At 40.8% G+C, this 144,179-nt stretch overlaps 1 protein-coding gene and 1 non-coding gene across 2 annotated transcripts; both read right to left on the bottom strand.

Moving 5' to 3' along the window:
• Positions 1 to 30,642: 30,642 nt before the first annotated feature.
• Positions 30,643 to 30,802, bottom strand: LOC148093719 (U1 spliceosomal RNA). Its single transcript, XR_015714168.1, has one exon. It is a non-coding gene; the product is annotated as a U1 spliceosomal RNA (small nuclear RNA).
• Positions 30,803 to 50,442: 19,640 nt separating this feature from the next.
• Positions 50,443 to 121,111, bottom strand: FAM124A (family with sequence similarity 124 member A). Its single transcript, XM_016213834.2, has 4 exons — positions 121,039 to 121,111; positions 101,678 to 101,709; positions 88,694 to 89,427; positions 50,443 to 52,361 (listed from the first exon to the last, which is right to left on the bottom strand). Exons 1-4 carry the CDS (start codon positions 121,101 to 121,103, stop codon positions 51,555 to 51,557), a joined length of 1,638 nt encoding a protein of 545 aa, XP_016069320.2. The 5' UTR covers positions 121,104 to 121,111; the 3' UTR covers positions 50,443 to 51,554.
• Between the last annotated feature and the right edge of the window lie 23,068 nt (positions 121,112 to 144,179).

Genomic DNA, 144,179 nt, shown 5'->3' with positions numbered 1-144,179 from the left:
TCACCTCATTTTGCCATAATGACAGCCCCCAGGAAAAGCACAGATTGGATAAACTCATTGTATTGTTATTTCAGCACCCTGGAGATTCACAGCTGTGACTCACAGCTATGACAAGCTGGTACAGCCCCTCTCACTTTCTTTAAATCAGCAATGACATAAACAGACTAATCTCCACAACCAGGATATTTAGCTGGAATCAGTACTCTGAAAGGTAAAAGGCACTGGACAAGAATGAAAAGTTTATGGTTCTCAAAAGCTAAAGCTGAAAGCCAGAATTTATTGATTTGTCCATGTAGCCCTCTAGAGCTCAAATTTCTCACAGAAATTGCTATTAAGGTTGTTTAAATGCAAATGCTATAGTATTCCATTCTCCCTAGAAATTTTCACTTTATTATGAGATTAAGTTTGTGGATCTATTGCTCATCTAATATTTTCAAATTGAACTTCAGTTTAATGCTGTGCATTTCTTGAGCTCCTAAGAGGAATAAGGAGCATGTGAAATTCCTAAGGAATCCTTTAAGGAAGTCATGGAGTAGCAAAGGAGAAGTCACGTGTTCCCAACAGCCCAGGAAAGGCACTGGAAAAGCAGCGTGAAGTATGACGTAAGCATGTGGGAGGGAGAACTTAATTCTGATAGGAGTGTGAGAAAGTAAATCAAGCACCGTTTCCTTCTGGAGAGAATAGGGAACTGGCTCTTCTCTGACTTTATTTCTTCCATTGCTTTCTTTCAGTTGCCCTTTGGACTGAGAGATTATGGGGATGGGAGAGGAGAGTACACCAAGGGGAAACACTTTGCCTCTGTACTTGAGAGAAGTTGTAAGGTAGGTGGGGAGACCGAAAACAAGTGGGGTGAAGCTGCATAAAGATGCTAAAACAAAAAGGAGCTGGGGAAGAGATAAGGCAGAGATCACCTGTGGTTGGGCTGCTCTGAGAAGGGTTCTCTGCAGAAAATCATAGTGTAAGACAAATGGGTGTGAAACTGGACACAATGGATCCGAGGCTACCTGTCACTACTTGAGCCAAGTTAAGCAGAGGAGACAGGGTTGAATCATGTATGAGCATTTAATCCAACAATGCCAGCAGTATAGGAAGAGCAGCAGGTCATCCTGTAAATTCTGCTCTAACCTCCCCTACTAGCCAGCTGATTATATCTGGGTAAGGAAGAAAGGCTGCATGTAGGTGGGAAGGGGAGCAGGGTAAACGGCTGCAGGGTCCGTGGTCTGTGTGTCTCCTTCCAAGATCTTGAAGTCTGATAACAAGGTGGTTAATTTTCTATGAGGTTAAAAACAGCTTTGCCCCCAGTTCCTGGGACTGGAGAATGGTCGGTGTTCCTGAGGCGAACTCCCGGAGGGGGTCAGGGTCCAGGCACAGCAGCCAAATCAAAGAGTCTCCTGTCCTTTGTCTGTTCTCAAAATGTATTTTCTTTTCAGAGTAATGGACCCCTCTGGGCCCCAAGGTGTCTCTTATCTTTTTCCAGCTCTGTTTTTCTTCTCACAGCACATCCTCGTTTCCCAGGGTCTGTAGGAAAACCTCTTATCTATAGTTAGTAAGGGGAATAATCATTGAACAACTACGGTCCTATTCTTGTTGCGTGCCCTTCCCCCATCATGGGGAAACACTGTTCAAAACTCACTGTTTAAAATAACACATTGACCCAAATGGTGAATTGGTAAAAGTGAATTCTCACCCTTTCTCCACCCAGACATTGGTAATTTTATTTTGCTAGAGGAACAATTCAGCAATATTTTTATGTGTTAAGCATTTCTGCTCATTTTCTAGATTATTGAAGATTTTGAATAGTTTTGGATTCTATTGTTTTTATAATATTTTTTTCCATTTTACTTTTAGGCATATTGACTCTTTTAATTGCTAGTTAATGGTTTCATGAATTCTAAAGATTTTGCATTTAGCTGTTAGTGAATTCTCCATCTGAAAAATAATTAAAATCTAATGTTTCTAATCACCAGGTTTTGGTACTATCTATAAAACTCTTGAATGCATATACAAGCAGTTTTGTCCACATTTTCTAAATTGATATTATTTTAAATTGTTAATTCATATTTAATTGATGGGGTGACAGCTGTCCTAGTTTGCAGGGGACTAAGGGATTTCCTGGGACAAGGGACGTTCAGTGCTAAAACTGGGATAGCCCAGGGTGAACCAAGGTGGTATTCACCCTAGGCAGCAATGCCTGCAGGGCAGAGATGGCCAGCTTTCCCCCAAAACATTCACACTTTCCTTTCACAATGTGACATTTAGGCCCAGCCAGGAACCCATTTCCCAGTCTCCCTTGTATCCAGGTGCAGCCATGGGATTGGTTCTCATCAATGGCTGCAATGTGAGCAGAGGTGGTGAGGGAGCCGTTGCGTCTCTACCTTGTTCTCCTATAATAGCTGGATGTTGACACCCAAGGCCACCTTGGAAATGCTATGCATCAAAGATGGCAGAGCCACTGTCTACCTGGGTTTTGGCATGTGGCCAAAACTCCTGTCATCCTCCTTGCCACCAATGCCATGGGGCTTTATGCAAGCAGGACATAAGCTTCTACTAGGTGAAGCCAGTGAGGTATCAGGTCCCAGCAGTTGGTGCTATCATATCCAAACTTTTAAGATTTTATATACACACACACTATTTGTATATTCTTTTTAAAATGAAAAGGCCAGGGAGTTTTAATATAACTTTTTAAAAAATCATTTCATGATCATCTATAGTTACCATTTGATAGGACTTTTGCTATCAGATTTGAAGACTGAAACTCCTCCATGTAGATTCAGGCTTGGTCTGAACATTTAGCCTAAGAGTAGAGGGCATATCAATGAGGGAAGGCCTGCTGGCAGATTTCTTGCCTGAGGGAGGCTGGGATGAAGGAAGGATATATGACCACTGCAGGTGTCAACCTAAGAAACATTTAAACCTGTGAAGAATTTTTGTGAGTTTATTTGAGCCAAACTATAGACACATGACAGGAAACAGAATCTCAACAGATTGAGATAATGCTCCAGAGAATGGCAGTTTTGCACTTTTTTTAATATATTACAATCAAAGGAGGAGATGTAGGTGGGTTACATGAAATCCATTGGTGATGGATCAGGAAGGTGGGAGAAAGCAAAGCGGGGAAACCTTTGAGACTGGGTAAAAAGTAAAATGATAGACACACACTTCTTTTACTTAGGTGGGTGCAGGATTGTTAATAGTCAACAATTAACTCAGTAACAATGAGATCTGTGGTCTCTGTAGAGAGGTGCCTATGCTTTGAGGGATCCAGAAAGAGGAAAATTACTTTGATATTCTAACAATATGTTATCATAGATGCAAAAAGACAATAAATAAACAGGCTCAGTTAAGGTAAAGATTGACCTTTGTCAAGGTAGATACTGGCCGAGGACATGACTGCCCACTATCAACTGCTTTTTAGTTAAAAAAGTTTTAATTTCAGACCATCCTTTGTGGTTACTTTAGGTCTCTGAGTTTGAAAGGCCGCCACGCAGGCCTCCCCTGAGCTAGTCAGGTTAGCATGTGGCCCCTTTTCATCCTTGTTCCATTCAACCCATAACATAATTTTATTCCTTACCCTAGGCTCATGAAAACTGTACATGAACTGCATCTTGACCCCAAATCTAGGGTTTTTCTAGAAAGCTAAGCAGAGCTGGAAGTTCTGTAAATACTGAGGGCACCAGCAGCCATTTTGCCAATTAGAATTTCACTTAGGTATTTTAAAATCTGGGAATAGTAGATTTTAATATGAATTTTAATATGAATTAAAAGTAATGAGAAAATGTATTTTAAAACACCTATCAATACCTGATACTTAGATGTCCAGTAAATCTTATTTTCTTTCTTTCTGTGCAAAAACAAAAGTAGCTTTAATTTTCTCCCCTTTACTCACATGATTAAAACGTTCTAGGGTAGCGTATCAGTCTAAGTCCTTGAGAAGCAGACAGTGAGATGAGATTGGGTGTGCAGGAGGCTCCCTGGGGGAAGTACGTGAAGAATGAAGGGGAGAAGGAAGAGGAGGTGGGCGAGCCTTCTGCCTGTGATGCTGGTATGATACCTGGGCGAGGAGAGAGGGAAGGAGAAACGGTTGGGGAGGTAGAGCTTGAGGGTTTGGTGCAGCTCTGAGAAAGTCTTGGCCAGCCAGCAGGGAGCCCAGAGCAAAGGTTGCCCTGTAGAGGATCCTGCATGGGGAGGAGGGCAGTGTCACCTTGCACAGACTTTGCCTGGGAGCAGCCCAGGGGGAACATGGCCTCCTGTGAGCTGCTTTGCATCCTAAATGTACAGCAGCTGACAACTACATTACCTAAAGCAGCTGCTCTATGGAAGGGAGAATTGAATGGTGCATTCTCAAAGTTGCCAGGTATACAGGGGACATTTTTCCCCTCCCAAGTGCACAGAAAAACGCACATGAAAAAACATCCTTTGAGGGTTTCTCATAGATTTCAAGTTATGGCTAAATCCAAACCTTCAATAGCTGAACAGAACAAAGTCCTGCTAGGAAAGATGAGATTTTGCGTAATCCAATCTTAGCCAGTAGGTGGAAAAAGCCTCCCATGTAATAAAATTCAAAGCAGCACAGTAGCCTGGGAATTTGGGATGCTGGGCACATGTGGGGTTAATGCCAAGTCCTACAGATGAGACTGCAAAGCGTGTCACTACACAGAGATTCTGTCACTGAGAGAATTAAGTCTTATAATGAATTCTCTGCTTTTGAGATACGAGATGAGGAGTGCACTGAAGCCTTGGGTGTGTTGGAAGAGGATTAGCAGGCTGAGACTGAAGAAGATTTTGGTGGAAAACCTACTTTTGTTTTCCATGTCCTAAAGAGACAAAGGTTAAAAAGAGAGGTAGTGGGGGAGTTAGAGACCTGGGCTTTGTTTCCAGTGGTTTCACTGGTTCATTTTACTCCCCTGATATGGATATCAGTCCAGGAAAAAATGGGAGTCACCCTGTGCCACTGCTTCTAATCTCCCCAGGAGAGATCCACAGATTTGGATTTTAAATTGATCATGTGGTCCAGATGTGCATCTGAGTTTTCTAGGGTCTGAAGCTTATGGAAGTTGGGGGATTTTTCTTTTTAAAAGGAATAAAAAACATTAAGTACTTAGCATGAGAAAAGAAATCACAACAAACTACAAATTGACAAATAGCACAAATATCTGACAAATAGCACAAAAATCACAAAATCCAAAAAATTACCTAATATTTTACCGACATGAGTAACCTGATACACCTTTGCGATACTTTCCCCCTATACTTTTTGGTTGTATGCTTTTTGTTTACCTCTTTTATAGCAATCATTTTATAATATCACACCAAATCCTATCTTTTTATAGAGAGAGTAGAAAGATAATGCAGACTTTCTCCCAGTAGGGTTTACAAAATTTCCCCCCAGTTTTATTGAAATATAATTTACATATAAGATAAAAAAATTAATTGGTAGTTGGGATGTATGAAATGTGACTTCACATACTGAAGTACAAGTCTTGTGTTACTGTTGTAGACACAGGAATTCCGATAAATTATATTTTATGTAATTCCTATAGGAAAGTAATGTGTGATGTGTTTATACATGTTGTATTATTGAGTGCATTCCTAACAAGAGATACTTCTGCTCACAATTTTACATGTCTGGGGATTGGAAGGATTTCCCCAGACAAGTGTATGGCCTAGCACATTTCAAACCTTGTTTCTCCCCAACTACCCAGGTGCCAGAGGACTTGTTCTGATGCCAGCATGACTTCTGGCTCATGGGCAGAGGCCTTCCTGGAAGCCAGTCTTAGCACTGTGACACCAGCCATAACTTAACTACACATGGATGAGGCTGCAAAATAGCCCATAAGCATATCCCATGATACCCAAATAAAATGTATCCTTAGCTTAACTCCCCTTTGATGGTATCCCCCAAATGCTTATAACCTCTCTAGTCACCCAATGAGGGGAATAAATGAAGGGAAAATTGGAGTTGAAAGACACATCAATGTTAACAACTTATGGGTAAAATATCTTATTTTTGCAAATGTACCCAAGTATCTGACCATGTAAACATGTTGCCAGGAAAGGGCCTGTGCAGCTGAGGTGCCATTCACAGTAAAGCTACTTCTGGTAAGAGCTGAAAGGAAGTTGCTCTGTCAAGGGGGAGATGCCTGTATTTTGAAGTGAGACCAAAATCTCATACACGAATGTGCAGGCTATTCCCTCTTCATATAAAATGTTCCCAAAAACTTGCTAGAAAGAAAGTTGACTGTGAGAGAATTAAATCGTAGATGTATGAGATCTATGGGCAGAGAAGGTGTTCTGACTTTGAAGCGCTCAAAAATAACACAGTCCCAAGTTACATCTTCTCTCTTAGGTACAAATTTAATTTATACCGCATTTTTAGAAAAGGCATCATATTTATAAGGTTACAAAAGATCATATATTGAAAATACTTTGTCTCATTTTTGTGTCCCCAACACCCAGGGTTGTCCTCCTGAGGCAACCAATAGCACTGGTCTCTTGTGTTTCCCTTCTATTCATGTCAATAATTATGTCTATATAATCATATGTTTTGACTTGCATTTAATTATTTAACTATATATGTATGTGTTATAGCCTTTTTTCCTTTATTATTATTGATATTTATTAAGGTATAATTGACATAACATTATATTAGTTTTAGGAGTACAACATAATATTTAATTTTTGCATATATTGCAAAATATCACAATATGTCTAGTTAACATCTGTCACCATACATACTTACAATTTTTTTCTTGTGATAACTCTTAAGATTTAGTTTCTTGAGCAACTTTCAAATATGCAAAATGGTATTATTAACTATAGTTACCATGTTGTACATTACATTCCCATGACTTATTTATTTTACTACTGGATGTTTGTACCTTTTCAGCTCCTTCACTCATTTCTCCCACCTCCCACCCTACCTCTGGAAAGCACCAATCTGTTATCTGTATGAGTTTTTAAATTTTTATTCCACATGTAATTGACATCATATGGTATTTGTCTTTCTCTTTCTGATTTATTTTATTTAGCATAATGCCCTCAAGATTCATATATATTGTTGCAAATAGCAAGATTTCCTTCTTTTTATGGCTGAATAATATTCCATTGTGTATACATACCACATTTAAAAAATTGGTTTGATAGAGAGAGAAAAAGAGAGAGAGACATCGATTTCTTGTTTAAGAGGGTGCCTGCATTTCTAGCCATCTCTCCCTGGCAGACAGAAATCCTGCTGCTCTTCACAGCCAGATGTTAAGTGGGTACTTTTCTCAATTCTGGTGCTCTAAGCTTGGAAGCCTAGCTTGGGGTTTAGACCCCAGAGTTCTCAGTAGCAACTCCTTGCAGCTGAGATATCCCTCCAGACCTTCAGCTGCTGCTTGTGGAGGCCCAGGCAGCCCTCTTGTGCCTCTGCACTTCCTACCAGTCTCTACGTGGTCTCCACTTTATGTCTGTGGTTATGAGGGTGGTCTTCTCCTGCTGGTCTTCAGTTGATTGTTCAGGATGTTTTTTCTATATTTTAGTTGTAATTCCAGTTTGGTCCTGGGAGTGTCAGTGTAACTTCCACTCAATCCACCGCCGTCTTGGAATTTCCGCATTGCAAAATTTCAAGCCTAAAGAAAATTGGCAATATCTACCTATAATCCCACCACAGGACTGTTAACATTTTGGTATACTGGATTTCTTACCAGTCTTTTTCTTTTTCTTTATTTTTAAAGTTATTCAAGATAAGGCAACCGGCTGATAGGAGAGTAAAAGGGATCAGATATGGAGATGCACAAGTAATCTCTATTATACCATGCTTTTTTTTAAATTAATCAAAATATTAGAGATGCCCCTTTTTCTCCCCATTGACACATTCCACCCTGCCCTACCCCCCTTCCCAGCCCCTCACCACACCATTGTCTGTGTGCTTGTGTTACGCATATAAGCTCTTTGATTAATCTCTGCCCTTCCACCCACCAGCCCCCCTCCTTCCCTCTGAGATTCATCAGTATGATCCATGCTTCCATGTCATTGAATCTATTCTATCATTTTATTAAGTTCTTTAGATTCCATATATAAGTGAGATGATGTGATGATTGTCTTTTTCTGCCTGGCTTATTTCACTTAGCATAGTATTCTCTAGGTCCATCCATACTGTCCCAAGAGTATGAGATCCTTCCTCTTTACAGCTGCATAGTATTCCATGGTATAAATGTCCCACAGTTTTTTTATCCACTCATCTACTGATGGGCACTTGGGCTGTTTCCAGATCTTAGCTATTGTAAATTGCATGCTAAGAACATAGGGGTGCATATATTTTTTCTGATTAGTGTTTCAGGGTTCTTAGGATATATTCCTAGAAGTGGGGTCACTGGGTCAAAAGGCAGTTCCATTTTTAATTTTTTGAGGAACCTCCATACTGTTGTCCATAGTGGCTGCACCAGTCTGCATTCCCCGCAGCAGTGTACTAGGGTTCCCCTTTCTCCACACCCTCGCCAGCACTTGTTGTTTGTTGATTTGTTGATGGCAGCCATTCTGACAGGTGTGAAGTGATACCTCATTGTGGTTTTAATTTGCATCTCTCTGATGATTAGCGACATTGAGCATTTTTTCCTATGTCTCTTGGCCATCTGTATGTCCTCTTTGGAGAAGTGTCTACTCAGGTCCTTTGCCCATTTTTTAATTGGATTGTTTGTCTTCCTCTTATTGAGTTGTCTGAGTTCTTTGTACACTTTGGAAATTAGCCCCTTATCAGATGATTCCTTGGCAAATATGTTCTCCCAGACCATGGGGTTCCTTTGTAATTTTAGGCTGATTTTTTTTTTGCTGTGTAGAAGCTTTTTAGTTTGATGTAGTCCCATATGTTTATTTTTTCTTTTGTTTCTCTTGCCCTAGGAGATGTATCAGTGAAAATTCCACTACGTGGGATGTCTGTGAGTTTACTGCCTATGTTGTCTTCCAGGAGTTTTATGGTTTCACAACGTACATTTAAGTCTTTTATCCATTTTGAGTTTATTTTTGTGTATGGTGAAAGTTGGTGGTGTAGTTTTATTTTTTTGCATCTATCTGTCCAATTTTCCCAGCACCACTTATTGAAGAGACTGTCCTTACTCCATTGGATACTCTTGCCTCCTTTGTCAAATATTAACTGACCATAATGGTTTGAGTCTATTTCTGGAATCTCTGTTCTGTTCCATTGATCTATATGCCTGTTGTTGTACCAATACCAGGTCGTTTTGATTACAGTGGCTTTGTAATACAGTTTGAAGTCTGGTAATGTGATCCCTCCCACTCTGTTCTTCTTCTCAAGATGGCTGCAGCTATTCAGGATCTTTTTTGCTTCCATATAAATTTTTGAAATGTTTGTTCTAAGTCTGTGAAATATGCTATTGGTATGTTAATAGGAATTGCATTGAATTTATAAATCGCTTTGGGTAGTATGGACATTTTAATGATATTAATTCTTCCAATCCATGAGCATGGTATATTCTTCCACTTGTTTAAATCTTCCTCTATTTCTTTTTTCAGTGTCATGTATTTTTCTGAGTACAGGTCTTTTACATCCTTGGTTAAGTTTATTCCTAGGCATCTTATTTTTTTAGTTGCAATGGTAAATGATATTGCTTTTTTTAGTTTCTCTCTCTGAAAGTTCATTGGTGTAAAAGAATTCCATCGATTTCCGGATGTTGATTATTTATCCAGGTACCTTTGCCAAATTTGTTTATCAAATCTAGTAGTATTTTGATGGAGTCTTTAGGGTTTTCTATGTAAAATATCATGTCATCTGCAAATAATGACAGTTTTACTTCCTCCTTTCCAATTTGGATACCTTTTATGTTTTATTACTGTCTGATGGCTATGGCGAGGACTTCCAATACTATGTTGAATAAGAGTGGTGAAAGTGGACATCCCTGCCTTGTTCTTGTTATTAAGGGAAATGGTTTTAGTTTTTGCCTACTGAATATGATGTTGGCTGTAGGTCTGTCATATATGGCCTGTATTATGTTGAGGTATGATTCCTCTATTCCCACTTTGCTGAGAGTTTTTATCAGAAATGGGTGCTGAATTTTGTCAAATGCTTTTTCTGCGTCTATTGATATGATCACATGATTTTTGTACTTCATTTTTTTTATGTGATGTATCACATTTATTGATTTGCGGATGTTGTACCAGCCTTGCATCCCTGGAATAAATCCCACTTGGTCATGATGTATGATCTTTTTAATGTATTGCTGGATCTGGTTTGCTAGTATTTTAGTGAAGATTTTAGCATCTATGTTCATCAGGGATACTGTCCTGTAATTTTCTTTCTTTGTTGCATCTTTATCTAGTTTTGGGATTAGGATGATGCTGGCCTCATAAAAAGAGTTTGGGAGTTTTCCCTCCTCTTGAATTTTCTGGAATAGTTTGAATAGAATAGGTGTTAATTCTTCTTTGAATGTTTGGTAAAACTCGCCTGTAAATCCATCTGGTCCAGGACTTTTGATTGCTGGGAGTTTTTTGATTACTGCTTCAATTTCATCAGTTGCTATCAGCCTATTCAGGTTTCCTGCCTCTTCTTGATTCAGCTTTGGAAGGTTGTATGCTTCTAGGAATTTGTCCATTTCCCTCATGTTGTCCAATTTGTTGGCATATAGTTGCTCATAATATTTTCTTACAATCCTTTGTATTTCTGTTGGATCAGTTGTTATATCGCCTCTTTCTTTTCTCATTTTACTTATTTGGGTCCTCTCTCTTTGTTTCTTAGTGAGTCTGGCTAATGGTCCATCAATCTTATCTACTTTTTCAAAGAACCAGCTCTTGGTTTCATTGATTTTTTGTATTGTTTTTTAGTCTCTATGTCATTAATTTCTGCTCTCATCTTTATTATTTCCTTCCTTCTACTTTCTTGGGGCTTTTCTAGCTGTTCTCATTCTAGTTCTTTAATTTGTTGTGTTAGATGGTTCATTAAATCTTTTTCTTGTTTCTTGAGATAGGCTGTAATGCTATGAATTTTCTGCTCAGGACTGCTTTTGCCGTGTCTCATATGTTTTGGGTTGTTGTCTTTTCATTTTTGTTACTTTCCACGAAGTTTTTGATTTCTTCCTTGATCTCCTTGGTAACCCATTCATTGTTTAATAACATGTTATTTAGCCTCCATGTGTTTGAATATTTTTGAGTTTTTTTTTAGTGGTTGAATTCTAGTTTCATGGCATTGTGATCCAAGAAGATGCTGGTATGATTCATTCTTCTTATATTTGTAGAGACTTGCCTTGTGCCCTAACATGTGGTCTATTTTTGAGAATGTTCCATGTGCAGTTGAGAAGAAGGTGTATTCTGCTTCTTTGGGGTGAAATATTCTGCAAATATCAATTGAACCCATTAGGTCTAGTGATTTATTTAATGTCTGCATTTCCCTCTTGATTTTTTGTCTTAATGATCTGTCCAATGCTGACAGTGGGGTGTTAAAGTCCCCCACTATGATTGTGTTGCTGTCAACCTCCCTTTAAAGCCCCCCAAGAAATTTTTAATATATTTAGGTGCTCCTATTTTGGGTGTATAAATGTTTATAAGGGTTATTTCCTCCTGTTGGATTGATCCCTTTAGTAATATGTAGTGACCATCTTTGCCTTTTGTTATGGTCTTTATTTTGAAGTTTGTTTTGTTAGAAATAAGAATTGCTACTTCAGCTTTCTTTTCCTTTCTATTTGCATGGAATATTTTACTCCATCCCTTCACTTTTAGTCTGTGTGAGTCTTTTGCTCTGAGGTGGGTCTCTTGTAGACAGCATATATTTGGGTCCTGTTTTATTATCCATTCAGCTACCCTTTGTCTTTTGATTGGACCATTTATTCTGTTTACATTTAAGGTTACTATTGATATCAATTTATTTAATGCCATTTTTCCCCTTTATGCTGATGTACCTTTCTCTCACTATTCTTTCTTTTTCTTAAAGCAGTACTTTTAGCATTTCTTGCAATGCTGGTTTAGTGGTCCTGAACTTCTTTAGCCTTTTTTTTTTTTTTTGTCTGGGAAGCTTTTTATTTCACCTTCAATTTTAAATGATAGCTTTGTTGGATAAAGCAATCTTGCTTGCATGATGTTCTTGCTTTTCATTACTTTGAGAACTTCATGCCACTCCCGTCTGGCCTGAAGAGTCTCTGTTGATAAATCAGCTGTCAGCCTTATGGTGGTTCCCTTGTAGGTCACTGCTTGTCTCTCTCTTGCAGACCTTAATATTTTCTCTTTGTCCTTGCCATTTGCCATTTTAATTATGATGTGTCTTGGAGTGGGTCTCTTTGGGTCCCTCTTGTTTGGAAGCCTCTGCGCTTCTTGAACTTTTATGGCTTTCTCCTTCACCAGCCTAGGGAAATTTTCTATCATTATTTCCTCCACCAAGTTCTCAATCCCTTGCTCTCTTTCCTCTTCCTCTGGCATTCCTATAATGCAAATATTGTTTCACTTAATGTTGTCCCAAAGCTCCCTTAGACTGTCCTCATGTTTTGTTTTTTGCTGCTCTGATTGTGTGATTTTTTTCTACCTTGTCTTCTAAGTCACTTATTCTATCCTCTCCTTCATTGAGCCTGCTTTTAATTCTTTCCAGTGCATTTTTGATATCAGATACAGCATTCTTTATCTCTGTCTGAGTTTTGTTTATGGTATGTATCTTTTTTTTCATGTTTTCACTAAGGTCCTTGATCTTATCATCTAGTGTCTTCTTAAGTTCCTTGAACATCTTCATCATCCATACTCTGAACTCCATTTCTGATAGCTTGCTTAACTCCATCTCATCAAAGACTTCTTCTGGCAATTTTTCCTTTTCTTTAATTTGGGGGTTGTTTCTTTGTCTCCCCATTTTGGTAGGTCTTGTTGTTTGTATCTATATATTAGAAATATTTGCTGTCTCCCAGTCTTGTGGGATGGGATTTTGTTTTGTGGGTTCAGTGGAGCCCAGAGGTGTATTTTCCTTATACTTGTGAGCTCTTTGCTCTAGCCATGTCCCTCTTGTGGGTGCCCCTTTTGTGTTTTTTTTTTTTTTTATGTTCTTCTGTTGTGGTTGGGTCTAGATTGTCGTTTATCAGTCCTTGGGAGGACCCTCCTCTCAGGTTTGCTAACTGTGCCTCAGCCCCAACCTCATCATGTAAGCTGTTGTACAGGTGTTGGCAAGGCAGGACAATACACAACTAAACTTCCAGGAAACAAGAGGTATCTTACAAAATATCTTGACAGTCACAATGAAAACAACCCACATGAAAATAGGACTGGGAGAGTGAAGGGAGAACACATACACACAAAAAAAAGTGCTTAAAAAATAGAGAGAAAGAAAAGTAATGCTTAGAGAGAGAGATATGCATATTCTTGTTAATACTGGTGAAAATTTAGAAAATAATAATAAACTAAAATGTAGAAAATAGAGAAGCTACTGGGAGATAACAGAAGCAGAGAAAAGATTCTGAAAGAAGGGCCAGCAAAAAATTAAGGGAGAGAATAGGAATAGGATAATAGTTGAAAATGAGAAAACAAAAATACAATAAAGAGAATAAAAGAAACTAACAATCCAACAAAAAGACAGGAAGACAGAAGGGAGGATAATGAAAGAATGAAAGAAAAGTAGAAAAAGTAAAAAGAAAAAGAAAAAAAAGTTATGCCAATGGATTGAGAGGAGAGAGAGATATATAGCCTGGGCAAGGAGGGAGTCTGGTAAGAGATTTGGGGGAAACTATAGAGGAAAGCTGTAAACTTGGTTATAATGATAAAGTCCCACTCGTTAAGCAGGGATATCAAGAAAGTCTTGATATTAGAAGCAAGGATAAAATAAAACAAACAAATAACCAAAACAAAACTAAAAACAAGCTAAGCAAGACAAAATTCTTTTATAAAAAAGAGGGGAAAACATTTTTGTTAAAAAAATGTTTAAAAAAAATAAAAAAATAAATATTATAAAATTTAAAAAAGAAGAAAAACCAAATTTTCTCCCCTTTCTCTTCTTCCTAAGGAAAAAAGAGAAAAAATAAACAAACCCACAAACAAAAAACAAAAAACAAAATCCCCGAAACCAAAAAAAATAAAACCAAAACCAAACCAAACAAAAAAACAGAAGAAAAAAAGGTAGTCAATCAGGTGAGTTTCTTCTGGGCCACTTATGTTTTCTGAGGGTCACTGTCTTGTGTGCTGATTTCAGTTCTCCTGGGAGGTGCTTGTGTATCACCCAATGTGAGGAGCCATCTAGGTTTGGCTCTGATGTCCTTAGGTAGATGGTTGATCTGAGGCTCTCCATGGACCACCTCCTCTTGTCAACTATTTTGCAAACTTGTAGTTGCCTGGTCTTACTCCAGAGTCTTCTGTAGAGTCTTTAGGGTGCAGGGTGGCTAGTGTAGCTCAGGGTATCACTCCCCTTAGAGGTGTCGCTGTCAGGCGCTCACTTTGCGGGAGTTAGTCTCTGCTCCACTGCCAGTTCCTCAGTCCTTACCTTGTCCTCTAATTCTAGTTCCCCATGCACTGGCCTGCTGCAGTTTCAGGTTGATTGCAGCCTGTTGCCTCTTCTGTATGGGCCCTTTCAGCAGCCTGGGCTCAGTGGGTTCAATTAAAAACACATTTGGTGAGCCCTTTGCCTGCCCTGCCCCCAGCAGTGGTTTTCAGTTTTTCCTCCAGTTCCCAAACAACAGTCCCTGAGATTTTTATTCTTGTGATGTCCTCCTGTGAGCTGTTCTCCCCTCCCCCTCAGGACTGTGCCCTGCGGGTGTGTCTGGGGCTTCAGTGAGCAGGACCTGCCCCTTTTCTATTGGGGGTGGTGCTCCTGGCTGCAGGAGAGGCCAGTGGGCTCCACCCCTCCCTGCTCAGCTCTGGTTGGCTGGTTGCACCAGGCCCACTCCTCAGACCGTCCACCGTGTAGATCCCAATCCCAGCCTTCTCTGGTCTGTCCATGCAGTGCACGCTGGGAAGGTGGGAACCAGTTTCACAATCAAACTTGCAAATGCACAAAGCAACACACAGGTAGAAAGTCCGCCCTACAAGGACCCACTGCCCGTGCACCAAGGCACCCAGCGGGAGGGGACCCAAAGTCAGCTCCATGCAGCTCCCTGCACCGCTGGTCTCAGCAAAGCTGGGGCAGCTTCACACGCCACCACTGAGCCCCTTGGGGCTGGTCACAGATCCCAGACTCTGTACCAGGAGCTCAGGGCGGGAGGACACCCTCAGGGCTGGTCACAGATCCCAGCCTCCTGGTACCAGGAGCTCAGGGTGGGGAGGGTTCCTCCCCTCCCCCACACCACGCAGATTCAGAGCTTTATGGGGCTCAACACAATGTCCCATAGGGAGGCAGAGGGTCCCCGTGTGCAGCAGCTCTGTTCAGTCCTCTGGCCCCTTACCACTTGGGTGCCACAGACCTTGGGACAGCCTTCCCTATGGTCAGCACCCTGAGCCTCCAAGCACCAGACACTGGTTGCAGCCGCCACTAGAAGCTTTGTTTTGCTGGGAAGGCACCGTCCACCATTAGAGGCTTTGTTTCCTAGGAAGGCCCTGACCCCTCCTCGTGGGCTCACCGCTCCCCTGGGTCCCTCTGCCCTGTGTGCAGGGCACTCCTTCCCCTCTCATCACTCCGGGTGTGAGATCTCCGCTTTTGGATGCTGTCCGCACTCCCAAGGGAGGGAGCTTTGCAGTCTCCAAGCCTCTGGGCTCGGAGCCCAGCACAGGCTTCAGGGGGACTCCCCCTTCCTACAGCCCCCCTCTCTTACGGGACTCTGTGATGCTTCAGTGCTCCCCACTCACACTCTGTCCACTCAGGTATGTTTCTCTGTTTTTTCCAAGCTCGTTACGTAGAATTTTAGTAGTAAACCAAGTCCGTGGCTGGGAGCTGGGGCACTCTGCTGCTTCTTACAGTGCCACCATCTTCCCTCTCTAGCCTTCATTTCTGATTGGTACTTTATTGTGTCATCGATGGTCTCACTTGTTTTCTTAATAGTCTTACTAATATCCTTGAGCATCCTTATAATCATAATTCTGAACTCTGTATCTAGTAGCTTGCTTGGTTCTATTTCATTTAGTTCCTTTTCTGGAGATTTTTTTTGTTCTTTCCTTTGTGACATGTTTCTTTGTCTCCACATTTTGGCTGCTTCCAAGTGTTTGTTTCTATGTATTAGGTAGAGCTGCTATGTCTCCTGGAATTGGCAGAGTGGCTTTGTGTAGTAGGTGTCCTGTAGGGTCCAGTGGCTCAGCCTCCCCAGTCACCTGAGCTGGGCCTTCTAGGTGCTCCCCTGTGTGTGCTGTGTGCACTGTTCTGTTGTACTTGAGCCTTGGTTGCTGTTGGCATCACTGGGAGGAATTGACCCCCAGGCCAGTCGGCTGTGAGGACCAGCTGCAACTACAGTCAAAGAGCTGCTGTATTGGAGACACCCCTATGGAGCAGGATTTACTTCAGCAGAGCTTTGGTGTTCACCAAGTGCATCCCTTGAGTGTGTCACTCGTGGATGTGGTAGGGTTGTAATCCTGTGTGGTTGAGTCTGACCACCAGGTGCACTGTCTCTGGGGCCTCCTGGGAGGTGAAAAGTCAGCCTCTGCCTGTACCTTGCCCAGGGCCATTCAGCATGAGCTACACAGAAAACCATAGTTGGCTGCCACTTGTGCTGGGCTTGGAGGTGTCCAGGAGAGGCCAAGCTATGAACCAATGGAGGTTGCCACTAGTGCCAGGCCTGGGGCCACTTATCAAGACATATGGTGCTGCTTGTTTGAGAGATTTTAGGAAAGTTCTAAGCATGAGGCTCAAGAGGCCACTTGCATAGAAAAGCCACTGGAAATGGCTTAGGGAGAGGCGGTGTCTTCGGGAATCACCAGGGTGGGGCCAATGGTGTGAGTGAGGTGCTGGAGATTCAAATACGGCTCCTGCCTGCTGGCTCTGTGTGGGGGAGGGGGACTTGCCAAAGGAGCAATGGCCTCTGACAGCTCTTCTGTCTGGGAGAAAGCTGCCCCTCCACCTCTCAGCCCAATTTCAGGCAAGTTAGTTCCTCCCCAAATGTCCCAGATTCCTCTCAAACTGCTGCCCAGTGCTGGGCTCAGAGAGAGCGCATCTGAGTGAGTCCGTGTGCTGGGCCTTTAAGAGGAAAGCCTGAGACTCCTGCAGCCTCTGCAACCCTCAGTGACAGTACCTGCTGGTTTTCACAGCCCGAATTTGTGGGCACATCTCTTCCCAGCCCCGGAGCCCTGGGCTGGGGGCCTGCTGGGGGCTGGGACCCCTCGCTCCTCTAGGAAACCTCCACCCCCGAGATATCTCTCCCGGGTTTAAATTGCAGCACCAGGTGTGGACCCATGGCCGAGTCTCTGGGATTCAGCCCAGATCTGCCTCAAGTCTCCACCCCTCCTACTAGTATCGATGCTTCTTCAGTTCCCTGGTTGTAGGACTTCTGTTCAGCTAGATTTCAGGAGGTTCCGAGTGATGGTTGTTCTGTATTTTAGTTGTAATTTTAATGTGGTTGTGGGAGCTGGCCGGTACAGCAGTTACCTACGCCACCATCTTATTCTAAGTTTGTTATCTTTACAGTTCAGTAATTCAGAAGTCTAAAATGGATATCACTTGACTAAAATCAAGATGTTGGCCAGACTGCATTATTTTCTGGAGCCTCTAGGGGCAAATCTGTTTTCTTGCCTTTCCATCTTCTAGATATTGTCCCCATTTTTTGACCTATGGCCACTTCTTCTGTCTGCAAAGCCAGCAGCACCATACCTATGACCCTCCTTCTGTCATCAAATTTCTTTTACTGATTCTCTTTTTCTGCCTTCTTTGTTCACTTGTAGGAACCATTGTGGCTACATTGGGCTCAGCCCAATATGGTCAGTTGATTTGCAAAGTTCACCTGTCACCTTAATTCCCCTATATATGTAACATAACATATTCAAAGGGTTGAGGGATTAGGACATTATTGGGGGCTGTTTTTCTGCCTACCACAGATGTCATACATTTAGGGAGAGTCTTTGGGGTCTCAGTGGAGGGGACCAGCACTGAAGGAACCATGTGAGGAGAAATAGAGGTGGCCAACATCAGGTGATGGCCAGCCCTGGTGCATTGTGGACACCAGAGAGCCACAAGAGGAGAAAAGCCAATGTCTGTAGATTTTCCACTGACTAAAAAACTTAAGAACTTAATTTCTTTAGAGCACCTTAGGTTTACAACAAAATTGAGGAGAAAACACAGAGAGTTTTCATATATCCCCTGTATCCCCCACTACCACCCCCACTGATTTTAAGGGAGCCCTGAATGTCCCCTGTGCTGAGGGAGCAGTAACAGTTATTCTTCCCATCAATGTTTGGGGTGTGGTGGACATGATGCCTGCTCTGGTCCTGAGATTCAAATCCTATGTGGATGCTCCTTTCCTAATGACCCAGGACTCCTAAGCAGAGGACAGAACCCTTAACAACTAGGGGGAGCAGAGGCAGTGGTGCTGAAGAAAAAATCCCCAATGTTGACACTGGTGAAGATCATTTCTATCACACTAATATCAACATTTAAATTCTTACTTTCCAGTAGTTTGTGTAAGATAAAGGCAGAACCCTACTGGGAATATTCTGGCTGAATTGAATGCTTGTGGTTTGAAACTGCTGGTATAAGCTCCCAGTACGATCTGAAGGCCAAGTCAGGTTTGGGAAGAGATTTAGAAATCTCAGAGTATAGTGTGAGAGAGCTTGAGTTGTACAAAATTCAAACATATACAAGTTGAGGGCCTGGCAGGGAATTAGCAATATTAGATGGAAGACCAAGGAGGCCAGAGCATCTGTTTGGTGATTTGGCCACATGAAGGATGAACTGGTTTCAGTGAGCCTTCCAAGGCAGCTGTCTTTGTGGAGACCTTGAAAATCATGTGCAACAGTGAAGTTGGGTTAGAGGTCAAGTGCTGTAATAGCAAACTCTAAGGATGGTTTGTAGTCTTGGTTACACCTGAATTTGATTGCATTTAATATTGTTTGACCTGAATGGACTGCTGGCTAGGGTTGATCTTTTTTGCTACTCGAGGTTTTTATTGTAATTGTTTTTGTGGAAAGGACTGTCTATATCAATGCTTTGAATCTACATTGCTTTTTCATCTAAATATCTCTGTCACTTTTGAGATAGCTTGGTGACAGTGTGCTTTACATGATTTATTACAAGTTTTCTAGACATTTTTCCTTCTCTTTTCTTTTATTTCACAGCTTTGGTGGTGGTGGAGGGAGTCCCTGGGCTATACATGGAAAGAAACAATAATGGTATGTTTTCACACTTGATTATCTTGGATTGTTCAATTGCTTGTGATCTTCGGAGTCTACATGATGCTAAATGCTTTACTAATTGTTCATTTAAAATTTGAGGTAAATGTAATACCTTATTAAACAGAGAAGCAAGGAAAACCTTACTAACATGTCCCTTGATTTGTCAGGGTGCAAAAAGAAACAAATCATAGCTTCTTAGGATAGCTTTAAGCTTCTTATTTATGAAAATGGCAAAAGACTGTAGTTTCATCAGGACCTCAGAGTCCTTGCTATATAGGTGTTGGCCTCCACTGGTGCATCTGTCTATCCCTTTCTTACATGGTGCCTCTGATAGGCATGTCTGAGTGCAGAGGCCTGATATAGGATATACTGCCTTTCTTGATTAAAAAAAAATAAATAAAATACTACCAGCTAGTTACATGTGTTGAGCTTTAGCATTTACAAAGCACCATTATATGTAATATCTTAGAGAGATCTTTCAAGTGGGGGAAATTACACAGTGCTCCTGGGGAGTATTAATATGTATGTGATATGTGTGCATACATCCCTATAGTATTTGCATGATGATTTATAATTTACAAAACACTGTTACAAATATATCCTCTCAAGGAGAGGAAACTATTTAATGTTCCTATTCCCTTGGGTATAAATAAATATTAAAGTGAGCTTAATAGCACCAGGATTGCTTCCTCTGGTAAATTAGATTCTTTACTTAAAACTTGGACACCAGCAGACTTGTAGCATCACTGAGGACCATTGATCTGTGCCGGGAAGGAGGCATTATTCTGCAGTTACAGGACAACTCATAAGCTCTTTTGAAGTTTTCCTTTGATGTGTTCATGATTTCTTGCAGCTGGTTAGCAAGTTGTCATTGCCTTGCCTGGACTTCCTACCCACATTTTTTATTCTTTTAAAAAAATTTTAAAGCTTCAGGTAGATGGCCATTTACTTAGGATACCAGTGAGCACAGGGTGAGTCAGGTCCCTGGTGGAGGAATGTGCTTGCTGCCATAGGACCTCTTACGCCCACAGGCACCATTTCTGAATTCAGTTATATTTTGGGAATTCAGTTTTCCTGAGTTATAAATTACACCTTTTTCCTGGCATTTTCTTTTATGTCATCATGGTCTGATAGAGATTCAAAGCACATCAGATTTCAGGAGGGTTTGTTCACATCCCTTGTCCTCTTCTGTTGCTTTTTGGGATTGCCAACTCTGCACTAGACTCTGTCTTTCTCTTTCTGACACATTCTCTACATTCAGAGGCCAATTCAATCTGTATGCTATTGAATTAGTGATAATAGTGATTATTCAATGAAGCAAGAATTATTTCAAATGTATATCTTTCAGAGTCTTACATCATCTGTTCTCCTCTTAAAAATAATTGGCTAATTTAAGGAACTGTGCTACCCAATCTCAAGAAACACCTTCACTATACTTATAAATAGCCTTTGGTTTCTACCTTTTAGTAATAGAGCTATGTGAGTTTTAGCTAAACTCCTGTTAGAGGATACACTATATGTCAGTGAAAGCTCTGCATGTGAAGGTAGGGGTTACAATGACTAGCAAATGTAACTGGGCCCCTGCCTTCATTCTATCTTTTTTCCAATCCATTCTCCAAATGGCTGTTAAAAAGAGGCTACTCTGCTGCTCAATCTCTTAAAAATCTTCTTCTGGCTTCCCAGGTTCCTAAAATCTTAAACCTTGAGCATATCAGGATTTGTTTGGCCTGAAAACAATAGAATTCCTGACTAAAAATAATTTAAAGATTAAGGTTTTGGTTTTCTCTCATAATAGGAAATCTGGAGGGAGGTGTTTACATGGTTAGTTTAGCATCTCAGTGATGTCAGGACTCTGGCTTGCCTTTGCTTCAGTTCTCTTGGCTTTTCCCCTCATAGTTATAAGATGGCTGTAGTGGTTCCAGGCTTCATATCCTCTCATCTATCCAAATGCAGGAAGGGAAAGGGAGTTCTTTTGTTCTTTTCATAAGGGAGGAAAATCTTTCTCAGGACCCACTGTTAGGCTTTCCTCAGGTCACTTTGGCCAGACCAAATCACATGCTACGCCTTAGTTGCAAATTGGCGGGGAACGTTAGTCTGCTGTAGAAGGGCTGCTTATGATATACAAGGGGAGCAGGCAGGCAGTTAAGTGTGTGCTCCAAGAGCCTCATAGACTTCCCTAGAGCAAAACAATATATGACTATAAATTGAAATAGAAATAAATTGTTTCCTGTGACCATAAGGCCCATCACAAACACTTCTTTTGAATTGTTATTGTTATGATTTATTGGTCAGAACACAACTGACCAAAACAACATATAGTACAAATTTTGATAAATTATGACCTAAATCAAAGTTGATTTCATTGGCAGTATTTTTCTTAATGGTATTAAAACAGACATAGTGAAAGAATATTATTAATCACTGGAATGGGATAAAGTTTAGCTCCGATTGCTTTCTAATTTTTATGTCTGTACATTTAGATGTTGAGTAACATTGCTCACAAAAATAAGTCAATGGAAATGGAAGACATTTTATAACTGCAAGTTTGATCAGTTTTTTGGACCCATCTGAGTTATGTGCTAAAATACACATGGTGATCTACACTAAAAATAAAGGTCGGCATGGGTGAGAGGCATGCCTTTCTCTTGTAAAAGCAGGAGAAGGGAGAAGGCAAAGGGGGTCGTCATCACACCTTGTCAAAGGGCACGCTCATGCTCAGCAGGTCCTTGCAGGAAGAGGGCAGAGGAAAGTTGAAAGCTGAACACTGATTCCCTCCATGCTTAGTGTTCTTCTTAGAAAGTCTTTGGAGACTCCCCCACCTCCCGCCCCCTGCAGTGATATATGAACCACAGTTTAAAGACCACTGGAGTATCAAATGAGATAACATACATGAAAACCTTTTGTTTGCTATAAACAATGTTACAAATGTCAGTAGTAATAATATATTCCCTGTTGCATGCTTTGTTTTTTTCAAAATGGTGACTATAGCCCACAAAGTAAAAAAAGGCTCTAAGTACTTAATGTTCTAACTCCTGAAAACTGCTCACTATCAGGCGAGCCAGTTCCCTACTAGGCTTGCTGAGAACATATTAACAAAGAAGGCTGAAGGAAGGGAGCAAAAGGTCACCTTTTCTGGGAGTACTGAATGGGGTTGGAGAAGGTGGGGAGGTTGGGGCAGGTGCTTGGGAGAGGGTATTCTGTCCCTGGCTGATATCTGTTCTTCCATTGCATTTGGTGACCAGGTCTGGTCTATGTAAAAGGTGGGAAGAGCCCTGGTGGGAGCCACTGTCACCTTTTTTAGGTTTCCATTCTAGGACATATAGAAGATGCAATCTGCCCAGCTGATTAGGCCCAAGAGGCTAAACAAAAGAGATCTGTAGGTTTGCCAGGCTACAGAGTGGGGCAAAGGGCTTGTCTGATGGTGTGAAATCACTAGCTAGGGACATCCAGGTTATGGAGTCAAGGAATGGTTGAGGAGCTACCTGGGGATGTGTTCTCTGCCAGCAGGGCTTGGGGACCATAAGTTAGATGGGTGATGATGACTAGTGCTGCCACCATGTAATTGTTAAGGTTGTAAATGTGCTTTGGCCCTCTCACCCTCCTCCCTGACCCAACATCAAAGAGCAGGCCCAGGAGAGGGGATGGGAATACTGGCCAGGGCCCCCTCTACACAGTGCTGCTCTGGTATTATCTAGTGACATCACCTTGGTAGCTTGAATTATACCTGGTGGGATGTTTTACACCCCCAAAATCAGCAAAAGTTACAAATCAGTGCTCCCCTCCTCCCTTCTAAGTTGAGATGGAGGCTAGGGTATCTAACATCTACCAGCAAACCACTGACTCCAAGTCCCTGGGACCAGGAGCCTGGCATGTTGTGGTGGGGAAGGATGTGGGTCAAATAGGAGGTTGAGATTAAACAATGGACAATACCAAGGCTGAGTAACTAAAATGAGACTATGTTAATAATAGAAAGTGATTGAAAAGCTGTTAAATGGCACTAAAATATCTTTACGGGAGCCTACCACCCAGCAGAGGAGTAGAATTTGGCAAAGCTTAGTGGTATATTAAAAAATAATCTGTCTCATGTCTATATTTCATAAATTGAAACTTCTTAATCAAACTGCATACCTTAACACAACCACAGGTATTGAAAAGGGTCAGTTTCATATATCTTTATTGATTTCAGAGAGAGGAAAGGAGAGGGAGAGAGAGATAGAAACATCGATGATGAGAGAATCATTGACCGGCTGCAGCTCGCAACCCGGGCATATGCCCTGACAGGGAATCGAACCCCGATCGCCTGGATCCTAGGTCGATGCTCAACTGCTGAGCCACACCCAGCTGGGCAGGGTCAGTTTCAGTCAGGAGCTGCTGAACACAATAAAGTGTCAGGGTCTTAAAGGGTTGTTTCCAACATGATCCAGTTAGCTTCAAGGCTTTTCCTCCCCTTTGTTTTAGCCACAGTGGCCTCTTACCACTGAGCAGTGCTGATGGGGTTAGAGACCTTGTCTTGTTTCCAGCAGGAGCCCTCCTCCCTGCCTGGCCAGGAGAACAGGCTCAGCTCCTGCTAAGTGCCGGTGCTCAGTCCTCTGGTGTGGGGATGGGGCAGATGGGGCAAAGCAGACTCTGCCTTGGCCAAGCTGGTTCTGGTTGCAGAAGCAGATTCTGCAGAAGTGACAGGATCACTCTCCCTCTAGTACTTAGGCCATTTCTAAAGATGAGCAGCTGTGCAGAGAATTAGTTCTTTTGCAGAACAGAATCCTTCAACGAGACTAATTGTTTTTATAATAAGACTTCCACAGGAAAGGGGGGAAAAACCTCTCTCATAAAAGCAAATGGATTCTCTGCTCAGAATGTACATCTTCTGCCCAGCAGGTACTGAATTGCAGATTGTGTTTGTACATTCCCAACTGGTTATTTAATGAGGAAAGAGAAGGGTCTCTCTCCTCTCTTCTCCCTGCCATGAAAACTGGGAATGTACTTCTCTGTTCTTTGAGATTCACTGGGGGTTAGAGGGGGGGTGTAATCTATTTTAAATAAAGTAAAAGATCCAAGATTTATTTATATGGAATTTAAATCAAGAGAAAGAAAGAAAACATGCCGGGAAGAGAAGTCCCTGTAAAAACCAGTGGGGATTGTGGCTGAGTTACACGGAGGGTTGCTGGAATCCCAGGCAGTTCCTCTTAAAGGGCCCACAGACTTACTCTGACTCACTCCCTCTGAGCTTCAGTGCTGGGGCAGCAGCTTGAAAGGATCCAGGGACATACAGGGAGGAACTAAATTGTCTGGCATTAGGGCAAGAACTGGCGGGCAGCTTTCTCCCAGACAAAAGTGCTGGCAGAGGTCTTTGTTCCTTTGCTGAGACCTCCCCACCACAGTGCTGACTGGCAGTCACCATATCTGAGTCTCCATCAACCTGCCTCACACTGTTCACCCCTCCCTGGTGACTTCCTGAGACCCCACCCCACTCAATTTGCAGCCCCACCCAAGTTGTTAGCAGTAGCTTTTCCATATGAATGGCCTGTCCTAGCTCAGGCTCCAGACTTTCCTAAAAACTCTCAAGAAAGCAGCAGCTGGCCTCATCTTGCCCCATACCTTTCAGTAAGGGGCTCCAGGCCTGGCACTAGCAGCAGCCTGCCTTAGTTCACAGCTTGGCCTCTCCTAAGCCCAGCACAAGTAGCAGCCATCTGCAGATTGCTTTGTAGCTCATGCTAGGTAACACCAGGCAGGGCACAGGCAGTAGCTGACTTTGCACCTCCCAGGAGACTCCAGAGCCAGTGCTCCCAGTGGTCAGCTTCAGACCACACCAGATTACAAACATACCACATCCATGAGAGACACATTCAAGGGGCAGACTCGGTGAGCACCAAAGCCCCACTGAAGCAAGACATGCTCCACAGGATTGGCTCCTGCACAGCAGCTCTTCCACTGTAGTCACAGCTGGTCCACACAGCCAATTGGCCTGGGGGTCAATCCCTCCCAGAGATGTAATCAGCAATCAATGCTCAACTACAATAGGACAGTGCACAGAGCGGACACAGGGGTGTACCAGGCATGCCCAGCTCAGGTGATTGGGGAGGCTGAGCCACTGGGTTCTATAGGACACCTACTACACAAGGCCATTCTACCAATTCCAGGAGATACGGCAACTCTACCTAAACATAGAAACAAACACAGGGAAGCAGACAAAATTCGGAGACAAAGAAACATGTCACAAATGAAAGAACAAAAGAAATCTCCAGAAAAAGAACTAAATGAAACAGAAGAAGCAAACTACCAGATTCAGAGTTCAAAACAATGGTTATAAGGATCCTCAAGGAACTTAATGAGAATTTCAAAAAACTTTGTGAGAACATCAAAGACAAAAAAAGGACCAGAAGTGAAAGATACACTAACTGAAATGAAGAATAATTTACAGGGAATCAACAGCAGTGTAGAGAGCAGTAAGAATCAAATCAGTGATTTGGAATATGAGGAAACAAAAAACACCCAATCATAACAGCAAAAAGAAAAAAAAAAAATCCAGAAATATGAAGATAGTGTAAGGAGTCTCTGGGACAACTTCAGCAGCCCAACATTTGCATTATGGGGGTACCAGAAGGAGAAGAAAGAGAGCAAGAAATTGAAAATGTATTTGAAAAAATGACAGAAAACTTCCCCTACCTGGGGAAAGAAATAGATTTACAAATCCAGGAAGCACAGAGAGTCCCAAACAAGAGGAACCCCCAAAAGGCCCACTCCATATCATAATTAAAATGCCAAAGATTAAAGACAAAGAGAGAATCTTAAAAGCAGCAAGAGAAAAGCAGTTAGTTACCTACAAGGGAGCACCCATAAGACTGTGAGCTGATTTCTCAACAGAAACATTTCAAGCCAGAAGAGAGTGGAAAGAAATATTCAAAGTGAAGAAAAGCAAGAACTACAACCAATATTACTCTAACCAGCAAAGCTATCATATAGAACTGAAGGTCAGATAAAGAGCTCCCCAGATAGAAAAAGCTAAAGGAGTTCCTCACCACCAAACCAGTATTACATGAAATGTTAAAGATCCAAAAAAGGAACAACAAAATGGCAATAAACACATATCTATCAACAGTTTGAATGTAAACATAAAAATAAATGCTCAAGGAATCTAATGAACAAAATAAACTGATGAATAAAGTATAATAGAGGCATGGAAACATGGAACAGACTGACAAATCTCAGAGGGAAGGGGGGAGTGGGGGTGGGAAGAGATTAACTAAAGAATTTATATGCATATATGCATAACCCATGGACACAGACAATAGGGTGGTGAAGGCCTGCGGTTGGGCAGGATCCAGGTGGAGGGGGGTAATGGGAGAAAAGGGGAGAAATCTGTAATACTTTCAGCAATAAAGATTAAAACAACTACTTTGTTTCCAGGTTAACAATATTTTAAGAACCAGACCTTGTCAATAGCTGCCAATTCTATGTGATTTCAGAAACATGGAGAAGGTTTCTGTACAGGTTGGGGCTGAGCTGGGCTAAAAGCATAACCAAAATGGGATCTACTTTTTCCTGTAACAAAAATTCTGATGTGGGCAGTCCAGGGCTGTTGTACCTACTCCACAAAGCTGCTGTGGACCCAGGTCCCTTCTAGCTTCCAGCTCCTTCCTTCTCATGGAGCGCCTCTGCTTGGAGTTGGAGGATGGTTGCTCTTCCTCTGGGCATAGCCCCCAAGTTGCAGGCAGGAAGAAGGGCAATAGGCAAAGTAGAGAAGTGATGGGTGACCATCCAGGATTCCTGCTTCTGGCTATTTTCCCAAATGAATTAAAAACATATGTACACACAAAAAATCTGAACACAGATTTTTATGGTAGCTTTGTTTATAATTGCCAATTGGAAATAACCAGGATATCCTTCAGTAAGTGAATGGATAAATAAACTGTGGTACATCCAGACAATGGAATATTATTCAGTGCTAAAAAGAAGTGTTATTAAGCCACGAAAAGACAGTGAGTTATTAAGCCATGAAAAGACATGGAGGAACCTTAACTGCATATTGCCAAGTGAAAGAAGCCAATCTAAACTGTGTGATTTGGACTCTTCGACATTCTGGAAAATACAAAACTACGGAGACAGTAAAAAGATCAGTGATTAGCAGGGAATAGACAGAAGGGAAGGATAAATAAATAGAACACAGAGGACTTTTAGGGTAATGAAATTATATATAATGGTGGATACCTTTGTAAAAATCCATGGTGGAGGCACTAGCAAGAGTGAACCCTAATGTAAGCTATATGCTTCAGGTGATAGTGATGTGTCCATGTAGGTTCGTCAGTTTTAACAAATGTATCACTCTTGGTGGGATGTTGATAGTAGGGGCGTTGTTCATGTGTGGGTGGAGGGGGTAAATGGGAACTCTCTACTCAATTTTGCTGTGAACCTAAAATTGCTCTAAAAAATAAAATCTATTTATTTTATAATAAATATTTATATCTATATCTTCCCTAGAAATCCCATCTAGTAGACTTCTGCTTGTACTTTATTTGCCAAAACTGGTCACACAACAACTCCAGGATTCAAGGAAATGGCTTCCTTTCTGGCACATTTTTTTCCTTCCAGTTTTACTGAGATATAATTGACACACAGCTTTGTGTAAGTTTAAGGTGTACTGCAGAATCACTTGACATACGTAAATTTCAAAATGACTGCTACAATAAGTTTAGTTAACATCAATCTCCTTATATAGTAACAAAAATTTCTTTCCTCATGATGAAAACTTTTAGGATATACTTTCTTAGCAGCTTTCAAATATATCATACAGCAGTGTTAACTATAATCATTATGTTGTACATTGCATCCCCAGTACTTATTTATCTTATAACTGAGAGTTTGCACTTTTTAATCACCTTCATCCAGTCTCCACACCCCTAATTCCTTTGTCTTTGGTAACCACAAATCTGTTTTTTTTCCTATGAGTTTTGGTTTTTCTTGTGTGTGTATGCGTTTTATTCCACATATAAGGGATTTGATACAGTATTTGTCTTTTTCTGACTGACTTATTTTACTTAGCATAATATTCTCAAGGTCCACCAATGTTGTTGCAAATGGCAGGATTTCCTTCTTCTTTGTGACTGAATAGTATTCCATCATATATAGATATATAGATTATATCTATATCCATATTTAATATATATATCTCCATTTATTCATAACACTTAGGTTGTTCCCATGTCTTTGCTATTGTAAATAATGCTGCAATGAACTCAGGGGTGCAGCTATCTCTTCAACATAGTGATTTCATTTCCCTTGGATATATACCCAGAATTGCTGAATCATATGGTAGTTCTATTTTTAAATTTTTTGAGAAACTCCATATTGTTTTCCATAGTGGCTGTACAAATTTACACTCCCACCTTCTCTTGAGCATTTGTTATCTCTTGTCTTTTTTATGACAGCCATTATAACAGGCATGACATAATATCTCATTGTTGTTTTGATTTGCATTTTCCTAGTGGTTAGTGATGTCTTGCACTTCTTCATGTGCCTGTTGGCCATTTCTCTGGGAAAGTATGTATTCAGGTCCTTTGTTCATTTTAAAATTAGGTGATTTGGTTATTAGCTATTGAATTGCATGGGTTCTTTGTATATTTTGGACATTAACCCCTTATCAGATATATGATTTACAAATAGTTTCTTCCATTTCATAGGTTGCGTTTTCATTTTATTGATGGTTTCTTTTGCTGTGCAGAAACTCCTTAATTAGATGTAGTCTCAGTTGTTTATTTTTGCTTTTGATGTCTGTGCTTTAGGTGTCAAATCCAAAAAATCATTGCCAAGACATTGAAGGGGACCAAGGTTTTGCCACCCCAAAATATGCCTTTTATTTTTTAAAATTTATTTTTGTAAATATATCTTTATTGATTTCAGAGAGAGGAGAGGAGAGGAGAGAGGGAGAGAGAGATAGAAATCAATGATGAGAGAGTCATTGATTGGCTGCCTCTTGCACGCCCCTGACTGGGGATTGAGCCCACAACCTGGGCATGTGCCCTGACCAGGAATTGAGCCATGATTGCCTGGATCCTAGGTCGACGCTCACCCGCTGAGCCACGCCCGGCGGGGTTGTCTTTTAAAATACTGATTTTAAACTGGTTATTAAAAAACAAAAGACTCAGAAAGAACTTTGATCCTCTCCCTTCCCTGCCTAAGGGAATTCAGATGGAAAAGTCTGCTTCAGGAAGGCAATCTTAGCACATTCATCTTGACAGGTTCACTTAGCATATTTACCTTAGCTATTTGAATTAGGTATGATGGACGGGAAAGATCCAAACAGGGGTCTGTTCATTGACTTCCTCTCTGGGTCCCATTGTTTATGGGTTGCCTAGCAGGAATTTGTTTGCCTCACATTGGTTTTCTCATATACCTGTGAATTGCCTGCTTTCCCTTTGAGGTCAGGGACTTTTGCTCCCCTTCTCCTTTGTTCAAAGTGGCACATAAACCTCACTGCCCAATATGTCCAGTCTCATATCTTATGGCATCCCTGAATGTACATCTGTAAAATAAATTTCGGACATTTTCTCCTATAAATTTGTCTCAGGATAATTTGATTATTAGCCTAGCTAGAAGAGCATAGAAGGTGGGAGGAAAATTATTTTTTGTGCCCCCACACTCATGTCGACTCCTATATTTTCTTCTAGGAGTTTTATGATTTAGGCATTACATTTAAGTTGTTAATCTATTTTGAGTTAATTTTTGTGAGTAGTGTAAATTATGGGTCTAATTTCATTCTTTTATGTGTGAATATATAAGCACCATTTATTGAAGAGAGAGTCTTTTCTCTAGTGAATATTCTTGGTTCCCTTGTCAAATATTAATTGACCATACATGTATGGGTTTATTTTCGGGTTCTCTATTCTGTTCCACTGGTCTATGTGTATTTTTATGACAGTACCATACTGTTTTGATTACTATAACTTTGTAATTTAATTTGAAACCAGGAAGTGTGATGACTCTAGTTTTGTTCTTTTTTTTCTCAGTATTGCTTTAACTATTTAGGGTCTTTTGTGGTTCTATATGAATCTTAAAATTGTTTCCCCCTCTCCTATTTTTGTAAAAAATGCCATTGTAATCTTGATAGGGATTGCATCAAATCTATGGATGGCTTTTCATGATATGAACAATTTTAACAATATTAATTCTTCCAATCCATGAACGTGAGATATCTTTCCATTTATTTGTGTTGTCTTTACCAGTGTCTTGTACTTTTCAGTGTAGATATCTTTCACCTCCTTGGTTAAATTTATTCCTAAGAATTTTATTGTTTTTGATGCTATTTTAAATGGGATTGTTTTATTTATTTTTCACATAATTCATTGTTGGGAGTAACTGTTTTTGTTTGTTTTTTCTTTTTTTCACTCAGTAATTGCTTTTATTCTCATTACAAATCATCCTGTCTCACCATCATTTTCTTTCTTTTTCTTTTTCCAGGGAAGAGAGCGAATACAGTCCCCACTACCACAAATTATGTAAAGTTTCCCACATTTGGGGAAACTGCAGGGTTCAGCACATCTGGAGTGTGACGGATAAGCCTTGTCTAGGGAAAACCCTCTTCGTGATCATGGTATTTCCCTTGCCAGGTAAATATTACCATAATTTTCATTTATGTACATTCCCTTTCAGATTTGGTCTGTATGCAAAATCTTTTTTTAACATTTTCAAAATCATGATGCATTACCATTATGTATTCTACTTTCATACTTATTCTTCAAAAAAATTATTCTTCAAGATTTAGTTCCCCATGTGGCTAGCTAGTCTTCATTGAAATCATTTAAGGTGGGGGGGCTCCACAACACCCCACTGCATTTTTGGTTGGTTTACTTTTATTTTTATTTTTGTTTTCCTCCCTGCATTATTTACCCCAAGGGGAGTAACTATTTTTAAATAGCACAATGCTGCCCTCTCCCACCAAAATTGCAATATTGTTAATAAGAAAGAAAGGGAGAATGGATAATGGATAGACAATCTGAAGTATTTGCCACAGCCTCCCCTTCCACCAACTAGAAAATATTTGCCCCACTGACTGCCTGATACCATAAATGGCCAATTAGTAAATTATCCCTTTAACTTAGTGCTTTGTTTTCTGTTAAAATGCAGTATTCCTGAGAGGTAGCACATAAGCCTTGTTGGTCATTTATGCCTAAGGATGAGTAAGCTTATTACATATTTTTAGTTTTCCTCAAGGTCTGTTTGCCCAGAAGCCCTCCTCCCCCACATTCCCTCAAGTCTGGGACCCTAGAGCCTCTTTCTGTGGCTGTAGGAGATGCTGCCTTCTGTTCAGGAGATACAAAACCAAGTTCAGTGTCACTGTGCCCTATGCTTACACAAGAGGCCAGTTCACACCATGCCTCTGTCATGAACATTTGTTATGAGTGTGGCCACCCAAATATCTTACAATATTTGTCTGATTCCTCAAGGGAGAAAGCTGAACCATTTCCCCAGACTTCCCCAGAAGTTAGGGAATGGGCATGGGTATGGGCATGTGACAAAGGCACCAACAACGGGAGGCTCCTGTACCAGATCAATGTGAGGAAATGGCAGTTGTGGAATCCATTTTCTGGAAAGGATGGGGTCTGCCTTTGGGAGCAGCACTGTAAAGTTTGAGAGGCCTTCAAGGTAGTCTGGCAGCAGTGGGTCTTTGCTGAAGCTGTCCCAGGTTGGAATATGGATGTGGTTCCAGGTTGCATAATCCCTAACCTGACCCTTTGACCCTTCCAGAGAACCAGTGAGCCAACTAATTTCTTTCACAAAGCCTGGCTGTTTAACCAACTAGTGTGGTTCCTGTTGTTTACAATTCATAACCCTGCCTGGCACAATCGTACAACTTGTCCTCCTTAGTTCACTGGCCAAAATAGAAACCACTTTGGACATCTCTTCTTTTCCATGCTTTCATGATCACAATGCTTTGTGCTTTCTCTCCTGTTGGCGGCCTCCTCTTCTCCTTGCTAACCCCCTTCAGTGGTCCCTGAAAAAATGCCACTCCATGCTAAGTTAGTTCTGGTGCTCTTGGCCCCTTCACCATCTGGTCAAAGTGGAATCCTAGATCCTGTCCTGCCCTGTGCAGTGGTCATTCTTCCCTGTCCCAAGTACCTTGAGGCCAGCATGGGGGACAGGGCCAGCATTTCTACCCATTTCTTCTCTACCTCAGTGAATAACACCTGTGCCTTTCAAGTTCAAATCATCTGGTGATATCTTTTCATCCATTACATCTCATCTTGATGCCCTAGTTCACAGGATTGCATGCAACCCCCTGACTGCTTATTTGGCCCTCCATGGGTGGCTGCCTTGGGTGGGTTGATCACTTACTTTATCCAGTCAGATTTCACTCCTTCAAGTACCAGCTCTTAGACCATATATCCTCATACTTGAAAGCCTTGAGTCTATCACCATGTTTGCACTCACTAGGCCTTCAGTAAACACTTATTTAATATTTTTAGTACACCTAAATCTTTTTATTTACCCTCTCCTATTTTCATAGTTTTCATATTGTGAATCTCACTTTCCCAAGGAAAATATCTCCAAAATACATCTCCCAGACTTCCTTTCCAACTAGGTGCAGTCACATGATTTAAAGTCATCTAATTAGAAGCATTCACACAGACATCAATGGAAAGTGAATGATGGCAGACAATGAAGGGAGAAAAATCTCCTGGTAAGCATGGTGGCAGAGGCCTCTGGCTCTTCTGGGGCAATTTTAGCGGAGAATCTTATGTCCATTCCTAGGCATGATCTGTGCCAACAATGGCTCAGAGCAGCGGAATTGTTCTGCTAGAAAAATCTGTATAAATGGATAAATTCTTAGAAACATATCATCTTCCAAAACTGAATCAGGAAGAATCAGAGAATCTGGATAGACAGATTACAACTAGTGACATTGAAGCTGTAATAAAAAACCTCCCAACAAACAAAAGTCCTGGACCGAATGGCTTCACAGGTGAATTTTTCCAAACATTCAAAGAAGAACTAACACCTATCCTTCTCAAACTATTTCAAAAAATTCAAAATGAGGGAAGACTCCCAAGCTCCTTTTACGAGGCCAGCATTATCCTAATTCTAAAAACCAGATAAAGACACCACAAAGAAAGAAAATTATAGGCAAATATCCTGATTAACATAGACACTAAAATCCTCAACAAAATATTAGCAAACTGGATCTAGCAATACATTAAAAATGTCATACACGATGACCAAGTGGAATTTATTCTGGGGATGCAAGGTTGGTATAATAACTGCAAATAAAAAAAATGTGATACATCACATAAACAAAATGAAGGATAAAAACTACATAATCATATCAATAGATGCAGAAAAGCATTTGATAAAATTCAGCATCCATTTATGATAAAAATTGTCAGCAAAGTGGGAATGGAAGGAACATATCTCGATGTAATAAAGGTCATATATTACAAACCCACAGCCAACATCATACTTAATGGGCAAAATCTACAAGGGTTTTCATTAAGATCAGGAACAAGACAGGGATGTCTGCTTTCACCACTTTTATTCAACATAATATTGGAAGTCATAGCTACAGCAATCAGACAAGAAGAAATAAAAGGCACCCAAATTGGAAAGGAAGAAATAAAACTGTCATTATTTGCAGATGACATGATATTGGGTACAAAGAACCCTAAAGAATCCACCAAAAAACTACTTGAACTGATAAATAAATTCAGTAAAGTAGCAGGATACAAGATAAATATCCAGAAATCAGTTGCATTTTTATACACCAATAATAAATTATAAGAAAGGAAACTAAGAAAACAATCCATTCATAACTGCTTCAAAAAGAATAAAATACCTTGGAATAAATTTAACCAAGGAGGTAAAAGACCTGTACTCAGAAAATTATAAGATGATGAAGAAAGAAACTGAAGAAGATACAAATAAGTGGAAGCATATACCATGTTCATAGATAGGAATAATTAACATCAGTAAAATGTCCACACTACCAAAGCAACATAGATTCAATGCAATCCCTATCAAGATACCAATGGCGTATTTCACAGAACTAGAGGAAATATTATAAAAATTTACATGGAACCACAAAAGACCCTGAATAGCCACAGCAATCTTGAGAAAGAAGAACAAAGTTGGAGAAATCATACTAATTGATATCAAACTATAGTACAGGGTCATAGTAATAAAAACAGCATGGTACTGGCATAAAATCAGATGTATAGATTAATGGAACAGAATAGAAATCCCAGAGATAAATTCACGCCTTTATAGTCAATTAATATTTGACAAAGGGGGCAAAAACATACAATGGGATAAAGACAATCTATTCAATAAATGGTGTTGGGAAAATTGGACAGATACATGCAAAAAAATGAAACTACACCACCTTCTTAGACCATACACAAGAATAAACTCAGAATGAATTAAAGACTTAAGTGTTAGGTGTGCTCTCCCTTCTGGGAACATGCCCCTACCATTCCCTTCCACCTTCCCTTCTCCCCTCCCCCAACAGAACTTAAATGTTAGACTCAAAATCATGAAAATCCTAGAAAACATAGGCCGCAAAATCTTGGACATTTTTCCTAACAACATTTTTTCTGATATATCACCTAAGGCAAAGGAGACAAAAGAAAAAGCAAACAAATGGTACTACATCAAACTAAAATGTTTTTTGCACAGCAAAATGAAAAGACAACCCACTGAATGAGAGAACATATTTGCCAATGATACATCTGATAAGGGGTTAATATCCAAAACTTATAAAGAACTTATAAAACTCAACACCAAAAATGCAAATAATCCAGTTAAAAAATGGGCAAAGGACTTGAATAAACACTTCTTCAAAGAGGACATGCAGATGGCCAACAGACATATGAAAAAATGCTCAACTTCACTAATCAGAGAGATGCAAATTAAAACCACAATGATATATCACCTCCCATCTGTCAGAAAGGCTATCATCAATTAATCCACAAACAACAAGTATTGGCAAGGATGTGGAGAAAAGGGAAGCCTCATGCACTGTTGGTGGAAATGCAGACTGGTGCAGCCACTGTGGAAAGCAGTATGACGTTATCTCAAAAATTTAAAAATGGAACTGCTTTATGACCCAGTGATTCCATTTCTGGGAATATATCTGAAGAAACCCAAAACACTAATTCGAAAGAATATATGCACCCCTATGTTCATTGCAGCATTATTTACAATAGCCATGATTTGGAAGCAGCCCAAGTGCCCATCAGTACATGAGTAGATAAAAAAAGCTGTTGTACATTTACACAATGGAATACTACATAAAAAAGGAAATCTTACCTTTTTTAACAGCATGAATGGACCTGGAAAGTATTATGCTAAGTGAAATAAGCCATTCAGAGAAAGACAAGTACCACATGACTTCACTCATATGTGGAATCTAATGAATAAAATAAACTAACAAACAAAATAGACTCATAGACAGAGAGCAGGCTGACAGCTGTGAGAGGGGAAGGGGACTGAATGGCTGGGTGAAAAAGGTGAAGGGATTAAGCAAAAACAAACAGAAAAAAATACCTCATAGTCACAGACAGCAGCATGGTGACTACCGAAAAGGAAGGGGGTGGAGGGAGGTAAGAGAGGGTAAAGGGGCATAAACGGTGATGGAAGGAGACTTGACTTGGGATGGTGAACACACAATACAATATACAGATGGTGTATTACAGAAGTGTACACCTGAAACATATAATTTTATTAACCAATGTCACCCCAATAAATTAAGTAAAAAAATATCCCCCAGAACAGTTTGTAATCGTTCCTGGCTGTATGGCAGTCAGGTATGGGTTTCTGCCCCTTGCAAAGGCTCTGGGATCTGCCCCGCATCCTTTAACAAATTTCTTTATAGATTCAAATAGGGCCTCAATTCTATTGTCTATAGCAAGAACTACTCCCACTCAAGTGGTGATGAGGCAGTGTAGTAATTAAGAGCACAGTCTCTGGATTCAGACAGACCTGGGTCTGAAACTTGACCTAGCTGTTAGCTAGTGGTATGCTGTTGGACAGTTTACTTAATGTCACGAAGTCTCAGTTCTCATGTGGATATAAAATAAAATAAAATAAAATAAAATAAAATAAAATAAAATAAAATAAAATAAAATAAAATAAAATAAAATAAAATAAAATAAACCTATCACATTGGGTAGTTCAGAAGATTAAAAAGAAAATGTTTGGAAAGAATTTAGCACAGTGCTTGGCATACAGTTGACACTCAGTAAGTGAAAGGGTAATTATTCCAGAGAGGCCTGCATATATTACTCCTTAGCCTGTTAGATTACTTAAAAGTTTTTTCTGTTATAAAGGTGCAAAATAGCCCTGCTGGACGTGGCTCAGCAGTTGAGCACCAACCTAGGATCCAGGAGATCATGGTTCAATTCCCGGTCAGGGCACATGCCCTGGTTGCGGGCTCAATCCCCAGTCAGGGGTGTGCAGGAGGCAGGCAATCAATGACTCTCTCATCATTGATGTTTCTCTCTCTCTCTTCCCTTCTTCTCTCTGAAATCAATAAAAATATATTTAAAAAGAAAAAAAAGGGCTAAAAGAAACATTATCTTCTTTTAAAAAAAATAATAAAGGTGCAAAATAAAAGGTTGGAAATGGCTGGAGGTAAAAGCTCCTCCTTCAGTCTCCTTTTTTTTTTTTAATATATCTTTATTGATTTCAGAGAGAGGAAGAGAGAGAGATAGAAATATCAATGATGAGCGAGTCATTGATTGGCTGCAGCCCGCAACCCGGGCATGTGCCCTGACCAGGAATCAAACCCCGATCGCCTGGATCCTAGGTCAATGCTCAACCCCTGAGCCACGCCTGGCTGGGCCTCCTTCAGTCTCTCTTGAGAGGCAATTTCCCACCTGTCTTCTACCCCGAGACATACGGTATCCTCTGGAAGCCTGCAGTGGGGTCAAGCACTGTCTCTCCAGAATGTGGTGGTCTTTCTATACTGGACTTCGATGTTGTCACTGCTCTAAATGACTAATGCTACAGTGAACCTAAAGACAGTAACGTAGATGGGACAGGGGTAGAAGAATAAAAAAAAAAAGTATCAGGCATGACTTCAGCAAGATTTTTGCAGAGATATCACTTTATTTCATTTAATATAAAAACAGCCTCTGCTTAATTCATCTCTTTGTTCTTTCCTCATACATTTTCCCTTAGTGTTTCCATTTTTCATGCTGGCCTCCCACTTCATTTGGTCTAAATATCCTCTGTGGTTATTTCTGGTTCAGCTGTTTAGAACATGCTGATTTATGGTGCCTTTGCAGAGATATGTGGCAGGGGAGTGAGCTGCCAAATGCAATGGGAGACATTTGCAATCAGCAGAATGGTCTTAACTAAAGCACCATCCTTCTGCTGTCTAAAGGTGATATGATGCGGGAAGGAATCTATGATTGTGTAATGAAATGAAAGACAAAAATCCAGACAGGCAGGGTTATTGTTTTGAAGACCCCATGTTGGTTATAGAAAAATCAAATATATTCCCAAATTGATTGTACTTAGCTGGGGAAAAATTGGGCAAATTCAGATGACTTGAGGGAACTCTGACAAGCTCTGTCTCTGCAAATGGAGTCCCCCAGTCCCCTTGCCCAGGGCCCCTTGGCTGCAGAGGGAAAAGTTGCTCTCCTTGTCAAGTCATGAGTATGACAAAGATATTTCAAATGGGACTATGTGGCCCTAAGGGCACTGACTGACCATGGCTGGGCCTGAACTTTGGTGTAATTGACCTTCATAGAACCAGGTCTTTCATTTGTTATACATGGATACCCCTGTCTGCCTTCCAAAGTCAGGTTCCTAACCAGGCACACTCTTGCTTCCCTCTCTTACAAGCAGGACTTTCCTATTAAGGAGGCTGTATCGTTAGTCTTCCTAATTAAATCATAGGAAGAGAATTTTAATAGAATCTGCTTATAACTCCTGAAACCTGAATTTAGTTCCAAACAACTACATGCTGCTGTCATCAGATTTTTCCATCGGATTCATTCAGGCGTTGTGTTTGAGAAGAACAGTCTATGAATTGTGCTTACAATTAAATATGTGAATAAGTAAATAAAATGCATTCATATTTTATTAAAAATAATGATGATGAAATATTAACAACATATGCTATAGTGGATGTTGCTGGTTTAATTATTTCTGTTTTGGGGAAGCTCAGCTTAAGAATGTTTCTGCTTGGAAGGACTTTCTCACATTTTGTTCTTAAAATTTTACATCTCTTCAAAACCCAGCTTAGTTGTTACTTCCTTTCACAGGAGTGACTGTCCACTTCTCTTCAAGAAAAGAGTGCTCAGGTCACCTGTCACACACCTCACTCTTCCTTCTAGACATCTGTGTGTGGTTTCACTTTACCTGCTGTCTCATATACTCCTTAGGAGAGAATTCCTTACATACAACTTTACCTGTTATGATGCAGCTTAACAATACTCAGTATATTTATTTAAAAGAAAGAATGAATGAATGATGACACTCTACTATTTGCAAGCTGTGTGATCTTAGGCAGTATCTTATCATCTCTGTGCTTGTTTCCTCTGTGATCTTAGGCAGTATCTTGTCATCTCTGTGCTTGTTTCCTCATGTATAAAATGATGACAACTGCAACCTTACACATTTAGGATTAAATGATATTATGTGTATAAGTACTTAGCACAGGGCCTGGCACATTGAGTTCTCGATAAATGTCAGCTGTTGATTTTATTGTTAGTAACATGGACTGTATTTTTCATTAGGTACTTTGAAGTAGGGTGGTTTCTTTACTGATTAAAGACATAGTGGTAAATGAAGGATGGATATAATCAACAGTATCTCATAAAAGCAAAGTAACAGCAATAAAGCTAAAGTAATTTCAACTGGTAAAATAAGGCTGTAAGTTCTATACACAACAATGGGCAGGATTCCAGAAGGGCCCAATGTATTCTCAAACACACAGTTAGCACATGAAAATACAACTCAATGTAATCATAAATTTGATCTACAGCCAAGATAATCATGTCCCTTATCAAGTAAACACATATTGTGTTCCTACCGGGAGTCGAACCCACAACCTGGGTATGTGCCCTGACCGAGAATCAAACCCACCACCTTTCGGTGTACAGGACAACACTCCAACCAACTAGGACACTGGCTAGGGCTAACCTGCTCTTTTAAAAGGACTCTTTAAGAAAGATTAAATTAATGCTTTATTCTTCTCTGCATTCATTTTCCTATAGCAAGCAGAGGCCTTAAAATCACTCTGTGACCCTCAACAGGTCTGACCAATATCTATTGACAATGATGAGACATTTTCTTTCACTAGAGATTCTTTTTTCAGAATAAGCACTGGATCCAACATCTCTCCCCATCATGCTCTTCAACTTTTCCAATATCACCAAAGCTACTCTGTATCCCTCTTCTCTGGCATTATAAATTTTCACTCATCTTTCCACACCAAGCACAAGCGTTCACCTCTTCCAGGAAGCTTTTTCTAGTTCCCCAGGAAGCGTTCACTGGCCCCCCTACTGGGCAACCCAGAATGGCTCTTACTTGTACCATTGCCACTCGCTTATTGCAGGACAAGTGTATGTTTAAAGGTGTGTTTCTGTTGGTAGACTGTGATCCACTAAAAGATATGGATCTATTTTTGATTATTCTTATGCCTCTATGTTCTAACAGGAAGGTTTGGGGACAGTGGGATGGGCAGCTATGACCTTCCTTGAGCTTGCCTGAGATACAGTGCCTGTTACACTCAGGACCAGAGTTCTGCTCCCAGATGGCCACCAGCATGGACCAGCCTCAGCCCCATCCCTGATTTCTCTGTATTGCATAGGCCTGCACTACTTTGATCCCTGAAAAGGGTGTGGGAGCCCAGTGAAGGTTAGGATCAAATTCCCTCTGGGAACGGCAGGTGGGTGCTTTGAAACACAACATTTGATCTCTAGAAACAAAGGGATCTGATAGATCAGGCCCTGTAGAGTTGTGGACTAAAAACATACAAATACGTGCTCATCATTTGGGCAGGTGTTCATTCATTCATCCCTTCAACAAACATTTATGGATCACCTACTAGATACCGGGCCCCAAAAAACAATGTTATGCCCAAAGTTAGAGGCAGCCTCTGCTGCCATGGAGGGTATTCTAGTTAAAGTTCCAGATAACAGTTATAAATTGTGATTGATATCACACACAAAAAATCCAGAGTGTGAAATGAAGAATAAAAGGAATGGAGGAAAGGGAATGCACATGTGTGTGGGTAGATAGATGGATATTGATAGGTGGTCCAGGAAGACCTTTCAGAGTAGATGGCATTTAAACAGAGACCAACAGGATAAGAAGGAGATACGGGAGGGAAGAGCAGGGGGAAGAGCTTCCCAGGCCGAGGGTCCTGCAGGTGCAAAGACTGTGCGGAGTGTTCGACGGCCTGCAGGAAGCCTGGTGGGACTGGAGTACAGTGAGTGAGGCAGAGAGGGGGATAGAGATGGAGGGGCCAGATCAGGCAGGGCTTTGTGGCCTAGGGACAGGCAGTCGATTTTTAGTTCAAAGGCAACGGGAAGCCACTGCAGGACTTTAAGGGGGACAGTGACATGGTTCAATGTACAGATTCCATCATCTTCTCCTCTTTGTTTTTTCTACTGGGCTGTGAATCACCACTAGCCTCAGCAGCATTTGTCTTGTAGTAGGAGGTTCTTCACTGTGTGCTTTCAGGTGGCCTCAAAGCTGTGGATGTGCTGAGGAAAGACTAGAGATTTGAGCATAGAGAGGTGGCAGCAGCCCTTGAACCTGGTGGGCACCAACCCCCTCCATCACCCTTTGGCCCCACACGGCTGGGTCTGCACCACATCTCCCAGTAACCTGGGGTTGGAGAGTCTGCTAGTTTTCCATCTGATTTTAAAAATAAGTAAATATTGCAGTCAGTACACAGATGTGGTGAAAATACAAAGCAAATGACAGAGTTAGGGACCTGCAGCTCCAGGCAATGGCTACAGATATGAGAGAGGTTTTCAGGGCACAGCTCAATCTGAGAGGACCCCATTTGCTGGTTCATGCTATACATGTGGTTTTGGAGGGACAGAGGCCAACCCTGAGGGAAATGTTGGAAGCTGACAATGGAAATAATTTTCGGTCTTATGCAAAGAAACAGGTCAAACACCTGAACTCCTGGCAAACATTAAAGAAAGCAAATAAGTGTGTTCATGTCGTTTCAACATTCCCTTTCAAACATGTGGATTTAAGCCAGTTGGGTTTGAAATCCATTCAGTTTGTGTTTTTGCCAAGAGTTTTGTGGGTATAAAGTTTAAGAATAGCTGTGTACACACATAGGATGCCTATAGGGAAATGTAGATAAATTCTAGGTTGGGAAATGGTTCTGTGAGCAATTGCCCTAGATGTTTAGCCCCAGATGTTTGTAAAGACAAAAGAAGTAAATGGCTGCAGTTCAGGTAAATATGGACTTGCTCAGTAACGGGCTGGAGTTTTCTTCCCTGCACACAACTTCTCCCTCTCACCTGCCAGCTCATTTGGCTTGAATAATTGTGAAATGAGCAGCCTGATCAGGGCCAGGGGCCTTGACCTGGGAATGTGAAAATGCGATGAAAATTGAAGCAGCTGGGCTTTCTGAGGGGGCTGCAAACAAGTACATCCCTCCCACACTCACTTATTCAAATCTTATTTATCAAGGTATTGCTTTGGACTAAGGACTAGTTTATAATCTGCCTGGGTAAATAAGCCTTGTACCTAAACAACTCTAAGACTAAATATCCTGTGATCTGTCCTGAGTCAGGGACAACCAAGTACTGGTACATTATGGCCAGGGAAGGGCACTCTGACAGTGATAACCAGGCAAGCTTCCTGAAGGAGGCAGTGTTTGCACAGGGCTTCCGCGAGCAGTAGGATTTTTTTTTTTTTTTTAGTCCTCACCTGAGGATATTTTTTCCATTGATTTTTTTAGAGAGGGTGAAAGGGAGGAGGGGTGAGAGAGAGAGAGAGATCAATTGGTTGTCTCCTGCGCTTGCCCTGAACATGGCAGAGGTTCAATCTGCAACCGAGGTATGTGCCCTTGACCAGAATTGAACCCACGACCCTTTAGTCCTCAGGCTGATGCTCTAACCACTGAGCCAAACTGGCCAGGGCTAGACAGTAGGATTTTGATAGGCAGAGAGTTGGAGGAATATCTGAGCTTTGGCATATGGGTAGCAAAGCAGATATGTTTAGTGGAGAGTAAAGAGGCTGTTTGGCAGAAGTGTAGAATAGTTAAGTGCCAAGGTGGAAAAAGGTGGTCACAGGCAGGTGGTAAAGACCTTGAGAGTGTGTATGGGGAGAGGGCACTCTTGTTTGGTTGGCAAGAGGGAGCCAATGGAGGGTTTTGAGCATGAGGGTGTGAAAAGTACTTTTAAGAAGATGACAGTTGTGTGTAAATAGGCAGGAGTGGGCAGATGTTGGAGCCATGGAGACCAGATGGGAGTTATGGTCATGGCCTAGGAAAGTGATAACACATTTTACAGAGACACTGCATAGTGAGCATGACTCTCAGGCAATGAGTTGAAGATGCAAAACTATTTCTTCATTTAAAAAATAATCAAACAAATTCTGACTCAAAGCCATCATCCTGTGTGCTATTGGGGAATTCACTGTGGTCATAATTGAGGACCTCTCATCTGAAAATGGACACATTGGAATCTAGGAGGATTATGTAGCAGGTGAAAATGGGGAGGGGACCTCTGGTCTCTTGTGGTCTTACTGCTGACATCTTTGTTGTTTAATCCTGCAGTGGTGCACGAAGCGTTTCTGTGCCATAAGACAAATACCCTGAGAGGTGAAGTGAGTATTTGGATGACTCCACTTGACAGATGAAGAAACTGAGGCACAGAAGATTGTAAAATTTGCCCAAGAATTCACAGCTGGCAAAGAAAGAGCCAGGACTGAAAGACCCTTTCTATAATCATGAGTCCACAGCAACCTGTGTAGCACATACAAGAATCAACCAGTGAATGTATAAATAAGTGGAACAACAAATTGATGTCTCTCTCTTTTCCTCTTTCTAAAATCAATCAATAAAAAAAGATACCACCCATGATTCTACCAGTGAAGCAAAAGCTATTATACATACATATTTACCTATATAAATAAAATTATATCCTGATTTTTTTAAGCTTAAAGTTATTTTAAATGACCTCCTTTGTCATTAAAAATGCTTTGAAGCATTATTTGTCATGGGTGTATAATATTCCATTGCATGGGCTGCTAATTTACTTTTTCCTTTTCATTTACTAATTCTCTGCACATTCAGGTTGTTTCTCAATGGTTTACTGTTATAAATTGTACTGTGACAAGCAGGTGCACAGGTCTTTACCTCTGGTTTGGATAACTTCCTTGCGACAGGGTCCTGAAAACTGAATGACAGGGCATAAACATTTTTAAGGTTACTGATTTATCTATTGCCACACCTCTTTCCAAAAAGATTATACCAATTACTGTTAAAAGCCATGTATAAACATAAATCAAGTATTATTTTTAAAACCTTTGCTACTTTGGAAGGTGAAAATGCTCTCTCACTGTGCCAGACTTTGCCCCTTGATCACATTTATTTCTGAGAACCTGATGAAGAGGGTCTCGTTCCTTAAAATATTATTAATCTTGCCTGCCGACTGAGTTTTTTTGTCACCTTCTTCAATTTTGCCTCTGAGGCAAGTACCTCACAGGTCTCACCCTAGTTCTGGCTTTGATTCACTCCACTTTGCAAATGAAGGAACGTAAGGTGAGAAATGAAATACAGTCAGCCCTTCGTATCTGCAGGTTCTGAACCCTCGAACTCAACCAAGCGCAGGTCAAAAATATTCAGGAGGAAGAAGTTATCTTGTTGCTGATGTGTACTATGTCACTGTGTCTGTACTGAACATGTACAGACTTTTTGGGGTCATTATTCCCTAAACAATACAGTAAACAACAGTTTACATAGCACTTACATGACCAGGTATTATAAGTAATCTAGAGATGATTTAAAGTGTACAGGAAGATTGCGTGGGCTATATGCAAATACCATGTCATTTTATGTAAGGGACTTGAATATCCATGGATTTTGGTATCTGTGTGGGTCCTGGAACCAATCCCCTGCAGATACCGAGGGACAACTGTATCTTGATTCGGGTCACACAGCCATTAAGTCTCAGTGATGACATTCAAATCAGGTATGTGGGACTCCAAAACCCTGTTTCTACTTGGCTACCTTCGTGTTTCAGCCCCGGTTTTTGAATGTGAATGATGAGAGAGAATAAAACATTAACAGAAATGAGAAACCTGGAGGAAAAGGAGCTGGTCTTTTTTCGTGTGTGTGTGTGTGTGTGTGTTGGTAGTTTGTTGTGGGTCATGATTTGGGGACATGGGGGAATCAGACCTGTACACTGTGGGGTATGTGTCAGGTGGCTGAAAATTCAGGTCTGGTTTGCAGGAAGGAGAGGAAGGCCAGCACATGCCTAATTGAAAGCTCCAGTGTTTATCAAATTTGAGAGCAAAGGCTGGGTTCTGGACTCAGAACAAAAATGTGACCAGGCAGAGTTCCTGGGGATGGTCACATGTGGTTGGGTCACAATCCCAAGCCTGCTGCCAGGTGTCCAGCAGTGCCCACCTCCATTGGTATAGCCAGTTCACTGCATTCAGCAAGGACAAAGCTGACAGGGGAGCACTTCCGGGAAGCCCGGGGCAGAGCTGGGGGCTCTGACACTGACTAGAGGAGCACAGGGGTCACTACAGGTTGGCAGAGCCAGCTCAGGTGACGAACAAAGGCCCAGACGTCCACTGAGCTTTATGGCTCAGGAGAATTTGGAGCCCCTGGCATGGGGTGATTTACTTGTATTGGGCACGGGAGGCTCATTTTGCAGGAAGTGGAACATAATTCTTGGAGTGGAAATAGGACAAGAAGTCTCCCTGCTGCACAAATCAGTGCCCTCTGTTATGCCAGGTGCATTTTCAGTGGACCTGGCAGTGGACCTGGCAGTAAATCCATTCCACTCTTCTTGCTTCTTACCTCATTAGAGTCAGACACATCTTACATGATAAAGAGGGAGCCTGGAGGGATAATGGAGAGTCCGGCCCTGGCTGGATAGGGGGCAAGGCTAATGGCTGAGTAGTGAAGTTGAAGCAGGTTTGGACGGTTGAAGCCTTTAAGAGTGGATGAAAGTTGTCCAAATAACCATGGGGAGTGAACGGGAGTGACTCAGCACAGTGTGCCCGACAGCTACGGGGTGGAAACAGAGCAACTCCCCCAGAGGGCTTGGGGCCTGGTGAGGAGGCCACAGAAGGTCAGAGGGAAAGAGGTGCAGATGCTACAGAGACAGGTCAGCCTGAGCTCCAGGTGGGGCAAGCAGATCTGGAAGCCAGAGGAGACGGTGCAGGGAGTAGGTAGACAGGGAGATGGCTGAGAGAAGGCAGAGCAGGTCTCCTAGGCCTGAGGGGTTGGTGGGACCAGGGAGTGCTTAGGGAAGGGCAGCTCAGAGCTGGAGAAGGAGCAGCACTGAGTGGTCACAAGCACCCAAGTCTGGCTTTGCTGGTGGTAGCTTGAATGGAGGAAAGAAAAAACCCAGGGTGTGATGTTGGAAAGATGATTTCCTATTGCGTGGAATCCTGTCCAGACAGACGGTTGAGAGGTGGTGGTAGAACAGCTAATTGTAAAGAGCACTATGAATTCAAACCTTGTCTGCTCTACCTGGCACAGGGAGTCTGTGAAGGAGACTAGAACCTGCTGGCAGAGCATGCAGCCATCCCATAGCCCAAGGGAACAAAAACATCAACCTTTATTAAATACCTGCTATGTTGCAGGCAGTATAGGAACTTTTGCACAAATTATGTAATTCAATTTTTGTAATAACCTTTGAATGTTGTCCATGTTTTACACATGATAAAACAGAGGCTCAGAAAAGTGAAATAACTTACCCTAGGTTCACATAGTGAATGGTGTCAGAATTGGAAGCCAGATCTATTTGATACCAAGAGCTGAGACTCCATATGTAACTGTAGCAGAGGTTAATTCAAATCCATCAGGAGGATTATAAAACCTATAGGTAAGTGGTAAACAGCAATGATGGTTATAGAAGCTTAGTTCCAGAGGGAGGGATTGTCTCTCCCATTCAATCCTAGGTCCTCAGCACCTCACCCACTGCCTGACACATAGTAGGACTCAGAATATGCTTGTTGAATGAATGATAATAAGCATATATACTCAGAGCAATAAAGAAAAAGGTACAGGGACACAAAGTCCTTCTAATTTATCAAGAATGTCAGTAAAAGGTGGGAGGTGGGGATTTGGAAGAGCTTCAAAGTGCCTGAAACCTCTTACCTGTGGGAGGTTAGGGAGCTGGAGTTGACATCCATAGCAGAGAGTGGATGCTGCTGCGGACAGAGCGCCAATAGATGCAGACTTTCCATAGGAGCTTCTAGTTCCCCAGTAGGATGTCAGCCTTACCACCTGTTTTCCACTTGCCAGACTGTACAGATTTGGCCTCAGAGACCAGAAGCAGCCAGCCTCCAGGCTTTCTGATGAGGGTGAAACTTCCCTCTACCAACAGTGTTGCCGGAGATGTCCAGTGCAGCTTGTCCAAAGTGCACAGCTGTGTCCACTCCTCCAGGTCTTGTAAATTCATCCTTCAATCAAGAAAGGTACGGACTTGGACTAAATTAGAGAAAATCCTTTAGGAAAATCCCCTTCTGAGAAAGTGGTTTTAGAAATCTGTGCTAAGAAAAATTTGGTTTCCATTGAGAAAGGGCACTGAGGCAACTTCAGTTACAATGAAATAAGATGTTGCTAGATTCTCTAATCACAAGTGAAATCTACTGAGCTACTCATATTTCCCTTTTTGCTTTGGCTTCTAGGAAATTCATCCGTAGCAGTTATGTTTTTCTTTATGGTTGGCATATTTATAAGCTTTTTTCTTAGCCCTGATTTCCTATATATATTTGTATTGTCTTACGTCATTGCAATTTCAGCTGCCTCAACACCTTGTAGAAATAGTTAGATGCAGAATAATGAACAGAAGTGAAGTGCCTCCCTCCTGTTCACTCAGGTGCAGTCTTCAATGTAAAGGGCAGTTGCTGACCCTCCTGGGCATGGTGGCCACCAGGTGGCACCAAAGCTTTCCCACAGCCCTCTTCAGCGAGGCAATTTGGCCTGAAAGTGTTTCTGTTCAGTTTCTTGAGCTGTGCCACACACATTCTGAGTAGCTCCTGTACAAAATGCACCAGGGACTGGGCAAACCTGACCTAAGGGAGTCTAGCTGTCTTCTTTCGCATGCTCAGCTTATAAGATCAATTTTTAAAATGAGGTGGGGCAACCTCCAACCAGATCAGGCCAGCCAGTTGGGGCTGTGCCACACTCTCAGAAGCAGCTCTGTTTTTTTCTACACCATCTGAGGCAACTGGAGGTGGGACCCTCATTACAAATGGAAAGTTTAGAGAGGGTGTCATAAGGACATGAGGAAGGGGCCTTTTCAGCTTCACCAAATGTTCTGGTGACTTCTGTCTGAAATGAATATGTTGCTCCTAATAGTGGCCACACAACTGGACAATAGTTATCACACTTTTAAAATAGAAACTGACTGTTCAAAAGACCCAACTGTGCTGACATTACCATTCATTTCTGCCTCCGTTATCCACTTGGGTAAGTTATGTCATTTAGAGTCATTTGTAGTTAGGCCTCTATGCCCAAGAGTAGAAAAAAGCCTTCAGAAGTTGGAAGAATCTAATTATATAAAGATCTTTATACTCAAGTTCTTGACCCCTCATGAATTGATTTATTACAATTGTGACAAAAGGTGTTTCCTTTGAGAATCTATTTTATTCCTATTGATTTCTCAAGCCTCTGCAGTATCTCATCAATTGTATTTCCAGGGGATTAAAGAGAAGTAGAACCCTACAAATCAGAAGGAGGCATTTAGTTCAAATCAGACACAGGGAGCAAGGTGGCCCTGGTCAGATAATTGGAAGGTGACTATTCAGCTAGTCCCACTGCTCTCCTGAAATTCAGTCCTGGGATTATTGGTCAGAACTGGTCACTGATATTGTTCTGTGGGTTTGGGAGGGAGAAACTCTCCAGTTAATTTGCCTTTAAGAATCTCTTCCAGGAATTCTGAGTCTACTCAGGCACCTCTTACCTGATGGATTGGAGAATTCGTTCATCTACAGAAACCCCAGTAGGGGGATAGGAAGATAACTACACTTCTTCTGATTTACTTGGCACTGAAGACATCAGCTATGAACTCAAATGTTTCCTGATAAAGGTAAACATTTGTTCTCATCTGGAATGCACTACATAGTCTAATAGACTCCCATGTGACTGCTCCTCTGCCATTGGGTCCCTGGGCTCAAGAAGCATCCAGCACTACAGCCTATTTAGTATATCCATACATCAGTCCTCCCACATTCACAAAAGCCTTTTTGGTGGCTCCCCACCATATCTCCATGGATAACCCTATTGGAGTGACCCAAAATGAGTTCTGTAGGGCTTGGCAGGTCAGTTAGTGACCACCCTGAGAAACGTTTCATCTTTAAAGCAGATACAACGTGGTGTTCAGGGCAGGCCATGGTGGGGCTGTGAGCAGTAATTTTGGGGGGTTTTATTTGGAACAGATGCAAATAAGGGATGGGCTGTGAATTAGGCTTTTACTAACACGGCCCTCTGGGGTAAGCTGGGGAAAGTGCCAAGGAGAAGAAACTGGGTTCCAGTAAATGACAAAAAATTAGGAATCGAATCTAGATTTCCTGTATCACAGAGCCTAATCCAGGAGAGAAATAATTTATGAGGCAATCTCAATGTTATTAAATTGAACAAATTTATTGAGCACCTACAGTATGCCAGAGTCTATCACACCAATAATAATCCAAGAGTCAGATCCACCAGTGTGTAAGGAGCCCCCTGGATGAGGAAAGGCTAGTGTATCACCAGAAATGGAAACTAGGGCTCTGTCAGTAGTGTCCCCGTGTCTCCTTCTCCACACAGTAACTGCCAATTCCAACCATGGCACTGGGGGGGAGGGCGGGGAGGGCCTGAATGTGGTCTGTGGTGGGCTTCCCTTTCCTTCTCTCTGTGTTATGGGGGCACCTTGCATTTTCTGCTTTTGAATGGTGCTGCTGACATCCTTTGGGGTCATTTTGGTTGAATGGACTGTGTTGACAGTGGGTCACTGAAGGGTGGGGCCAAAGAGCATCAGGGTTGGGCTCTAAGGCAATTCTAGGGATGCATGTGAGTCCACTAAACTAAGGGTACTAATTAAGGATGAAGACAAGAGGAGCCATCACTTGGCAGTTGGTCCATTCACTTATGTCTCATTGATTTTTGCTACTCCTAAGCTGGCCACCCGTTCCTTGGAGGCTGAGTCAGCACCTCTAAGTTATTTTTCTCCTCCTTCCTAATGTTAGCCTGTTGCTCTTTATCACCAGCTACTGGGCAGGAGGTGGACAGCTAGTGGCTTTCTAGGAATCATCTCTGCAGAAAGAAGCTCCTCACTGCTCTGTCCCCTGTGGTTCTGCAGTCATCGGCATGACTGGAGGAGCCCACTTTCTTGGCCTCATGCACCATAGCAGCAGAGGGCTGCAGACCTAGATTACTGTTGTTGACTGTGGCTGGGGTCAAAATCAACCTCAATCTAGCACAAGGACTGGCAAACTACAACTCCAGCCAAATCTGGCCCTCTACCACCTGTTCTTGTAAATAAAGTTTTATTGGAACCCAACCACTCCCACTCATTTACATATTGTCTATGGCTGCTTTCATGTTATAATGCCAGAATTGAGTAGTTAGGATAGAGACCATTTGGCTAGCAAAGCTTAAGATATTATCTAGCCCTTTCCAGAAAAAAGTTTGTTCATTCCTGGTCCTGAATTATAGGAGACCATATTTTTATTTACTTAAACTGGAACAGAATATTGTATATCAGAGTCCTGGAATACCCAGGATGTTGGGGGAAGATCTAAGGCTTTCATTGACAGGGATGGCAAAGATCGAGGCTCCAGAGCAAGTCTGATGATTGGTAGCAGCTGCCTGGAGGGCTGGGTGGAGAAGGGTGCCAAGGCTGTGTCTGGACGGTATGGGCACTTCCAGAGATGTGAAAATGGGCTGTAATACAGGCAAGGAGCACCAGATTGGGAAACGAGCAAGGCAAATACATGCTCTTCTTCCCCAAAGGTAAACAGCAACCAGGGACAGCTCAGCATTATCCCTGATGCTTGCACTTGGCATTCCTGAGGTGGGAACTGTAAATGTACCCCTACTGGAGTGGGAGAGAGGTGAGATTTAAATACCATTCACACTATGACTGAAGCAGGTAACAGGCAGGAAGGGCCAAGGTAGGGTGAAAGCTCCAGCTTCGATTAAGGCGCCTGTGCACTCATGCAAGGCAACAGTGTTTGTTTAGGGGAGCATTTAGTGTAAAGCTTCCCAGTGTGCAACGGAGATGCTAGTTAAAACGTTACAAATTACTTAAAAATGAAAAAGACAAGCTGACAATGCATATTTGCTGGAGAAAGCAGTATAAAATGTGGCTCCTGTCATTTATATATATACACAGCCCTCAGATCATGGTTTTTAAAATTGAAGAATCCTAAGACTACCTACCCACTATGTCTAAATCCTATTATTCTGTAACTCCAGTGAATGATTCTTCCTCAGTGATCCAAATAAATACAGGTGGGAGTAGTCCTCTGTATCCCTCACTTGTTACAGTGAATGTGTTGTTGAAAGGTGAATACAAATCTAGTTTTTGGAGCTGAAATAATATTTTAAATGCACCAAGAGTCTGCTACTCATGCTAAATCCTTATAAAGCATATTAGCCACTTTAGTGTAAATCCAGATTTTCAGATGTTGCTAGGCATCAAAGTGTGGTATGACTGTAGCCTGATTTATTAACATATCAAGCTGACTTTTTCCACTATATGTAGTACTTGGACTTTCTTGGGGTCACTGTTCCCTGGTAATATAAATCTGCGAAAACCAGGATTGTACATTATGTTATTGAGCACTAATTTCTCATACAAGTCACATAGTATCTTTCCCGCAGTCAACATTTTGGCTTTAAATGTTCTTCCTTTACAGCATGAAAAGTGGCCAAATCAGCTCTGGCTGACTAAGCTTCCTTTTTCATTTCAAATAATTGTATGAAGCATTTAAATTTTGTAAACATACTAAACCATATCTCAAATGGAATTGAGTATTCAAAAAATATATTTTATGACTTGTTTGTTGAGAATTTATTTGCATAAAAATGCCAGTATTTTCCCACCTAGTCCCTAGAATGGGTGGCATGGCAAATGTGCCAAAGAACCTGTGAAACAGATAATTAGGTTTCAGACAGACCTAAGGAGGCTGAACCTGTGTGTCTAAAAAAACAGAGAAAAGGGTGTTCAGATATAGAATTCCTCTGTGTCACTGTCCCCGGGTCCAGCCAATGCTGGGGGTGGTGCGGTATCTCTGCCAGTCTGCTCTGTGTTGGGAGCATCACCAGAGGGCTTGAAGGATGACTCTGTGAGGGAGGCGGCACTAGAAGCTGGGGGAGCAGCAACTGCTGTCACCAAGGAATTGGAAGGCCCTTTGGTGAAGAGGGGGAAGGAAGCCCAGGAGGTCCCCATGGTTGCCCCGCTCCCAGTGGGTAGCTGTCCTTCTCTAGAACCTTTGTGCTTGGAGCAGTGGCTGCCACATCTTTCAGAGGGGAAAGGTGTTTCCAAGGTGCTAAAGAATCTACTGGGTGCAGAATACGCGGAGACCACAGACAGGTCAGAGGAGGACAGCCGCAGGCCTGTGTCCACATCTGTCTCCTGGGACCCCTCTAAGTCGTCAATGGAGAGGAGGTGGCCATGTCTCCACTCTGATGCCCAGTGCTCTGGGGCACCTGTGTTTGGAAAACACTGTGGTACAGCTGAGGAGGCTGGGGAAGGGTCTTCTGTGGGTAAGCAAAACAAGGACTTGCTTCTCTGGAAAGACCAGGGAAGGCTGGGGGCGCTGCTGACTCGTCTGGCAAATTCCTGCTGATGCCCAGCAGGCAGGGCCGTCTGGCTGGGCCCCAGGTGTGGACTGTCCAGCAGGTGCTGCTGGCCGCTGCCAGGTGTACAGCTCGGTGTGGTACAGCTCGGGGAAGGCGTAGAATGAGGTTTCTGCTCCGAGGAGTGCTCAGCTCTGCTGGGTTTAGGAAACTTCCTGCGCACCCTTTGTGCCTGTAGGGGGAAGAGGGCATATCCCACTAGTCACCTGAGAAGGAGATTTATTGTTAAATACATCATGACACACACTTTCTTATAATTGGAAACTTCCAGCAATGTTGTGGCAATCAATTTCATTCTCCAAACTCTAAAGCAGAGACAGAGGTAGCAGGGCTTGGGGTAATACCAATCAGGACCTAGAAGGAGATACAGCTCTTTGTCACAATAGTGAATGACACTTCATGTACACATGCAAGGGGCTCACAGATTAGCCACAAGAATGAAGGCCTGGCTGAGATGAGATACGACTTACCATTAAATGCAAAAAGAAGGCTTGAAGGTTATTTCCCTCCCACCACAGCACCACTGTTTGGGCATGTGACTGCTGAAAGGATGGAAGCAATCAAGATGGGATAAACACCAACAACCTCAGATTACATGGACATGGGACTTGACTCCAGCAGCATGTGACCACCAGGACATACCCTAAGGCTGGACATGTCAGGGTAGCAAATATTCAATGAGTGAGGGGCTATCAGGAGATTAGCATTTATTTACTTGCTGTTAGGAACCACTGACTACATATTTTGCCTTTCAGAGACTACACAGGAAACACAGCTGTGTTTCCCATAGGGTGTGGATGCCCATAGGGTGTAGACAAGCAGTTGCACCCTTAATGCCTCACCCCTGTCCAATTCTCCCACTCTCCCTGCAGCTCAGCAGGAACCTGCTTCTGTTGCATGAAACTGAGGACCTCCATTCCACCTGGATCTCTCTCTCAGGTACTTCCTCTGGTCTGGCTCAAAGCCCAAGCCCATAGGGCAACCTTACAGTGCAGTTTCAATTAAATAATAGATTTGGGGATAGTGGGTCTGGTTCTATTTAGTATAGGATCTGATTTATGAAACCCTGATATAAGAAAAGGGTGTGACTGTGGTTTACTATAAGGAATATTCCCTGGAACCCAGCAGGCTGACATATTAGCCCTTCCCTAGACCACAAACACCCCTGCCTCCCTCTTCAGCAGGAACCTGGTTTTCCCACAGTCACTTGGAAAATTTTGTTCAATGTAATATACACTAATTGAGTACCTATTACAGGTAAAGGAGAGGAGACTACAATGAGGAGGACTCGGTCTTTGACCACATGAAACTTATATTTCATTGAAAGGAGAGAAAACAAAAAAAGTTACTCAGACAAGAGAATGTGATCACAGGCACAATAATAGGGCTAAGAGGGAGAGACCACACCCACTCAGTGAGGGCAGAGGAGACTTCAATGGAAGTGGCCCTACAGGTGGGTCTTCGATATAGGCAACTATCCTCCTAGCAATGGCATGGTTGGAGAGAGAGGCCAACACAGAGGCTGAGTGGTGAGCAAGGGACTTGCAGGGGGCAGCAAACAGTTTGGCTTGATTAGAGAGTCCAGGGGCATGAAAAGCAGGGATGAAAGGTCAAGTTGGGAATGGAGTCTAAGCGCTTAAGAAATCCACATACTTCTTATCCTTCTGCTGGGGTCATATTCAGTCTTTTTTTTTTTTTTAATGTTACTACTTATTTATTTATTTATTTATTTTTCATTTCAGAGAGAGGAAGAGAGAGGGAGAAAGAGATAGAAACACTGATGAGAGAGAAAAATTGATCGGCTGCCTCTTGCACACCCTTCAGGGGGATCGAGCTCGCAACCTGGGCATGTGCCCTGACCCGGAATTGAACTGTGACCTCCAGGTTCATGGGTTGACTCTCAACCACTGAGCCACACCAGCTGGGCATATTCAGTCTTAATTATATCTCTTCTATTTGACCATTCCTTTCATTGATTTCTAAGATCTTTATGTGCTTAAGTCCAGATATCTCTTAATTCTATAAACAGACTGACTCATTCTTTCAACCAACATTAACTATGGGTCTGGTATGCAGAGCTTCTCAACTTGTGTGTTTAAGCTTTGAATGGGTTATTAAAGGTGTGCAGTAATAGACCCATGGACTTCTCGTGCAACTTCAAGCATAGGCAGTTTGCAGCTGGGGAAGTAGAGGTCTTAGCCAAAGCATCTTTTTCAAGGACCTGGGTGTCAACAGGCACATTCCCTGGCACATGGATACAATCCTAGTGAAGGTGACTCTGCCCCTGTCCCAACAGTCTGGTAGGGTATCACAGGTCATTCATGGTGTCTCATGGGTAGTTCACACCTGGGGAGTTCTCTCTTACCTTCATGCCTCCTTTCTGAGAAAGGTCATTTCCTCTTTATTTGTCCTTGACAGAAAACAATCAGTGTGGTATTGTCTGCTGTGTAAAGAGCCAGCAATGGGCCTTCTAATCCAGGGACTAATAAAAATAAGGCGCAGTTTCCAGGAAATTGGACAATGGGGTCACATGAGAAATTAGATTTCTGTTTTAAAGAAAAACATCACATTTTGCTCTTCTTTTCACTGTCTTCTGGGTAGTTTTCATATACCTATAAAGAATACTACCCACAGGCAAAGTTACAATGTCTTTAAAAACATTTCTAAAAATTTTAATTTAAAATTGTAATTAAAATATATCAGACATATAACATTTTATTAGTTTTAGGGATACAACATAATTTGATATTTGTAAGTATTGTGAAATGATCACTGCAATAAGTCTACTTAACCCCTCACTATACATAGTTAAAATATTTTCTTATGTGAATTTTTAATCTACTTAGCAACTTTTAATATAATTATAGTCACCATAACGTACATTACATACCCAGGGCTTATTTATTTTATAATGGGAAGTTTGTACTTTTTGACCACCTTCACCCCTACCACTGGCAACCACCAATCCATTCTCTGTATGAATTAGGTTTTTTTTTTAAATTCCACATATAAGTGAACTCATGTGGTATTTGTCCTATTTCACTTAGCATAATGCCCTCAAGGTCCATCCATGTTGTCATAAATGGCATTTTCTTTATCCATTTATCCTTCAATGAACTCTTAGGTTGCTTTCATGTCTTGGCTACTATAAATAAAGCTGAAGTGAACATGAAAGTTGCAAATATCTTTTTGAGTTATTGTTTTCATTTCCTTTGGATAAATACCCAGGAGTAGAATTGTTGCATAATATGGTAGTTTCTATTTTTAATTTTTAAGAAATCTCCATACTGTTTTCCATAGTGACTGCACCAATTTACATTCCCACCAACATCCTTGATAACACTTATTATTTCCTGTTTTATGATAGCCATTCTAACAGGTGTGAGGTGGTATCACATTGTGGTATAGATTTGCTATCCCTGATGATTAGTGATTGAGCATGATTTCATGTACCTGCTGATCACCTGAATGTCTTCTAGGGAAAAATATCTATTCATACTCTTTGCCCATTTTTTAATCAGATTTTTTTTGCTACCGAGTTACATGAATTCTTTATATATTTTGTATATTAACCCCTTATCAGGTATATGATTTGCAAATATTTTCTCCTATTTGGTAGGTGACCTTTTCACTGTTGATAGTTTCCTTTGTTGTGCAGAAATTTTAGTTGTATGTAGCCCTACTTGTTTTTCTTTTGTTGCTTGTGCTTTTGGTGTCAAATCCAAAAAATCATCATCAAAGACTGATCTCAAGGAAAACCACCTGTGTTTTCTTCTAGGAGTTTTATGGTTTCAGGTCTTATAGTCAAGTCTTTAATTCGTTTTGAGTTAATTTATGTATGTGGTGTAAGATAGTGGTCCAGTTTCATTCTTTTATATGTGGCTGTTCAATTTTCCCAAAACCTTTATTGAAGAGACTGTCTTTTCCCCATTGTACAGTGTTGGCTGCTTTGTTGTAAATTAATTGACCACATATACATGGGTTTATTTCTGGTCTTTCTATTCTGTTTAATTGATCAATGTGCCTATTTTTATGCAAATACCATACTGTTTTGATTACTATAGCTTTGTACTATAGTTTGAAATCAGGAGGCATGATGCTTCCAACTTTGTTCTTTCTCAAGACTGCTTTGGCTATTTGGGGTCTTTTATTGTTCCATATGAGTTTTAGAATTACTTATTCTATTTCTCTGAAAAATATCATTGGCATTTTGATAGGCATTGCACTGAATTTGTAGATTTCTTTGGGTTGTGTGGACATTTTTACAGTATTGATTCTCCCAATCCATGAGAATGGAATACCTTTCCATTCATTTGTGTCTTCTTCAATTATTTCAGTGTACGTATATGTCTTTCAATTGATTAAATTTATTCCTAGGTATTTTTTTATTCTTTTGATGCAATTGTAAGTGGGGCTATTCTCTTAATTTTTCTTTCTGATAGTTTGTTTAGAGTATAAAAACACATTTTTATATATTGATTTTGTATCCTGCAACTTTACACTATTTTTATTTATTTATTATTTATTTGTTTGTTTTCACATTTATTTATTTTTTTTTAAATATATCTTTATTGATTTCAGAGAGAGGAAAGGAGAGGGAGGGAGAGAGATAGAAACATCAATGATGAGAGAGTCACTGATCGAGCCTGCAGCTCGTGCCCTGACCGGGAATTGAAGCCCGATCGCCTGGATCCTAGGTCAACACCCAACCACTGAGCCACACCCGGCTGGGCTCAATTTGTTTATTGCAACAATTTTTGTGTGTGGAGACTTTAGGGTTTTCATTATTTATCATGTTATCTGCAAATAGTGGTGTTATACTTTCAAATTGGATGCCTTTTATTTTTCTTGACTAATGCTCTGGCTAGGATTTGTAATACTATGTTGAGTAAAAGTGGTAAGAGTTGGAATCATTGTCTTTTTTCTGATCTTAGAGGAAGAGCTTTCAGTTTTTGACCATTAAGCATGATGTTAGCTGTGGACTTGTCATATATGGGCTTTATTTTGTGTTACCATATATTCCCTCTATATCCAGGATGTGAGAGTTGTTGTTTTTTAAAATTATAAACACTTGTTGAATCTTGTCAAATGCTTTTTTGCATCTATTGAGATGACCATATGATTTTGATCCTTAATTTTGATGGTGATGTGTATAACATTGACTGACTTATGAACGCTGAGCCATCGGTACATCCTGGGAATAAAGATCACTTAATCATAATATATGATCCTTTTCATGTATTGTTAAATTCTTATTGCTGTTATTTTGTTGAGGATTTTTGCATCTAGTTCATTAGGGATATTGACTTGAAATTTTCTTTTCTTGTGGTGTCCTTGTCTGGTTTTTGGTATCAGGGTAATGCTGGCTGGTAAAATGAGCATGGAAGCGTTCCCTCCTCTTCTGTTTTTTGGTAGAGTTTGAGAAAGACTGGCATCAATTCTTCCTTAAATGTTTGGTAGAATTCTTCCTTAAATGTTTGGTGGAGTCATCTGGTCCTGGACTTTTGCTTGTTGGGAGGTTTTTGATTACTAATTCAGTCTCCTTACTAGTAAATGGTTTATTCAGATTTTCTATTTCTTCATGATTCAGTCTTGGCAGGTTGTATGTTTCTAAGAATTTATCAATTTCTTCTAGGTTGTCCAATTTGTTGGCATTGTCTCTTATGATCCTTTGTATTTTTGTGGTAACCATTTTAACATCTCCTCTTTCATTTCTGGTTTTATTTATTTGAGTCCTCTCTTTTTCTTGGTGAGTCTACCTAAAGCTTTGTCAATTTTTTTTTTTTATATTTCAAAGAATCTGCTCTTTTAGTTTCATTGATTTTATATTAAAAATTGTCTTTTTTTGTCTCCATTTCATTTATTTCTGCTCTAATCTTTGTTATCTCTTTGTACTAAATTTTGGTTCATTTGTACTTCTTTTCTAGTTTGTTCAGGTGTGAAGTTAAGGGTTAGATTGTTTGAGATCTTCCTTGTTTCCTGAGGTAGGCACTTATTGCTATGACCTTCCCTCTTAGAACTCGTTTTGCTGTATCCCATAAATTTCATTATGTTATATTTACATTTTCATTTGTCTCAAAGTATTTTTTAAACTTTTCTTTGGATTTCTTCTTTAATTGGTTATTCAGTAGTATGTTGTTTAATTTCCACATACTTGTGGGTTTTTTAGTTTTCTTCTTGTAAATGATTTTTGGTTTCCTACCATTGTAGTTGGAAAGGATGCTTGCTCTGATTCCAGTCTTCTTAAATTTATTAAGACCTGTTTTGTGGCCTAACATATGATCAATCCTGGAGAATATTCATGTGCACTTGAAATAAATGTATATTCTGTTGCTTTTGGATGGAAGGTTTTGCATATATCTGTTAAGTCCTCAGGTCTAACATGTCAATTAAGACCAATGTTTCCCTATTGAATTTTTGTTTGGTGAAAATAGGGTACTGAAGTCCTATCATAATACTGTATTGTGTAGTTCTCTCTTTAGGTCTGTTAATATTTGCTTTACATATTTAGGTACATAAATGAATGTACCTATGTTCATTTTATGTTAGATGAATAACAGTTTTAAAATATTATATGCTCTTCTGGATTGACTCCTTTATCATTATAAAATGATCTTATTTGTCTGTTATTACAGTCTTGTTTTAGTCAATTTGTCTGCTATAAGTATAGCTACCTCAGCTTTCTTTTGGTTTGTATTTCCATGAAATAACTTTTTCAATCCCTTTACTTTCAGTCTCTATGTGTCCTTATATCTGAAGTATCCTGTAGGCAGCATATATGTGCATCTTTTTTTTCTTCATTCAGCCACTTTGTATCTTTAAATTAGAAAATTTATTCCATTTACATTTAAAGTAATTATTGATAGGTATGTACTTATTGCCATTTTGTTCATTGTTTTCTGGCTCTTTTGTAATTCCTTTGCTCCTTTCTTTTTTTGCTTTCTTCCTTTGTGACTTGATGATATCCTAAAGTGGTGTTGACCCCAAGAATTAATCTGCCTGTTAAGGAGGATTCCTGGTGGCTAATTTGGCTCAAATTTATAAAGAGTTTAGTAGTCATTGCTAAACAGGGGACTTCAAACTCTCTGCACTTCAGGGAAAAACTGCACTGTGCTGCCTGTCTTCCTGTACTGTATTCCTGACATTTTAGCTGACCCTTATAAAGAAACTACTAGGCTCTAAAATCAGTTACTGGGTTGAAGACTGCCCCAGCCAGTTGGGACTCTACTGCTATATCCTCATTTGAATCTTCACTGACCAATTAGGACACTGCTCTTTGGAGAGTGCTTTTGTGAGGATCTGGAGTCCTATGTGCATGGGAGTAGACCAATCAGGGATGGGGGGCAGGCACTCTTCTCTATACAAGCCAGCTTCCCCTCTGTCTTGGTGGAACATACTTTCAAGTTCCATAGAAGACTGCATTTCCCCAGCTGGAGCTACAACACCACCTGAGCTGTAACACTGCAGCTGGAACTGTCTCTCTGGACGGGAGTGGAGCTGTAACACAAGGACCACCTTGTCCAGGCTGCCTTGTTTGAGCTGCCTCGCTATATCATAATTGACCTGTATCACTATTGAACTGTCTCACAGCCATGCTGTTCCACAGCAAAATGTATCACAACTGAACTGTTCTAAAGCTGACTTGTTCTACAGCCATGCTGTTTCATAAGTGAGCTGTTTGCATTGAATGAAGTCTGTCTCCCCCTTCACCACACCCCAAATTGGGGACTCCTGTTGGTGTTGAATTGATGAAGATGACCTTTGGTTGACTGTGGCATGCTTAGTTTCCTTTCTATTTCTCTTCGTGTATATGCTACAGGTTTTTGCTTTGGGGGATCATGAGGTTTATAAAAATGACATATTTTTAACAGTCTATTTTAAGTTGTTAACAGTTTAAGTGTGAACACATTATAAAGCTCTACATTTTTACACTCCCCCCAGTTTTTTGTTTCTGATGTCACAATTTACATATTTTTATGTTGTGTATTAATAAATTATTATAGCTATAATTATTTTTACTATTTTTGTCTTTTAATTTCCATACTAACTTTATAAGTGGTTAACCCGTCACCTTTACAACATTAGGTTATTCTAAATTTTGCTATATATTTACCTTTACCAGTGAGATTTCTACTTTCATGTATAAGTTCTGCATTTTCCCCTGAATATTTATTTTCAGTATGATTTGTGAAATACCCTGCCACTGAATGTAAAACACAGGGAAAAACTGAACTATTATTTATATTAACAAAGAATCATCAGAAGTTGATTAAATATCATTAATTTAACAATTTTCAAAAGAGAAATATTCCTTGCTATAGTTCAATGAATAAACCTTAGAAATAGCTGACAAATAATTAGCAAAAACTTAAGCAAGAATCTGTTTTGAAATTAGAATGAAAAAGAATGAGAAGAGACTATCTGAGCAGTGGAACATACCCAATATCCTTATTTAGGGAGCCTCAGAAGGAGAAAAGAGAGAGAGAAAGGGACAGAAATCTAAGTTAATAAAATAATGGCTGAAAACTTCCCAAATCTGGGGAGAGGTATGGCCATCTAAGTATAGGAAGATCAAAAATCCCCAAGCAGGTTCAGCCCAAAGAGATTTTCACTAAGACACATCATAATCAATCTCTCAAAAATAAAAAAAAGAGAATCTTGAGAGCAGCAAGGAAGAAAAGAATCATCACATACAAAGGAATCCTGATAAACCTTTTAGCAGATTGCTCAGCAGAAACCTTGCAGGCCAGGAGAGTGGGATTATATATTCAAAGTGCTCAAAGAAAAAAACCTCATCCAAAAATATTTTACCCAGCAAAGTTGTCATTCAAAAACAAAGGAGAGGTATTAACTCAGAAACAAAAGCTAAGGAAATTTATCTCCACTATATCTGCCCTATGAAAAATGCTAAAGGGAGTTCTTTAAGCTGAAACAAAATGTTGCTAATTAAAAACATGAAAATCTAGCCTGTCTGGGTGTGGCTCAGCAGTTGAGCATCGACCTAGGATCTAGGAGATCGGGGTTCAATTCCTGGTCAGGGTACATGCCTAGGTTGTGGGCTCGATCAATGACTCTCTCATCATTGATGTTTCTATCTCTCTCTCTCCCTCTCCTTTCCTCTCTCTGAAATCAATAAAGATATATTAAAAAAACACACACACAAAAAATCCACATGAAAATCTATAAAAAGGTAAAGGTAAATATATAGTCAAATTCAAAATACTCTAATACTGCAATGGTGGTGTGTAAATCACTTTGAAATCTAGCACATCAGTCAAGAGACAAGAATGTGGGAAATAACTAGGTATAATATTATGTTAATGGACATAATACAAGAAGATGTAACTTTGAATATCAACACAAACTGTGGGGACAGGCAAGTAAATGGGTAGAACTTTCTTATGCATTTGGTTATAACTATAAGATGTATTATAATAGACTGTTGGTAACCACAGAGAAAAAACCCTATAACAGATTCACAAATGATAAAGAGAAAAAAAAATCAAAGCAAACAACTACAAAACAGTCATTAGCTACAAAGAAAAATAGCAAAAAAGAAAAAGTGAAAGAACTACAAAATAATCAGAAAGCAGTTAACAAAATGGTGATAGTAAGTCCTCAGCTATTAATAACTACTTTAAATGTAAATGGGCTAAATTCTCCAATTAAAAGACACAGACTGGCTGAATGGATAAAAAATGACCCATCTACATGTCACCTACAAGAGACTAACTTAATCATTAGGAACACTCACAGGCTGAATGTGAATGAATGGTAAAAGATATGTACAGCAGAGCCCGGCCCGGTGTGGCTCAGTGGTTGAGCATCGACCTAGAATCCAGGCGACAGGGGTTTGATTCCTGGTCAGGGCACATGCCTGGGTTGCGGGCTCGATCCCCAGTCGGGGGCTTGCAGGAGGCAGCCGATCAATGACTCTCTCATCATTGATGTTTCTATCTTTCTATCCATCTCCTTTCCTCTCTGAAATCAATAAACATATATTAAAAAAAAAAAAAAAGATATGTACAGCAAATGGAAAGCAAATGGAAAACAAAGAGAGCATGGGTAGTTATACTTATATCAGACAACATAGATGTTAAGTCAAAAACTGTAACACAAGACAAAGAGGATCATTATGTAATAATAAAGAGGTCAATTAATCAGGAGAATATAATTATAAACATACAAGTACCCAACAGTGGAGCACCTAAAATATTAAACAGTTATTAACAGATCTGAAGGAAATAGGCAGCAAAGCAATAGTAGTAGGGGACTTCAGTAATGCTTTTAACAATGTATAGATCATCCAGAAAGAAAATCAGTAAGGAAATAGACTACAGTGACACTTTAGACTAAGTAAACTTAACAGACCTATGCTGAACATTCCATCCAATAGCAACAGAATACACGTTATTCTCAAATGCACACAAAACATTATCCAGGATAGACTACATGATAGGTCGCAAAACATGTCTTAGCAAACTTAAAAACTGAAATCATACTAAGTACCTTTTCCAACCATAATAGTATAAAAGTTGAAATCAATAGCAGGAGGAAAGCTGGAAAATTCACAGATATGTGAAGATTAAATAATATACTCATGAAAAATTAATGGGTCAAAACAGAAGTCAAAATGGATATGAAGAAATGAAAATGGAAGCACAATGTATAAAAATCTGTGGGATATAGTAAAAGCAGTTCTAAAAGAAGAGTTTATAATGATAAACATCTCAAATAAACCACCTCAATTTATACTTCAATGAACCAGAAAAAAAAATGAAGCTCAAATTTAGCAGGAGGAAGAAAACAACAAAGATTGGAGCAGAAATAAATGAAGTAGAGACCAGAAAAAGAAACAAGCAAAAATCAATAAAACTAAGAGCTGGTTCTTTGAAAAGTTAAACAATATTGACAAACCCTTAGCTAGGTTCACTGAGCGAGAACTCAAATAAATAAAATCAGGAATGAAAAATTACAACTGATAGCACAGAAATACAAGAGACTGTAATGAACAATTATATGCCAACAAACTGGATAACATAAACGAAATGTACATTTTTAAAAAACATAACCTACCAAGACCAAATCGTGAAGAAATGAAGAAATAAAAAATCAAAACAGACCACTAATGAGTAGGGAGGTTAAATCATTAATCAACCCCCTGACACCCACCCCCCAAAAAGCCTAGGACCAGATCATTTTATTGTTGAATTCTACCAAACATTTAAAAAAGAATTAACTCCAATCCTTTTCAAACTCTTCTCCAAAACTGATGAGGAGGGAATACTCCCAAGCACATTTTATGAGGCCAGTACTGCCCTGATACCAAAACCATTTAAAGACACTACTGGAAGAAAAATTACAGACCAATATCACTGATGAATATAGATGCCCAAATTCTCAATAAAATATTAGCAAACTAAATTCAACAGTGCATTAAAAGGATGATTCACCTTAATCATGTAAGATTTATCACTGGGTGAAAGAATGGTTCAGCATACACACATCAATAAATATAATACACCCCCATTAACAGAATGAAAGAAAAAAACTCACATGATTATTTCAATAGATTTAGAAAAAGCATTTGACAAAATACATTTTTTTCATGGTAAATTCCTCAAAAACTGGGTATACAAGTAAGGTACTTCAGCATAATACAGGCCATATATGACAAGCCCACAACTAACACGATATTCAATGGTAAAAAGTTAAATCCTTTCTCTAAAATCAGGAACAAGACAAGGTTCCCATTCCTCTCACAATTTCTATTCAACATAGTACTTGGAAGTACTAGTCAAGAAAATTAGGCAAGAAAAAGAAAAAAAAAGACATCCACAGCAGTAAGAAAGAAGTAAAATTATCTGTTTGCCAAAGATACTGTATATTTTTATATAAAGTATATATTTTTTATATATAGAAAATCCTATCTTAAGTGTACATGAAACATTCTCCAAAATGGGTATGTCAGGCCACAAAACAAGACTTAATAAATTTAAGAGGACTGAAATCATATCAAGCATCTTTTCTGACAACACTGTATTTATTAGATAGTAAATACAAGAGAAAAACTAAAAAATTCAAACATGTGGAGAGTAAATGACATGCTACTGAAAAAAAATGGGTAAAAGACAAAATTTTAAAAATAGCTTGAGATAAATGAAATGCAAATTGAATACACCAAAAGTTATGAGATGAAGCAAAAGCAGTTCTAAGAGGAAAGTACATAGTGATAAATGCCTACCATTACAAAATGAGAAAGATCTCAAGTAAACAACCTTGGTTTACACCTCAAGAACCTTGGAAAATAAGTGCTGGTGAGGGTGCGGAGAAAGGGGAACCCTAGTATACACTGCTGGTGGGAATGCAGACTGGTGCAACCACTATGGAAAACAGTATGGAAGTTCCTCAAAAAATTTAAAATGGAGCTGCCGTTTGACCCAGTGATTCCATTCCTAGGAATGTATCCTAAGAACCCTGAAACATTCATCAGAAAGAATATATGTACCCCGATGTTCATAGTAGCACAGTTTACAATAGCTAAGATCTGGAAACAGCCCAAGTGCCCATCAGTAGATGAGTGGATAAAAAAGCTGTGGGACATTTACACCATGGAATACTACGCAGCTGTAAAGAAGAAGAATCTCGTACCCTTTGGGACAGTATGAATGGACCTGGAGAATATTATGCTAAGTGAAATAAGCCAGGCAGCAAAAGACAAATATCACATGACCTCGCTTATACGTGGAATCTCAAGAACTTAATAAACTGATGAACAGAATAGATTCAATGACATGGAAGCATAGATGAGACTGATGAATGTCAGAGGGATGGAGGAGGGTGGGTGGGTGGAGGGGGAGAGAGAAACCAAAGAATTTATATGCATATATGCACAACCCAAGGACACGGGCAATGGTGGGGAGAGGGTCTGGGGAGAGGGAAGGGATGGGGAGGAACGGGTCATTGGGGAGAAAAAGGACATCTGTAATATTTTAAACAAAAATAAAATTAAAAAAAAGAAAAGAATAAATTAACACCAAAATTAGCAGGGAAAAGGCAATAACAAGGATTAAAGCATAAATAAATAAATTAGATCAAAAAGACTGTAGAAAAGATTAATAAAACTAAAAATTGGTTTTTTGAAAGAAAAACACAATTGACAAACCTTTAGCTAGACTCACCAAGAAAAAAGAGAACTCAAATGAAAGAGGAGACATTAAAATGGATAACACAAAATCGCCAGAAAATTACTTTGAGGAAATGGAATTAAGCAAGTTATCAGAAATAGAGTTCAAAGTAATGGTTATAAAGATTTTCAAGGATATTAATGAGAACAAGGCACTTGATGGTAAGGTTAAGGAACTTAGTGAAAACATGAAAAAAAGAGATACATATCATAAACAAGAATGAGGCAGAAATAAAGACTACTACATGTGATATTAAAAATACACGGGAAGGAATTAAAAGCAGGCTCAATGAAGCAGAGGACAGAATAAGTAACTTAGAAGATAAGGTAGAAAAACCACTCAATCAGAGTAGCAAAACGTAAAAACTCTTAAAAAGCATGAGGACAGTCTAGGGAGCTTTGGGGCAACATGAAGTGAAACAACATTTGCATTACAGGAATGCTAGAGGGGGAGGAAACAGAGCAAGGAACAGAGAGCTTGGTGGAGGAAATAATGACAGAAAACTTCCTTATGCTGCCAAGGGAGAAAGCCACACAAGTTCAGGAAGCACAGAGGGTTCCAAACAAGAGGGACCCAAAAAGACTCACTTCAAAACACATAATAATTAAAATGGCAAATGTCAAGGACAAAGAGAATATTAAGGGCAGCAAGAGTGAGACAAGCAGTGACCTACAAGGGAACCCCCATAAGGTTGACATCAGATCTCTCAACAGAAACTCTTCAGGCCAGAAGGGAGTGGCATGAAGTTCTCAAAGTAACGAAAAGCAAGAACATGCAACCAAGATTGCTTTATCCAACAAAGCTATCATTTAAAATTGAAGGTGAAATAAAAAGCTTCCCAGACAAAAAGAAGACTAAAGGAGTTCAGTACCACAAAAACTGCATTGCAAGAAATGCTGAAAGGACTGCTCTAACAAAAAAATGAAATATTGAGAGAAAGGTACATTGGCATAAAGGGAGAGAATGGCATTAAATAAGTATATATCAATAGTAACCTTAAATGTGACCAGAATAAATGGTCCAATCAAAAGACATAGGGTAGCTGAATGGATAAGAAAACAGGACCCAAATATATGCTGTCTATAAGAGACCCACCTGAGACCAAAGATTCACACAGGTTAAAAGTGAAGGGATAGAATAAAATATTCCATGCAAATGGAAACAAAGAAACAAACAAAAAAGCTGAAGTAGCAATACTTATTTCTGACATAATAGACTTCAAAATAAAAACCATAACAACGGACAAAGATGATCATTACATAATATTAAAGGGATCAATCCAACAGGAGGAAATAACCCTTATAAACATTTATGCACCCAATATAGGACCACCTATATATATATAAAATTTCTTGGGGGACTTTAAGGGAGACATTGACAGCAACACAATCATAGTGGGGGACTTTAATCATCAAGTGATCTCACTTATATGTGGAATCTGAAGAACTTAATAAACTGATGGACAGAATAGATTCAATGACATGGAAGCATGGATCAGACTGACAAATCTCAGAGGGAAGGAGGGGTGTGTGTGGGTGGAAGGGGAGAGATTAACCAAAGAGCTTATATACATAACCCAAGGACACAGACAATGTGGGGAGAGGGACTGGGGAGGGGGGTGGGGGGGTGGAATGGGTCATTGGGGAGAAAAAGGGACATCTGTAATATTTTGAACAACAACTAAAAAGTTCATAGCATAAAACTTGAACATTGCTATGAAGGCAGAAAACAAATGCCATCCTAAAATAAAAATTCAGAAATAACTATTAAAAAAAATAAAATAAAATAAAAAAATGGATACCACAGAAATACAAAGGATCATAAGAGATAACTATAAAACAATCACGGGACAACAAATTGAACAACCTAGAAGAAATGAATAAATTCCTAAAAAAACATACAATCTATTAACAGAATCATGAAGAAACAGAAAATCTGAACAGGCTGATTAGTAGTAAGAAGATTGAAATAGCAATCAAAAACCTTCTAACAGCCCAACTGGTGTGTTTCATTGGTTGACTGTTGACCTATAAACCAGGAGGTCACAGTTCGATTCCCAGTCAGGGCACATGCCCAGGTTGCGTTTTGATCCCAGTAGGGAGCATGTAGGAGGCAGCCGATCAAGAACTCTTTCTCATCATTGATGTTTCTATCTCTCTCTCTCCCCCTCCCTTCCTCTCTCTGAAATCAATAAAAACATATTTTAAAAACCCCATAAACAATAAGACACAAAAAAACTCCTAACAAACAAAAGTCTAGAATCAGATATCTTCACTGATGAATCCTACTAAACACTTAAGGAAGAATTAATACCAATCCTTAAACGCTACTAAAAAACAGAAGAGGAGGGAATACTTCTTAATTCATTTTATGAGGCCACCATTATCTGATACAAAACCAGACAAGCACACCAAATACAAAGAAAATTACAGGCCAATTAACCCTGGTAAACAAAATGAAAAATTCCTCAACTATTAGAAAACTAAATTCAACAATACATGAAAAGATCATATACCATGATCAAGTGTAATTTATTCCCAGGATGTGGGGATGGTTCAACATTACTTTAACAAGATGAAGATAAAAATCATATGATCACCTCAATAGATGGAGAAAAAGCATTTGACAAAATACAACATCCATTTGTGATTAAAAATTCTCAACAAGGAGGATAGAGAGGGGATGTATGGCAACATAATAAAGGTCACACATGACAAGCCCACAGCTAACATCATCTCAATAGTGAAATGCTGAAACCCTTTTCTCTAAGATCAGGAACAAGACAAGGATGCCCACTCCACCCACTTTTATTCAATATAGTATTAGAAGTCCTAGCCAGAACAATTCAGCAACACAAAGAAATAAAAGGCATCCAAATTGGAAAGAAAGAAGTAAAACCATCACTATTTGTAGATGACATGATATTATAAAATAAAATCCCAAAAGATTTCACCAAAAAAACTGTTACAATAAATTCAGTAAAGTAGCAGGATACAAAATGAATATGTAAAAATCTGTTGCATTTTATATACCAATAAAGAACCATCAAAAAGAGAAATTAAGAAAACAATCTCATTTACAACTGCATCAAAAAGAATATAGTACTTAGGAATAAATTTAACGAAGGTGGTGAAAGACCTGTACACTGAAAACTATATGATATTGATGAAAGAAGTTGAATATAAAAATATATGGAAAGATATTCTGTGCTCATGGATTGGAATACTTAATACAGTTAAAATGTCCACACTATGCGAAGCAATCTACAGATTCAATACAATCTGTATCAAAGCTCCAGTGGCATTTTCCAGAGAAATAGAACAATACTAACATTTATACGGAATCACAAATTACACCCAGAAAACCAAAGTAATTTTGAGAAAAAAGAACAAATCTGGAAGCCTCACACCTCCTGATGTCTAATTATATTACAAAGCTATAGTAGTCAAATATGGTATTGTCATTAAAACAGACACAGCAATGGAACAGAATACTGCAACCAAAAATAAACCCATGTATGTGTGGTCAATTAATTTACAACAAAGGACCTAAGATTATACAATGGAGAAAGAATAATTTCTTTAATAAATGGTGTTGTGCAAACTGCATAGCCATGTTGAAAATAATGAAATTAGATGCCTACCTTACACTACTCACAAAAATAAACTCAAAATGAATCAAAGATTTAAATGTATGACTTGAAACTATAAAACTCCTAGGAGAAAACACAGGACAAAAGATGTTTTGTCTAAGCGATGATTTCTTGGATAGTCACCAAAAGCACAAGCAACAAAAGCTAAAATAAACAGTGGGCCTACATTCAACTAAAGAGCTTTTGCACAACAAAGGAAGCATTCCATAAATTGAAAGACAACTTAAAGAATATATATGATAAAGGTTTAATACCCAAAATATATGATAAGGGGTTAGTACCTAAAATATATAATGAACTCATACAACTCAATAACAGAAAACAAACAATCTGATTAAAAATTTGGCAGAGGATCTGAAAAGACATTTTTGCAAAGACACTCAGATGGCCAATAGGTACATGGAAAGATGCTCATCACTAATCATCAGAAGACTGCAAATCAAAAGCACTATGAGATATCACCTCACACCTGTTAGAATGACTCTTATTAAAAAAGATAACAAATGTTGGCAAGAATGTGGAGAAAAGGGAACCCTTGTACACTACTAGTGGGAATATGAATTGGTACAGCCATTATGGAAACGGTATGGTGATTCCTCAAAAAAACTAAAAACTGAACTACCACAGGATCCAGCAATCCCCCTCCAGGGTATATATGTATCTGAAGGACTTGAAGTCAATATTTCGAAGAGATATCTGTATCCCCATGTTCACTGCAGTATTATTTACAATTGCCAAAATATGGAAACAACCTAAGTGTCCATCAATGGATGAATGGATAAAGAAAATGTGTATATATAGACAATGGAATATTACTCAACCATGAGAAAGAAGGAAATCCTGCCATTTATAACAACATGAATGGTCCTTGATGGCATTATGCTAAGTACGATAAGTCAGATAGAGAAAGACAAATAGCACTTATATGTAGAATCTAAAAATACTGAACTTGTAAAAACAGAGCAGAATGGAGGATACTAGGGGCTTGGGGTGATGAAATTGGGAAGATGTTATCTAGGATACAAACTTGTAACTAGTAGATAAATAAGTTTTGAAGATCTGATGCACAACAAACTGATTATAAACAACAGTATTTATTATAAACTTCAAAGTTACTAAGAAAGAAGATCTTAACTGTTCTCAACACATACAAAAAAATAGTTATATGACATAATAAAAGTGCTCCCTAATGCTACTGTACTGGTCATACTGCAATATACAAGCGTTATCAAAGCCACGTTGTGCACCTGAAACACAATGTTATACATCAATTACATCTCAACAAAATAGTGATAATTTTAAAAATCCCATTTTTAATATATTTGAGCAATATTCAAGAGAAAATATATTTTTGGTTTGAACTACCTAGGTAATTTCTTCAATTCTTCCTTCTAGTTTTCTAGTGTACTGAGGGGTATAATCCTAGCCCACGGCACTGAACTTTAGCCAATTACTATATTGCAGGCCACAGGATTATTCATTTAAGTAAAAAAAAAGACACATACACATATAATTTGGGAGCCTGACTGGGAGCCTGACTAGAATTTTAGAGATTTAATTCAAGGTTTCTCTGCCTTGACACAATTGGCATTTTGGGCTGGATAGTTCTTTGCTGTGTACACGGTAGGGTGTCTAGCAGCATCCCTATCCTCTGCCCACTAGATGCCAGTGGCACCCCTCTTGTCCCCCCACATTGTGACAACCAAAAATGTCTGCAGACATGGCCAAATGTTCCCAGGCCTGGGAGGCATAGACAAATACCCCCCGTTGAGAATTGCTGCTAACCTTTTGTATTATGGAAACATAATGCCCTTACATAAATTCAGGGTTCTAAATTCTATGAGAATCCCTCCCCATCATTTTTTATTTTTATAAACTGATATGTGGTCAGTTTTTAAAACAAAGTAGTTCTACAAAGCTTATAATGGGGAAAAAAAGGTTCTACTCCTACCCCTGACTCTTATTTCTGCAGTGATGAAAATGTCGTTTATCTGCACTGTCTCGTATGAGCCACTAGCCGCAGTTCTCCCTAATCTCCCTCAGTCAGTGGGATTGCGGCTGAGGATTCAGAATTGCTCTTCTTCCTCCTGAGCTCAGTGCGGCACCCCCACCCCTGCCTGTGCTTCATATCCACCGGTCTGGCCTGCTGGCCCACCTTCCCCTTCCGTCTTCCCATGGAATGAGGAAGAGGGTGGTCTAGGGCAGCCATTTTCAGCCTTTTTCATCTCATGTCACACAAACTAATTACTAAAATTCTGTGGCACACCAAAACATGTATTATGTTTTTTGCTGATGTGACACAAAAAAAAAAGGTATAATTTTGAGTAATTCACACCAGACAGCTATTGTTGTGTTGGCTGTTGTCATTTTTTATTTGACAGTTTAAGGGAAAATAGGTCAGTGCCCCTGGCTAAACAGTCAGGTATTGCATGTTTTAAAAATTCTGTAGCTCATCAGTTGAAAATCACTGTTCTAGGGGTTCAACTGCTGTGTGTGTGCTATCCAATAAAACTTTAGTTACAAAAATAGGCCAGACATGGCCTATGATCTTTGGTTTGTTGACTCTTGTCAACTGCTTTTTATACAAACCTTTAAACCAATTTTCCAATTTTACCACCTCCTCATGTAGGCACAAACACTGTGCATGCACTCTGCCCTGCCGCCCTTTCAACTTCACCATCTCCCTCCTATCCCTTCCTCATGGTCCTGGCAACACCTGGCCTGAGGCATCAAGTCTTTGAGTCAGTGGCTCAGAATGATAAAGACGACAATCACTTGTTCCCTAGTTCTTTTTTTTTTTCCTTTTTAAAATATGTTTATTGATTTCAGAGAGAGGAAGGGAGAGGGAGAGAGAGAGACAGAAACATCAATGATGAGAGCGAGTCACCAATCGGCCGCCTCCTGCATGCCCCAGACCGGGAATTGAGCCCACAACCCTGGCATGTGCCCCGACTGGGAATTGAACCGCAATCTCCTGGATCCTAGGTCAATGCTCAACCACTGAGCCACGCCTGGCCAGTTGTTCTCTAGTTCTTGAGGGCAGGATGGGAATATGGTTTCAGGACCCTCGATCTTGTAGGGAGCAGAAGGGATGTGTTCTCCCAAAGATAACCTATTGACGTGACAAGTCCCTAGCCCTCTCATATGGAGGTGGGTGTGGGTCGAGTTCTGGTTCTGCTGAACTGCGCCAATTGGCAGGCCTTGAAGAGGGAAATGGGTGGTGTCAGAGTCGGTGCTTCTCTGAACTTCAAATGTAAGGTACTTATCACCTTCTTTGTTTTTCAGGATGTACTCCAACCATTAATTCAGAGATAAGTGGGTACCCATCACCACTGTCTGACATAAATTAACAAAAGTAGATTATCAAAACTCAAAGGTAGTGCTACTGCAAGGCTGAGCTAGCTAGCTTCCCATATCAGAAAAGGAACCACACCTAACATGAGGCAAAGCCAATGGGTCAGATCTACTAAATGCCTTCAAAACCTTCCAGTGGACTTGGCCAAGGTTACATTACTGCCAGTCATCACGGTCTTCTCCTGGCTGCCTTCAGCTGCAGTCCCCCACACCCTCTTCAGGATCAGTGAATACATCTATTTGCCAGAACAGATGCTGGCAGAGTCCTCAAGACTGAGGCTGTCATGAAATCATGCTGAGAGGAGGGGAAATGAGAACAGAATTTCCTGTATTATGTAGGCCAGTAGTTTGCAATCTGGCTGTACATAAGAATCACCTGGGAAGTTTTTAAAAAAAAAATATAGCCCACTCCAGAGCAATTGAAACAATTTCCGGGTGGGTCCCAGGCATCAGCTAAAAAGCTTCCCAGGTGATTTCAATGGGCAGGCAGAACAGGGACAATTGTTTTAGGCCGACTTCCCGATTTCCTCTTACGCCCAGGCTTTCTTTCTCTTGTGCCTCGAGTGTGTACCTATTTTTATGGCTACTAAAAGTGATATTCTGAATTACTAGACAGTGTATCTTTTCATGACTACATACTCTTCAAAACTTTAAAAACGCTCTTTCTTACTCTCTGTGATGTAAACTCTTGCCACAGTCTAACTTTAAGTATCTGTGATTCTGAAAAAAACTGAAAACTGAGACTCACAAAATTGTGCCTCATATACTCTGCATTGAGAAAACTAGTGGGAAGAGCTGGCACATAGGAATATTCTTTGCTCTTTGTCTGACTCCCCAGACAAAGAGACTGTGTTAATTAGATTAGCATTCACTTTTTCCCCTCTTGCTTTATATAATTATTTTGGCCAAAGTACACTGAAGTTGCCTCTCAATTAACCTTTGTCTAGAAAATGATATGGATAATGGAAACTCTGAAGAATGAGTTTCCACTGCTGTGTTCCTCTCTCAATAATTTTTTACTTTGTTCTTATCTGAAAGTCTGTTTTAATAACAAAACTTGCTTTTTAGCCTTGAATTCTCATCAGTTCTAACCACTGCTATGGCTTACATAAGTTTCCTCTTACAGTATTATCTGCTAACACATTTAAAACAGAGAACTATTGAATATATTTGTAATGTTTGTGCCAGAAACAAGGCTGCCCACATCAGAAAAGATCAACTAACTGCCCCACAGAACAAAGACCCAGGCTGAACAAACTCTTCATCCAGCCCTCCTCAGAACACATGGACGTCATAGTCATTGTAGATTCTAAACAGCAAAGATAGATCTGATCTTCTCCATAAACCTGCCTCACTGGGTAAAAATGCTGGCTGTTGAGATCAGTCTTGTCATAACAATGCTTCTACTTAGCAAATGGAATTTAGGACAGCACCTCAGAGTTTTGTGGGTTAAAAGAAGCATGCCAGGACTACATCAAGAACTCACTATCGCTACTCAGTATGTCCTTAGGTGCTCTCCTGGTCAGAACTGTGCGTGGGCTTTCTTGGGTGGTTGAAAGTAAAAATATTAAATTTAAAAACACAAACATCTTGTCTTTGAATGCTTACTGTTCAAGACACAGATGCAGAAACAGAAGGACCTAAAGATGGGACAACTTGATAGATGTGCAATATGCCAATTAAATAAGCATTTTCACTAAAGATAAGACTGGATGCAATGCATATGTTGTAAAGAATGAACCATTACACATTCTATACTTGCTTTTTCAGATGTGGCAAGTAGTCAGTTGACCACTTGCCTGGAGGATTACCAACCACTTTAACCTGCTGCAGTATCAGAGCTGGAGGACGAATATGGGTCTGGGGTCACTGCTTCAGGTTGGGCTCACCTTGGAGGTGCAGAAAACCACTGAGGGGATGGGGGCCAGATCCCCATTTCTATGGGATCTGGGAGAGCCCTGAGTAAAGAGGACCTCTCTCGGAACGCCATGAGTGACAGTGGACCCCCCCAAACTGTCTCACTAGTTCTGAACTCATCCAGTTCAGTAGCTGGGTCCTTGAAACTTCCACTGTCTTGAAGACCAGACCTGGCTTATATTTGGATGAGTTCTGGCTGGAATTAAGTTAACCTTCCATTAGTTACTCAGTTAAAATTCTGGAGTACCAATGTAGGTTTTCTGCTCTGCTTTTGTGTATAAAAAAATATCCAAAAACTTATTTTGAAAAATTAATATTCAATCACATAATTAAAGTTACCAATTTCAAGCCCATTTTTTCTAAACTTACTGATTTAAGTTCAATTCTCAAATCTTATTACTCTATCAACTAATCTAGAAAAGTGCTAGCAATTAACATTTTTAAATGGGCTCTTTCAGCTTAATTAATTAATTTCCTTTAACATCTTAAACTGCATTTATACATTTAATGTATTGATTTCTTTTTAGCTCATTCAGTAGTCTGATTAATAAATAAAACCTTTAAGTACTTAGATCACTTTTGTAAATCTAATCAATTAAACATATAAACATGGCAAATGTTGAATCCTCTTAAATGTTGCAAGTTACAAATTTACTAAAACTTACCCTTATATTCTTCAACTTAAAACTGTGAATCAATTCTAAACTACATTTTAAATTGGAAGCACAGGTTGACCAAATCCTCTAAAACACAACAAATTCTTAAAATACCAAACATGAACAAATTATTTCTGAACTTAACACAAAAATGTTAGTATATATCATACGTTTTGTGTACTTCATTATTTCTATACATAATTTTAAATTTTTTCTGGGATTAAAACAAAAATATCCACTAAGGAGATACTTATGTCATTCCAAACAACTTGGGGTTGTTTTTCCAGCTTACTGAGGTTATATATGGACAGCTATTTTGGTCAGGAGGTATCCCAACAAGGAGGGACAAGCAGGGTCCTCTTTTGTCGTTGCTACAACAAAATTTCATGAATTTAAAGGCGTTTGTTCATATGGCCCATCTCCCTGGATTTAAGTCAAACCATTAATTAGTTCCTCCCCACTAACAGACTTCTGAAACCTTCTCTCAGATTGTGGCTAACTTCCATCACTGCTTCATTAGCTCTTCAGGTTTTCGCTTATGATATTTACACGTTACCTCACTGGATTCTGCATCTCTCAAGGCTTTGTTGCCACTGCATGCCTCTGATTACCAGGTGTTCTTAGGTTCATGGAAGAGAGGAGCCAGCTCAGCCTGGAAGGCCCAGCTCCTTGAAATGTCCCATGTGAATCTGGTGTTAAAGGAGTGACCACAAAGCAGCTGGGCAACTGAAGAGAGAGAGGTGCAGGAAAGAGAGGTGCTGAGCTGCTCATAACTTAACTACCCAAATCATTAAACATAAAGGGACCTGGAAAAGCAATTTCATGTACTGGCTTCCAAGGCCCTACAACATGGCATCCTCTTGTGGCCATTGGTGGGTCCACAGTCCTCCAGGTGTGTTCATGGGACATGATCCGGCTCCCACCACAGTATACTGCTTTACACAGTATATCGTTACATATAATTGTTCTATTTTATTAGTTACTGTTAATCTTACTGTGCCTAATTTATAAATTAAACATTATCATAGGTTATGTATGTATAGAAAAAAAGTATATAAAGGGTTCAGTACTCTCTGTGGTTTCAAGGATCCACTGGGGGTCTTGGAACATTATTCCACAGACAAGGAGGGGCTACTGTATAAGTGATTTCATGCAAGTGGTTCAGAAAAAAAATCCATACATATTTTATATAATATATATTATGCAAAAGCAGGGGAGTGCATTTAAAAAATAATATGGTAATTTCTTCCAAAGGCGGTTTATCTACATGTTTCTAGATGTTTTTGGTCTGTATTACTGTTTATCTTAGCACATGTGAAGACAAATATTGTTTAACAGGTTTTGAAGATTTAATAAACAGTGTTTTGAGAATCAGATTTAGGCTCATATTACAAGTTTTAAAAAGCAGGTTGAACCCATTTTCTACTCCCCTCATAGAACCTCCTAATATATTATGTACTTTTTTTATATCTATTATTTATTATGACTCCTCCTGCTAGAATATAAATTTCAAGAGGGCAGGGGTTTCTGTTTGTGTTTCTTGCTGCTGTATTATAAGCTCAAGGTGCCTGGCACAGAGCAGGCACTCTGTAAACTGCCTGAACAACTGATTAAATTTAAGCACGATATAAATTCCCCATTACCTAAAGATTATAGGTCTGTGTTGATGTCAGCTGAGGGAAGGACTCATTTTGGTAGCAGATGCTGTTGCAGGACTTTTCTTATTCCCAGTCCCGGTATGAGGGCAGCAGCACATGATGGGAGCCACAGGGCCCTGTGTGAGCAGAGGCCAAGGAATGGGAAACACAGGGGACAGGCCACATTCTTCCCAAGTAGGTGGCCTTGTCTTTTAGTGTGATAATCCTTGTTTCTGCCCATACTACTTTCATTCCTACTTGCAGACATTTTTACGATGGCCTTAAACTTACAGCACTGCAAATCTTTAATCCACGTGGTCCATAAAGGCCTTAACACATTTTCTAAAGTTTAGTTGCCAAGTTCTGCTGTAAACAAAAAACTGCACATGCTTCCTGGGAGTATTACTGAGTCCCGCTAACTCAGTTGGCTTTGGGGTCAGATGGGAGGACTCCTGGTCACTAACACACATTAAAGTGCAGCTTTAAATACCCAATTTAGGAGTGATGGAGCATTGTTTTGTTTTATATTTTGCCTAGTATATGATAGCTTTTATATATTCTAAATAAAAATCTGACAATATGCAATGGGCTTTACTGATGAAAGATGCCTAAAACTATCACCCTAAAACTGGCTGAAAACATGTGTACCTTTCTCCAATGTTTTATTATGAAACTTTTTAAGTATAAAAAGGTTGAAAGAATAGTACAAGAACCAGCCTACACACAATTATTTTGTCTTACTTCCTTTATCTACATATGTACAGATATATTTTATAATTTATAACATTTTTAATAATTTCATTTATTCATATGTATACATATATGAATAATAATATTTATATATAATAGAATCTATATACAGCTTTTTGCTGAAAATCAATTTGTGACTTTGCTAACATTTTACTCTTAAATATTTCAACCTGCATTTCCTAAGAATAATTTAAATAAATCCTATGTATGTGGCTGAGATGGGAACATGCTTACATGTACCAATCAAGTATCCTGAATTCTGGTGTCAGGCATGAAGTTGCTTTGCTGTGGTCTGGAGAGAGGCCCCTAAAGTTGGGATGCCCTAGGAAGCCACCAAATTTAGCTAATAGTAGAGCCACCTTTGTGCATGTGAATCCTTACTGCTTCTCTTATTAGATTTGTGGCCTGGGGCAAGTGGTTTAGTAGCTCTGATGATGATGGTGGTGGTAATGGTAATAATAACAAGAGCAGCAGCAGCAAGAGTAGAAACACTTAATAATCTTGCTGTGTGCTAGGATTCACTATTCCAGATCTTTTCCCTTGGAATGACATCACCAAGATGGTGACACAGGGCTTCCCTGATTTTGCTCCCTTCACAAGAAGAACCACCAACAACTACAGTACTCCCCTGTTACTCATGATTTCAGTTCCTTGTGCTCAACTGTAGTCCAAAAATATGAAATGGAAAATTCTAAAATTAAACAATTCAATAAACAATTCATCAGTTTTCAACTGTGTGCCATTCTGAGTAGCATGATGAATTTTCATGCTGTCCAACTCCATCCCTCAGGGACAAGAATCATCCCTTTGTCCAGTACATCCACATTAGTCACTTAGTATCTGTCTCGTTATCAGATCTACTGTCACTCTGCTGGTCTGCAAGACAAGCTTGTGACTCTGCTGGACAGAGAGTTTGGTGCACAGGCCTGCCTGATTAGTTCCCCAAGTAAAAGTCTTGTCAGCCTTGGGGACTTCTGTGTGCAAGCCCTCCTGAGCCCCCAAGGCACGGAAGCTAATCCACAGCTCTACCCACTGTTAAATAGAGTCTCCAACCCTGCCAAGCAGGAAATCAAACCAGAGCTCCTGGGCACCTTGGTAGCCTACCCTGCAGCCCTGATTACAGCAGCACTTAAATGGAGAACCCAATCAGTGGCTCTGTGTCTGCAGAGCCAGGACAGTGACCCCATCTGTCCAGGGAGCTTCATGTGCATGTTTGTCTGATTTGATTGTGAAATAAAGAGCTTTGCTGGCCCTGGGGCCCATTCTGCAGCTCCAACCATGCAGGGAAGGTAATTTATAGTTACACCCAAAGCTCAATACAACCTCTAGCCCAATCTGACATGGAAACCTAACCAGAGCTTTCAGGAGCCCTTTTGCAACTCCATCATAGTGGAACTCGAGAGGAGAACCCAGCCAGCAGCCCTACCATCTGCAGTTAGGATGGTAGCCTATCAGGCCAAGGAACTTGGTACGTAGTTCTGCCTAATTTGATCCTGAAACAAGAGACTTGCCAGCCTTGGGGCCTATGTGGAAGCCCACATGAGCAAAAACTAATTTGGAAACTAATTTGTAGCCTGCCCGACACTGGAGACCTAACCAAAGCACACAGGAAGCTGTGCAGCCCACCCTACAGCTGTTGCTGCAGAAGTACTTGAACAGAGAGCACAGCATGGAGTTTCCACATCTACAGAGCAAAACTGGTGGCCCATCTGGTCAAGAAATTCAGTGCACAGTCTAGCCTGATTTGGGTCCCCAAACAATGAGCCATGCAGACCTTGAGGCCTGTTCTGCTGAACCTTGCCAGGGGAGCTAATTCCTTCCCTGCTTACTGCTGAGTACAGTACTCAGGCACCAGTGTCTACTAAGCCTGACCAGAGAACCTAGGCAACCATGATCAATTCCTACAAACTCGCTTGGACAGGGACCAAGCCAACAGTCCTATCCAACTATTCTTAGCCACTGTCACCACGCCTCTACCCCTGACCTCAGAGTCCAGGAAGTGGCCCCACCCCAAAACAGACCTTGATAGCAAGCCCCATCTGCCCGAGAACATTATCAGGTGAGACATCCAGATCACCAAGTCAAATGGACTGGTGAAAAACTGTCTCTGCCAAAGTGAACCTGGGTAGGTGCGTTTTAGGTCTATGATGAAGGATGCTAACTTCTCTTCAGGTCACCTTATCACATGAAGTTGAGGTGGTAACAGACAAACGTGGGTTCCAATTTGTCCCTGAGGGCTCCAACATGTAAGTTGATCTCTTCAACTTGCCATCAGCTCTTTCTCCGGACTGCTGGTCTAGCTGATTTGGGGAGACTGCAAGTCTATAACACCAGGGCACAGCTTTCTCTGCCAGCTCCCATGACTGTATATGGTCCTTTTGCTAGATTACCCGTAAGTCTCTTGCAGTGAGTCCTGGCTGACCAGCACTCCTATGAGATACTTACTTGTGTTATCCCTATTTGATAGATAAAGGAACTAAGGCAAAGAGAGGAAAAATAACTTACCCAGGGTCACATTTGTATCTGGAAGATACAAATGCAAATGTTGGCTCAGAGGCCAAACTTGTGATATATGCAAAATGGTAAAAACAATTCTTAGCTTTTGAGGGTTAAAGATAATATATATATATATATACACACACACACACAAACACACACACACACACACACACACACACACACACACTAAAGTCATATTGTCTGGGCCATGCAAGAAGCAGATATATGCTTAATAAGTGGAAGCCATTGCTATGGAAGGATACATGGTGTATGCAATTTTAAAGCTTTATCCAGTTACAGTTAAGAGACATCTCAAAGCATGGGCCACCGAACCCACTGACACAGGCGAACTAACAACCAAGTAGTGGAGTAGGGGAGCCGAGCATTGAGTCCCGAGGGTGCAAAAGGAGTTGGCTCAGGTTTGAGAGACCCTGTGAGAACAGGAACATTGAAAAATGACAGGGAGAAAGGGCATCCCATGGGTCCACATGGTTGTTCCCATCCTGACACTATAAGGTTTTTTTGGTGCCATTTCTAATTTATTTCATCTTCTAAACTCCTCGGTAAATAACAATCACAGGCATTAAACCATTGTTCCAGAGTAAGTAGGACGACATCTCTGACCTAAAGACCTCAATGGTTGCAGCTATTAAAGTCGTCAGTCACCCTTGATTTGATCCATGGCCACACGAAAAACATTTCTGCATCTTCCAAAAAATCAGAGAGGAGGACTATTCAATGTTATCCTGAAATGTTCGTTATCTCAGAAATGTTTGTGTTTTCAGATTGGATTTTTTTTCCCAATCAATGAACACTGGGTTTCTCTTTCTGCTTTGGCTTCCAGGAAGCTCAACACTTGATTCCAAATTCCTTTCTCTCTACCCTTCTCTATATGCTTCCTGATTTCTTAGACAATTATCCTGAAATATATATTTACTTAAAATATTTTTAAAAATAAGGCAGTATATAATTTTTAAATACCAAATCAAGAAGTGTTGAAGAAATAAAAAATAAAGCTAAATAGCATTATATAACATTCTCAATAAGTAAAAGCGAGAGATACTATTGTTCTGCTTCCTTCCCAAAGCAGATTAGAGCTATTTGCATGCCCAGGCAAATATCTGGTTAAAAGCCTGTTTTAACCAGGTTACCCCCTACTTACATGTCATTGAGTTTGAAGCCCATTTAGAAAAGTTTTCTTGGCCACCTGAGAGCCCACCCCACTGTGAGACACCATGGAGAAGTCAGCCAGGGGATGCACAATGCTCTTGTATTTGGCAGGGTAAGGGCCCTTCTTCAGGGACGCAGTGAGGTCCAGGGGGCAGGGAGGTAGGCAAAAAGGCTAGGAACCATTCAGGTCCTTTTTGGTCAGAGCAGGGCTACCAAGTCTAGTCATTTCCTTCTTCGGCTAGAGAGTGCATGCAGGGAAAGCAGTCTCTCCCTGATCTGCCAGCAGGTAGAGTCCCAGTTGGTTTCCTGGGAGCCAGGGTGGCATCATGGCACACAGCCAACGGCTTTCAGAAGCAAATGGACAGAGTGCCCTGTGGCTCTGCCTTCCGCTGCTGCCTGCCCCTCCCCACGATGGAGGCCCTTCACGCCTTCCCATTTCCCTTCAGGGTCTGCTATGTAGCCCTCTCTACTCTTTGTCCATATAGCAGAAGGAGGGGCCACAGCCATAGGCTGCCCAGTGGGAAAGGTTAGGGCTCCTACCTGAGGGCCTGACGACTTCCTGGCTACCTCGAACTACAGCAGGGGCTAGAGAGGGCCCAGGAGCCCTCCTCCCTTCCCCATGCCTGGATAGATGGTTTGAAACATCTGAGGCCAGTTGGTGTCTGCAGTGTGGGGCTTTTTTTTTAAGAGCAGCTATTTACTGAGTGTAGGCTGTGAGCAGGCGCTGGGACAGTTGCATTGGTATATATAAACTGGACTGCCACACATGTGCCCTTCCAGAACACTTTGGGAAGAAGCCATACCTTTGAGGTGACAAAAGTCCAAACTAGTGAAACCTAGACTTTTCCCGGTGGCCCTTGGCAGCTGTACCTGAGTACTAAGTGGGAGACAGATTCCCTTTACATAATGTTCCAGAGGGTCCTGGGGCTCATTCTCTCAGCATGAAACCAAAAGTCAGGTGTGGGAACACTGCTCTGGGACTCAGGACCGGGGATACTTGTGCATCTAGAGCAGGGGTGGTGAATGTCCAGCCCGTGAAATCATTTTGGTCTGGCCCTGCTAAGGCAACTGCAGGTGGGATTTGAAATTCAATAAATCTAGGAGCTTTTTTCATAGCTAATTTTTAAGTTGATAATTTTGTATGGCCTGCAAATGTTATAAGTATCCAAATGGCCCTTGGCAGAAAAAAGGTTCCCTACCCCTGATCTAGAGCATGGTTTATTTTTACTTCACAAACTCTAAATCATATCACTGATGATTTTCCATTTTGCTTTTCCTGCTACAAAATTCAAAGTCAAATTTGGGGCCTATTTTTGGAACCACATTGTACAACAGAACTTTCCTTCATGATGGAAATTTCCTGTATTTGTGCTGTCCAATATGGTAGCCAGTAACCACATGTGGTTACTGAGCACTTAAAATGTGTCTAGTGAATTTAAAATTTTATTTTTAATTAACTTAAAATTTAAATTTAAACAGCCACATTTGGCTAGTGACTACCAACTTACAGCACAGCTTGAGACAGCATATAGAAAATGACATGCATTTTGGACGTCACGTTTGGTTTATCTTACTTGCCTTTCAATATTTTCCTCTACTTCAAAACCCTTGGGTATCTAATAATTTTTACAAAACTTCTTGTGTGGTTTATATTTTTGTCAGCCACCTTAAATACTGTTTTAAAAATGTGATATCTACTTACAAATTAAAAAAAGAAATAACATACCCATATTCCCAACTTTTTTGACTAGGTACTTCTCCCCCACTTTAATGCAATATAGGGTAATTAATAAGTTCATTTAAGGGAAGGGAGTCTCAGGAGTGGGGGAGGAGAGGCCTTCTCTCTGTTTCTGTCTCTGTTACGTTTCTTCATCTGGGTTTTGCTCACATAAATATTCAATTTGTGAAAATTCATTGAGCTGTATATTTATGATGTGTGCACTTTTTGTATGATATAACTTATATTACTCTTCAATAAAAGTAAAGAAAAACATATAAAGAGAACCTATTATGCTCAAAGTAAACGTCAGTTTAGTTCTAGGAGATGTGGATTCACAAACACAGACCTTGATTCCAGAAAGCTGCAGTTCAGTATCATCAGATATTTTTTAAAATTTTATCTTTATTGTTGGAAGTATTACAAATGCCCTCCTTTCCCCACATTGATCTCTTCCACCCTGCACCCTTCCCCCCAGGCCTTCACCACACTATTGCCTGTGTCCATGGGTTATGCATATATGCATATAAGTTCTTAGGTTAACCTCTCCTCCCCCCTCCACCTTTCCTCTGAGATTTGGTCTGTTCCATGCTTCTATGTCTCTGGATCTATTTTGTTCAACAGTTTATTTTATTCATTAGATTCTGCAAATGAGTAACATCATGTGGTATTTGTCTTTCTCTGACTGGCTTATTTCGCTTAGCATAATACTCTCCAGGTTCCAGCTTGCTGTCTCAAAGAGTAAGGGATCCTTCACTTTTATAGCTGCATAGTATTATTCCATGGTATAAATGTCCAAGAAGATGCTTGATATGATTTCTTCAATCTTCTTGAAGTTGTAGAGACTTATTTTGTACTCTAACATGTGGTCTGTCTTTGAGAATGTTCCATGTGCACTTGAGGAGAATATATATTCTGCCGCTTTGGGGTGATATGTTCTGTAAAGGTCAATTAAATTCATCTGATCTAGTGTGTCATTTAGAGCCACTGTTTCCTTGTTGATTTTTTGTCTGGAAGATCTATCCACTAAAGTCAGAGGGTGTTCAAGTCCCCTACTGTGACTGTATTGCTGTCAATCTCTCCTTTAAAGTCTTCCAGAAGTTTGTTTTTGTTTTTGTTTTTTTTCAGCCTGTGTGAGTCTTTTGTTCTGAGGTGGGTCTCTTGTAGACAGCATATATTTGGATCTTGTTTTCTTATCCATTCAGCTACCCTATGTCCTTTGATTGGAGCATTTAATCAATTTCTATTTAAGGATATTTTTGATAGGTATTTATCTATTGCTATTTTATTTCTTTATGCCTATGTTTCTTGTTCTATTTCAATTTCTTATTACAGCAGTCCCTTTAACATTTCTTGCGTGGCAGGTTTGGTGGTGATAAACTCCTTTAGCCTTTTTTTGTCTGAGAAGCTCTTTATTTCACCATCTATTTTGAATGATAGCCTTGCTGGATAGAGTAGTCTTGGTTTCGGATCCTTGTTTTGCATTACCTTGAATACTTCATGCCACTCCCTTCTGGCCTGTAGTGTTTCTGATCAGAAATCAGCTGACAGCCTGATGGGAGCTTCTTTGTAGGTAACAGATTGCTTTTCTCTTGCTGCCTTTAAGATACTCTCGATTCCACTCCTAGGAATGTATCCTAAGAATCCTGAAACACTAATCAGAAAGAATATATATACCTCAATGTTCATAGCAGAACAGTTTACAATAGCTAAGATCTGGAAACAGCCCAAGTTTCCATCAGTAGATGAGTGGATAAAAAAGCTGTGGGACATTTACACCATGGAATACTACGCAGCTGTAAAGAATAATAACCTCGTGCCCTTTGGGACAGTATGGATGGACCTGGAGAAAAATATGCTAAGTGAAGCCAGGCAGAGAAAGAAAAACATCACATGATCTCACTTATATGTGGAATCTAAAGAACTTAATAAACAGATGAACAGAATAAATTCAATGACATGGAAGCATAGATGAGACTGATGAATGTCAGAGGGATGGAGGAGGGTGGGTGGGTGGAGGGGGAGAAAGTAACCAAAGACTTTATATGTATATATATACACAACCCAAGGACACAGGCAATGGTGGGGAGAGGGACTGGGGAGGGGGATGGGATGGAACAGGTCATTGGAGAGAAAAAGGGACATCTGTAATATTTTAAACAAACAAAAAAAAATTTCTCTCTTCGTCTTGAATTTTTGGCATTTTAATTATGATGTGCCTGGGCATAGGCCTCTTTGGGTTCTTCTTGCTTGGGACTCTCTATGCCTCCTGAACTCATGTGACTTTTTCCTTCATCAGGTTAGGGAAGTTTTCTGCCATTATTTCTTCAAACAGGTTCTCTAACCCTTGTTTACTTTTGACACCCTCTGGCATTCCTATAATGTGAATATTGTTGCATTTCATGTTGTCCTACAACATGAAACTGTCCTCCTGTTTTCTAATTTTTTTCTTTTTGGACCTCTGATTGAGTGATTTTTTTCTACCTTATCTTCTAATTTGCTGATCTGATCCTCAGCTTCCCCTAGCCTGCTGTTTATTCCTTCCAATGTTTTTTTTTGTTTTGTTTCTTCTTTATCATTTTTAATTTCCTTCATAGTTTCCATTTCTTTTCTCATGATGTTGAGAATCCTTATGGTCAGTATTCTGAACTCGATGTCTGATAGATTGCTTATCTCCATTTCATTTATCTCTTCTTCTGGGGAATTCTTTGTTCTTTCATTTGGGGCTTGTTTTTTTGTCTCCCCATTTTGGCTGCCTGTTTGGATTTGTTTCTATGTATTAGGTAGATCTGCTATGACTCTTAGTCTTTTGGATGGTCTCTGGTGCAGGTCAATGTCAGAAACTGTGGCTGGCCTTGAGTACCCTGTTTGAAGTTTTCTACACTCCACAGCTTGTGGTTCCCTCTACTAGGGCTGGGTGTGTTTGGACAGGACCAAAATGCACACCAAGGTGTGCTTTTTCCAAGCCCTGGGTCCAAAAGCAAATCAGGCCAGTATCATTAAGTATTAATGCAAATTTCTAAGATGTCTTTTTCAGAGGGATCTCAGGCAACTTCTCTTGCTAGCAACTCCCCACTTGCCCACCTTCTAACTAGTCCTATTAACCCGGCAATGTCAAGAAAGGAGAGATGAGTTTCAGGAGGAGGAAGGCTTGCTTTCTATCTTATCAGATCTTAGTAAAAAATATTTCAAAATTCTTACAAGAGGGTGAGTAGCTCCCTCTCAGCTTTTCTCCACCAGAGAAATTAAATGGGAGGTGGTCTCCAAAATATGGAATGTTAAATCAATGAGGCAGGAGAGGAAATAAAATACAATTTATATTTTAAGAAAGTAATTAAAAACTACCCAACAAAGATTTTTCTTCCAATGTATAAATCCACCCAATTGAACAAAAGCATTTATATTAAAAATTATAGTTGAAAATGGAACTTGGGAAATATATACTGCTAAGGAAAATGTGGATAAAAATGAGCTCTCTCAACTTCACCACTTCCCCATATCCTAAATATCTTAATTTTGTTAAAGACTGAAACATAATTTTTTTTAAATCCTCATCTGAGGATCTTTTTTTCCATTGCTTTTCAGAGAGAGTGGAAGGGAGGGAGGGAGGAAGGAAGCGGGGGGGGGGGGGGGGGAGGGATGGGGGAGGGAGAGTGGGGAGGAAGAGAACATTGATGTGAGAGAGACATATCAACTGGTTGCCTCTCGCATGAGCCCTGACAGGGGCCAGGGATTAAGCCCAAAACTGAGTTACATGCCCTTGGCCGGAATCAAACATGGAACCCTTCTGTCCACTGGCCAACGCTCTAACCACTGAGCCAAACTGGCTAGGGCTGAAACATAAATTTTTACTTTAAAAAGTAACTTAAAGAGATGAGCAGGTGTATATCTCATGCTAGACCAGAATATTGCTTTCTGCAGTGATGGAGTAAGAGTAATCTGTTCAAATGGTCATAATCAAAATTTATGAGGGGGCTATTAGTCATTTCTGCCCACATTAATTTAACTCCTTGACATATTACTATTTTAAATATAGGCCTGCATTCCTGAGGCCAAAGATACAAATCTTTTTTCTTACCTTTTCACACTCTGATGCTGTAACTTCAAAGCCTGTACCTGTACAGATTTTATAACCATTTAAATGTGTGGATCTTCTTTGAAATATTCTTTCAGTGGTTCTTTTGACCAGAGTTTGGGCCAAGCTTTCATACTTTGCTCTTTCACTTACGTTATTATAGGGATCAAGAGAAAAAACTATTCTAATGACTACAAAAAGGAAGAAGTCTTTCAGAAATAATGACATTCATTTTGGTTTTTTAGTATAAACAAAACCTTCCTTTAACTTTTACTTATTCAACTGCATTATATTTTGCATAAAGAACTGGCAGTCTTCAAACACAGAAGAAACATTTTTCTCACATTTCAAAAGGGATTAGAGAGCAAATGCCAGCTAGCTAGCTTTCAGTTCACTGAACAATAGAGCAATATTATTTACTTATCTGTACAGTTCAAAGGAAAATCTGAAAATTATCTATTTTCTATAAAAAGTATCTCAAGGTGACCTTTTGGACTTGAGCAATGTGTCCTGGCTGTCATTTTAATCAGTTATCTGACACGTGCCAAGTTCTCACTTCATTTTGTGAGATGTGGATTACAGTTCTTTTTAAAAATATATATCTTTACTGATTTCAGAGAGAGGAAGGGAGAGGGGGAGAGAGAGTTGAAACATCGATGATGAGAGAGCAGTCATTGATGGCTGCCACCCGCACGCCACCAACTGGGGATCGAGCCTGCAACCTGGGCATGTGCCCTGACCGGGAATCAAACTGCGATCTCCTAGATCCTAGGTCGATGCTCAATGGCTGAGCCATGCCCCGCCAGGCTGGATTACAGTTCTGATGTTTAATGCCGAAACCAACAAAAACTGAAACTTTACCAGTGATTCAAGTAACCACAAACAGCACCTTTCAAGACAATGCCCCTAATTCACTATCAACTTTCTTCTTTCAGATAGCCAAAAGTGAAAAACGGAGACAGCAGAGGCTTTTCAGAAAAACAAAGTCCTATATTTCTTGAACTGATTTACATGTTAATTCAAGAAAGCCTCGGTTTGGAAAGCATTTACCAGGTAGGGCCAGGTGTAGGACATTCTTAAATCTATATGCTGAACTTTGAATTCTAGGGTATAATTAATGATCTTGAAAGAGTGTTAGACAACTACCGGAAGGACGGGAGGAGAAAGAGGTCCAATAACTGAGCAAAGACACAAACCATGGAAGAAACAGGACAGTCTACTGCATCCATTTCCTTAAAATGTATTCACTCCTCCTTTCTCAAGCTAAATGAAACCAGAAGGCCCAAAGGCATCACTTATTCCTTTAAATGTTTATGAGAAAGTCATTTTTCAAGGGACCACTGAATTTTAACAACTACTGCCCAGCAGTGGAAGGGCAGAAGGTGGGGTGGCACCAGAGTGAAGAAGAAACAGGTGTTTTCTCTACTGAATGTAATGTGTTTCACAATTTTCATAGATGGGTTTTCCTTAAGTTCCTTTGTGGGACTGAAGAATACATTGGTAAAACTATATGTGAAGGAGTAGATTCAGGAATCTTTAGTAACAAGCTCCCTGGGATATAAGCTCATCTGAAATCCCCCCCCCCCAGCCCGAGCATTTAGGGGGTGCTCAGACACAAATGGGTGAATGGGCAGGGTGGGAACTGGCAGTTGCTTGCCTGAGGCACATGGCCATAACAGTAAAATGAAAAGCGCCAATAAAAGGGCCCCCTCCTTTTGCTTAGGTGCTGTATGGACACCTTGGCTCAGCCTGAGACCAGAGGGTCACTGGTCTCTCCTTTTTCTTAACTCACTGCTCAGAAACCAGGGGTTCTGGCAGAGCCAACCCACGTTTTCTCCGTTACCCCAAACCCACAGGGAGGCAGCCACCGACAGACGTCCCCCAGGGTACCTGCAGGAGGATCTTGTTCCCGTCGTGGTCCTCCGTCTGCCAGCGCCCCTCACTGATGGGGCTGCAGGGGTGGGGCAGGAGCGGCACGAGCGCGCCGATGTCCTTGACTCGGAACTCCAGCACCGACGAGTCGGCGGGGACCGGGGTCTGGTCACAGGGCAGCCTCTTGAGGGAGAACTGGATGTCCACGTCCAGGTTGGAGAAAATGGGGAAGATGCAGAAGTCCGCCTTCCTCTGGCTGGGGCTCCGCCTGAGGATCAGCTCGTAGAACCGGAGGATGTCGGCGTAGTTGTCGTGGCGGCAGTAGAGGGTGAAGCGCACGATCTCGCGGCCGTAGTGCACCGGCCGAATGGCCCACAGCGGCGTCCCGGGGGCCAGCGTGAAGAAGTCCTGGCTGCACGGCAGGTAGGGCAGGAGCCTGCCGGGCACGCGCTCCGTGTGGTGGTGGCGCCAGGGCGGCCGCTGCAGCGCGCGGTGCAGCTGCAGGATCTGCTCGTCGCCGTAGTCCTCCTGCAGGAAGAGAACCACCGCCAGCGCGGGCTGCGCCGCCTTCGGGGCCTTCCTCCGCCGCCGGGAAGCCCTCCTTTCGGAGACCCGGAACAGCTGGAGGCCTGGGTGGATCCAAGCCAAGACCTTGTCGATGGCCTCCTGCAGAGGCTGGGATTCTCCTGGGTCTGCGATTATGTGGATGCTAACCAGGAAAGGGTCCTGGGCCTCCTCCACAGAAAGCTCACCTGGGACCACAAGAAGAAAAACAAAAAAATTCCCCAGACTGTGACCGTTTCTTTCAGGTGTCCTGTGATGATGCCGTGCAAAGCCCTGGCAGGAAGAGAAGCTAAATTCTAACTGAACTGACTCCATAATCTTACGGTTTTCTGATCCTAAGTTCATGTGCGAAAACTGTTGCAGTACCCTGGCCACCAAACGCTGAAGAACTACCGCAATGAATGGTTCCCCAGCTGGGTAGTGTTAGGAAAACTCTGGTGCTGTGCTTCATCAGGTTGAATGTACTTTCTATTAGGCAGTAGAAAGTCAAGTCTCCATTGCTCTGGAAGGGATAACAGGCCCAACAGAGAAGATGCTGTACTCCTAAGCGTATACCCGTTAGTGTTTCCTGAAGTAATCGCAATGCCTTAACCCACAAATGTTCCATATACTATTTGGTTTGCTTATTTCATTGGTTTATTTTGTTCATTCATTTAACAAACATTTATGGAATCCTTTCTTCATGTCCTATGCTAGGTGCTGTGCTAGGCACTTACCCTAATTGACAGATCAAGCCTCAGCTGTTGAGGCATCCTGCCAATAGCGTCCTGATGGCTGCGGGTAGCCTGGTCATGATCACTTTGTTGCTGGAAACACATGGAAGAACAGTCCAGGGACAAGCACAGTGTTCTTGCTGTCAGAGCTTACTGGGGCTATAGTTAGGGGCCAGGGACTCAAGGTGGGACCATGATGGCCTGTGTAATGCTGTCTTTTGGGCCTCTCCCAGGCCATGTTCACCCAGAAGCCCACACATCCTAACTGGGTCAGCTAACTTTCCTATGTCCTCTGGCAGAACATTTGGAAGCTGCAAATTCCAAGTGTGAAGTTGACTGTTTAACCTGGCAATACTTTCCCATGGGGTGAACAGTTTGCTGGCTATACTGGCATAATTATAATTCACAAACATTCAGCACATTTTATCAAATAACCTGATAAAAGCCTTGCTCTTTTAAAAGATGGACTCTTTCCATTTATATAAACTTTATGACTCATCCAAGGACAATCAAATCTTTTTTTTAAAGAAATCTTTAAGCCTGTTGTGACTTAGGGGGCTAGAGTCATCTAGAATCTAGACCTGTCTTCATAACATGCCTCCTAATGTCCACTAGGGTGTTAGGCACAGGGTGATTATTCAGTCAGTAACATTTAAGAAGTGTGATGTGCTTTTAGGAACCATAATCTTGAGCAGTTAACAAGATGAAAGGTAATTTTTTGTTGTAGGTAAACAACACACTCCAAGTTAGCTCATAGGTACATGGTGTCATATGCACCTGTAATTACATGGTTTTAATTTTGTTGAATCAAAACCTGTCTGAATTTTAATCCCAACTTTTTCTGTTAGATATCTCACTTGGGGATAGTTAGTTGAATTTGTTGTTACCTTCTTTCTCATTTACTCATTCATTCACACATTTCTTGAGCAATTAATATGTACTAGGCCCTGGGGAGATAAGGAAGTCTGAGTACAATGGAAGTGCACTTACACAGACTCTGGTGTGAACAGGGCACCTTCAGAGTTGTGCAGTCCATGACCTGCGCAAGCACAGGCATGGGTCTTCTAAAGACCCAAACACTACAAACAAAAACTTTGTGATTTAGTTGGGAAACACAGATGTAAAAAATTAAAATCAATCAGATATGTGCCTATAGGAACTATAGTAGAGTACTATCTTAGGCAGGAGTTGTATTATAAAGTCACCATGAAATAAAAATTATGTATAGACAATATTACCACTGAAAGCTCCTTGGATTTCCAATACAGTACTGGAGGTACTGACTTGCAGCAACACAGCCAGAGAGATGTTGCTTTGATTGAACACCAGGTGAAATAACAGGCTTGTTTCCTGGCTGTGTTATAAAAGAATAATCGTATATCATTAAGCACTAGACACCCCTCCCCCACTCCCTCTCTTCTCCTAGACTGTGCCTTTCACTCTACAAGAAGATTCTGAGAACTCAAGAGGCTTCTGTAACCAAAGGATGACTAAGGTAACTTAGTACTCCCATGATCACGGAGTAGAATGGTGGGTAGAATTACCTGAACTCCACCTCCCTGCCCTCTGGCTGAGCACGGATTCCCAAATATGTATGAGTTAAATACGAGCACAATGCAATTCCAATTTACTATCATGTGACAAAGGAAGGAGCAACTTTTTCTCCAGCGGGCTTCTGAGAACGCTTTCTGGAAGTGGCACCACGTGAATTGATCTTGAAAGGTAAAATTTCATTTATAACCTCCAAGGTGGGAGAGATTGCTGTGGGAAGAGGAAAGACTATTTATGAAGGCACAGAACTCTAAAAAACAAGCATATTTGGAAGGGGGTGGAGAGTAATTCTGAAACAGCAACAGAGGCAACAGAAAAAAAATGGATTGGGGCCAAGTTGTACAGGGCTTCAGCTCAATTTGGTAGTGATAAGTGGCAATGGGAAGTTTTAATAAAGGGATGCCGGGATCAAGCCATGGGGACGTTAACTACAGGCAAAGTAAGAAAACAAAAGACAAGTGAAGAATCTAGATGAGATAACAAGGACTTGGAAGTGTAGGAGATTACATTATTGGCCCAGTTATTTATCCTGTCCTATCTCCTTGCTCTCTGCCATGTGACTTTGTAGTTCCTCCCACTTAGTGGGCGAAGTGTGATTCCCTTCACTCTTTGACTTTGGATTAGACCATACGACTAGCTTGGCTAACAGAGTCAAGAGTGACATGTGTTTTGGCTTGCCTTCTTGTGCTTCTGCCATTTCCATGAGAAAAAGATAGACAAGCCAGCCCACTGGTGCCAGAAAGGAGGATGAGGGATATGTGGAGCAGAGGCACCCCAGCTGAGCCCACCTACATCAGCCAACCTCAGACACCCAAAGACACACAGTATGGGCCACCCAGCTAAGCTTGGCCTATATGAGCTGGCCCAAAACACATGGGAAATAATAAATGACTGCTGTTTTAAGCCACCATTTGGGGGTGACTGTTACACAGCAATATTATAGATGCAGGCAGAGTCACTGAGTATACGGAAGAGCATGGATTCAAGAGCTATTTAGGAGGCACATGTCACAGCCTGGGGGTGAGAAGCAGGAAAAGCAGAAGAGCATACCTTGATATTTCCAGCCTGAGCAAGTGGCCTGATGTTGATGCTTAACTGAGCTAAGAAATATTTGGAAGAAGGGTAGGTTTGTGAGGAAAGAGAAGTAGTTCCATTTTGGCCACGTTGGCTTGAGATGTCTGAATGACTTCTAGGAGAAATGTCTTGTTGGCAACTGGACCTGTCTCTTGCTGAAGTGATGGGCTGAATTTAAAGATGGACAAGTTACCTTTAGATCATATTCCTACTTTTATGCAGTTATCTCATCAATGTGTGCCCCCATATTCATTTGAATCAGGGAAAATGCATCATGATGGCTTAAAAACAATCTGAATTCATGAATTATTCTGGGCCTTCTTTGCTTGCTTTTTCTGCTCATCTGGCTACTTTCTGTTTCATTGAACATTATTAGCACCACTATCAGCAGAAGTGCAGTAGAAGCAAAGGTAGTGAAATGAAACCACTGAAATTTTCCATCAGTCAGGAACTCTAGTAATCATCTAAAATGCACATTTCACTTTTCCATGGTGCCTTCATCTCCAAACAGTGGAGATATGTGACTATGCCAAACATTACTGAATGCTCAATATACATGGAAAGGGGCAGAAAGGCCTTGAACAATCTGAGGATGAAATTTACTTGAGAAAATTACAGAAGATTTCTGTGGGGAAAAAAGGATACATGTTGCAGAAAGAGTGTTTAGGAAAAGAGGCTGTCAGAGCAGTCAGGGAGTCCTGCTAAGAGCCTGCCCCACACTCAGAGTGTGCATGTGGCCAGGTACCTGTGGTGACACAGTTAGCTAACACTTGTATGACTCACTGTGGGTGGGCTGGCACTTTCTTGGTGTTCTATATGTATGAACTCATTTAATCCTCATAACCCTAGAAGGGGGGTGTCTATTATTCTCCCCATTTTAGAGAGCAGGAATCGAGGCACAAAGAGGTGAAGTAACCCGGTCATCCTGCATCTGACTTTGTGTGCACAGTCAACCCACAGCTCTGCAGAGAGGTGCGCTCACATTCTCTGCTGTATTTGTTTCATAGCAGAATGAGCCGCTGTCACTTTCCCGCCATCTCTGGCCACACTGCTACTACTTCACCTCTCTCTACTGCTCTCCTGCTTCTTTCTAACTGTCTGGTTTCTCGGCTGCCAGCCAAGCTTCATGTCTTGGACACCTATTTATATCTCTTTCTTCTGGCCCTGGGTTTCTGAAGAATAATCCAGAAACCACCTCCCCGATGGCACATGCCCGGGTATTTAGATCTGAGCACTGCCCTTGAGGAAAACTGAAACAGGCCAGCACTGCAGGTGGGTGTAACAGTGAAAGGAAAGCAGAAGAGTGATAGAGCAAGCCTGAAGATGGGTGTGAGTGGCCTGCATGTGGAGATACCTGGGGTAAGTAAGGTTGTCTCTGAGTCTCCAAGACAGTGTTGTCAGGGTGCTCAGCATCGGGCCACCTCTACCAGCTGCATAAAGGGTTCCCAGAGAGTAGTAACAAAGGCCACACTGAGCCTGCACGGATGAGTGAATGTTCAGTTTTGCTAAAGGGCAAGATGCCCAGCCTCGGAGCAGGGGGTGGGACTGAAAGGCACTGGGCCAAGCACCAGCTCGCCTGGGAAGCTCTGGGTACAGCCGACTAACCGGACTCCAGAGCTCCCTCCCTTTGCACGGTAAGAACCAGGGATATGTCAGTGGCTAAAATCCTGCCCTGAGAAGAGGAAGAATGAGCAGCAGCATTAGTATGCCCTAGCCATCACCAGCATGTGCCCAATGCATGTGAGCCTAAAATAAACAGGCTCAAAGAGCCACAAAATGCAGCACCAAACTGTCACCAGTGCTAGGGTTACACACACCTCAGAGAAAATCAGCTTCTGTGGAGCTAGATAGGAAACCAAGTATTTGAGGAGAAGGAGAGAAAATGTGAATAATTCATTGTCATGAAAAGCCTCTCTGTCTCCCTGGAGAAGCAGAGATGCCGCAACTGTGGGATATGTGCTGCCTTTATCATATCTATTACATGTCTTCTCAAAGGCCCTCAGGGAGCACCTGCTCAGTTAGGGCAAGACACAGACCAAAAATGAACCGAGCAATGGACAGACCTCCTCAGGGCTGGTTGGAGGACAGGAGCTGTCCACACAGTATTAAAAAAAACTTTCAAATTAGTTTGTGCTTCCCAAGAGGTCAAGGAAGAGTCTTTCTCATGTGATTATACATAATTAGATTTTCCTTTCATAATGTAAAACAAAAACATCTTTAAGTACTGCATGAGTTTAGGCTTTCTATGAGGCAGAAAGTATACTATCAACCTGAGTGTTTGTTACTTTTTCCCCCTAATATTTCGCCTCTCCTACGTGTCCCTTTTTTTGGTCTCTTAAGTTTAACATAAAATAATTTAGACAATAACAACCAGATATTAAGCTCTTGCTATTTGCCAGACACTGTCCTAAAAGCTTTACATATACTATCTCATTTAATCTTTAAAACAACACCATGATAAATGTGTTTGCCCCATTTTGCAGGTGAAATGTTAACTGACTTGCCAAAGGCCATTTGGGGCCTCTCTTCTCACCAGTGTACTTTTCCGCCTGAAACTGTGGCTTAGCTCCTTCAGGCAGCGTGGGAGGGAGAGTCTGCCGTGAATGGACTGACCATTATGCCTGGGCAGTTCCTAACAATCCCTGACCTGCATGGACATCCTAAGCTTGGATCTGATGGAGGAGACTGAATCCTTCTGCCTGTTGCTGTCCTGATGCTGGACATCCACTAAGCCATCTCAATGCTATCTGCACTGGGACCCCTTGCTATCACTCTTGCATCCTGGGGCTTCACACCAGCCTTGCCTACAACTCTCTCTCCAGCTGTCCTGTGCCTGCCAGGTTGGCCCTTCTCCAAGATCTGGAAAACTGGTATGTCCCCAAAAGTACTTTCCAGCAGCAATAGCAGGCATATGTAATTGAAGGTCCAAATATCTCATTACAAAGGGAATGCCTCAGCAAGTTTCAGCATAGGACAAACTCAGACACCTCTTTCTAGAATTTTGGGCAATGACTGATGTTGCTGTCATTTTATCCATAATTTTATCACTGACAATTTGTAATTCAGATGCAATAGTTTATTTAATCAAGGAATGTTCATTTAATCAAGGAATGTTTATTGTAAACCTCTTATGTAGGATACAGTGATGAATAAAAGAATCTCTGCCTTCCTAAAAAGTATAATTTAGTGGGGGAGATGGACAACAAACAGACAAATATATAAAATTAAGTAGGGAGCTAAGTGCAAGAGACAGTTCACTGAAGAGACCCATATTAAATGTGGGGGTACTAAGGTTTCCAAGGCAGCAGATGTAACCATTGACCAACTGAATACATTCTCAAGCAGCATTCCAGTGCCATAAACCACCAGCACCTTTAATGCCCCCTAAGTCCCCTAAGAAAGCTAAAGAATCTGAACAAGGGCACCTCCAGCTGCTGCAGGCTGCTTGGTTTGGGGAATTTGGCCCTGGAGCCCGGCTTGAGGCCCTGGAAGTTCATATGCATGAGGGCTAATAAACCCTTTAGAGGTTGAATAAACTCCTTAATTGCATTTATAAAGCCCCATTCTATGGCACTGAACAGTTCAGAGGCTTGGATTCTTGGTCTGTCATCCAGACCCACATGGTCCAGTGGCAGTAAATCCAGGTGAGATGGTGGATCAGGTATGCAACAAAGACATGCCCAGTGCACAGGCTGACACAGTGAAGTATGATTAGGTTAGAAAGCAGGAGGGAAAGGGGCCTCAGGATGACAATGAACACAACCCACTGCTTTGTGAAGAATCATACGAGGGCCAACCTCCATGAAGCTGCCTTCCCAGAATGCCTGAAACAAATGCTCTCTGAAAGGGGTTCCTAAATTCTTCCCCTGAGGGCCTATTCATCTGGAATGTAATGAATAACCTGCCTTCATCTCTTTCTTTGTAGTTTTTTTTAAAGTTAGTTCCTTGAACCTCAGGACTAATTGGGGGGAAAATAAAGCAATCCTCTTTGCTCCTGTCAGTACTTAAGATATAAGCTTAGACTTTCTCAGTTCTTAGTAATTTTATCACTTCAACAGGGCCCTTGGTTGGCCTGCAAGTTTGGGCTGTGAAAGTAGCAAGGCTGGCCCCAGTGCCAGCTCCAAAGTGAAGTCAAGGTTAGATGCAGGGTTGGGAACAGTGCAAATCTGGGGCAATGAGGTGATATGCAGAGTTTTTAACATAAGGTATCCAAACTGTGTTCATCATGTAGAAAATAAGGTTCTCCTCTCCCAGCCTGAATTCATAGAACTTTCCTCTAATTGAAGAATGGAATATAGGCTGAAATGGTTAGGCCCATCTGTATTTTCATTTGACAGAGGGCAAGAATATGAAATCTTTCTGCTCCTTTGGCCACCCTTTCAAGCTTCTGGAAGAAGTATGGCTTTACTGCAACTGTAGTTATTGGACTGCCCTCCCAATTTTCATCAGTACTGCAGAAACAATGTCAGGGACCTGGGGGTTCTTGAGCTCATTCTGGAACCACGACACTATTAGGAAAGAAATAATATAGAAAGGAAGGCAGACACTTCAGATACCCTGCATTTTTTTCCACTTGGAAATGAGGAATTCATTTTACTTTAAATGTATTTCCAAGCTTCATTCTGAAACAAACCTCTGGTGGGATGAGGAGGGGGAAGGAAGCAAAGGCCAGACACGAACCAGAGCCTAGTGACAAAGACTTTAAATCCCGACACAGCTAGACCTGAATTATGGAAGAGGACCAGGAGGTTGATAGGCAGTTAGTCGGAGAAGATATAGATGCAGCCAGAAAAACATAGCTAGCATAGTTATTTAAGTCTTTAGGGCTATAACGATTTTGAAAGTTTATGGAAGGTAACAGAGGCCTGACACACACCAATGTCCAATGTCCAATGCTCAATAACATTCTAAGACCCTTTGTTTATAAAAGCTAAAGGGTTCAAAATGACTGAAGTATCCAGTATTTTACACAGAATCCTTTTTTCTACTCAGTAATTCCCCATCTTTCTAAACCACATCATGTCTTGTCATTTTCATCAGCAAAGCATCTTAAGAGAGCCAGGACTTCAATAAAACTCTGTAGATTTCGACATGAGGCAGCAGGGCTTTCAAACAACAGGATTAGAATATCCATCTTGTTTTAAGAAGTAAAGTACATTTATTAAAGTAAAACAGACACAAGAGGAGGATGTTAGCCAAAACCTATCCCCAGGACTTGCTCATCAGGGAACTCCAGACTTTTCAGTCTTACACTAGAGCCAGCAGGAGGAATCCTCACGATGATAGTAATTAAAGTTTATTTTAAAATGAGATTTATTCTGGCAGGATGTTGAGAAATCAAATGAACAATGATTCACTATTACAACTCTCCTAGGGAAAAAACACTACATACGTGCTTATAAAACATATCTGGAATGCACAGGAGAAAAATCAGTGCTTGTGATCAAACTAGCAATGAAGGAACTGGAGCCTGTAGGCTCACTTTTTTTTTGGAAGGGGGCTAAAATTCAATGAAATATTGAAATGCTTTGCCAATTTGAATATGACACTGACAAGTCCCTGGTCCTTGTTTCCATGTTTCCTTAAAATATATGTCCCACGCAGCCTATCTGAAGAACAAGCTTACTGAACATGACTAGGAAGTTAAAGGCAGGTGAGGACTTTAGTCCAGCCCCCTCATTTTACAAATGAGGTCAGGCGACTTGCCCACATCGACCAGTTAGTGGCAGGTCTAGAAAGAGAATGAACATCTCCCAACTTCCAAAGTGGGGCTCTCCCCTTTGCATCTAGGTGGCCCCTGGCTCTGAAGTGCCTACTCCTGCTAACAGTCCCAAGGACTGCAAAACAGGAGGAGACATGGTCCCTTTCAGAGCTCACAACCTAGCTGAAGAAGCAAGATGTTCACACCTGAGAAATAGAAGAAAAACATAAAATGGGAGAGGCTAAGTTCTTAAGCAGGGGTGGGGAACGTCCAGCCCAAGGGCGATATATCATTTGGTCTGGCCCTGCCAAGGCAACCACAGGCGGGACTTAGAATTCAATAAATCTAAGAGCTTTTTTCATAGCTAACTTTTAAGTTAATAATTTTGTATGGCACACAAATGATGTGATAAATATCCAAATCGCCCTTGGCAGAAAAAGTTTCCCCACTCCTGTTCTAAAGGATGTACTGGGTGAATGTCAGAGGTAATAATCAAAGTTCCCCTTTCCCACAGTTATCTTATTGCCTGTGGCCCTCCACCTGCAGAGTCTGGGCTGTTTACTGCTTCAGGGAGGGTGGGGGCAGACAGACCCATTAGTCAAGTTTCTGAGTGTATATATCTTTTCAAATCATAGTGGAGGAAACAGTCTAGAAGGCTCTCTATTGCAAGGCCTGGATTTGGGAGACAGAAAAGGCTTTCTGAGCAAAGAAAGGCCAAAATCTTGTGCAGAGGGTTCAGTCCATGAATCTAGTGCAGAAGCAGTGTGATGCTAAAAGGGCAGCTCTTCCAGCTCAGGAGATGTCCAGCTGGGGCTTCTGGTGAAAGGAAGAAGACTGGTAGGTACCTGACCAAAGTCTGGATGCCAGAGATTTCTGAGAAAGGATCATGTACTAGACTTCTCCTGTGCTGAAAGCCACAGTGGTGGAATCCCGGAGCACAGTGGTCCTGGGCCTTCACTTGCCAGAGGTGAGGGTGGCTGCTCAAGATTGAAGTTCAGCTCAATTACAGAGAAATACAGCAGTTCTACTTTTATACCTGAGCATGTGACTGTAAAAATTCATACTTACTATAATAGGAGGTTCTTACATAGTTTAACATTAAGTGTTATAATCCAATTGATGGTAATCCCTTAGGCATGTCATCTCATAGGAAGACTTCCAGCTTCTGAATCTAGGTTATCTGTGATCCCCACATAGTTTAGCCAAACTATGCTCAAGCCTGAAATGTTAAATATGGAAATCACAGAGGAAGCCCAATTCTCCCAATAGTAGACAAAGGAAAGATTTCTCACAACTACTCTTGTTACAAAGAAGGAAAAATCAGTCTTCCAAGCACATGTGGAACAGCTCAGCTTCACTACCAAACCCAGAACCTAGGTATGTGCCCTGACTGGGAATTGAACCCACAACCTTGCGGTGTATGGGATGATCCTCCAACCAACTGAGCCACACTAGCCAGGGAGAAAAACGCTATGCTTTAAATCTACTTGGAAAATATTTTTATTATTGCAGCCCTGTTGAATTTATGCTTCAAAGGATATACTTAAAAGGACAGACTTAAAAAATTTTTTTTTCTTTTCAGAAAGGGTCCACTCTGTTATCTTTCACTCACTGTTTAAGGGGCCTTCTCCTGAGTATGGGTGTGGCCAGGATTTATATTCCTGCCTGGGAGGAAATGCAAGCCAGGCAACATACTGGGCAAAGACAGCCAAGGGCCCACCTTTATCCACTCACCCCTTCTTCCTGCTATGCGAACAAGGATGTGATGGCTATGCTGGAGGCAGCTGTTTTGTGACTCTGAGGCAACCCTGAAGATGGAAGCCAAAAGTCAAGGATGGTGTAGAACAATGATTAAAGGGGTTTCTACACCATGCCTACACTGCCTCCTCTGGACTTTTATTAATGTTAGAGAAAAACAAACCCTTACTTGTTCAAGTCTTTATTTTTTCTCTATTATGTGTAGCCAAATACATTTACTAATTGAAATATGAAACACATATAAATATATATCCTCACTTGCCAAGAAGCCCACACTGAAGAGTGAGACAGAAATCACCAAATATTTAAAGAGAAAATAAAGAGCAATAAAAGGCTATTGATCCCAGTTGCACCAAGAGAAATTCCAATTCAGAGATCGCAATTAAAATGATGGAGAGGAAAACATCCCAAACCAAATTACCTGTTTGCCTAACAAGAGAGGTGCTTTACTGTGACCCAGAGGACTGGCTTGAGAACTATGAATTGAGAAAAGGCTTTGGGCAACTGTTTTATACACATCACTCTTTAAAAAAATATAGTCTCTGGGCAAAACAGTGCCAAGAAAATGGTGGCACACAGAGAGAGAGTTTGAGAGCATCCTTTGATTTTAGGAATGCAAAAGCTTCAGGGAGTGAATGCAAATCACTGGAGCATTATTCTCATTATTACTAATGGTCCTTAATAACTAAGGGGCAATATTGAGTCTCCAGTTGGCTGAAATAACCAGAAATTGCTCCTTGTAGCTATGTTAATAACTAAATATAATTTGACACTAAATTACAATTTCAGATTTACAACTTTCTGCACAGTCTCTTATTGCAAAGGAAACCTAAGCCAGAACATCAGTGAAAAGAATAACTCAATTAAGTGTCTTTCCAATTGGGAACTATTTAGAAATGAGAGTTTAACAGGCTAGTGAGATAATAAATATTGAATTGTTTTGTCCTGATTTTAAAAAATCAGGACTTTATCACAGAACTTTTTTGTTGTTGTTATCTTAAAATAAGTGTTTAATCAGTCTGAATTACTTTGGTCATTTATACAGTGATCTTAATCACTGTAAACTGTTCAAGGCCTAATTTCCCATGAATAGATTCACACTTGTAATTTAATATTTAATAAAGAGGCACCTTTTTCTATACTCAAAGTGTGTTTATAAACATAGTCCCAATCATTTTTTAACCATATATAATAATTACCTATGATATCTGAGGAAATTTGCCCAACAGATAAGTTAGGGCCACCCCATGGATCCAATTAATGTGCTCTGAGCTATCAGCCTTCAGCAGTAGGTATTTGATATACGTTTGTTGAATGAATGGGTAACTTCAGATTCTTTAAAGAAGGTGTTTTAGAAGCATTTGTGCTAATAAAGCCTGAGCTAGTTCCCCTAGGCTGAATTTCCATAGGGAAAGTAGTGGCATATCTAGACGTGCAACTAAGGTAAAATCAAATTTTCCAGGGAAAGCCTCCACTTCCAAAGTTAGAGGATGTTATCTTATATTCTTTGGCAAGGATACCTTTGGTGAGTCTTACTATTAAAGCATGGGTCACATAGATGGCTTTCTCTTCATGTATAGATGGGACTGACCCCTGAGGGACTGTGAAGACAATGCTGAAGGACATTTAAACCATACTTACTGCTGGTGGAGGACATGTGGCTGTAGTCAGACCTGAAACACAAAACCTTAGTATTAGTAGGGTTAAACATTTTTTTCTTTACCTAAATGATTTCTCCAAGTTAGAATTTTAAAGTCAGTGGCAAGTAGCATTTAACTGGTAAAGGAATGTCACAAATTAAAAACTATAGTGTTAGCATTGCTTGTGCAAAATAAATTTAAATCTGAATTTGAAAGCAAAACTTTAAAGGTACTTTAGAAATCAGTCCCAATCTGATTGCCAATACCCTTTGGGTCCCAATCAAGATAGCAGAGTTGGTGGATGCTACACTCACTTCCTCCCATGACCACATCAAAATTACAAACAAATTATAGAACAATCAATCTGGTGAATCATCTGAAGGATAGCTGAATAGAAATCCTATAACTAAGGATATAAAAAAGAAGCCACATAGAGACTGGTAGGAAGGGTAGAGACACAAAATGGGCTGGCCCTGCACCCACACGTGGCAGTTGAGAATCTGAAGAGGCATTTCAGCTGCAGAAGTCCTCTCCCCTTTAGGAGCAAGGGGTCTCAGCCCCAAAGCAGGTCCCTATCTCTGAACACCAGTGCCAGAAGAGTAGCTCACATAACATCTGGCAGTGAAAATCAGCAAGGGTTCCATCCCTCTGGGTGAGATGGAGCGCTGCTGGAAACCCAGGTGTCCTCTTAAAGGGCCAAAGCAGAAACTCTCACTCACTTGCAGGGCACTCACCTTGGGCTCCATGAAGGGACAGCAGCTCAGGGGGTGCCACAGACATATAGGGAGAACCTTAGTTGTGTGCCTTCAGGGCAGGGCTGAAGGGACGACAGCCACTGTCCCTGTGTTGAGACTTCCCTGCACACGGCCTAAACTTAATCTGCATTAGCCAAGTGCACGCCGCTAGCTCTACCCTGATGACTTTCTGAGACACTGCCCTATCCAACCTGCATAAAGGCCAGGTTCTCTCAGAGCCAACCACCCTGGTCCTGCACTGCGATCTTTCTTAAAAAATTCTCAAGGAATTCCATCAAGCTTGAAGGGTGCTAGAAACATTTAGGAAAAAACTGAGTTATGTGGCTTCTGGGCGAGGGTTGGAGGGACAGCCTCCATTGTCCCTGTGTTGAGCCCACACCCCATATGACCAAATCTGAACTGATATCAGCCTGGCAAACTCCACTAGCTCCACACTACCTGAGACCCCACACTACCACAAGGATCCACAGAACATGGGCGGGTGGCAGCAGGCCTCAGTGTACCATGAATCTTTTGGTGAAGGGTTGGCCCAGTGCTTCATGCAAATCTGAACCTATATTAGCCTGCTGAATGCCACTCTCCCAACCCTGGTAACTCCCTGAGACCCTGCCTCACACAACTTGGGTGCTTCCTGGAGCTCTTTCAGTGGTTGGGCCTTGCAGGCATCTGGAAAATAGAGGCAGGTTTTGGGATGCCTTGGGTCTTTTGTTCACCTGCCCCAAGCCTGGAACTGGTGGCAGCAAGCCTTAGATTTGGGGCCCCTGCCACGTGAATCCAGGCTCAGTACAGGGAACTACAAACCATGAATCGCATCATAGCTCATAACAGGTAGCCCTGGGATCATCACAGGCAGCGTCTGACATTGGCCTGTATCAAAGTCCCTCCCAAGAGGCCCCAGCTTCAGAAAACAACAGAGTGCCAAAAAATTATCTTCACAATCAGTACGCGCAAAGGGAGGTCTTGGCAGGCACCAGACACCTTTGCAGCGAATTCAGTTCCATGGAGTCATCCCCTGCAAAGCAGCTCATAGGCTGTAGTTATGGCCAATCCTCATAGCCAACCAGCCAGACTGAGGGTAAAACCCACCTACTAAGGCATCAATAGTAATCAAAGCTTAACTACAACAGGAGGGTACACACAACCCACATAAGTGACACTCCTAGAGTACAGGCTCAGATGATCAGGGAGACTGCACCACTGGGCCCCACAGGACACCTATTACATAAGGTCACCCTTCAAGACAGGGAGATGCTGCAGATCTACCTAATACATAGAATAAACAGAGAATTTAAAAAAATGAGGATAGTTTAAGGGACCCCAGGAAAAACATCAAGTATAACAACATTATCATATGGGTATCAGAACAAGAAAAAGGAGAGCAAGAAAATGAGAACAAATTTTTAAAAATAATGACTGAAAAACAAAACAAAACAAAAAGCAATGACTGAAAATTTCCTTAACCTGGCAAAAAAATAAAAATTAAAAAAACCATAGAAATCAAGGAGTGCAGAGAATCCCAAACAAGATGAACCCAAAGAGGCCCACACCAAGACACATCATAATTAAAATGCCAAAGGTTAGCCCGACCTAGTGTGGCTCATTGTTGGAACATCGACCCATGAACCAAGGAGTCTACAGTTTGATTCCTGGTCAGGGCACAGGCACAAATTTCGGGCTCGGTCCCCAGTAGGGGGCATACAAGAGGTAGGCAATCAATGTCTCTCTCTTATCGATGTTTCTCTATCCTTCTCCCTTCCTCTCTCTCTAAAATAAAAAAAATATTTAAAAAGAATGCCAAAGGCTAAAAACAAGGAGATACTTTCATTTATTTCAGAGAGAGGACAGGAGAGGGAGAGAGAGAGATAGAAACATCAATGATGAGAGAGTCATTGATTAAGCCCACAACCCGGGCATGTGCCCTGACCGGGAATCAAACCCTGATCGCCTGGATCCTAGGTCAACACTCAACCGCTGAGCCATGCCTGGCCGGGCAAGGAGATACTTTTAAAAGCAACAAAAGAAAGACAATTAGTTACCTAGAAGGAAGCTTCCATAAGACTGTCGCTGATTTCTCAACAGAAACATTTTAGGCCAAAGGAATTGGCATGAAATATTCAAAGTTATGAAAACCGAGGGCCTATAACCAAGATTACTTTACCCAGCAAGTGTATCATTTAAAATTGAAGGAGAAAGAGATTCCCAGACAAGAAAAAGCTAGAGCAGTTCATTACCACCAAATCTGTATTACAAGAAATGTTAAAGGGACTCCTTTAAGAAGAAAGAAGAAAAAGGGACATAATTATAAGGAATAAAATAGCAATAAATACCTATCAATAATCATTTTAAATGTAAATGGCTTAAATGCTCCAATAAAAAAACATAGGGTAGCGCAATGGATAAGAAAACAAGACCCATATATATGCTCTCTACAAGAGACCCACCTCAGAACAAAAGATACACAGAAACTAAAAATAAAGGGATGAAAAAATATATTTCATGCAAATGAAAACAAAGCAAAAGCTAGGGAGCAATACTTATATCAGACCATCTAGACTTTAAAACAAAGCGTATAATAAAAGACAAAGAAGAACATTACATAATGATAAAGGGATCACTTCAACAAAAGGATATAACCTTTGTAAATATATACATACCCAATGTAGGAGCACCAAAACGTATAAAACAAATATTGACAAACATAAAGGGGGAAATTGACAGTAATACAGTCATAGTAGTGGATTAAATAGCCCATTGACATAAATGGATAGATCTTCCAGACAGAAAATCAACCAGGAAACAATGGCCTTAAACAACACACTAGACCAAATGGATTTAATTAATATTTTCAGAGCATTTGACCCAGAACATACATTCCTTTCAAGTTAATTCTTGCTTGGAACATTTTCCAGGATAAACCACATTAGGCCACAAACAAGTCTCAATAAATTTAAGAAGACTGAAATCATATTAAGCATCTTCTCCAGCCACAGTGGTATGAAACTAGAAATCAATCACAAGGAAAAAACACAAAAAACCACACACACACAAACACCTGGATGCTAAATAAAACACTACTCAACAATGAATAGGTTAACAATAAGATCAAAGAAGAAATCAAAAGATACCTTGAGACAAATGAAAATGAAAACAAACAACACAAAAATCTGAGAAAGAGCAAAAGCAGTCCCAAGAGGGAAATTCACAGCGTTATAAGCCTACTTCAAGAACTAAGAAAAATCTCAAATATACAATCTAACCTTACACCTAAAGGAACTAGGGAAAAAACACAAAAAACCTCAAAATGAGTCAAAGGAAAAAAATAATAAAGTTCAGAGCAAGAATAAACAAAATACACTAAAAAAACAAACCCACAAAAAACCCAAGAGATCAATGAAACCAATGGCTGGTTCTTTGCAAAGATAAACAAGATTAATAAATGTTTATTTCTTATTTATTTACTTTTTAAAATATGTCTTTATTGATTTCAGAGAGAGGAAGGGAGAGGGAAAGGGAGAGATAGAAACATCAGTGATGAGAGTCATTGATTGGCTGCCTCCTGCATGCCCCCTACTGGGGATTGAACCCGCAACCTGGGCATGTGCCCTGACTGGGAATCGAACTGCAATCTTCTGGATCATAGGTCAATGCTCAACCACTGAGCCATGCTGGCTGGGCAAGATTACTAAACCTTTAACCAGACTCATCAAGAAAAAAAAAAGAGATGATGATCCAAATAAATAAATTCAGAAATTAAAGAGGAGAAATGACAACTGACAACAGAGAAATACAAAGGATCAAAAGAAAATACTACAAACAATTATATGCCAACAAACTGGACAATCTGGAAGCAATTGGTAAATTTGCAGATACGCAGTTTTTCAAGACTGAATCAAAAGAAACAGAAAATCTAAACAGACCAATTACTACCAACAAAATTGAATCAGTTATTAAAAAAACTCCTAATAAGCAAAATTCCTAGACTGGATAGCTTCACAGGTGAATTTTACCAAACATTCAAAGAAGAATTAACACCTCTCCTCAAATTATTCCAAAAAATGCAAGAGGAGGAGAGGCTTCCAAGATCATTTTAGGAGGCCAGCATTACTCTGATTTCAAAACCAAACAAAGACATTACAAAGGAAGAAAATTATAGGCTAATATCCCTGATGCAAAAATCATATCATAGATGCAAAAATCCTCAACAAAATATTAGCAAACTGAATTGAGCAACACATCAAAAAGATCATACACCACAATCAAGAGGGATTTATTCCTGGAATGCAAGGTTGGTTCAATATCAGCAAATTAACATGATATACCATATAAACAAAATGGAAGATAAAAATAATATGATCATATCAATAGATGCAAAGCACTTGACAAAATGCAGCATACATTTATGATAAAAACTATCATCAAAATGGAAAGAGAGGGATTGTATCTCAACATAATAAAGGCCATATATGCAAAGCAACAGCTTACAACATTCTCAATGAGGAAAAGCTAGAATTGTTCTCCTTAAGATCAGGAACAAGACTAGGATGCCCACTTTTACCACTTTTATTCAAAATAGCATTGGAAGTCCCAGCCACAGCAATCAGACTAAAGAAAAAAAAAAAAAGGCACTCAAAGTGGAAAGAAGTTAAACTGTCATTATTTGCAGATGACATGATCTGTATATAGAGAACCCTAAAGATTCCACCAAAAAACTATTAGAACTGATAAGTGAATTCAGTAAAGTCGTAGGATTCAAAATTAATATTCAGAAATTGGTTACATTTTTATACACCAATAATGAACTATCACAAACAGAAACTAAAACAATCCAATTTACAATTGCATCAGAAAAAATACCTAGGAATAAATTTAACCAAGCAGGTAAAAGACTTGTGCTTAGAAATGATTAAGACATTGAAGAAAGAAACTGAATAAGTTACAAATAAGTGGTAGCATATATAGTACATGCTCATAGATAGGAAGAATTAACATGGTTAAGATGCCCATACTACTCAAAGCAATCTATAGATTCAATGCAATCCCTATCAAAATATCAATGACATTTTTTCACAGAACTAGAACAAATAATTCTAAAATTTATGTAGAACCACAAAAGACCCCAAATAGCCATAGTAATCCTGAGAAAAAAGAACAATGTCGAAGGTATCATGCTACCTGGTATCAAACTATACAAGTCCACAGTAATCAAAGCAGCATGGTACTGGCCTAAAAAGACATATAGATCAATGGAATCTAATAGAGAGTCCAGAAATGAACCCATACCTTTATGATCAATTAATATTTGACACAGGAGGCAAAAACATAAAATTGGGTAAAGGCAATCTATTCAATAAATGGTGTTGGGAAAATTGGATAGATACATGCAAAAAAATATAACTAGACCACCTTCTTACACCATATACAGGAATAAACTCAAAACTGATTAAAGATTTAAATGTAAGATTCGAAACCATAGAACTAGAAGAAAACATAGGCAGTAAACTCTCTGAGATTTACCAATATTTTTCTGATATATTGCCTCTGACAAGGAAAATCAACCAACCAACCAACCAACCAACCAACCAACCAACCAACCAACCAACCAACAAAAGAACACTAATGAGACTGTAGCAAACTAAAAATGATTTTGCACAGCAAAGGAAACTATCAACATAATGAAAAGATAGCTTACTGAAAAGAAGATGTTCGCCTATGCTACATCCAATAAGGAGTTAATATACAAAATTTATAAAGAACTCATACAACTCAACACCAAAAAAATAAACAATCCAATTAAAAAATGGGCAGAGGACCTCACTAGATACTTCCCCAAAGAGGACATATGGATGGCCAACAGACATATGAAAAAATGTTCAACTAATCATCAGAGAAATGCACATTAAAACTACAATGAGATATCACTTCACCCCTGCCAGAATGGCTATCATCAATAAATCAACAAACAACAAATGCTGGTGAGGATGTGGAGGAAAGGGGACCCTCTTGCACTGTTGGTGAGATTGCAAATTGGTGCAGTTACTATAGAGAACAGTATGGAGATTTCTCAAAAAATTAAAAATAGAACTACCTTTTGACCCAGCATTTCCACTTCTGGGTATATATTAGAAGAAATAAACAACACTAATCTGAAAAGATATATGCAACCCTATATTCACCACAGTGCTATTTACAATAGCCAAGATATGAAAGCAACCCAAGTGCTCATCAATAGATGATTAGAGAAAGATCTGGTACATATATACAATGGAATATAACTTGACTATAAAAAAGAATGAAATCTTACAATTCACAACATGGATGGACCTAGAGGGTATTATGTTAAGTGAAATAAGACAAATACCATATGATTTCACTTATATATGGAATCTAAAGAATAAAAGAAATTAACGAACAAAATAGAAACAGACTCATAGAGAGAATAAACTGAGGGTTGCCAGATCGGGGGGGGGGGGGGGGGGAAGGGGCTGGGTGAAAAAGATGAAGGGATTAAGAGATACAAATTGGCAGTTACAAAATAGTCACAGGGATATAAAGTACAGCACAGGGACTACAGTCAATAATGTTGTAATAACTATGTATGGTGCCAGGTGGGTACTAGACTTATGGTAGGGGTGGGGGTTGGGGGTGGGAATTTCTTTGTAAAGTATATAATTGTCTAACCACTATCCTGCATACCTGAAACTACTATGATACTAAAAGTCAACTGTAACTGGAAAAAAAAAAAAGAAATCAGGGGTCTTTCATATGGGCTCTGTGACTCTCCTAGACTGGAGATCGAGTAGGTCCTGGACCATCCAAATTTGCTGGCAAATTTATGAATGGACACTTATGTTACTGGCAAGAAGCCTCAAAGTTTTCAACAGATTCTCAAAGGGGTCATGACTCCCCAAAAGTTTAAACCACTGCAAATAAGTACCCTTCAAATGTTATCACCACACTACGGACAGATCTTTCTGTGTATAGGAATAGTAGACCCTAGGGAGTGTGAGCAGGGACCCTGGCTGTGAGGGCTTCCACATTCAAGGTCTGGCCTGCCATCAGGAAACACAAAGGCACATGATGTCTGAATTTCAGTTCTGTGCATGGGAGTGGTGGACCTTGGGGAGCGGGAGCAGGGACCCTGGCTGCGAGGGCTTCCACATTCAAGGTCTGGCCTACCATCAGGAAACACAAAAGCACATGATGTCTGACTGATTTCAGTTCCATCTAAGAACAAATCCTGCTGCACAGTACAGTAACAGGATATAGGCTGTGATTGGAAAAGGGAAAAGGCAGGGTTAGGGTCAGGGTGAAATTAGCCATTAGTTTCTATGCTAAGAAATCAGCTGCTGGCATTCAGCCTCTGCACGAATGGGCATCCGGCCAAGGATCTGCCTGCTTAATCGCTACTAAGCTTCTGCCCTACTTGTGTGGCTGTTAAGCCTTCCCTCTCTGGCAACTTAGTGGTATAGAAGCTATTAGTTTTCTTCCCCCAGTGTCCCAAAGTTGTTCTCAGTAGGAAATTAATCTCTCAGGCATGTAGGGATTTAGTCTGCTAACGTGGTAGTTAGGGGACATAGTTATACAAATTAAGCAGTTAGTTATGTCACATTTTATAGATAAGCACTCCTTTTATTTACTAGTCTCATAGTGCCTTTCTTGAATCATCCAATTTTCACTCCACTGAGTTTCTTAGCACATTGAAAAGCATAGTATATGCAAAACTTCTTTTCAAAAAACATAAAGAGATGCCTCTTACTAGTTAAAATAACCTACATCTCTCATACAAAATGAAGCACTGACTTACTGATAGAGGAAGAAAATAGAAGAAAAACTGTACGGTTTTCTCTTTTCAAAAGAAAAGGCACATGAACCACTGAATCACTGAAGCACTGAATTCTAAAACTGGAAAGAATAACAAACTACTAACATTTGTATATCCCTTTATATATTACCAACTGTATTCTTCTAAATGTAATCCAATTTTTATATTACTGATTAGGAAACTAAAGTGATACAATCTGTAGGGAGGACAGGAGGCGAGGGAAAGGGCTTCAACTATGTGTGCAGGGTGCCGGCAAGGAAGAAATTAGAAGGTAGAAAGTCAAGGATCAAGAAGCTTCTGAAACCCAGGATCTGTAACCCGTCTGTTTTCTGGAATCAGGCAGGATATAAATAAACTTTAGGACAGACTTAGAAATGTAACACTACATAAATTTAATGATGCACAACAAACATCCACTGTAGTAGATGCAACAGCAAAACAGTTGCATTAGAATATGATCATCTTAAGATGGTCAGACTTTAAAGAAATTTCATGACAACTCAAATAAAAAGTTCAATAAGAATGTTCAATAGGACTATTTACCTTATTATTAAAAATTTGTATTTTCAGCTAGGATTTTCCAAATTCTCCTGAGGCAGATGGGTTTCACATATGCATACATTTTAAAGATCTGCATACAGATGGAAATGTACTTAGAATGAAATTTACATTTGAAACACATTTCAAGAATCTTAAAGTGCAATAGTAGTATTTTAGGACAGGTGCTGGCATAACTAATGCCCCTGCCTGGAATCTCTCCATATTTCTCCTGAGTAAAGGCACTGCATGGATCAGGCCTGCCAACTGGTCAGTTTCTTGACTGTCACTCTTACCCTTTACGGCAGCCAAACTCTGTAAAGTACAAATCAGATCATGTCTCTCCCTGGATGAAGTTCAAGCTTGATATTATACAGCATAAACCCCTCTTTCCATTACTGATGGCCCCTGCCCAGCTCTACAGTCTCATCTATCACTCCATCTTCCATCCCTGTCCACCATCAAAACAGAAATCAACAGAAAGTCAATTTGTACAGAGTTGCCATAATGATGGAGATAAAATTTTAAACTGCTCTTTTCACTAAACACTATGATAACAGGCTGCTGCAAAGTTCCTGTAATTATAATTTTAGATAAAGTGATTTACTGTAATTTATTCAACAATTTCCCTTTTGTTGGCTATATGGTTGTTCCTGATTGTTCACTTTTGCAAAGCACATGGTGATGAGATATTTATAAATACAGCTTGATAGTTATTTTCTTCTCCTTAGAAAAATTATCATGAGGGGGAGCAGGTACTGAGTCAAGGCATGAACCTTTTGCAGCTCTTAAAATACAGTCCAAATACCCTAATAGGTTATTTACTGGAAACTGCCAGTGAAAGACAAACTGTAAAACTTAAAACAAGTTTGTGCATACTAAGTAGGTTCAAACAATTTCAATCTCTGGAGGGCTATGTACTCCCCAGCTTTTTCAGAGGAGGAAACAGCAATTAGGGTACCTATCTTGGCAACAGCATCCCAAGAATTTACCTAGCTGGCTCTGCATAAGACCTTCAACTCTGCCAGAATAAAGCATGAAAGGTGAATTCATGATTTTAGAATGAGAAATTTATGGACACATAATACATATGAACAGAATAATAATACATGGATTATATATTTTTACACACCTGACACATACAGTGGACAGATTTCCAAGTATTACATTTATTTAGTATCTGTGCCAAAAATGAACAGAAAGTTAGATGTAGCCTTGACTGTATTTTAATTATACATATAGGGATCATATATAAAAAGATCTGCACTTAAGATAGTTTACCACTGCCCGGCTGGGCATGGCTTATTGGTTGAGCATCGACTTAGGATCCAGGAGATCGAGGTCCGATTCCCGGTCAGAGCACATGCCCAGGTTGCAGGCTGGATCCCTAGTTGGGGGTATGCAGGAGGCAGCCAATCAATGACGCTCTCTCATCACTGATGTTTCTATCTCTCTCCCTCTCCCTTCCTCTCTCTGAAATCAAGAAACACATATTAAAAAAAAAAAAAGATAGTTTACCACTGTCAGCAGCCATATGTATATAATTGATACCTTCCTAAATTCTCTATTCCAGGAAAATCTTGGATAATAATTGATTTTGGCATTTCAGTAAAACTGATTTTGACATTTCTGTAAAACATCAGTTCAATGCATCATGGACCTCATTTGTTAACTCAGTCCACTGAATTAGATACCATGATAATTTAGAGTTAACTAGCTCCACTTTGAACATAAAGATAATAAAATACCTAATAGATCAGCTTGTCTTCCATACAAGATTTCTCCTTTTATCTTCTTTACACTTGTCCCATTTTAAAATGTTTTCCTCCTATTGTTTCCCATCCACCTGTTTATAATGTTTATAATCTCTAGGCTTGTGAATTGTTTGTTACCTCTTAAACCATAGTAAGTATTAGTTGGAGGTCACCCAAAGATAAAGGTCATGATATGACCTGTGGATGAAAAAGGACCAACAAGTCCAACCCGACAAGCTCAGCAGAGGCCCACAGAGCAGGCCTTACAAACCCAGAGGCCGAAAGTCGCCACACAGATGGGCTTGTTATCAGCAGGGTGCTCTCTGTGTCCCCCCTGGTGTTTATGGAAGGGGGCTTCTTGCAGCATCACGAGAAAAGGAATTTTATGAGACTCACACAAGAGAATGGGTGAAATTTACTTGCATGGAATTAAACTCCTGAGTTTCCAAGGTCCGATCTCCCTCCATCCCACCAACAGAAAAGTCCAGGGATTAAAGCCATTGTCCAGAGCTTTTGTTCCATGTTTGCACAGTCTAGTCCAGCGTCAGTCTTGCTTAGCTTGTATTCCCAACTGTAGTCCATTGTGTGTGGGGTCCACATGTCCATGGGCCATGCGGCTTCTAGGGCCACATGGCAGGCTAGCACACGGGCGAGTGCAAGGAAACAGGAGTGAAGCAAGAGGAACAAGAGAGGGAGAATTCCTTTTCTCGGGATTTTAATCTAAGATTTTGCACACTTGCAGTGGCTCCATCCTCTCTAGCCAATCCATGGTTCTCCAGGCTATACTGACAGGCAAGTATCTTCCCTACATCACCGTGAGGTTACTGCGCATGTGTCCATCTTCCCCTTCCCTCAGTGATCTACAGGGAATGGCCCAGTAGTTCCCTGGGGAGTGTGAAACTGCAGCATTCTGGTGAAGCTGCCCAGATGGCCATGCTTATAATGTCTGGCCTCCCTTTGCTCCTTTTCTACTATTAACTAGCTAGTTACAACAGTAACAGACTGAACATAAAAATTCCTAACTAAAAGTGGATCATGGTGGGGAGTCATGTCCTAGGCCTATAGTTTCCTTGTGAAAGGTTAATCTTTATGTTTGAAATTGTCTATTATCTTTGTGCATCTAAGATAACATACCTTTAAAATGTCAGAGTAATTTTCTTTTCTAGACCTCTAGAAGGCACAACCGCCAGCACAAGGCCACAATGTTATCTTATTCCCTGCACACCATCTTTATGTGCTGTAAATGTTAACAATCCTGTACCCACCAACGCAAAAGAAGTATGTGTCTCTCCATTTGCTTTTTATCCAGCCCTAGAGATATCCCCACTTTGCTTTCTCTAGCCCCCTTAATCTACCACCAATGGATTTCATGTAACCCTCCTTTTCTCTCCTCCTTTGATTCTAACGTATAAAATAAACTTCAAAAATGCCATTCTCCTGAGCATTTTTTCAATCCCTTGAGATTTTGCTTCCTGGAAATTGCCATCAGTTGACTCAAATAAACTCTTACAAGCCTCTTCTCAGGTCTTTCGTTGACAGACCCTATATTTTCAGAAGCTCAGGGACAGCTGACTCTGAAGTAAAGGTCCATTAATGCCAGATCAAACTTTTGAATGAAAACAATCCATCAAGTATAGTCATATTTGGAAGAGTGGCTTACTGGCCAAATCTGGGAGATATCACTAATGAAACACGCATTATAAAGTATTACCTTACTTATTCTGTGTCTTTTATTTGTGTTTACAACATTGCCTGTCCCTCTATTAAAGGATTCTGTTTCTTAAGATAGTTTACCACTATCAGTAGCTGACCTGCCAGTTTTTTCCAATAAAAAGTAAGCAGAAGCACAAGGCTTGCTTTCAAGTGGAAAATGGGAGTTTAAAAATGACATCAATCACCACAAAAGAATATAGTTTGCTTTTAGTTTTGGCCTGTATTAGGTGGGTCAGACAGCAAAGGTAGCATTTCAAGCAAAAGAAAATGTCTGAGCAAAAAACAAGAATTAATTCCAGATCAAATGGCTTCTTGAGAGGCCACTTCTCTCAGTGGGAAGTGCAAGAGACCCACGCTTCAATTTAGACCAGTGTAACGGGGGAAAAAATTTCCTCTCCCCTTCTAGGTTCTTCTAGCTGATGAAATAATCAAGTTGACATGAGAAAGATTAGCAGGAGAGAAACAAATTAAAGTGTAATAACACATATTATCTCTTGTATACATGGGAGAGACCTAGGTAAACTAAGTAATTCACCAAAATGGCAGAAGATACCACCTTAAATAAGACTTTCAGTAAAGACAAAAGATGTTGGAGGTGGAGAGTAAGTTGTAGAAGGAGACCAGGTAAGACTGTTATGCAGATTTAAGTCCAGGCCTTCTCCATTGATACAGCAGGCAGACCTGTTATAGTGAGGGAGACACCAGTACAAATGTAAACGTCCTTTTACAAAAGGTAACTTCTACTTGATTTTCAGAGCTTCTCCCATGTCTGCTGCTTCTTAAAATTAACCAGCCTAAAAGAATCAATATTCCAGAGGCATATTTTGGAGTGGCAAAACCTGGTCTCCTTCGCTACTAATTTGTAATGTATCCCCCAACCGCCCATTTCCTCATCTGTAAGATAATATAATTGTAATATTGAGGTATGTTCTATAGTCTCAGATGTTCTGAACGATGGTCAAATTGCTTAACGCACTGAAAAGCATCAGAACACCTACCGTGATGAGTTAAAAGAACATATGGTCTTGAATGCACTTGGAAATATACATTTTTAATATATAAAACTCTAAGTTAATCATTTGGAGTGTTTTTCATAACAATATTAATAGTATAATGAGAAACAATAATGTACTGAAGGTTCACTTATGCCAGGCCCTGTCCTATCGGCTAATTAGTATAGACTAATCCTCACAACCATCCCATTGAGGCATAGAAAGAAGTTAGGGAAGAATCACAAGTGGAATGAGGAGCAGACATTGGCTGATAAGCTGCTAGGCCTTCTCACCAGAGCCCCCACCTCCACAGATGATCATAGGGAAATAGTTTATGGCAGGAAACTCCTGAGGTGGTTGGTGGTTGCACAAGTAAACAACAACAAGGTGTAGCTAAAAACATCATTCCAAGATGGAGGAAAAATTGACCAGAGACCCACCTCGAACTCACTATTCCATCATTATAATGAAAACTGACACCACAAGTAGAAAGGGGGCCTGAGGGGCACATATGCCATGACACTTCCAGAACATATCATATTAGGAACAAGACCCCCATCCCAACCAGGAGGCGCAGACAGAATTTTGCAGCACAATATTAAAAAACTGGAAACACATAGTCCCAAGAACTAACTGACCAATTATGCAACTCACTTGCAAGTTGGCCTGCATCCACTTCAACACGTACCTTCCCTTCTCTTACAGAGGCACAACAGCCCTGGCCTCTTTTTCTCTGTCTGAATAAAACTTGCTTTCATTCTCACTCTGACGGATTCTTGAAGTCTTTCCTGTGCAAGTCAAAAGCCTAGAGATCCTAGACTATGTTGGGACAGGGCTGTGCCAGCTCAGAACTGGTCCAGTGACACTAAGAAGGTGGGTGCTATTATTGTCATGTCCATTTTTCAGAGGAGAAAACTGAAGGCAGAGAAAGGTTAAGTAACTTGCTCAAGGTTCCACAATTCCTAATTAGAGAAACCATAATTTGAACACTAGTAGGCTGGCTCTTCTGATTGTAACTTTCAAAGTGAGCAGCACAGCCCGCCCACTGGTAGTGGGACCCACAAACGTTCTTGGAACCACCTCTTTTACCATAATGCTGAAAGGATGTATAATCAGCACAGGCAATACCCCCAAATCCCCTGATGCTATGCTTTGTTCACATCAGCCTAGTGTGGACCCCAAGAAGAACAATTCATTTGATGTGAACCCTGAGAAGGAATTTATCTGCTGAGATGGACTCCCCATGGTCAACCAAGGGCCCAAGAGCCTAGCGTAACCACATAGAAACTGTTTCTTTAATGTGACCTTTCCTTCTTTCTTTCCTTTTGATTCAAACTGGCCTCATCCATTACCCTGACTCACCTGCCTCCTTCTCCCTTGCAGGATCACTCCCTTGATCATTAAGTCTTCAGGACAATGAGGTTCTGATGAGCATCAAATAATCTTAGGAACAAAGCCTTGGGTCTCTTGACCCCACAGACAGTTTGTCAAACTAGAGATAACATCTAGGACTCAGTTGTGTTTCACCTCCAGTCCCAGAAAGTAGCAAAACCAGACAAAGAGATGCCAAGGCTGACATCAGGACCAGATGCTCTGATCAACTACTCCCTACCCTAGCACCAACCAATCAGAAGAGACCATGACCCTAAGTCCCGTAGTCACCATGATTAATGATTTCTCCTCTATATAACCCATCCCCTGGAAGCCACTGGGGAGCCAGGTCTTTGAGCATAAGCTAACCTGTCTTCAGGCATGGGCCACTACCTTAAAGTAAATCCTTACTTTCTTTGCTGCAAACTCTAGTTCATATTTTATCGGGCTTTGATGCGCCCAGGCAAACAGACCTCTTTAGTCGAGTAACACTAGTGGCCATTTACTGACAGGGGCTCCTCACATGCTATGTACGCTGGGAAGAACCTTGGACTGAACTCTCAGCTTATTGAACTACCCTGCTTGGTTATACTGTCTGAATTAACTATTATAAGGGAGTTCCTGATTTCCTTTAGGACAAATGTACTTACTACCTGCCCTGTCCAATCAGACCTTCTCCATAACGGCCCATCAGGATGCATAATGTCAATCAATCAGGACTGACAATTTGGCCAATCAGAACTGTATAAATTTGGATATCTCATTTACAAAAATTGGACCTAATTGAGAATGGGCAGGACTTTCTACTATAAAAGGCAGCTTCCCCTTTGTCTTGAAGGAGCACAATTTACATTGCTACCTGAATCGGTGTCTCCCCAGCTATAGCTCCTTTTGCTCACATAAATGCTTTTTATTCTTACAGTCGAAAATTAATTTTGGTTTACATTAGAAATAGTCACTCTCCCCCAAGCCTTGGTGATCCCAAGTACCCACCATCTCTCTGCCTGCCTGCCTGCCCCTCGGTACTTGAGCACTGCTGCAGGAAAATAAATAGCAAGGTAGATTGGTACTACCATAAATGTGTAACCACTAATCTCAACTGGGTTCTCACTCAACAATGCCCAAACAACTATTTCAAATCTCTATTCTCCTGGGAAAGGAGGGCAGCATTTTCACCAAATGCAAACCCATATTCCCTTCTCTCCTGCTAGCTGTAAGAGGGGAAAGGTCCCTCCTCCTATCCAAAGCCAATCCATCCACACAAGTAGTCTGAAGTCCGCCTGCCTCCAGCTTTTCCTTATTGACCATCAGGATATCTTTACCTTTTCCCTTTTACAGAATCCTTTCTCTGTGTATTTAGTGCCCAATTATTGCCTATGTTTAGGAAATCCTTCCCTCACCCCACTCTCCCCTCCAGCTACTGCACCTCATCTTTCCCCTTTCCCAGGCAAAGGGCTCCAGCTATCATCTTCTTACCTTCTACTCCCACTCTGGCTTCCACCTCCACCACTCCACTGTCAAATATTACTTTACTTTCCCTTCATCATTGCCATTTAAAAAGACCACACTTCACATTCCACATCTTGGTTTCTCAGTAGCAGAGTTGGTTTCTGTTTCCTTTTTTCCCTTGGTTTCTGGGATACTACAGGTTTCTTTTTTTTTTTTTTTAAGTTCCATGCATACTTTTTCCAAAGCTCCTTTATTGTCTCATCCTCCTTTACCTGACACTTAAATGTAATAATTTCTCAAGGCTGGCATTAAGTGGTACCTGCTTCACAAAGTTGTTGAAGGATGACATGAGTTAATGAAGTATGTGAAGGCTCAGAACAGTACCTGGCATATGGTAAATGGTAGGTGTTTGCTATTGCCTCTAGTTGATTTAATCTACTCCCATGGCTCCAACTGCCATTTTGAAGCTGACAGTTCTCTAATGCAATGTCATCATGCAGCTCTCTTCCCTGAGCTCTAGACAGACAGACTCACATACTGGTTCATCACCTCTACTCAGATATCTCCCGATACCTCAAGTGCAACATGTTCAAAATGAAACTTCTCCCACCTTGCCCAAGCTTGATTTGGAGGGGATCACAAGCTACTTTGAGAATCTGATGAAAAATCAGTCTCTTATAAAAATTCACAAATGACATCATTTGAATACAACCTGAAGCAATTCATGGACCTCAAATTAAGGATTCCTGCCTTAGTGAATGTATCACTTGAGCTGAGTCTTAAAAAAAGAGTAGAGTTTCACCTGGTGGACAGGAATGCCAGGTGGAGAATGGCATAGCTGATTAAGAGGGCAGCTTGACAAAGGCAAGGAACTGGAAACACCCTGCTGATGTGTCTGGCTGCAGGGTACAAGGGTAGACCTGCCAAGAAACAAGGCCAGAGAGAGAGGAATGCCATAACACTGGGGCTTATAGGGCACACTGAGCTCTTTGCCTTTTATAGATGGCAGAGCCACTAGCAGTTTGAATGGGAGAGAAACATGATCAGATCTGGGATTTAAAAATAATGATAGCAAACATGTATTGAGTGCTTTCTCCATGTTCAATACACAGTCTCGACAGGCAGCTATATGAAAGCAAGAAAGGTAAGAGGGGGCGAGCTCTGGAAAAGCAGAGAAACTATGAACAGCTTTTTGATAATTAAACTACTTCAAAGAATATGTGAATATGTGGCAGATACTAAACTAATAAGCATACACAGAAACTATTTTATTTAAAGACCATTTTACCTGTATCTTTTATTTAAGGCTGCTACTGAGGCCACAAGAATTCTTTAAACCACCCTGTCCTGTTACAACTGCACATTTTCGTGACAGGCAGAGAATAGAAGCTCTCGTATAGACATGTTCAGCAAGTCCCTCCCAGGAGCCCTGGCAGCTGTGATGCTGCTCATTGGGATCCCAGGGTGATGTCAAGTGGGTGGAGAGGGTTAGGGACTCCTCTCCACCCACTTCTCCAAGAGAGAACCTTTGGAAAAAATATTTGTTGTGGGGGAGCTTTGCAAATTGAAAACAAATGGACCAGTCAGTGCTTTATTTAACCCAGCTGAAAATGAGCTGGTTAATTTTGCTTACTTTCTTCTATTCATGGTCCATCTAACTAGAGGCAGGAGAGAGAAAAAAGCCAAGGATCTTCAATTAAGGTAGATAAAATGCTACATATACAAAGTGTGGGGAAAAGCAAGGGAGCTCAATATTTGGACTCAGGTTACTCCCCTGGAATGTCACTGGGTTCTGTAGTGAACCATAGATGATCACAAGTTTGGAAAACAGGAAAAGGCCATTGCAGGGTAAATGCTTTAGGGCATAACGTCCCAGATTTGGGCTAGAAATGGCAGTGGAGGCTGCAAAGAAGGGCTGAGTAGGGAGCTCTTCTTGGGGTCAGGAACCCTGGGTCCATTCTGGGCTTGGACTTTCTTCCTGCTCTCGCCCAGTTCCCAGACCCTGAGATGAGGCTAAACCTCCCCAACCTTCCAGGATCAAGGCTGTCTGGACAGCTCCAGCCCTCCCTCCCCCAGGGTTACTCCAGATAGGAAAATACACCCTTTCCTCCTGGGTCAATACCCGCATCCTGGACGCAGGACGTGGCGCTGACTCTGCACAGGGAAATCCTCAGGAGATAGGGGCTGGGTGGAGACCTTTACAATGATTTTTATCTCCTAAAAGACATTCAGGAAACCGATTTTGTTGGGAAAGGGCTAATTAGTCTCCAAAGGTTTGGGGTAACTGTTTGGGTCTGTTCAAGTGAAGAGGACATTTCTTTAAATATGTCTTCATCCCACCTGTACTCAAGGCAAACGGCTCCGCGCGGGACACGCACACGCAGGGGCGAGGAACTTCGGCGAGGGGGTGGGGGCGCCGCGGAGGAGTTGGGGGAGGGGGGCATGTCTGCGCAAGCACAGTAAAGCCATAAAATTTAAAATGCCATCCTCTTAGACGACGTCTGAAAGACTTGGGTACCCTTTCCTCATCCCGGAGCCCAGGGGTTTCCGGAGCCACAAGAAAAAAGTCCTCACGGAAGGTCGAGACAGGTGCACGGACATTTCTCGTCTCTAACGATGACCGGGGGGCACTGCATTTGCCCGGCGTTTGCTCCACATCAACTCAGTGCTAACGGAGGGAAGGAGGGGCTGGCGCGGAGGCTGTGGGATACTCCGAACCTTGAGTCTTTCCACGCCTCCCCGCCCCCAGGGTGGGCCCTGCCGTCCCGTCCGGTCGCGGGCAGCCACGGACCGCGCGACCCTGCCTTCAGGGCTCGCCGCGGCCGCTCCGGCTTCTTCGGGGGGGCGGGGCGGCCTGCGGGCGCCACAGCGGTTCTGGCTTCGCCGCGGGGTCCAGGAAGGTCCCAGGCCCGAGAGGAGCTGCCTCGCAACTCGGAGCGCGCCCCCACCCACCGCCCGGCCCGGCTCACCCTCCGGTTTCGGCGCCCGAGTCCACACAGTCATCCTCCTCGCCGCCGCCAGCCTTGGGGTCCATGGCACGCTCCCCGCCGCGCGCCGTTTGCGGGCACCGGCGTGACCTGGGGCTCGCTCCCTCCGGGCCGCCCAGCCCAGAGCAGCCCGAGCTGGTGGGGCTCGCTGCCAGCGTCTCCTGGTCCCGGCTCCAGGAAACTACGAAGGCTACGCCCGCGGTCCCCTGCGCCGCGCCCTCTCCTGGCCACGCCGGGCCCAGCACCGGCGGCCACTCCCGCCCCGCCCCTCGCCGCTCAGCTCCTGAGCGTGTGCGCACGAGGGTATGTGTGTGCGCCGCGTGTGCCAGTGCAAGGGGGTGTGTGTGCACGCGAGGGGGTGTGTGCGCACATGTGTAAGCTCGCGTGTTTGTGCGCCTGTGCGTGGTGTGCGCTCCGGTGTGTGGAGAGGTGTGAGCCTGTGTTTGTGGTGTGATGTGGGTGGGCGGGTGAAGTATGTCTTTGTAGGTGTTGAGCGCATTTGCTCCTGTGCCCGTCTGTGCTTTGCAGCCGTGTGTGGTGTGTGAGTGCATGAGTGCGCGTGGCCCTGCCCTCTCCCCTGGGTCCACAATCCGTGAATCGGAGTCCCAGGGATTGCTCCTAGGTTCTGCATCCCGGTGGTTCCCGAACCCTGCGCTGAGAGCAGCATGGAGAAATACCAGACCGCACGGCGAAAGCAAGGAGGGATGTTTCACTTCTGGGACCAATTATACCTAGATGTTTTCTTATAATTTCCTCAGAATTGCCAACACTGAATTCATTATCGCCTTTCTTAGCATAGGTCTGAATGGCTTCCCACCATCCAACTTGACATTTTACAACCAGTGTCATGCATTCTTTTGCTATTTTTAAACAAAATGTCTTTAAAAATAATTTAAAGATCATAGGATGCACCTTTAGTTAGGAGTTGTTGCAGTAAGGGGATAATGGATGTTTGTCAAGTGCCACTTTAAGGCCTCAGGGTGAGTTAGTGATCATTATTGGAGGGGCTCATTGTCCTTAGGTGAGGCTGGATGGAAGCTTTGGGGGAGGGAGGATCAGAACGATTTGGATTTAATTCTGACAGCCCTGCCAAAGCCATTAGAAGGCACTCATTCCTACTTTCTTCTGTTTCAAGGCAAATTATTTAACCTCTTTGAGCCTTAATTTTCTTATCTGTAAGATAAGACTATTGGTATGTACCCTATAGCCTGCTGTGAACTTAATGAGTTCATATATGTAAAATACTTAGCACCGGTCCTAATGCATGTTAAGCACCAGTCAGAGGCAGCTATCATTACATCCCAATTTCAACTTGCAAAGCAGTATCACTCTGGGTGACAAGTGATACGGTGAAGAGGAATACATTTTCTTTCCTCTCTCCCTCTCTCTTTCCTTTATTTCTTTCTTCCCACTTACCTACCTAAAGATCACTCCTTTCTGACATTTAATTAAATTACACAAAAGAGAAACCACTTAACAAAAGACTAGAAATGCAATTTCATCATCAGGAAAAAACAGGTAAATATGCCAACCTCAAATCTTAAAAGAATTTTCCTTTCACTCAAAACAGAAATGGATATATTCTACTAAATTAGCGTTCATTAGTTAAAAGAAAGGAGCAAGCCAGTTCTTCAAGGGGAATTTCTTCCCATGCCCATGTCCTGATTTCTAAAAGAAAATTCTCACATGAGGCAAAAGAAACTTGCTGAGTGATTTACTACACAATGCCATTAATGACCATTTCAAATTTATCAACTGATTCAATAACTTTAACCAGACAGGAGGGTGAATTCTGACTATACAAATGAGAGAAAACAGCAACAGATGTGATGCTTGCCCTCAGGGAGTTTATAATCCAGGGGGGAGACTAAGTAAGTAAATTATAAATATTAAAGATATAAAACATAAATGGAAATAAATCTATGAAGGAAAAGAATAGTGTGCCCTGAGAAAAAGAGAACATAATTTAAATTTGAATTTCAGGGAAAGTTCTCCCAGGAAGAAATATTTTAGCCCTCTGCTGCATTAGGGCCTTTGCACTTGCTGTTCCTTCTTCCTGGGATATTTTCCTCCAGATTTTTTGCAAGACTCCTGCTTCATATCCTTCGGGAGTCTGTTCAAATGGCCCCTTACCAGAGAGCCCTTCCCAACTAATCCCACATGTCAAAATCCTCTTACCCCTCTCTGCTCTGTCTTATAACTCTACTAGCACCTGGTATGTGATAGGCTTATTTAATTACCTGCTCTCCTGTCCCCAACTCTACCCCAAGAATGCCAGGTCCATGAGAGCAGGGACTTTGTTTTGTTCACTGCTATATACCCAACACTTGGAGCAATAAATAAATATAATATATCCATTTCTGTTTTGTATAAAAGGAATTTAATGCTTAGTAAGGACAATTCAGTTAAGATTTGGGGTTGGCATATTAGCTGTTTTTTGTTTTTTTTTTCTGGATTATGAGACTGCATTTCTATTCTTCTCTTGTGAATAAGTGAATGAAAGAGAAGCAGCCCCAGAGTGAAGGTGGGACGTAAGGAGAATGTTCCAGGTGGAGACCAGCAAGGAGTGGAGGGCACTGCGCATTTGATTGAGGGGGAGCGAAAGAAAGCTAGTTGACCAGAAGAACACAAAATGGCAAAGACCATAGTGAGACATTTCTACATAAATGTGACATCTCCAGGAAACCAATAGATAATTATAGCCTATTTGTAAAATAGAAGGACAAAAACAGTGTCAATGAAACCAGATGAAAGGGAGTGATAAAAGTGGAGAAATAGGTAAGCATAATGAACATTCTACCGTCTTGTTATCCTTACAGCCATGAAAGAACCTACCTGTCTATTCTGTGTAGGGACAATTCATATTTGCCAAAGAAAGCTCTGTAAGGTAGGTTTATTTTTCCATATTTCAGTAGAGGAAACTAAACTCCACTGAATTTGAGTGCCTGCCCTGGGCCACCCAGTGAGTGAATGGAGGAGTCAGGTGGTCCTTAAATGTGATGGAGTTCATGTCATCTACCTGGAGGGCTAAGGAATGGGCCAGTGGCACCTTCAGCAAGATGGCATTAAGAAAAAGGTCAGAGAAAAAAAGAATGAAATTAGCATGCCCCTTAAAAGGAGGACTGTGGAAAGTGAGATGCTACTTAAATTATTTCAGTCTTTTTAAAGATCCAGAGAAAGGTCAGACCAGACAAAAAGCCTGGGGCACATTTCAAAATGATGCATTGATTCAGTTCCCCTGGACCAGAGGAACACAAGTATTATTTATCATTGGCACAGCATCTGATGGCAACTCTGTAATATATTTATTATTGGGAAAAAAGTTTGAAGGGTAATCACTGTCCCTCTGAGCAGACATATTGTGGATCTGTGTGGGCTCCCACTTCAGTCATTGGGTCTTAGAAGCCTCACTTAATTTTTTTTTTTTTTGAGTAGAGCTGTCAGCAGGGAATTAGCATAGGGATCTTGCAGTGATCCCCGTGGGATATCATGTCCAGAACCTTACATGGTTCCAGGCTCTACTTCCAGCTAGTTAGCATCGATCACTTTAATTGTGGAGGGTGAAATGCCTTCCTTCCTCACCCCTGTAAGATGGGAGCAGAGGTGTCACTAGTCTGCTTGGGGTGCCCTTCCTGCTGTTCTAAGATGATCCCATCAGAGTCTGAGAACAGTGTGGGAGGAACATTGAGGTATGGCAGGAAGTGTGATAGGCCAGACAACGGGAAACCTGACTTCTGCACCTGAATTTGTCATGTCATTAGAGGAAAAGGTAGACCATCAGCTGTTTTAAAAGCTCATATTACATGTTAGGCATTGTGGTAGGAGCTTTACATACATGATCTCTTTAATCCTCAAAAGACCTTTAAGGTTCCCATCATCCTTCAAATGGAGTTGTTGAAGCTCTCTAGTTACTACGAAGCATATGAATATAAAACGTCACTGACCTTTGGATCACTTTTTCTTAAACATGTCTGGACACTCTCATATTTTATTTCACCATACTACTTTTTCAGTCTTTGTTCATGTTATTGCATGTGTTGATGCTAGGAATACAAGACCATTTCATTCATTTACTTATTGAGCACTCAGTGTGCCAGGCAGTGGCTGGGTGCCAGGGACACATTGGGGAACAGGTAAGAGGCAGTGACTGGTCAAATGGAGCTTTTTTTTTTTTTTTTTTTTTTTTTAAATTGATTTTACAGAGAGGAAGGGAGAGAGAGAGGGAAACATCAACGTGAATGAGAAACACTGATCGGCTGCCTTCTGCACAACGCCCCCCAAGACCAGGGATCGAACCTGCAACCTAGGTATGTGCCCTGGCCAGGAATCAAACTGGCCATCTTCTGGTATATGGGATGATGCTCCAACCAACTGAGCTGCACCAGTCAGGGCCCAAATGGAGCTTCTGAGGTTAGTTTATCATGTTCCACACCCCATGGGCAGGCCTGGCCTTCCCACCAGGCCTAACCTTCCTTAGAGGTCTCCTTAAGCCCCACCAGACACCTGACAGGTGCACAGTGCCATTAGGGTAAGCCTGGCATATCAAAGCCCTTTACTGGAGAAAAAAATTTTAAGACAATCTGATGGCAGATAAAGAGCATTGTGAGTATGAAAAAGATTAGTAATCAAGAAGGCCAAAAGTAATTGGAAGGGGCCAAGAGTTTTGAAAACCAGAAGATAAGCAGCTTTAAGATAAGAATTTAAAGGCTTAGACATTTAAAAACAGATAAAAATAAAAATCTCCTAGGCATGGGATTTTCCTCGATTTGAGTTTAAAGTTAGAGGGAAGGTAGGCTACTTCCACTGCCTGAGTTTAAACCTTCTGGACCATTTGCTGTAAGGCCAGCCTGCTCTAATACAGTTCTTTAAATGAAGTGCTAGTTTGGGATATTCGGCAGCAATTAGAACTCAAAGATATGTTGGCTTGGGAAGTTTTGTTCATTCACTTTTATTTAATACTTTGTTTAAAAAAAAAATTTCCCAGAAAAAAAAAATTGAGGTTAAAGAGAGACGTGACAAAGAAAAAACAAAACAAAACAAAAAAACACCTCTTTCTTCCAAGTCTCCAGAAGAGTTTGTCTGATGTGAAAAATAAATATTATGATCATGACAAGAAAAATTATAGGCTATTGACAAATCTACTTAGACAAAGAAAGCCACTAGCCTTACATGCAAGCATAAGGGGACCAGATGGCAAAGGGAAAATGAAACTAAAGATAAACTGTTGAGTTGGAAAATAATCTCATTAAAATATGAATGACTCAGCTTCGATAAGGGAGAGCAGAGATAGTGGTCCTGCCTTGGAGCCTATCCAAGAACTCTCAGCCTGCAGTTTATGGGATGAGATCTGGAGACCAAGACCAGACATCTGACAATATGCCCACGGTTACCTCTCCAACTGCCGGGTGGTGGGAGAAAGATGAGACGGAATGAGAAAGAACTCTGGAAAAGTGCTGTGGAAATTTAAGAATACAGTGAAATCCTAGACCCAGAACCCTCTAGGCCCCCACGAGGACACAAGTGCCTTCTGAGAACTGTGGCTGGGTCACCTACTTACCATCACATTATTCATCTAGACTGGAAAGGCTTGGCCCTCTGTCCTCCTTTTCTTCTCACCCTTTCCTTCAGTGCCCAGCCTTTCGCAGCTCTAACTGCCTGTATTAGTTTGCTAGAGCTGCCATAACAAAACACCACAGACTGGGTGGCTTAAACAACAGAACTTCATTTTTTTACAGTTTTGGAAGCTGCAAGTCCAAGATCAAGGTGTTGGCAGGTTTGGTTGCTCCTGAGGTCTCTCTCCTTGTCTTCCCTCTATGTGCACACATCCCTGGTATCTCTTTGTGTGCCCAGATTTCCTCTTTCTATAAGGATAATGATAATATTGGATTAGGGTCCATCCTAAGTGCCTCATTTTAACTTAATTACCTCCTGAAAGAACTTACCTTCAAATAGAGTCACATTCTAAGGCACTAAGGGTTAGAGCTTCAACATATGAATTTAAGGCACTCAATTTAGCCCATAACACTGCCTTTGAAGAAGTCTCACGTAAGAGGCAGGATAGTATGTATTATGGGTAAGACTGAATTTTGATGTGGCCAGAATGTCTGAGTTTAAATACTTCTATCACTAGATTTGCAATCTGGGGCAAGTTATTCCACCTCTCTGAGAGTCAGTTTCCTTGTTTGTATCATTGGCAGACTATGGGCTTTGTGAGGACTGAGAAGTTAATAAACAGAGAGTGCTGAGATAGTGTTTGGCACATGAAAAATGTTGATATTATCAATTCACTCTGCAGTCAGCTTCCAAATCTATATCTCTGTTCATGTGCTCTCAAGGATCTGCATCTAGTGTCCAAATGCTCTTGACACTCTCCACATGAATGCCATGTACTCCTCAATCTTCAAAATGATATTGACCTGGGTATCCAGCTAGATCAGCCCAAATAAGATAGAGACCCTTCCCTTGAACACTGCCATTCATTAGCAAAAAATCCAGACAAGTAAACCCCAAACCTCAATACATTGTCATTAATGTTATGATAGATGTGTTGGTGATTCAGTTTAGAAACATGTACAAGATCTGATTAGAGCTAGTATAAGGGAGGAAACAATAGATCCTGAGTGGGAGGTGGGGGGGTTGAGGAGGAATTGATTGGAATGGATTTAACAGAGAGAAAACAAAAGTTGAGAAATAAAGAGCGAATAGAGTTCACCAAACAGACAGAAAGGGGAAGATCAGAAACCTTTCTTTTTTGAGATCTAAGCCATTGATCATTCCTTTCTGCTCCCCAAGCCCTAACTCACCCCACCCCGCCCTCTATCCCGGCTTCTGTGGTGTGGATATTACAGACATCCTAATTCCTCCCCTGGTCCAGTGAGGACCTTAACATTTGCTCACAATCATCCTCATTCAATTCTTGCCTTCATTTTGCAGCTACTCTAACTGCAATTTAAAAATTAAGATACAAATTTATGACTACCCATTCTAGTCCATTCTATTCTCATTTATGTCTCCCCACCTGTTTCTTCACCTCATAACTATTTCTATTTATGCATCTAAGAGGTGAACCACCCTAAAAAGTCTCCGGACAGATCTGCTGCTTTGAGAGCTACTGCCCTACAGCACAGCTTTAAGAGATTTTATTTTACTATCTACTCACAGAATGCAGCCAACACCACAACCTGGCACTTACCTCCCACCTTAGCTCTCTTCCTGGCCTCACTTCTCTCTCTACCCCCTTTCTGCTCTCTGTGATGGATCCTGTCCATCAGCTGCTTGTCCATCAACTGCTCTGTATCAGGCACAGCACTAGGCACTACGGATGCAGATAAAAAGGAAACAATTCTTTCCCTTAAATTGCTGCCAGCTATATTTAAGAGTTAAAAAGTAGTTTGAAAACAATGTGATAATTTTTCTCAAGCCCAAGGTTAATCCTCACCTGAGCATATTTTTCCATTGATTTTTAGAGAGAGTGGAAGAGAAGGAGGGAGGGGAAAGGGGAGAGTGAGAGAGAGAGAGAGAGAGAGAGAGAGAACATCAATGTGAGAGACACATATCAATTGATTGCCTCCCACACACACCTGTGCCCTAACTGGGGCTGGAGATGGAAACCACATACATGCTCTTGACTGGGAACCCACAACCCTTGGGTGCATGGGCTGACACTCCACTGGGCCACACTGACCAGGGCACCCCTAGGCTTTTTATGTAATACCTATTGATGTACTCACCTTGTTTGCTGGCTTTTTTCTTTTTTTAAAAACAAAACAAAACAAAACCCAGAACTATGTCTGAGAGCCCTTTTTCTGTGTTGTGGGTTTACAAGTATTGTGGGCCACTGATTGAGAAGCACTATTAGGTGGGCTGGCTGGGGTTGTTAAGCAAAGCTTCTGGTCCAGACAACCACTCTGCTGGGTCAACCAGTAAGCAGTGACCTGACTAGATGGGCTGTCCTCAGGGTGGCAATAAGAGGAACACTGACAGTATCTTTGGGGTACCCTGATGTTGACAATGATGCTGCTTGCCCTGGTAATGTGGTTGTTTTTTAAATGTATAATCTGAGAACCTGAGCTTGTCAACACTCACAATGAGTACTTTCAAAATAAAATTTCCCACATAAGGCTCCTATCCCCTCTAGCCTACTCAGAAACTAGCCTATTGCTTGCCCCTTCTCTCTGCTCTATCTGCTTCTCCTGGGGTCTCATCATTTAAATACACTCATTTCTCTCATGTTGAAAAAGAATAAAAATCTTTGTAAGCCCACATCCTCTTTATTCAACTACCACTCCTTCACACAGCAAATTCCCTGAAAGTATTGTCCATATTTATACTCTCCATTTCCTTTCCATTTCAGATAGACATTGTTGACTCCTCCCTTGTTCTTGGAACAGCCTCTTCCCTGATTTCCATGGTATGATGCTCCCGGTTTTCTTCCCACCCCTCTCTCTGGTCCTGTGTACTCTGTCTCCCATGCACCTTCTTCTATTTCTTTATGGACTGGAATTCTCAAAGTCTTTTCCTAAGCTCTCTTCTTTTCTTTGCACCCTCTCCCTTGGCCCATGATTTCATGATGCACATATGACTCCCAGTGAGACTCCAGCTCTGACATCTTCTCTGTGCCTCAGACCTATCGATCTTACTATCTCCTTGAAAGCTTTCCTTGGATGTCTCAAAGGCTCTTCCAACTAAAATTATACAAACTGAACTCATGATCGCCCCTCCCACTCCATCATGATTATCTTCCCTGTTTGCAGCTCAGTGAGTAGTACCATCATTTATCTTAGTATCAAGCTAGAGATTAGATGTTATCTTTAAAAATTATCTCTCCCTTAACCATTTATAAGTTTATCACCAGGTCTTGTCATTTCTGCTTGCTAAATGTGCCCTGAAATATTTCTCTGGCCTCCTACCCCACCTCTCACCATCTTAGCCCATCCTTTCTATTTCTCTAGGCTAGCGTACTACAGTCATCTTTCAAATGGCTCCCCACACCCATTCCTGCCCTCTTATCAGTCACCATGCTGTAGCTAAAGCACTCTTCCTGAAAGGGAAGTCTGGCCATTTCATCCCCTCAACAACCTAAATAATTGCAACAACTTCCTTTTGCTCTTAGGATGGAGATCAGAATTGTACCAAACCATGTGTCATCACAGCACCCCCCACCCCCCCCATGGATCATCTGTGCTCCAGTTATATTAGCCTTTACTTCCTCAAGTAACCAACTGTGCAGTCTCTTTAGGCACAGGCCTTTGCATACTCCAGTTTTTCTCTCTAATACTCTTCTTGGCTCATCATCACCTGGTGGACTGCTACCTGGTTGTCATATCACCACTCAATCATATTGCCTCCTTGACTAGATGTATCCCCTACTTATGCATTCAAAGGACTTTAGCAAAGTGGTAATTTTATATTTGTGTGGTTTTTTGGCCATTCCCTCTTTTCACCTCTAAATTACACGCATCACGAAGACCAGGTGATTCTGTTCACCACTGTACCTTCACCTTCTAACATCGTGCTTGACATATCGTGTTATTACCACAGATGCTTCTATGCTTAGCATCTAATACTGAGCCCAGCACCCAGAAGAAATTCTTCAAATGTTTCTGAAAAGGTGACTGAGCACATGGGCTGTGAATGTTCTGATGCCTTTTCTAATCCCTTAGAGGAAACTAGAAAAATTCTCAAAGATGTTCACTCTTTTTTAAAAAAGACTGACAGTTTTATTAAAGCATTTTTTGTGAGCAGAACATCTAACAAAGCAGACACTGTTCAAATAATTGTCTCACCCCACTGGGAGATTTACTTACTGGAAGAAGCATGAAAAAAGAATACACTGAGCGTCAGTGGTTAACTCCCACAACCCCTCAAGAATTGACCCAAGTGACCCGTGGACTCTTCTGGGCATAAGTAATCTAATGTGGAAAACATTATATTGTGAACTGGCTGTACTTTGATGCTTTCACTTTTCCATAATATTTTCCAGAATTCAAAGTATTATATCTGAATCATCACTAGGTGAATTAGGTCATTTTCTTCTCAGCCTGCCTTTGACTAACAATGTCCTACTGTGATAATGTTGATCCTGTGTCACCCCAAGGTTCTCCCAGGGTAGAGGTTGCTAAGCACTGAGAATTTTTTGTTGGAGACTGTAGAATCTCCTCTTCTGGAGGGGAAAGAAGCTACCTTTTAAACACAAGGATTCCTTAGTTCCTTGGGGTTAGGTTAAATGTTTTCCTGCTGAAAGGAAATGGGTTAATTCCACCAGTCCACGGGTCTCCCCTGCACAATGATTCCATGATCTTATTCATGTTTGACAGAAGGCAAATTTAAATGTGCAGTTCCATATAACCCCTGAGTTTTCTTCTGGGCATGAAGTTGAATAGAAAATGGAATATATTGTAGTGATGGGAATCTGGCTGTGTGCTTTGGAATAGTAACTAGCTGCACAGCTTGGTCACCTAGGAAACAAGCAAAACCCGATATGAGGATGTTGGAGAGCTTATGCTACTGACTCAAAATTTATCTGGATTTGGCTTCATGGTGGGAGCACATGTGATATTTTATCTGTGAGTCTGGGAACACTGACAAATGGTGTTCTAAGTGATTTAAGAGACCATCAGTGCATAAACCAAAAATATCAAGGTGAAAATGCTGGCTTTATGTTAAAAAGGTGGAATGTGGGTCAGTGAGCTGTCGAGAGCTTTAGGCTGTTCTGCATATGATGCTAAATATCAGAATTATTCAAGAAAAAAAAAGATTGAAAGCATCTGCACATTTGGTTTACATTGATGCCAAACATTAAGATATTTGAAAACATTCAAATGTCTGGCATTACAATAACAAACTTTTTGGATAAAGGATTATGTGGGTTTTTTCCCCCCAACTCTTTATTATGGTGCTGCAAAAATAATTTTTGAAAAGTTTCTTGGAGTGGAGGGAAGATGGCAGCACTCTGACAAGAAGTAGATAGCCTGTGCTTCCAGCCACGGATTGGATTTACAGCTAGTATACTTTGTAGCCAGCTTGGAAAAATAAAAGAAATATACCTGAGTGGACATATTTCAAGTAAGGAGCACCGAAGAAACAGAGTCTGGTAAGAGAATGGGGGTGAAGAAAGAGGGAGTCCCCCCTGAAGCCAGTGCTGGGCTGGGAGGCCCGAGGGTTAGAGGCTGCAAAGCTCCCTCACCTTGGGAGTGTGGACTGGCATCCAAAAGCTGGGATCTCAAGCCTAGAGGGGAGGAGAAGGGAAGGAGAGCTGGTGCATGGTGGGAAGAGGGAACAAGGGGCACAGTGTGCCTGTGAGGAAGGGGCCATGCCTCCCCAGTGAAACAAAGCACCTAATGATGGTAGCCGGGACAGGAGACTTTCACCCTCAGTGCCAACCATAGGAAAGGCTATCCTGCTGTGTGTGACTTCCAAATAGAAAGGGGCCAAGGGCTGCACTCAGCAGCGACCTAAAGGGACCCTCTGCCTTCCTTTAAGGCATTGTGTAGAACCCCAGAAAGCATTTGAACTGTGTGGGGAAGGAAAGGAGAAGAGAGCCTTCCCGCAGTCAGACAGGGACCAGAGCTCCAGCGGGGCAGATTGGGACTTCAGCCACCACAGCTGCCAGTGGGGTGAATCAGGGATTTTTGACCTGCTCTGAAGACAGCCAGGATAGCTTCCAAGGAGCAGCGCCAGCTTTACTGAGCTAAGCTGTGCATGAGACCTGCATGGGGCTGACTTTGTGTCCCCTCCTGCTTGGGTCTGAGGCGTGGGGATGCTGAGTTCTTGCAGGGTGAGTGATCTGCCTGTTTGTTGCTTTGTGCATTTTTGATTGCTGAATGGGCATTCACTTTCCTGGCTTGCACTGGGGAGACAGAGCAGTGAAAGCTGGTATTTGTGTATGCATTGTGGAGAGTTTGAACAGAGCTCCCTGTGAGATCAACCAGCCAGATCTGGGAAAGGAGGGGTGGTGTACACCTACCTCTCCAGCAGGCTAAGAGCGCCACCCCCAAAAGGAAAGGGGCTAGTTCAGCTCACTGAAACCTCAAATATCCCTCTGCAGGGCACAGTCCTGAGGGAAAAGGGAGAACAGCTCACAGGAGGACATTACAAGAATAAGATTCTCAGGGACTATTGTTTGGGAACTGGAGATAGAGCTTAAAATCCCTGTTGAGGGCTGGGCAGGCAAAGGGCTCACTAGAGTCTTTTTAATCAAACCCACTGAGCCAGACTGCTAAAACTGCCCATACAGAAAAGGCAACAAACTGAATTCAATCTGAAACTGCAGCAGGCCATTATATGGGGAACTAGAATTGGAAGACAGTGTAGAGATTGAGGAGTTGGCTTTGAAGCAGAGACTAACTTCTCCACAGTGAGTACCTGACAGTGAAGCCCCTAAGTAAGAGGAGTGATATCCTGAGCTACACTAGCCGGCCTCCACTCTAAAGACTCTTTAGAAGACTCTGGAGTATGACCAGGCAACCACAAGGGGGAGACAAAATAACTGACAGGTGGAGGTGGTCCACAGAGAGCCTCAGACAAGCCAGCTACCTAAGGACACCAGAGCCAAACCTAGATAGCTCCTCACATTGGCTGACACCCAAGTACCTCCCAGGAGACCTGAAATCAGCATACAAAACAGTGAGCCAGACAACATAAGCTGCCCAGATGAAACTCACCTGATTGACTTTTATTTATTTATTTTTATTTTATTAATTTTTTTTTCTAGGAAAAAGGGGGAAAGAAAAAAAATTTTTAATTTTTAAATTGTCTAACTTTTACTTATTTTTTAAAAATTTGTTTTGTCTTGCTTTGCTTATTTTTTTGCTTTGTTGTGTTTTGTTTTGATTTGTTCTATTATCAAGATTTTCTTGATATTCTCTACTTTATTGCTTTGATATTATCATTATAACCAATAAGTTTCTTGCTTTTCTCTATTGTTTCCCCCATATCCCTTATAGGCCTCCTTCCCTGCACTTACTTTCTCTCTCTCTCTCTCTCTCTCTCTCTCTCTCTCTCTCTCTCTCCTTGTTCAATTGGGATAACTTTGTATCTTTTTTTTCTTTTTCTCCACTTTTATTCTCTGTCTTCCTGACTTTTTGTTTGTTTCTTTTTTTGTGTTTGTCTCTTTATTTTATTTTTATTTTTTCTTTCCTATTCTGTACCCTTATTTATTTATTTAATTTTTGCTCGCTCTTCTTTCCTTCCAGAATATTTTTTCTGCCCCTTTTATTTCCCAGTAGCTTCTCTCTTTTACTTTTTATTTTATTTTATTATTTTATTTTTATTTTAACTATTAACAATAATATCCTTTTCTCCCCCCCCCCCTTTTTTTTTGCTTTAGCATTTGTATTCTCACTTCACTTTCACAATTCTACTTTCTCTTGGGTTGTATTCATGTGACTGTCAGGATGTTTTGTAAGTTACTGTTTGTTTCCTGGCAGTTTCATTGTGTTTGGTTTTTCCCTGTCTCAGCACCTGTACAACAGCTCACACGATGTGGTTGTGGCTTAACCTTACAATTAGCCAACCTGAGAGGAGAGTCCTCTCATGAAGGGGTCAACAACAATCTAGACCCAATCACAACAGGAGAACCCAAAGAGCCCACAAAAGGACACCAACAAAAGGGACATGCCTAGGGCAAATAGCTCAGAAGTATAAGAAAAACACAGCTCTGGGCGCCACTGGACTCACACTACAAAATCCCACTCCACAAGACTGGGAGACAGCAGATATATCTAATATACAGATACAAACACTGAGAGTAACTAAAAGGGGAGAAAAAGAAACAACCCCCAAACTAAAGAAAAGGAAAAATCACCAGAAAAGGACTTTGATGAGATGGAATTAAGCAAGTTATCAGAAATAGAGTTCAGAATAATGGTTATAAAGATGCTCAAGGAAATTAATGAGAACTACAAGACACTTAATGGGAAGGTCCAGGAACTTAGTGAAAGCATGAAAAAAGATCTATATATGATATATAAGAACCAGGCAGAAATGAAGAATATTATATCTAATATAAAGAATACACTGGAAGAAATTAAAAGCAGAGGATAGAATAAGTGAATTACAAGATAAGGTGGAAAAAAAAAGTCAGAGCAGCAAAAAAAAAAAAAAAACTCTTAAAAAGCATGAGGACAGTCTAAGGGAGCTTTGGGACAACATAAAGTGAAACAATATTTGCATTACAGGAATGCCAGAGGGGGAGGGAAAAGAGCAAGGAATAGAGAACTTGGTGGAGGAAATAATGACAGAAAACTTCCCTATGCTGTCAAGGGAGAAAGCCACACAAGTTCAGGGAGCACAGAGGGTTCCAAACAAGAGGGACCCAAAAAGACTCACTTCAAAACACATCATAATTAAAATGGCAAGTGTTACAGAAAAAGAGAATCTTAAGGGCAGCAAGAGCGAGACAAGTAGTGACCTACAAGGGAACCCCCATAAAGCTGACATTGGATTTCTCAACAGAAACTCTTCAGGCCAGAAGGGAGTGGCATGAAGTTCTCAAAGTAATGAAAAGCAAGAACATGCAACCAACATTGCTTTATCCAGCAAGGCTACAATTTAAAATTTAAGGTAAAAATAAAGAGCTTCCCAGACAAAAAGAAGGTTAAAGGAGTTCAGTACCACCAAACCAGCATTGCAAGAAATGCTAAAAGGACTGCTTTAAGAAAAAGAAGGAATAGTGAAAGAAAGGTACATCAGCATAAAGGGGAAAAATGGGATTAAATAAGTTTATATCAATGGTAAGCTTAAATGTAAATGGAATAAATGGTCCAATCAAAAGACATAGGGTAGCTGAATGGATAAGAAAACAGGACCCAAATATATGCTGTCTACAAGAGGCCCACCTGAGACCAAAGATTCACACAGGCTAAAAGTGAAGGGATGGAATAAAATATTCCATGCAAATGGAAACAAACAAAAAAGCTGAAGTAGCAATACTTATTTCTGACAAAATAGACTTCAAAATAAAAACCATAACAAGAGACAAAGAAGGCCAATACATAATATTAAAAGGATCAACCCAACAGGAGGAAATAACACTTTTAAATATATATGCACCCAATATAGAGGCACCTAAATATATAAGAAATTTCTTGGTGGACTTTAAAGGGGAGTTTGACAGCAACACAATCATAGTGGGGAACTTTAACACCCCACTATCATCATTGGACAGATCATCAAGACAAAAAATCAACAGGGAAACACAGACCTTAAATGACACACTAGAACTAATGGATTTAATTGACATTTACAGAACATTTCATCCAAAAGCAACAGAATACACATTCTTCTCAAGTGCACATGAAACATTCTCAAAAATAGACCATATGTTAGGGTACAAAGCAAGTCTCTACAAGTTCAAGAAGACTGAAATCATATCAAGCATCTTCTCAGATCACAATGTCATGAAACTAGAAATTAACCACTATTAAAAAAACCCTCAAAAATATTCAAACACATGGAGGGTAAATAGCATGTTATTAAACAAAGAATGGATTACCAATGAAATCAAGGAAGAAATCAAAAACTTCCTGGAAAAAAATGAAAATGAACAGACAACAACCCCAAATCTATGGGACACAGTGAAAGCAGTCCTGAGAGGAAAGTTCATAGCAGTACAGGCATAGCTCAAGAAACAAGAAAAAGTTCTACTACACCATATAACACTACAACTTAAAGAATTAGAAAGAGAATAGCAAGAAAAGCTGTGAGGAAGTAGAAGAAAGGAAATAAAAAATCAGAGCAGAAATTAATGACATAGAGACTAAAAAAAAATAAAAATAAAAAAATACAAAAGATCAAAATGAAACCTGGAGCTGGTTCTTTGAAAAGATAAATAAGATTGATGAACTTTTAGCCAGATTCACCAAGAAACAAAGAGAGAGGACCTCAATAAATAAAAGCAGAAATGAAAGAGGTGATATAACAACTGACCCAACAGAAATACAAAGGATTGTAAGAAAATACTATGAGCAACTATAGGCCAACAAACTGGACAACATGGGTGAAATGGAAAAACTCCTAGAAGCATACAATTTTCCAAAGCTGAATCAGGAAGAACCAGAAAGCCTGAATAGGCCAATAACAAGTAATGAAATTGAAGCAGTAATCAAAAATCCCCAGCAAACAAAAGTCCAGATGGATTTACAGGTGAGTTTTACCAAACATTCAAAGAAAAATTAACACGTATTCTCCTCAAACTATTCCTGTAAATTCCAGAGGAAGGAAAACTCCCAAGCTTTTTGTATGAGGCCAGCATCATCCTAATCCCAAAATCAGATAAAGACACTACAAAGAGAGAAAACTACAGGCCAATATTCCTGATGAACATAGATGCTAAAATCTTCAACAAAATACTAGCAAATCAGATCCAGATATACATTATCAAGGTCATACACCACGTCCAAGTGGGATTTATTCTGGAGTTGCACAGTTGGTATAATATCCACAAGTCAATAAATGTGGTACATAACATAAACAAAATGAAGTCAAAAATCATATGATCATATCAATAGATGCAGAAAAAGCATTTGACAAAATCCAGCACCCATTTATGATAAAACTCTCAGCAAACTGGGAATAGAGGGAACATTCCTCAACATAATAAAGGCCATATATGACAGACCTACAGCCAACATCATAGTCAATGGTCAAAAACTAAAACTATTTCCACTAAAAACAGGAACAAGGCAGGGATGTCCGCTTTCACCACTTCTGTTCAACATAGTGCTGGAAGTCCTTGCCATAGCCATCAGACAGGAGGAAATCATAAAAGGTATTGAAATTGGAAAGGAGGAAGTAAAACTGTCATTATTTGCAGATGACATGATATTATACATAGAAAACCCTAAAGACTCCACCAATGTACTACTAGGTTTAATAAGTGAATTCGGTAAGGTAACTGGATACAAAAGAAACATCCCAAAATTGATGGCATTTTTATGCACCAACAATGAACTCTCAGAAAGAGAAAGTAAAAAAAAATACCATTTACCATTGCAACTAAAAAAATAAGATACCTAGGAATAAACTTAACCAAGGATGTAAAAAACCTGTACTCGGAAAACTACAGGACACTGAAAAAAAAAAAATAGAGGAAGATATAAACAAGTGGAAGAATATACCATGTTCATGGATTGGAAGAATTAATATCATTAAAATGTCCATATTACCCAAAGCAATCTATAGATTCAATTCAATTCCTATTAAAATACCAACAGCATATTTCACAGACCTAGAACAAATATTCCAAAAACTTATATGGAACCAAAACGACCCCAAATAGCTGCAGCAATCTTGAGAGATAAGAACAGAGTTGGAGGGCTCACTTTACCAGATATCAAACTATACTACAAAGCCATTGTAATCAAAACAGCCTAGTATTGGTACAACTCCAGACATATAGATCAATGGAACAGAACAGAGACCCCAGAAATAGACCCATGACTTTATGGTCAGTTAATATTTGGCAAAGGAAGCAAGAGCATACCATGGAGTAACGACAGTCTCTTCAATAAATGGTGTTGGGAAAATTGGATAGGTAATTGCAGAAAAATAAAACTAGATCACCAATGTATTCCATATACAGGTATAAATTAAAAATGGATAAAAGACTTAAATGTAAGTCATGAAACCATAAAACTCCTGGAAGAAAAAATAGGCAGTAAAATCACAGACATCTCACATAGCAAAATTTTCACTGATACATCTAAGGCAAAAAAAACAAAAGAAAAAATAAACAAATGTGACTACATCAAACTAAAAAGCTTCTGCACAGCAAAAGAAATTAACGCCAAAATACAAAGGAACCCCGTGGTATGAGAGAACATTTGCCAAGGATGCATCTGATAAGGGGCTAATTTCCAAAGTGTACAAACAACTCATACAACTCAACAAGAGGAAGACAAACAATCCAATTAAAAAATGGGCAAAGGATCTGAATAGACACTTCTCCAAAGAGGACATACAGATGGCCAAGAAACATATGAAAAAATGCTCAACACTGCTAATCATTAGAGAGATGCAAATTAAAACCACAATGTGGTATCACTTCACTCACACCTGTCAGAATGGTTACCATCAACAAATCAACAAAGGACATGTGCTGTGCTGGCGAGGGTGTGGGGAAAGGGGAACACTGGCACACTGCTGGTGGGAATGCAGACTGGTGCAGCCACTATGGAAAGAAGTATGGAAGTTCCTCAAAAAATTAAAAATGGAACTACCTTTTGACCCAGTGATTGCACTACTAGGAATATATCCTAAAAATCCTGAAACACTAATCATAAAGAATATATGCACCCCTATGTTCATAGCAGCACAATTTACAAAAGCTAAGATCTGGAAACAGCTCAAGTGCCCATTAGCAGATGAGTGGATAAAAAATCTGTGGGACATTTACACCATGGAATACTATGGAGCTGTAAATAAGAAGGCTCTCATACCCTTTGAGACAGTATGGATAGACAAGGAGAGTATTATGCTAAGTGAAATAAGCCAAGCAGAGAAAGACAAGTACCACATTATCTCATTTATATGTGGAATCTAAAGAACATAATAAACTGGTGAACAAAAGAGATTCAGTGACATGGGAGTATGGATCAGACTGACAAATCTCAGAGGGAAGGTGGCGGTGGGTGGATGGGTGGGGAGAGATTAACCAATGAATCTATATGCATATATGCATAACCCATGGACACAGATAACAGTGTGGTGAAGGCCTGGGGAGGGTAGTTGGTGGGGGGAGGGGATAATGGTGAAAAAAGGGGACATCCGTAATATTTTGAACAATAAAATAAATAAATAAAAAATAAAAAAGGAAAGAAAGAAAAAAGAAAAGTTTATTGTATGTAACTAGATTCACATTACATTTCAAAATATAACCTATGGTTATCCAGAGAGCTATTTTTTTTTTAATAAACATTTTCTGATTCTATCGTGGAATTTTTCCCAAGAGAAAGATTATAGACACTTCAACTTGACCTGCCAGCAGCAGCCCACAAACAGATAGCCAGGCTCTTCTCCCTCGAGTACTCCCTTTCCTTGACATCACCCCTGCGTGGTTTCCTCCCACAGCTCTGGATGCTGCGGCTTTCAGATTCCTTTGCCAGATCTAACCCATCAATCTAACTTCTTGTGCTGGAGTCTCACTGTTACACTAGTTCTGCCCCCTGTACTCATCCTCAATCCCTACTCGTTCTTCACTCATTTCCTTGGTGACTCTGTGCATGCTCATGACTACAATAACTATCATTATTCTGATGACTTCTAAATTTGTGTCTTTGAACATTTCTCCCAGCTGAGCTCCAACCCTATGTCCAATTCTCTACACAGCAATTCACTTGGATTTTTCAGAAATGTGTCAAATTCAAGAAGTCTGACACAGAAATGATAACCTTCCTCCCCAAACCTGCTGCTCTTCCTCCATGTTTCTTAGTAAATGATCCTACCATCCATCAGAAACCAAGGAATCATCTTTGATATCTCTATCTGTCCCACCTTTTACATCCAATCATCCAACTGTCCTCTTCTCTCCATCTTCACTATCACCCCCTCAGTCCAAGCCCACATCATTGCTGACGTAGATGATGGCATTAGCCTCCTAACTCACACCTTTGCATCCACTCTTGCCTCCTAAAAACCTATTTCCTACACACAGTATAGAAATTTTATAGAATTTCAAACCAGGTCATGTTACTTGTCTGGTTAAATCCCTTATGTGATCTCCTAACACTTTAGGAACAGTAGGAAGAATGGACTTGTGGGGCAAGACTGTGAATTATGTCTTAGAAATGTTGAGCTTGAAATGCCTGTGGGACATTCAGTTAGGGTTCACTGGGAAGATGCACATAGAGGTCTTAGTAGGAGATGTAACTAGAGTAGTAGCTATTGTAACTAAGAACCAATGGAGATGTTGTAAAGGTAAACTAGACGTTCCCTCACACAGGACTCACAGAATGGCAATCATACCAGGTGTGGCCACAGCATTCTAGAGGCTTAGGATGGGGAAGTCTAAATGGCTGAAGCCCCCAGTATTTTGCAGACAGTTTTGATCATTGATGTACAATCATGTTAATTCATTAATTTAGAGTGAGAAATATAACTACCAATTTCTCCTAAAGAATGTATTGAGTTCACTGCTCAATAAATATTTTTTCTAAAGACAAATTACTGTAAGACAAATTATAATTAGGAGGCTGCTTGGTGAACATAATATCCAAGCTAGGGAAGTGAAATGAATGATTCTTATTGGATTCTTGGTCCATAATATTCATATACATGTTTCCAGGCACTGTTGATACTGTGAATTAAAGTTCTGTTTTTGCTTAACTAAACTTGAAATTGGGATAACAAGGAAGCAGCTTTTACTTATATATGAGAATTTTTTTCTACAAATGGTTTTTACTCCGTTATAAAAACAAAAAACCAGCAAGCAAAACAAAACAAAATCCACTAAGCTATGGAAATGTTCAGCATTTAGTTAGAAATATTTAGCTCAAGATGTATCATAATTCGAAAGGTAACTTTGTACTCTCAACAGGAACCAGCTGGAAGAATGTCCTTCTTTATGAAACTTTTTGCCCTGAGGAAGATAAAGCAGTTGAAAGAATAGTCATTTGATTCTTCTCTTCTGCTTGGGTCTTAGAAAAACAACAACTATAGAGCTATAAGCACTATGCCTCTGCGGGCAAGGAATCAGTGAGAAGCAATCTCGGCTCTAATGAGCAGAAATTGGGAGAGGCACCCTGAGTATCCTGAGCTCAGAACTGCTGAGATTTGTGGTCTTCCTCCTGATCTCTGCCCATTAGGATGATAGTGAGGCTTTAAGTCGGGGCCAGGCACTCTTCTGCACCCTTAAAATATATGAACTCATTGAATGCTTAACCTCTATGAGGTAGGTGCTCTATCCCCACTTTGCAGACAAAAAACCTGAGGCACAGTGAGGCAAGTAATGTGCTAAAAGGCACATAGCCAGTAAGTGGCAGTGCTGGGATTTGAACCCAGGTGGTTTGACTCCTGAGTTCACAGTCTCAAGAGCCCAACCTCTTCCTTTTGCTCTTTCTGGAAGTGAGACAGAGAGTCCCAAGTTAGTGACCCATGGTTCCCCAAAAGCCAATAATATCATGACTTTGATAGGCCATGATTAGCTTGAAGAGACATGCCTACAGGCATGGAGGACTCCTCCTGAGGACCAGGGTAAGGGAAGGGGCTGTGGTGGGGGTTGGGATGTCAGTGCCTTTTTAATTTTTTCTTTCTTACCCGCATACCAAAAAATGGGATTCTTTTCTTAAGTAGCCTGGTACAGACTGCTTACTTCAGGCAAATCTTTTGGCAGAGTGAGGAGAACAGAGTGTGAACCACACATTGAGTTCTCAGGTCAGGCCACACAGGTTCCCTCTCCTCTGGTTTGTGCATTGGACATGTAGGCAAATCCCCATGGTCTTGTTCTTTCTCTAGGTCACCTACTGACCACATTCTTCTATTCAAGTTTCTTCAGGAAGAGCAATATACAAATGTTCACATTTCAGCTTTCTTTGTTAAAAACACCACTCTAGCTGTGCCTCTCTGAGATGAAGGTACTCCTAGGCCAGCTTGACTGGTTTTAGAAAGACACAAATAACAGTTTTGTATTTGTACACGATCCCTTTATTTTCTTCTATATATATATTTAACATTATCACTGTGCTATTGGTTTTTCTGTTTAACACCTAGCAGATGACATAACTTATCAGCTACAGTGGTGATGGCAGTGGGGATAGGAATGGAAATTGCCTCACCTTTCCTTATGGACTAAAGTAGGGAGAATGTTATGATCATTAAGTGAGTCAGTGCCAGGGGGAGAGGAAGGAGTCAGAGCAGACTCTGGAAACATAACTGTTTAAGAGAGAAGCAGCCCGGCCGGGCGTGGCTCAGCGGTTGAGTGTCGACCTAGGATCCAGGCGATCGGGGTTCGATTCCCGGTCAGGGTACAAGCCCAGGTTGCGGGCTCGATCCCCAGTCAGGGGCGTGCGGGAGGCAGCTGATCAATGACTCTGTAATCATTGATGTTTCTATCTCTCTCTCTCCCTCTCCTTTCCTCTCTCTGAAATCAATAAAGATATATTTAAAAAATAAAATAAAATAAGAGAGAAGCAGAGGAAGGACGAGAGTAGGAAAGAGTGATAATAGATTAATAAAAGCCAAAGCATGTGAGACTTTTGGGAAGGGGCTTAGTCATCAAGAATGTCAAATATTATGTGGAAGTTGAGTAGGATGTGATTCATGAAGAAGTTGCTGAGAATCACAAAGCCTGACAGAAAAGTGAAACAAAGTGTCACTAAAACTATGGAGAAACTATGGCTCATAGTCAGACATGCCCAGAGCTGGGCAAAAGCAAAATTTATTTATTCTAGTCCAAGCGTTGCAGATTTAAATCAGACTTGAGAATTAGGCAACCTGAACCTGAATTTAGGTATATGGATTGAGAGTTTACTCCATTAGGCAGATGTGGCCTGGATGTCCTAATCGAGACAATCTCCATAAAAGGGAGCTCAAGTCTCATGTCTCAGGGTCATTTGCAAAACTGTCCTGTATATCTACAACTTGTTAATAAGCAACTTTGGTTCTCAGAGGAAACATCGACACTTTCTTTGAAGAGTCACACCAATTCTTTTGGGTTAGTAACCTCAGCTCCAGCTCCATTAGAACAGTAACCCCCATTTAGCTGAGATAATAAAATTTTTTTCTTGGTTAGTGTCTTTAACACTAGGGAATAAAGAAATGATGAAGTGGATCAAATCTATTGTATTCATATTCCTGTGTTAAGTTCAGGAATAAACTGTGTATATTTGAAGTATAAAATTTAAAAGAAATTCTACATAGTATTTAATTAACCCCCAGGGCTTTTGCACTTGCTACTCTTTTGCCTGAAAATCTCTTATTCTCAAGAGCCTCATGCTTTACTTCACTAAATCCTTCAAGTCTTTACTCAAATATAAACTTATCAATAAAACTACTTTTAATGACTTTAAAAAAATGTTATACTTCACCACTCCACAATCTGCTTTATTTTCTTCACATTAGCCACCATTTGACATACTCTGTATTTTAATTGTTGACTTGTCCTCACTGTTTGTACAACCAGGTACTAT

The sequence above is a fragment of the Miniopterus natalensis genome, chromosome 2, assembly GCF_054644295.1.
Source record: "Miniopterus natalensis isolate mMinNat1 chromosome 2, mMinNat1.hap1, whole genome shotgun sequence".
NCBI lineage: Eukaryota > Metazoa > Chordata > Mammalia > Chiroptera > Miniopteridae > Miniopterus > Miniopterus natalensis.
Note: the sequence above shows the minus strand (reverse complement) of the source record. Positions and strands in the feature narration are given on the sequence as shown.

Excerpts from the sequence above, each read along its gene's own strand:
- FAM124A (XM_016213834.2), bottom strand. The coding sequence starts at position 121,103 with ATGGACCCCAAGGCTGGCGGCGGCGAGGAGGATGACTGTGTGGACTCG. Across the intron at positions 89,428-101,677 it reads CCACATGTCCTCCACCAGCA|GTGAGCTTTCTGTGGAGGAG; the intron begins GTAAGTATGGTT and ends TTGTGGTCCCAG. Across the intron at positions 52,362-88,693 it reads GGAACAAGATCCTCCTGCAG|GCACAAAGGGTGCGCAGGAA; the intron begins GTACCCTGGGGG and ends TTCCCCCTACAG.